This window comes from Ambystoma mexicanum, unplaced genomic scaffold, assembly GCF_040938575.1.
Source record: "Ambystoma mexicanum isolate Mex_15411 unplaced genomic scaffold, UKY_AmexF1_1 Mex_scaf44, whole genome shotgun sequence".
Classification (NCBI taxonomy): domain Eukaryota; kingdom Metazoa; phylum Chordata; class Amphibia; order Caudata; family Ambystomatidae; genus Ambystoma; species Ambystoma mexicanum.
In genome coordinates this window covers 1,604,026-1,748,204 of record NW_027182460.1, presented here as the reverse complement: position 1 = coordinate 1,748,204, position 144,179 = coordinate 1,604,026, and positions in this window count along the sequence as shown.

Here is a 144,179-nt window from a genome sequence, read left to right as displayed (position 1 = left end):
ACACCATGAGATGTGATATCTTAATGCTTCTAATACCAAACCTGAGACCCGTCCTATAACATGAGATGTGATATCCAAATCCTTCCCCTTCCAAACCTGAGACCCTTCCTTTAGCATGAGATGTGATATCCAGCTCCTTCTCATTCCAATCCTGAGACCCTTCCGATAGCATGAGATGTAATATCTCAATGCTTCTAATATCAAAACTGAGACCCTCCCTATAGCATGAGATGTGATATCTAAGTCCTTCCCATTCCAATCCTGAGACCCTTCGGATAGCAGAGATGTGATATCTCAATGCTTATACCAAACCTGAGACCCTTCCTATGGCATGAGATGTGATATCCAACTCCTTCCCATTCCAATCCTGAGACCCCTCCTACAGCATGAGATGGGATATCTCAATGCTTCTACCAAACCTGACACCCTTCCTTTAGCATGAGATGTGATATCCAACTCCTTCCCATTCCAATCCTGAGACCCTTACTATAGCATGAGATGTGATATCTCAATGCTTCTAATACCAAACCTGAGATCCTTCCTATAACATGAGATGTGATATCCAAATCCTTCCCCTTCCAAACCTGAGACCCTCCCTTTAGCATGAGATGTGATATCCAACTCCTTCCCATTCCAATCCTGAGACCCTTCTGATAGCATGAGATGTGATGTCTCAATGCTTCTAATACCAAACCTGAGATCCTTCCGATAGCATGAGATGTGATATCTCAATGCTTCTAATACCAAATCTGAGATCCTTCCTATAACATGAGATGTGATATCCAAATCCTTCCCCTTCCAAACCTGAGACCCTCCCTTTAGCGTGAGATGTGATATCCAACTCCTTCCCATTCCAATCCTGAGACCCTTCTGATAGCATGAGATGTGATGTCTCAATGCCTCTAATCCCCGACCTGTTCCAGAGCGGTCCTTCAGATAGCTCCTTTGAGGGTGTCCGAGTGGCCCCTCACCTGACTTCTGATCAGCAGGCTGAGGTGAAAAGTTTGCTTAGGCAGTTTTCCCCCCTGTTTTCACAGTCGCCTGGTTTGACACCTTGGTGCAAACATAACATTGACACAGGAGACAGTGTACCTACCAAAAGTAGGGGATACAGGATGTCAGACAAAGTAGGGTCTTATATTAAGACCGAGGTCAACAAGATGTTAGACCATGGGGTGATTGAACCCTCTAGTAGTCCTTGGTCCAGCCCAGTGGTTTTGGTTCCAAAGGCAGGCACTTCTGAATTGAGGTTCTGCGTGGATTACAGGGCTCTGAATGCTGTCACCAAGACAGATGCACACCCCTTGCCTCGAACAGATGAGCTCGTGGATACTTTGGGTGCCTCCAAGTACCTCAGCACGTTTGACCTCACTGCTGGCTATTGGCAAATAGCTTTAGCAGAGCATGCCAAGGAGAAGACAGCATTTTCTACTCCAGACAGCCTTTACCAATTCCGGGTAATGCCGTTCGGGTTGAAGAATGCACCTGCCACTTTCCAGAGGCTTGTGAATCATGTGTTGAATGGGTTGGACGAATTCTGTCTTGCATATCTGGACGATATAGGAGTTTTCAGTGCCACCTGGGAAGACCATGTGAAACACCTCGGGATTGTGCTCCAGGCTCTTCAGAAAGCCCACTTGACCATAAAGGCTAGTAAATGCCAGATTGGACAAGGCTCAGTGGTTTACCTTGGACATGAAGTAGGTGGAGGGAGGATACAGCCTCTTCCCAGTAAAGTACAAACAGTACAAGACTGGCCTACCCCCACTACGCAAACCCAAGTGAGAGCCTTCTTAGGACTCACGGGGTATTATCGCAATTTTGTGGCAGACTATGGCACCATAGCTGCCCCTCTGACTGCCCTCACAACTCCGAAGAAACCCAAGAAGGTAACTTGGACCGACGAGTGTGAGAAGGCCTTCAATGGCTTAAAAGACTCCTTGTGCAGGCCCCTGTCCTCAGGGCCCCTGATTATCAAAAACCTTTTATCGTGCAGACGGACGCCTCTGACACTGGGATAGGAGCTGTACTATCACAAGTAGATGAGAAGGGTAAGGAACACCCTATCGGTTTTATTAGTCGCCAGCTTAAGGACAGAGAGCTCAGATGGTCCACGGTAGAGAAAGAATGTTTCTCTGTTGTGTGGGCCCTAAGGAAGCTGAGGCCCTACCTCTATGGGACCCACTTCACTGTGCAAACTGACCATAAGCCGTTAAAGTGGCTAATGAACATGAAGGGGGAGAATCCAAAGTTGCTTAGGTGGTCCATAAGTCTACAAGGCTTCGACTTCACTATTGAGCATAGGCCAGGTGTCCAACATAGCAATGCTGATGGGTTGTCCAGAATGTTTAACCGACCTGAACAAGAGACTCATCCAGGGGTGGATTAGTTCCCCCTGTCCATAGTCTGGGAGGGGCGAGTGTTAGGAAAGATTTCGTAATTGTAGGTAATTTTCCTTCCATGTGGCAACCCCTAAACTTTTTGCTGTTGTTTTTCACCTTGTTCTTGACTTTGCCAGAGAAGTGCAGCCTTCTGCCGCACTCCTCTGGGCTTTCGCTCCTTTTCTTATGGGGAAACTGACATGTCCTTAAGACAGTCAGTACCAGGGAACGCTGTTTCCCGTAGTTTCTTTTATCATGTTGCGGCTTCAGTGCAACATGACAAAAGAGGGCACTGTAAGCTAAGTTACAGCTCTCTTGGGTCTCTAGCCTTCTAGAGGCCCTAGATACTCGTTTAGGATTGTATTTGATCGGTGCAAGTCATTCAGGGATTGGAATGGTGCCAGCAATCGTTTTGTGTATTTTGAGCTCCTTTTGGCGTTCTGAGCGCGTTTTTCGCGCTGAACCCAAAATGGTGGCCTGGCTCCCAAAATGGCCAGACCACGAGGCTCCTTTGTCCTGTCCACTGACCGTCTTGCTCCCTTCACCTTCCCCAGGTCGAGCGGCCCGGGGCCTTCCTTATTTGGGCATGTACTTTCCCGCGAAACACGGATGCTTTCGCGGGCTTCTACATGTCTTTTGTGTGCCTCCAGGGTGTGGGCTGGGATGTCTGGTCCCAATACACATCCTGGGTGCCAGAGAGTCTAGGGTAGTGTGAATGCCTGGGACCACCGTGGTCCGTGATTGGTCCACGAATGGTGTGTGTGTTGATGAGCGGATCTCCCATTGGCTCCCCTCCGTTTTGGCGCGAAGGGAACCGTGGATAAGAGGGGCTGGAAACACCACTACCATGTCGATCTCCTGAGTTCTCACGAACAAAGGAATACAGGAGCCAAGTATCCTGCAACCAAGAGGCTGGACCGAGGAATCGCTGGTGACCCGCTGAAGGACTCCTCCTTTGCACTGCTGTCGTCCTGTGAAACCCTTTCCTCCTTTGATCGAACCAGAAGGCCTGTACTGGTGCTTCGACCTTTGGAATAGCAGGAACAGCTATTCTCGGCGACTTCATCATCTCCTGCCAGTAAGCCTTCGGAAGCGTCTCTGGGCCATCCATTTGACTGACCAGCTTACAAGGGAGTCTTGCTCTGTAACCGCAGCCAGGTTGTGTTGTATTTCGAGTCCTTGTCACTCTCACACGCTTAGTACACTTGGCGTTCCCAAGTCTGAAGTGAGTAGTGTACATTTGGCTCAGATACACACGGCCGCTCCGTTGCCCTGCTGTGGTGACAAAACTGTGCAGGTTTCTTTGATTGGGACGTCTTTTTTTTCTACACGACGACGAGGCATTCCCGGCTCTTCTGAACCTGCCAGCTGCTGAAACTAACGTGGAGAAGCCGGGGTCTGCTTGCATCGGGGACCGGTGAGTAGTATAGCTAGGATCTGGTCGCCCTCCTGCAGTAGCCCATTGCTTTTCCCCGCTGTGTAAAAACAGCACCCTTTTGTCTGTACTCGCGCTCTGCTTCTGCTCACTGTGGAGGCTGCGCTTGAGTCGCTGTTAGGAAAGATTTCGTAATTGTAGGTAATTTTCCTTCCATGTGGCAACCCCTAAACTTTTTGCTGTTGTTTTCACCTTGTTCTTGACTTTGCCAGAGAAGTGCAGCCTTCTGCCGCACTCCTCTGGGCTTTCGCTCCTTTCTTACGGGGAAACTGACATGTCCTTAAGACAGTCAGTACCGGGGAACGCTGTTTCCCGTAGTTTCTTTTATCGTGTTGCGGCTTTAGTGCAACATGACACAAGAGGGCACTGTAAGCTAAGTTACAGCTCTCTTGGGTCTCTAGCCTTCTACAGGCCCTAGATACTCTTTTAGGATGGTATTTTGATCGGTGCAAGTCATTCAGGGACTGGAATGGTGGCAGCGATCGTTTTGTTTATTTTGAGCTCCTTTTGGCGTTCTGAGCACGTTTTTCGCACTGAACCCAAAATGGTGGCCTGGCTCCCAAAATGGCCAGACCACGAGGCTCCTTTGTCTTGTCCACTGACCGTCTTGCTCCCTTCACCTTCCCCAGGTCGAGCGACCCGGGGTCTTCCTTATTTGGGCATGTACCTTCCCGCGAAACGTGGTTGCTTTCGCGGGCTTCTACATGTCGTTTGTGTGCCTCCAGGGTGTGGGCTGGGATGTCTGGTCCCAATACACATCCTGGGTGCCAGAGAGTCTAGGGTAGTGTGAATGCCTGGGACCACCGTGGTCCGTGATTGGTCCGTGTATGGTATGTGTGTTGATGAGCGGATCTCCCATTGGCTCCCCTACGTTTTGGCGCGAAGGGAACCGTGGATAAGAGGGAGCTGGAAACACCACTACCATGTCGATCTCCTGAGTTCTCACGAACGAAGGAATACAGGAGCCAAGTATCCTGCAACCAAGAGGCTGGACCGAGGAATCGCTGGTGACCCGCTGAAGGAATCCTCCTTTGCACTGCTGTCGTCCTGTGAAACCCTTTCCTCCTTTGATCGAACCAGAAGGCCTGTACTGGTGCTTCGACCTTTGGAATAGCAGGAACAGCTATTCCCGGCGACTTCATCAACTCCTGCCAAGTAAGCCTTCGGAAGTGTCTCTGGGCCATCCAGTTGACTGACCAGCTTACAAGGGAGTCCTGCTCTGTAACCGCCGCCAGGTTGTGTTGTATTTCGAGTCCTTGTCACTCTCCCACGCTTCGTACACTTGGCGTTCCCAAGTCTGAAGGGAGGAGTGTACATTTGGCTCGGATACACACGGCCGCTCCGTTGCCCTGCTGTGGTGACAAAACTGTGCTGGTTTCGTCGATTGGGACGTCTTTTTGCTCTACACGACTACGAGGCGTTCCCTGCTCTTCTGAACCTGCCAGCTGCTGAAACTAACGTGGAGAAGCCTGGGTCTGCTTGCTTCGGGGACCGGTGAGTAGTATAGCTAGGATCTGGTCGCCCTCCTGCAGTAGCCCATTGCTTTTTCCCGCTGTGTAAAAACAGCACCCTTTTGTCCGTACTCGCGCTCTGCTTCTGCTCGCTGTGGAGGCTGCGCTTGAGTTGCGGAACCTGTTCTCCTTCTGCTGTGCACTAACCCGAACTGCCTGACTTCCTCCGAAGAGCTTCCCCTTTTGCCCGTTGGCACCGGCGTGGCAGGTACTTTGAGCACAAGGCTCCACTCTTCGCAGGGCTCGGACTTCCATCTAGTTAGGTGCATCTGAAGGCGAACTGCGTCTAAAGCATTATCGCACTGCCTGTTTTCCTTCCCTTGCAGGTGGACTACACATTTCGTGCCTCTAATGCTTAAGACTGTCGTATTTGTATATATATTGTGTTGATATGGTATGTGTTGGTTTAATATTGTGATAATGTGATTTTCTCGCTGCGGTCGTTGTTTTAAAGGCCTTAAAATAAATGTGTATATATTTTTGATATAACAACTGTTTGGAGTAGTTTGTAAGCGCTCTTGCTTTGTGTGCTCATTGCGGGCTTTCAGTCACCCTCACCCCTCTTGAGACCTAGTCTTGACCGCCGCGATCGCTACCTTGATTGGTCTGGCTCGTCCAGAGGTTACCCTGTTCCAAGTAATTAGGTTGGCCTTCTGAACTTCTGCGCCACCAGGACAGAGTTCAGAAATCCGTCTTAACAAATTGGTGTACAGCGGTGGGATACGACTGAAGGTATCCAGTGTTGCGCTCGAACTAAGGCATTTCAGGTTATTCCAACCAGTACACGTAGTGAATTGTTGTAGTATAACTTTAAAAAGGCCATAGTCCTATCTAACAGTATGGAAACAAATACCTTGTTAACTTTAAATGCTTCCAAATCAGAAACATTGAAGAAGATGTGTGCGGAGAGAGGTGTTTCCTCTCAAGGCACTAAATTGGAAATGATCCAAAGAATCGTGGCGTGGCAAGAAGCGCAGCTTGACGCTATAACTTCTGAGGACAGTGCGGGAGGTGGTGGGGCTGCTCTCACTGGTAGAACCGACGGTTCTGCCGCCGCACTGATCCATCGCGACCACGAGGAGAGGGAGGACGAGATGTCTAATGTTTCCTCTGCCAGTGCTGATGGGGAGGCTATGCTTGAATTCAAGAAGCAAGAGCTGCGGTTTAGGCAGCAGGAGCTTGAATTCAGCATAGCCAAACTAAAAATCGAACAGGCAGAAAAACAGAAAGACAGGGATCACCAGTTGGAACTGGCCAAGCTTCAGGTTGCAAATGGGTCCAAGGGTCCTGGACATGGGTCTGGGGCTTCCTCTCATCCACGGTTTCCGAAAGATCTGCTCAGTGTGTATGAAGAAAGGAATGACATTATGGACTGGCTGAATGTGTTTGAGTATGCATGCGAGGTTCAAGAAGTTGACAATGCTGATAAGATTGCGTGGTTGCTCAGTAGACTGCCCCATTCTGGCTGTAGTGCCATTATGGAAATGTCGAAGGCTGAGCGAGCTGATTTCGCAATGTTAAAGCAAACTCTCATTTTAAAGTTTGGGAAGACTCCGGCCCAATATTTAAAGCGTTTTCGAGAGTATAAGAAAAAGGAAGGTGGTACTTGGGTATCTTATGTCGCTGAATCTTTGAAAAACTTAACTGGCTGGGTCGAAGGTTATAAGGTTTCTACCTTCGAAGGCATGATAAATCTTGTCATGCTGGAACACATTTTTGCTTCTTCTTCCCCGGAGCTTAAGCAGCATTTGGCCGATTCGAAGGAGATAGATCCTAAGAAGCTGGCCATTGCAGCAGACTTATGGGTGTCACATCGAGTGTCCCATAAGGACAAAACTCATCCTGGTAAGCAGGAGGAAGGGAAAAAGTCCAAAGATATGGAGGGTGGGGAATCTGCTAAATCTTCTTCCCATAAGGGCCACAAAAAGAAAAACAAGGGTAAGACACAAGATAACTCACAGGGTAGTGGAGGTCAGCCTCCGAAACAGAACTCTGGTTACAATAAGCCTCCCTACGTAAACAGACCCACTGGGGCTTGTTTTTCTTGTGGAGCAACTGACCACGTGAAGGGGGATCCCCGTTGTAAGGTTAGACCTTTGGGGGTCCACTCCGCTAATCTGGCCTTCTCCTCCTACGAGGAAGAAGAGATTACAGGAGCATCCTTCTCCTCAGACTCATTTCCCAGCGGAATAGAGGCTGAGGTAGTTTTAGTGTCCCTGGGTTCCTGGGAGCCTAAAGTCGCAGAGGCTTATGCTAGGATTCCGGATAATACCAAGCACTACTTTAAAGACAGTGTGCTGATCAATGGAGTGGATACTCCAGCTCTTAGGGATAGTGGGTGCAGTCACACTGTAGTGGATTCTACCTTGGTAGACTCAGAGGAAGTTGCCAGAGCTACTCTGATGCCCACTAAGTTGGCTGACGGCCCCCTCCGTATGTTTCCAGTAATACCTGTAAATCTTACTTTAAATGGTACAGCAGTCAGGATTCCAGTGAGCATTCAGAGAAACGTCCCGGGAAAGGTCTTGTTGGGTAATGATCTCAGAGCTTTAGGGCTCGTAGGAGACACTGCCGAAAGACCCTACACACGGTCTCAAGCACGGGCAGCATTGGCCAAGTCCAATACGCCGCCCCAGCCGAAGGGGAAACCCAAGGCGAAAGGAGTCTACAAGTCAAGACGAGGGAAAGAGAATATTCCCCCGAGCTCGCCTACCACTGCGGTGGAGGAAGTTGGTCAATCGCCCGGGCCTGACGAGGAGGTGGCGATGCCTGAAGTATTCGACCCCAACGATCATCCTGAACTAAAAGACTTGTTAGTTGAAGGAGGTCCTGATAGGGACGAATTCAGTAAAGGCCAACGTGAGTGCCCATCTCTGGAAGGCCTAAGGAGACAGGCCTGCTCCCAGCTTGAGGGTGAACCTCCTGGGACGCATAGGATTTATTGGGAAGGTGGACTCCTGTATAGTGAGCCCACAGAGTCTACAGAAGGAGATCATAGGAGGTTGGTGGTTCCCCTTGCTGTTAGGCCCTTCCTCCTGCAGTTGGCGCATGAAGTTCCCCTTGCTGGTCACCTTGGTATGAAGAGGACCAAGCAAAGGTTATCCATGCACTTCTACTGGCCCAAGATGGGGGTGCAAGTAGAAAGTCACTGCAGGAGTTGTGCCTCCTGCCAGTTGTCTGGTAAGGTTGGCGCGACAATCCAAACTCCGTTGGTACCGCTCCCAGTTGTGGGGGTACCATTTGAAAGGGTAGGGATCGACATCGTTGGTCCCCTTGACCCGCAAACATCCTCGGGCAATAGGTTTATCCTGGTGCTGGTCGACCATGCAACCAGATATCCTGAGGCCATCCCATTGAAAACTGTAACTGCCAAGTCAGTTGCAAAAGCTTTACTCGGCATATTTACTAGGGTTGGCTTCCCTAAAGAAGTTGTGTCAGATCGTGGCAGCAACTTTATGTCGAAGTATATGCAGGCTATGTAGAAAGAATGTGGGGTCACCTACAAGTTCTCTTCTGCATACCACCCCCAGACCAATGGTCTGGTGGAACGTTTCAACAGAACGTTAAAGAGCATGATTGGGGCTCTGGAGGAGCCTCAGAGAAGAAAATGGGATCTTCTTTTACCATGCTTACTGTTTGCCTACCGAGAGGTACCACAGGAGGGTGTTGGCTTCAGCCCCTTCGAACTTCTGTTCGGTCATCCCGTACGGGGACCCTTAGCCATCGTCAAAGAGGGATGGGAGAGGCCCACTCCCCCTGTTACTACCAATGTAGTTGATTATGTGCTAGGGCTCAGAAAACGGATGGTACTTCTGATGGGCTTGGCTAGTGATAAATTGAAGGCAGGGCAAGCGCTGGTGAAACATTGGTACGACCAGAAAGCTTCCCTCATCAACTTTACACCTGGTCAGCAAGTCCTGATCATGAATCCCATAAGGCCTCGAGCTTTACAGGACAAATGGTCAGGCCCTTACACAGTGGTGGAGCCCCTGGGTGAGGTCAACTATTTAGTGGACCTTGGAAGGCCTGGACAGGCTCCAAAAGTGTTTCACGTGAATAGGCTGAAGGCTTTCGTCCCAAGAGTCAAAATCGCAGCACTGCTACTGGCTTCAGACGTTGAGGAAGAGGAGTCTGAACCTCTTCCCGACCTGTTCCAAAGCGGTCCTTCAGATAGCTCCTTTGAGGGTGTCCGAGTGGCCCCTCACCTGACTTCTGATCAGCAGGCTGAGGTGAAAAGTTTGCTTAGGCAGTTTTCCCCCCTGTTTTCACAGTCGCCTGGTTTGACACCTTGGTGCAAACATAACATTGACACAGGAGACAGTGTACCTACCAAAAGTAGGGGATACAGGATGTCAGACAAAGTACGATCTTATATTAAGACCGAGGTCAACAAGATGTTAGACCTTGGGGTGATTGAACCCTCTAGTAGTCCTTGGTCCAGCCATGTGGTGTTGGTTCCAAAGGCAGGCACTTCTGAATTGAGGTTCTGCGTGGATTACAGGGCTCTGAATGCTGTCACCAAGACAGATGCCCACCCCTTGCCTCGAACAGATGAGCTGGTGGATACTTTGGGTGCCTCCAAGTACCTCAGCACGTTTGACCTCACTGCTGGCTATTGGCAAATAGCTTTAGCAGAGCATGCCAAGGAGAAGACAGCATTTTCTACTCCAGACGGCCTTTACCAATTCCGGGTAATGCCGTTCGGGTTGAAGAATGCACCTGCCACTTTCCAGAGGCTTGTGAATCATGTGTTGAATGGGTTGGATGAATTCTGTCTTGCATATCTGGACGATATAGCAGTTTTCAGTGCCACCTGGGAAGACCATGTGAAACCCCTCGGGATTGTGCTCCAGGCTCTTCAGAAAGCCCACTTGACCATAAAGGCTAGTAAATGCCAGATTGGACAAGGCTCAGTGGTTTACCTTGGACATGAAGTAGGTGGAGGGAGGATACAGCCTCTACCCAGTAAAGTACAAGCAGTACGAGACTGGCCTACCCCCACTACGCAAACCCAAGTGAGAGCCTTCTTAGGACTCACGGGGTATTACCGCAATTTTGTGGCAGACTATGGCACAATAGCTGCCCCTCTGACTGCCCTCACAACTCCGAAGAAACCCAAGAAGGTAACTTGGACCGACGAGTGTGAGAAGGCCTTCAATGGCTTAAAAGACTCCTTGTGCCAGGCCCCTGTCCTCAGGGCCCCGGATTATCAAAGACCTTTTATCGTGCAGACGGATGCCTCTGACACTGGGATAGGAGCTGTACTATCACAAGCAGATGAGAAGGGTAAGGAACACCCTATCGGTTTTATTAGTCGCCAGCTTAAGGACAGAGAGCTCAGATGGTCCACGGTAGAGAAAGAATGTTTCTCTGTTGTGTGGGCCCTAAGGAAGCTGAGGCCCTACCTCTATGGGACCCACTTCACTGTGCAGACTGACCATAAGCTGTTAAAGTGGCTAATGAACATGAAGGGGGAGAATCCAAAGTTGCTTAGGTGGTCCATAAGTCTACAAGGCTTCGACTTCACTATTGAGCATAGGCCAGGTGTCCAACATAGCAATGCTGATGGGTTGTCCAGAATGTTTAACCGACCTGAACAAGAGACTCATCCAGGGGTGGATTAGTTCCCCCTGTCCATAGTCTGGGAGGGGCGAGTGTTAGGAAAGATTTCGTAATTGTAGGTAATTTTCCTTCTATGTGGCAACCCCTAAACTTTTTGCTGTTGTTTTCACCTTGTTCTTGACTTTGCCAGAGAAGTGCAGCCTTCTGCCGCACTCCTCTGGGCTTTCGCTCCTTTCTTACAGGGAAACTGACATGCCCTTAAGACAGTCAGTACCGGGGAACGCTGTTTCCCGTAGTTTCTTTTATCGTGTTGCGGCTTTAGTGCAACATGACACAAGAGGGCACTGTAAGCTAAGTTACAGCTCTCTTGGGTCTCTAGCCTTCTACAGGCCCTAGATACTCTTTTAGGATGGTATTTTGATCGGTGCAAGTCATTCAGGGACTGGAATGGTGGCAGCGATCGTTTTGTTTATTTTGAGCTCCTTTTGGCGTTCTGAGCACGTTTTTCGCACTGAACCCATAATGGTGGCCTGGCTCCCAAAATGGCCAGACCACGAGGCTCCTTTGTCTTGTCCACTGACCGTCTTGCTCCCTTCGCCTTCCCCAGGTCGAGCGACCCGGGGCCTTCCTTATTTGGGCATGTACTTTCCCGCGAAACGTGGTTGCTTTCGCGGGCTTCTACATGTCGTTTGTGTGCCTCCAGGGTGTGGGCTGGGATGTCTGGTCCCAATACACATCCTGGGTGCCAGAGAGTCTAGGGTAGTGTGAATGCCTGGGACCACCGTGGTCCGTGATTGGTCCGCGTATGGTATGTGTGTTGATGAGCGGATCTCCCATTGGCTCCCCTCCGTTTTGGCGCGAAGGGAACCGTGGATAAGAGGGAGCTGGAAACACCACTACCATGTCGATCTCCTGAGTTCTCACGAACGAAGGAATACAGGAGCCAAGTATCCTGCAACCAAGAGGCTGGACCGAGGAATCGCTGGTGACCCGCTGAAGGAATCCTCCTTTGCACTGCTGTCGTCCTGTGAAACCCTTTCCTCCTTTGATCGAACCAGAAGGCCTGTACTGGTGCTTCGACCTTTGGAATAGCAGGAACAGCTATTCCCGGCGACTTCATCAACTCCTGCCAAGTAAGCCTTCGGAAGTGTCTCTGGGCCATCCAGTTGACTGACCAGCTTACAAGGGAGTCCTGCTCTGTAACCGCCGCCAGGTTGTGTTGTATTTCGAGTCCTTGTCACTCTCCCACGCTTCGTACACTTGGCGTTCCCAAGTCTGAAGGGAGGAGTGTACATTTGGCTCGGATACACACGGCCGCTCCGTTGCCCTGCTGTGGTGACAAAACTGTGCTGGTTTCGTCGATTGGGACGTCTTTTTGCTCTACACGACTACGAGGCGTTCCCTGCTCTTCTGAACCTGCCAGCTGCTGAAACTAACGTGGAGAAGCCTGGGTCTGCTTGCTTCGGGGACCGGTGAGTAGTATAGCTAGGATCTGGTCGCCCTCCTGCAGTAGCCCATTGCTTTTTCCCGCTGTGTAAAAACAGCACCCTTTTGTCCGTACTCGCGCTCTGCTTCTGCTCGCTGTGGAGGCTGCGCTTGAGTTGCGGAACCTGTTCTCCTTCTGCTGTGCACTAACCCGAACTGCCTGACTTCCTCCGAAGAGCTTCCCCTTTTGCCCGTTGGCACCGGCGTGGCAGGTACTTTGAGCACAAGGCTCCACTCTTCGCAGGGCTCGGACTTCCATCTAGTTAGGTGCATCTGAAGGCGAACTGCGTCTAAAGCATTATCGCACTGCCTGTTTTCCTTCCCTTGCAGGTGGACTACACATTTCGTGCCTCTAATGCTTAAGACTGTCGTATTTGTATATATATTGTGTTGATATGGTATGTGTTGGTTTAATATTGTGATAATGTGATTTTCTCGCTGCGGTCGTTGTTTTAAAGGCCTTAAAATAAATGTGTATATATTTTTGATATAACAACTGTTTGGAGTAGTTTGTAAGCGCTCTTGCTTTGTGTGCTCATTGCGGGCTTTCAGTCACCCTCACCCCTCTTGAGACCTAGTCTTGACCGCCGCGATCGCTACCTTGATTGGTCTGGCTCGTCCAGAGGTTACCCTGTTCCAAGTAATTAGGTTGGCCTTCTGAACTTCTGCGCCACCAGGACAGAGTTCAGAAATCCGTCTTAACAAATTGGTGTACAGCGGTGGGATACGACTGAAGGTATCCAGTGTTGCGCTCGAACTAAGGCATTTCAGGTTATTCCAACCAGTACACGTAGTGAATTGTTGTAGTATAACTTTAAGAAGGCCATAGTCCTATCTAACAGTATGGAAACAAATACCTTGTTAACTTTAAATGCTTCCAAATCAGAAACATTGAAGAAGATGTGTGCGGAGAGAGGTGTTTCCTCTCAAGGCACTAAATTGGAAATGATCCAAAGAATCGTGGCGTGGCAAGAAGCGCAGCTTGACGCTATAACTTCTGAGGACAGTGCGGGAGGTGGTGGGGCTGCTCTCACTGGTAGAACCGACGGTTCTGCCGCCGCACTGATCCATCGCGACCACGAGGAGAGGGAGGACGAGATGTCTAATGTTTCCTCTGCCAGTGCTGATGGGGAGGCTATGCTTGAATTCAAGAAGCAAGAGCTGCGGTTTAGGCAGCAGGAGCTTGAATTCAGCATAGCCAAACTAAAAATCGAACAGGCAGAAAAACAGAAAGACAGGGATCACCAGTTGGAACTGGCCAAGCTTCAGGTTGCAAATGGGTCCAAGGGTCCTGGACATGGGTCTGGGGCTTCCTCTCATCCACGGTTTCCGAAAGATCTGCTCAGTGTGTATGAAGAAAGGAATGACATTATGGACTGGCTGAATGCGTTTGAGTATGCATGCGAGGTTCAAGAAGTTGACAATGCTGATAAGATTGCGTGGTTGCTCAGTAGACTGCCCCATTCTGGCTGTAGTGCCATTATGGAAATGTCGAAGGCTGAGCGAGCTGATTTCGCAATGTTAAAGCAAACTCTCATTTTAAAGTTTGGGAAGACTCCGGCCCAATATTTAAAGCGTTTTCGAGAGTATAAGAAAAAGGAAGGTGGTACTTGGGTATCTTATGTCACTGAATCCTTGAAAAACTTAACTGGCTGGGTCGAAGGTTATAAGGTTTCTACCTTCGAAGGCATGATAAATCTTGTCATGCTGGAACACATTTTTGCTTCTTCTTCCCCGGAGCTTAAGCAGCATTTGGCCGATTCGAAGGAGATAGATCCTAAGAAGCTGGCCATTGCAGCAGACTTATGGGTGTCACATCGAGTGTCCCATAAGGACAAAACTCATCCTGGTAAGCAGGAGGAAGGGAAAAAGTCCAAAGATATGGAGGGTGGGGAATCTGCTAAATCTTCTTCCCATAAGGGCCACAAAAAGAAAAACAAGGGTAAGACACAAGAGAACTCACAGGGTAGTGGAGGTCAGCCTCCGAAACAGAACTCTGGTTACAATAAGCCTCCCTACGTAAACAGACCCACTGGGGCTTGTTTTTCTTGTGGAGCAACTGACCACGTGAAGGGGGATCCCCGTTGTAAGGTTAGACCTTTGGGGGTCCACTCCGCTAATCTGGCCTTCTCCTCCTACGAGGAAGAAGAGATTACAGGAGCATCCTTCTCCTCAGACTCATTTCCCAGCGGAATAGAGGCTGAGGTAGTTTTAGTGTCCCTGGGTTCCTGGGAGCCTAAAGTCGCAGAGGCTTATGCTAGGATTCCGGATAATACCAAGCACTACTTTAAAGACAGTGTGCTGATCAATGGAGTGGATACTCCAGCTCTTAGGGATAGTGGGTGCAGTCGCACTGTAGTGGATTCTACCTTGGTAGACTCAGAGGAAGTTGCCAGAGCTACTCTGATGCCCACTAAGTTGGCTGACGGCCCCCTCCGTATGTTTCCAGTAATACCTGTAAATCTTACTTTAAATGGTACAGCAGTCAGGATTCCAGTGAGCATTCAGAGAAACGTCCCGGGAAAGGTCTTGTTGGGTAATGATCTCAGAGCTTTAGGGCTCGTAGGAGACACTGCCGAAAGACCCTACACACGGTCTCAAGCACGGGCAGCATTGGCCAAGTCCAATACGCCGCCCCAGCCGAAGGGGAAACCCAAGGCGAAAGGAGTCTACAAGTCAAGACGAGGGAAAGAGAATATTCCCCCGAGCTCGCCTACCACTGCGGTGGAGGAAGTTGGTCAATCGCCCGGGCCTGACGAGGAGGTGGCGATGCCTGAAGTATTCGACCCCAACGATCATCCTGAACTAAAAGACTTGTTAGTTGAAGGAGGTCCTGATAGGGACGAATTCAGTAAAGGCCAACGTGAGTGCCCATCTCTGGAAGGCCTAAGGAGACAGGCCTGCTCCCAGCTTGAGGGTGAACCTCCTGGGACGCATAGGATTTATTGGGAAGGTGGACTCCTGTATAGTGAGCCCACAGAGTCTACAGAAGGAGATCATAGGAGGTTGGTGGTTCCCCTTGCTGTTAGGCCCTTCCTCCTGCAGTTGGCGCATGAAGTTCCCCTTGCTGGTCACCTTGGTATGAAGAGGACCAAGCAAAGGTTATCCATGCACTTCTACTGGCCCAAGATGGGGGTGCAAGTAGAAAGTCACTGCAGGAGTTGTGCCTCCTGCCAGTTGTCTGGTAAGGTTGGCGCGACAATCCAAACTCCGTTGGTACCGCTCCCAGTTGTGGGGGTACCATTTGAAAGGGTAGGGATCGACATCGTTGGTCCCCTTGACCCGCAAACATCCTCGGGCAATAGGTTTATCCTGGTGCTGGTCGACCATGCAACCAGATATCCTGAGGCCATCCCATTGAAAACTGTAACTGCCAAGTCAGTTGCAAAAGCTTTACTCGGCATATTTACTAGGGTTGGCTTCCCTAAAGAAGTTGTGTCAGATCGTGGCAGCAACTTTATGTCGAAGTATATGCAGGCTATGTAGAAAGAATGTGGGGTCACCTACAAGTTCTCTTCTGCATACCACCCCCAGACCAATGGTCTGGTGGAACGTTTTAACAGAACGTTAAAGAGCATGATTGGGGCTCTGGAGGAGCCTCAGAGAAGAAAATGGGATCTTCTTTTACCATGCTTACTGTTTGCCTACCGAGAGGTACCACAGGAGGGTGTTGGCTTCAGCCCCTTCGAACTTCTGTTCGGTCATCCCGTACGGGGACCCTTAGCCATCGTCAAAGAGGGATGGGAGAGGCCCACTCCCCCTGTTACTACCAATGTAGTTGATTATGTGCTAGGGCTCAGAAAACGGATGGTACTTCTGATGGGCTTGGCTAGTGATAAATTGAAGGCAGGGCAAGCGCTGGTGAAACATTGGTACGACCAGAAAGCTTCCCTCATCAACTTTACACCTGGTCAGCAAGTCCTGATCATGAATCCCATAAGGCCTCGAGCTTTACAGGACAAATGGTCAGGCCCTTACACAGTGGTGGAGCCCCTGGGTGAGGTCAACTATTTAGTGGACCTTGGAAGGCCTGGACAGGCTCCAAAAGTGTTTCACGTGAATAGGCTGAAGGCTTTCGTCCCAAGAGTCAAAATCGCAGCACTGCTACTGGCTTCAGACGTTGAGGAAGAGGAGTCTGAACCTCTTCCCGACCTGTTCCAAAGCGGTCCTTCAGATAGCTCCTTTGAGGGTGTCCGAGTGGCCCCTCACCTGACTTCTGATCAGCAGGCTGAGGTGAAAAGTTTGCTTAGGCAGTTTTCCCCCCTGTTTTCACAGTCGCCTGGTTTGACACCTTGGTGCAAACATAACATTGACACAGGAGACAGTGTACCTACCAAAAGTAGGGGATACAGGATGTCAGACAAAGTACGATCTTATATTAAGACCGAGGTCAACAAGATGTTAGACCTTGGGGTGATTGAACCCTCTAGTAGTCCTTGGTCCAGCCATGTGGTGTTGGTTCCAAAGGCAGGCACTTCTGAATTGAGGTTCTGCGTGGATTACAGGGCTCTGAATGCTGTCACCAAGACAGATGCCCACCCCTTGCCTCGAACAGATGAGCTGGTGGATACTTTGGGTGCCTCCAAGTACCTCAGCACGTTTGACCTCACTGCTGGCTATTGGCAAATAGCTTTAGCAGAGCATGCCAAGGAGAAGACAGCATTTTCTACTCCAGACAGCCTTTACCAATTCCGGGTAATGCCGTTCGGGTTGAAGAATGCACCTGCCACTTTCCAGAGGCTTGTGAATCATGTGTTGAATGGGTTGGATGAATTCTGTCTTGCATATCTGGACGATATAGCAGTTTTCAGTGCCACCTGGGAAGACCATGTGAAACCCCTCGGGATTGTGCTCCAGGCTCTTCAGAAAGCCCACTTGACCATAAAGGCTAGTAAATGCCAGATTGGACAAGGCTCAGTGGTTTACCTTGGACATGAAGTAGGTGGAGGGAGGATACAGCCTCTACCCAGTAAAGTACAAGCAGTACGAGACTGGCCTACCCCCACTACGCAAACCCAAGTGAGAGCCTTCTTAGGACTCACGGGGTATTACCGCAATTTTGTGGCAGACTATGGCACAATAGCTGCCCCTCTGACTGCCCTCACAACTCCGAAGAAACCCAAGAAGGTAACTTGGACCGACGAGTGTGAGAAGGCCTTCAATGGCTTAAAAGACTCCTTGTGCCAGGCCCCTGTCCTCAGGGCCCCGGATTATCAAAGACCTTTTATCGTGCAGACGGATGCCTCTGACACTGGGATAGGAGCTGTACTATCACAAGCAGATGAGAAGGGTAAGGAACACCCTATCGGTTTTATTAGTCGCCAGCTTAAGGACAGAGAGCTCAGATGGTCCACGGTAGAGAAAGAATGTTTCTCTGTTGTGTGGGCCCTAAGGAAGCTGAGGCCCTACCTCTATGGGACCCACTTCACTGTGCAGACTGACCATAAGCTGTTAAAGTGGCTAATGAACATGAAGGGGGAGAATCCAAAGTTGCTTAGGTGGTCCATAAGTCTACAAGGCTTCGACTTCACTATTGAGCATAGGCCAGGTGTCCAACATAGCAATGCTGATGGGTTGTCCAGAATGTTTAACCGACCTGAACAAGAGACTCATCCAGGGGTGGATTAGTTCCCCCTGTCCATAGTCTGGGAGGGGCGAATGTTAGGAAAGATTTTGTAATTGTAGGTAATTTTCCTTCTATGTGGCAACCCCTAAACTTTTTGCTGTTGTTTTCACCTTGTTCTTGACTTTGCCAGAGAAGTGCAGCCTTCTGCCGCACTCCTCTGGGCTTTCGCTCCTTTCTTACAGGGAAACTGACATGCCCTTAAGACAGTCAGTACCGGGGAACGCTGTTTCCCGTAGTTTCTTTTATCGTGTTGCGGCTTTAGTGCAACATGACACAAGAGGGCACTGTAAGCTAAGTTACAGCTCTCTTGGGTCTCTAGCCTTCTACAGGCCCTAGATACTCTTTTAGGATGGTATTTTGATCGGTGCAAGTCATTCAGGGACTGGAATGGTGGCAGCGATCGTTTTGTTTATTTTGAGCTCCTTTTGGCGTTCTGAGCATGTTTTTCGCACTGAACCCATAATGGTGGCCTGGCTCCCAAAATGGCCAGACCACGAGGCTCCTTTGTCTTGTCCACTGACCGTCTTGCTCCCTTCACCTTCCCCAGGTCGAGCGACCCGGGGCCTTCCTTATTTGGGCATGTACTTTCCCGCGAAACGTGGTTGCTTTCGCGGGCTTCTACATGTCGTTTGTGTGCCTCCAGGGTGTGGGCTGGGATGTCTGGTCCCAATACACATCCTGGGTGCCAGAGAGTCTAGGGTAGTGTGAATGCCTGGGACCACCGTGGTCCGTGATTGGTCCGCGTATGGTATGTGTGTTGATGAGCGGATCTCCCATTGGCTCCCCTCCGTTTTGGCGCGAAGGGAACCGTGGATAAGAGGGAGCTGGAAACACCACTACCATGTCGATCTCCTGAGTTCTCACGAACGAAGGAATACAGGAGCCAAGTATCCTGCAACCAAGAGGCTGGACCGAGGAATCGCTGGTGACCCGCTGAAGGAATCCTCCTTTGCACTGCTGTCGTCCTGTGAAACCCTTTCCTCCTTTGATCGAACCAGAAGGCCTGTACTGGTGCTTCGACCTTTGGAATAGCAGGAACAGCTATTCCCGGCGACTTCATCAACTCCTGCCAAGTAAGCCTTCGGAAGTGTCTCTGGGCCATCCAGTTGACTGACCAGCTTACAAGGGAGTCCTGCTCTGTAACCGCCGCCAGGTTGTGTTGTATTTCGAGTCCTTGTCACTCTCCCACGCTTCGTACACTTGGCGTTCCCAAGTCTGAAGGGAGGAGTGTACATTTGGCTCGGATACACACGGCCGCTCCGTTGCCCTGCTGTGGTGACAAAACTGTGCTGGTTTCGTCGATTGGGACGTCTTTTTGCTCTACACGACTACGAGGCGTTCCCTGCTCTTCTGAACCTGCCAGCTGCTGAAACTAACGTGGAGAAGCCTGGGTCTGCTTGCTTCGGGGACCGGTGAGTAGTATAGCTAGGATCTGGTCGCCCTCCTGCAGTAGCCCATTGCTTTTTCCCGCTGTGTAAAAACAGCACCCTTTTGTCCGTACTCGCGCTCTGCTTCTGCTCGCTGTGGAGGCTGCGCTTGAGTTGTGGAACCTGTTCTCCTTCTGCTGTGCACTAACCCGAACTGCCTGACTTCCTCCGAAGAGCTTCCCCTTTTGCCCGTTGGCACCGGCGTGGCAGGTACTTTGAGCACAAGGCTCCACTCTTCGCAGGGCTCGGACTTCCATCTAGTTAGGTGCATCTGAAGGCGAACTGCGTCTAAAGCATTATCGCACTGCCTGTTTTCCTTCCCTTGCAGGTGGACTACACATTTCGTGCCTCTAATGCTTAAGACTGTCGTATTTGTATATATATTGTGTTGATATGGTATGTGTTGGTTTAATATTGTGATAATGTGATTTTCTCGCTGCGGTCGTTGTTTTAAAGGCCTTAAAATAAATGTGTATATATTTTTGATATAACAACTGTTTGGAGTAGTTTGTAAGCGCTCTTGCTTTGTGTGCTCATTGCGGGCTTTCAGTCACCCTCACCCCTCTTGAGACCTAGTCTTGACCGCCGCGATCGCTACCTTGATTGGTCTGGCTCGTCCAGAGGTTACCCTGTTCCAAGTAATTAGGTTGGCCTTCTGAACTTCTGCGCCACCAGGACAGAGTTCAGAAATCCGTCTTAACAAATTGGTGTACAGCGGTGGGATACGACTGAAGGTATCCAGTGTTGCGCTCGAACTAAGGCATTTCAGGTTATTCCAACCAGTACACGTAGTGAATTGTTGTAGTATAACTTTAAAAAGGCCATAGTCCTATCTAACAGTATGGAAACAAATACCTTGTTAACTTTAAATGCTTCCAAATCAGAAACATTGAAGAAGATGTGTGCGGAGAGAGGTGTTTCCTCTCAAGGCACTAAATTGGAAATGATCCAAAGAATCGTGGCGTGGCAAGAAGCGCAGCTTGACGCTATAACTTCTGAGGACAGTGCGGGAGGTGGTGGGGCTGCTCTCACTGGTAGAACCGACGGTTCTGCCGCCGCACTGATCCATCGCGACCACGAGGAGAGGGAGGACGAGATGTCTAATGTTTCCTCTGCCAGTGCTGATGGGGAGGCTATGCTTGAATTCAAGAAGCAAGAGCTGCGGTTTAGGCAGCAGGAGCTTGAATTCAGCATAGCCAAACTAAAAATCGAACAGGCAGAAAAACAGAAAGACAGGGATCACCAGTTGGAACTGGCCAAGCTTCAGGTTGCAAATGGGTCCAAGGGTCCTGGACATGGGTCTGGGGCTTCCTCTCATCCACGGTTTCCGAAAGATCTGCTCAGTGTGTATGAAGAAAGGAATGACATTATGGACTGGCTGAATGTGTTTGAGTATGCATGCGAGGTTCAAGAAGTTGACAATGCTGATAAGATTGCGTGGTTGCTCAGTAGACTGCCCCATTCTGGCTGTAGTGCCATTATGGAAATGTCGAAGGCTGAGCGAGCTGATTTCGCAATGTTAAAGCAAACTCTCATTTTAAAGTTTGGGAAGACTCCGGCCCAATATTTAAAGCGTTTTCGAGAGTATAAGAAAAAGGAAGGTGGTACTTGGGTATCTTATGTCGCTGAATCTTTGAAAAACTTAACTGGCTGGGTCGAAGGTTATAAGGTTTCTACCTTCGAAGGCATGATAAATCTTGTCATGCTGGAACACATTTTTGCTTCTTCTTCCCCGGAGCTTAAGCAGCATTTGGCCGATTCGAAGGAGATAGATCCTAAGAAGCTGGCCATTGCAGCAGACTTATGGGTGTCACATCGAGTGTCCCATAAGGACAAAACTCATCCTGGTAAGCAGGAGGAAGGGAAAAAGTCCAAAGATATGGAGGGTGGGGAATCTGCTAAATCTTCTTCCCATAAGGGCCACAAAAAGAAAAACAAGGGTAAGACACAAGATAACTCACAGGGTAGTGGAGGTCAGCCTCCGAAACAGAACTCTGGTTACAATAAGCCTCCCTACGTAAACAGACCCACTGGGGCTTGTTTTTCTTGTGGAGCAACTGACCACGTGAAGGGGGATCCCCGTTGTAAGGTTAGACCTTTGGGGGTCCACTCCGCTAATCTGGCCTTCTCCTCCTACGAGGAAGAAGAGATTACAGGAGCATCCTTCTCCTCAGACTCATTTCCCAGCGGAATAGAGGCTGAGGTAGTTTTAGTGTCCCTGGGTTCCTGGGAGCCTAAAGTCGCAGAGGCTTATGCTAGGATTCCGGATAATACCAAGCACTACTTTAAAGACAGTGTGCTGATCAATGGAGTGGATACTCCAGCTCTTAGGGATAGTGGGTGCAGTCACACTGTAGTGGATTCTACCTTGGTAGACTCAGAGGAAGTTGCCAGAGCTACTCTGATGCCCACTAAGTTGGCTGACGGCCCCCTCCGTATGTTTCCAGTAATACCTGTAAATCTTACTTTAAATGGTACAGCAGTCAGGATTCCAGTGAGCATTCAGAGAAACGTCCCGGGAAAGGTCTTGTTGGGTAATGATCTCAGAGCTTTAGGGCTCGTAGGAGACACTGCCGAAAGACCCTACACACGGTCTCAAGCACGGGCAGCATTGGCCAAGTCCAATACGCCGCCCCAGCCGAAGGGGAAACCCAAGGCGAAAGGAGTCTACAAGTCAAGACGAGGGAAAGAGAATATTCCCCCGAGCTCGCCTACCACTGCGGTGGAGGAAGTTGGTCAATCGCCCGGGCCTGACGAGGAGGTGGCGATGCCTGAAGTATTCGACCCCAACGATCATCCTGAACTAAAAGACTTGTTAGTTGAAGGAGGTCCTGATAGGGACGAATTCAGTAAAGGCCAACGTGAGTGCCCATCTCTGGAAGGCCTAAGGAGACAGGCCTGCTCCCAGCTTGAGGGTGAACCTCCTGGGACGCATAGGATTTATTGGGAAGGTGGACTCCTGTATAGTGAGCCCACAGAGTCTACAGAAGGAGATCATAGGAGGTTGGTGGTTCCCCTTGCTGTTAGGCCCTTCCTCCTGCAGTTGGCGCATGAAGTTCCCCTTGCTGGTCACCTTGGTATGAAGAGGACCAAGCAAAGGTTATCCATGCACTTCTACTTGCCCAAGATGGGGGTGCAAGTAGAAAGTCACTGCAGGAGTTGTGCCTCCTGCCAGTTGTCTGGTAAGGTTGGCGCGACAATCCAAACTCCGTTGGTACCGCTCCCAGTTGTGGGGGTACCATTTGAAAGGGTAGGGATCGACATCGTTGGTCCCCTTGACCCGCAAACATCCTCGGGCAATAGGTTTATCCTGGTGCTGGTCGACCATGCAACCAGATATCCTGAGGCCATCCCATTGAAAACTGTAACTGCCAAGTCAGTTGCAAAAGCTTTACTCGGCATATTTACTAGGGTTGGCTTCCCTAAAGAAGTTGTGTCAGATCGTGGCAGCAACTTTATGTCGAAGTATATGCAGGCTATGTAGAAAGAATGTGGGGTCACCTACAAGTTCTCTTCTGCATACCACCCCCAGACCAATGGTCTGGTGGAACGTTTCAACAGAACGTTAAAGAGCATGATTGGGGCTCTGGAGGAGCCTCAGAGAAGAAAATGGGATCTTCTTTTACCATGCTTACTGTTTGCCTACCGAGAGGTACCACAGGAGGGTGTTGGCTTCAGCCCCTTCGAACTTCTGTTCGGTCATCCCGTACGGGGACCCTTAGCCATCGTCAAAGAGGGATGGGAGAGGCCCACTCCCCCTGTTACTACCAATGTAGTTGATTATGTGCTAGGGCTCAGAAAACGGATGGTACTTCTGATGGGCTTGGCTAGTGATAAATTGAAGGCAGGGCAAGCGCTGGTGAAACATTGGTACGACCAGAAAGCTTCCCTCATCAACTTTACACCTGGTCAGCAAGTCCTGATCATGAATCCCATAAGGCCTCGAGCTTTACAGGACAAATGGTCAGGCCCTTACACAGTGGTGGAGCCCCTGGGTGAGGTCAACTATTTAGTGGACCTTGGAAGGCCTGGACAGGCTCCAAAAGTGTTTCACGTGAATAGGCTGAAGGCTTTCGTCCCAAGAGTCAAAATCGCAGCACTGCTACTGGCTTCAGACGTTGAGGAAGAGGAGTCTGAACCTCTTCCCGACCTGTTCCAAAGCGGTCCTTCAGATAGCTCCTTTGAGGGTGTCCGAGTGGCCCCTCACCTGACTTCTGATCAGCAGGCTGAGGTGAAAAGTTTGCTTAGGCAGTTTTCCCCCCTGTTTTCACAGTCGCCTGGTTTGACACCTTGGTGCAAACATAACATTGACACAGGAGACAGTGTACCTACCAAAAGTAGGGGATACAGGATGTCAGACAAAGTACGATCTTATATTAAGACCGAGGTCAACAAGATGTTAGACCTTGGGGTGATTGAACCCTCTAGTAGTCCTTGGTCCAGCCATGTGGTGTTGGTTCCAAAGGCAGGCACTTCTGAATTGAGGTTCTGCGTGGATTACAGGGCTCTGAATGCTGTCACCAAGACAGATGCCCACCCCTTGCCTCGAACAGATGAGCTGGTGGATACTTTGGGTGCCTCCAAGTACCTCAGCACGTTTGACCTCACTGCTGGCTATTGGCAAATAGCTTTAGCAGAGCATGCCAAGGAGAAGACAGCATTTTCTACTCCAGACGGCCTTTACCAATTCCGGGTAATGCCGTTCGGGTTGAAGAATGCACCTGCCACTTTCCAGAGGCTTGTGAATCATGTGTTGAATGGGTTGGATGAATTCTGTCTTGCATATCTGGACGATATAGCAGTTTTCAGTGCCACCTGGGAAGACCATGTGAAACCCCTCGGGATTGTGCTCCAGGCTCTTCAGAAAGCCCACTTGACCATAAAGGCTAGTAAATGCCAGATTGGACAAGGCTCAGTGGTTTACCTTGGACATGAAGTAGGTGGAGGGAGGATACAGCCTCTACCCAGTAAAGTACAAGCAGTACGAGACTGGCCTACCCCCACTACGCAAACCCAAGTGAGAGCCTTCTTAGGACTCACGGGGTATTACCGCAATTTTGTGGCAGACTATGGCACAATAGCTGCCCCTCTGACTGCCCTCACAACTCCGAAGAAACCCAAGAAGGTAACTTGGACCGACGAGTGTGAGAAGGCCTTCAATGGCTTAAAAGACTCCTTGTGCCAGGCCCCTGTCCTCAGGGCCCCGGATTATCAAAGACCTTTTATCGTGCAGACGGATGCCTCTGACACTGGGATAGGAGCTGTACTATCACAAGCAGATGAGAAGGGTAAGGAACACCCTATCGGTTTTATTAGTCGCCAGCTTAAGGACAGAGAGCTCAGATGGTCCACGGTAGAGAAAGAATGTTTCTCTGTTGTGTGGGCCCTAAGGAAGCTGAGGCCCTACCTCTATGGGACCCACTTCACTGTGCAGACTGACCATAAGCTGTTAAAGTGGCTAATGAACATGAAGGGGGAGAATCCAAAGTTGCTTAGGTGGTCCATAAGTCTACAAGGCTTCGACTTCACTATTGAGCATAGGCCAGGTGTCCAACATAGCAATGCTGATGGGTTGTCCAGAATGTTTAACCGACCTGAACAAGAGACTCATCCAGGGGTGGATTAGTTCCCCCTGTCCATAGTCTGGGAGGGGCGAGTGTTAGGAAAGATTTCGTAATTGTAGGTAATTTTCCTTCTATGTGGCAACCCCTAAACTTTTTGCTGTTGTTTTCACCTTGTTCTTGACTTTGCCAGAGAAGTGCAGCCTTCTGCCGCACTCCTCTGGGCTTTCGCTCCTTTCTTACAGGGAAACTGACATGCCCTTAAGACAGTCAGTACCGGGGAACGCTGTTTCCCGTAGTTTCTTTTATCGTGTTGCGGCTTTAGTGCAACATGACACAAGAGGGCACTGTAAGCTAAGTTACAGCTCTCTTGGGTCTCTAGCCTTCTACAGGCCCTAGATACTCTTTTAGGATGGTATTTTGATCGGTGCAAGTCATTCAGGGACTGGAATGGTGGCAGCGATCGTTTTGTTTATTTTGAGCTCCTTTTGGCGTTCTGAGCACGTTTTTCGCACTGAACCCATAATGGTGGCCTGGCTCCCAAAATGGCCAGACCACGAGGCTCCTTTGTCTTGTCCACTGACCGTCTTGCTCCCTTCGCCTTCCCCAGGTCGAGCGACCCGGGGCCTTCCTTATTTGGGCATGTACTTTCCCGCGAAACGTGGTTGCTTTCGCGGGCTTCTACATGTCGTTTGTGTGCCTCCAGGGTGTGGGCTGGGATGTCTGGTCCCAATACACATCCTGGGTGCCAGAGAGTCTAGGGTAGTGTGAATGCCTGGGACCACCGTGGTCCGTGATTGGTCCGCGTATGGTATGTGTGTTGATGAGCGGATCTCCCATTGGCTCCCCTCCGTTTTGGCGCGAAGGGAACCGTGGATAAGAGGGAGCTGGAAACACCACTACCATGTCGATCTCCTGAGTTCTCACGAACGAAGGAATACAGGAGCCAAGTATCCTGCAACCAAGAGGCTGGACCGAGGAATCGCTGGTGACCCGCTGAAGGAATCCTCCTTTGCACTGCTGTCGTCCTGTGAAACCCTTTCCTCCTTTGATCGAACCAGAAGGCCTGTACTGGTGCTTCGACCTTTGGAATAGCAGGAACAGCTATTCCCGGCGACTTCATCAACTCCTGCCAAGTAAGCCTTCGGAAGTGTCTCTGGGCCATCCAGTTGACTGACCAGCTTACAAGGGAGTCCTGCTCTGTAACCGCCGCCAGGTTGTGTTGTATTTCGAGTCCTTGTCACTCTCCCACGCTTCGTACACTTGGCGTTCCCAAGTCTGAAGGGAGGAGTGTACATTTGGCTCGGATACACACGGCCGCTCCGTTGCCCTGCTGTGGTGACAAAACTGTGCTGGTTTCGTCGATTGGGACGTCTTTTTGCTCTACACGACTACGAGGCGTTCCCTGCTCTTCTGAACCTGCCAGCTGCTGAAACTAACGTGGAGAAGCCTGGGTCTGCTTGCTTCGGGGACCGGTGAGTAGTATAGCTAGGATCTGGTCGCCCTCCTGCAGTAGCCCATTGCTTTTTCCCGCTGTGTAAAAACAGCACCCTTTTGTCCGTACTCGCGCTCTGCTTCTGCTCGCTGTGGAGGCTGCGCTTGAGTTGCGGAACCTGTTCTCCTTCTGCTGTGCACTAACCCGAACTGCCTGACTTCCTCCGAAGAGCTTCCCCTTTTGCCCGTTGGCACCGGCGTGGCAGGTACTTTGAGCACAAGGCTCCACTCTTCGCAGGGCTCGGACTTCCATCTAGTTAGGTGCATCTGAAGGCGAACTGCGTCTAAAGCATTATCGCACTGCCTGTTTTCCTTCCCTTGCAGGTGGACTACACATTTCGTGCCTCTAATGCTTAAGACTGTCGTATTTGTATATATATTGTGTTGATATGGTATGTGTTGGTTTAATATTGTGATAATGTGATTTTCTCGCTGCGGTCGTTGTTTTAAAGGCCTTAAAATAAATGTGTATATATTTTTGATATAACAACTGTTTGGAGTAGTTTGTAAGCGCTCTTGCTTTGTGTGCTCATTGCGGGCTTTCAGTCACCCTCACCCCTCTTGAGACCTAGTCTTGACCGCCGCGATCGCTACCTTGATTGGTCTGGCTCGTCCAGAGGTTACCCTGTTCCAAGTAATTAGGTTGGCCTTCTGAACTTCTGCGCCACCAGGACAGAGTTCAGAAATCCGTCTTAACAAATTGGTGTACAGCGGTGGGATACGACTGAAGGTATCCAGTGTTGCGCTCGAACTAAGGCATTTCAGGTTATTCCAACCAGTACACGTAGTGAATTGTTGTAGTATAACTTTAAGAAGGCCATAGTCCTATCTAACAGTATGGAAACAAATACCTTGTTAACTTTAAATGCTTCCAAATCAGAAACATTGAAGAAGATGTGTGCGGAGAGAGGTGTTTCCTCTCAAGGCACTAAATTGGAAATGATCCAAAGAATCGTGGCGTGGCAAGAAGCGCAGCTTGACGCTATAACTTCTGAGGACAGTGCGGGAGGTGGTGGGGCTGCTCTCACTGGTAGAACCGACGGTTCTGCCGCCGCACTGATCCATCGCGACCACGAGGAGAGGGAGGACGAGATGTCTAATGTTTCCTCTGCCAGTGCTGATGGGGAGGCTATGCTTGAATTCAAGAAGCAAGAGCTGCGGTTTAGGCAGCAGGAGCTTGAATTCAGCATAGCCAAACTAAAAATCGAACAGGCAGAAAAACAGAAAGACAGGGATCACCAGTTGGAACTGGCCAAGCTTCAGGTTGCAAATGGGTCCAAGGGTCCTGGACATGGGTCTGGGGCTTCCTCTCATCCACGGTTTCCGAAAGATCTGCTCAGTGTGTATGAAGAAAGGAATGACATTATGGACTGGCTGAATGCGTTTGAGTATGCATGCGAGGTTCAAGAAGTTGACAATGCTGATAAGATTGCGTGGTTGCTCAGTAGACTGCCCCATTCTGGCTGTAGTGCCATTATGGAAATGTCGAAGGCTGAGCGAGCTGATTTCGCAATGTTAAAGCAAACTCTCATTTTAAAGTTTGGGAAGACTCCGGCCCAATATTTAAAGCGTTTTCGAGAGTATAAGAAAAAGGAAGGTGGTACTTGGGTATCTTATGTCACTGAATCCTTGAAAAACTTAACTGGCTGGGTCGAAGGTTATAAGGTTTCTACCTTCGAAGGCATGATAAATCTTGTCATGCTGGAACACATTTTTGCTTCTTCTTCCCCGGAGCTTAAGCAGCATTTGGCCGATTCGAAGGAGATAGATCCTAAGAAGCTGGCCATTGCAGCAGACTTATGGGTGTCACATCGAGTGTCCCATAAGGACAAAACTCATCCTGGTAAGCAGGAGGAAGGGAAAAAGTCCAAAGATATGGAGGGTGGGGAATCTGCTAAATCTTCTTCCCATAAGGGCCACAAAAAGAAAAACAAGGGTAAGACACAAGAGAACTCACAGGGTAGTGGAGGTCAGCCTCCGAAACAGAACTCTGGTTACAATAAGCCTCCCTACGTAAACAGACCCACTGGGGCTTGTTTTTCTTGTGGAGCAACTGACCACGTGAAGGGGGATCCCCGTTGTAAGGTTAGACCTTTGGGGGTCCACTCCGCTAATCTGGCCTTCTCCTCCTACGAGGAAGAAGAGATTACAGGAGCATCCTTCTCCTCAGACTCATTTCCCAGCGGAATAGAGGCTGAGGTAGTTTTAGTGTCCCTGGGTTCCTGGGAGCCTAAAGTCGCAGAGGCTTATGCTAGGATTCCGGATAATACCAAGCACTACTTTAAAGACAGTGTGCTGATCAATGGAGTGGATACTCCAGCTCTTAGGGATAGTGGGTGCAGTCGCACTGTAGTGGATTCTACCTTGGTAGACTCAGAGGAAGTTGCCAGAGCTACTCTGATGCCCACTAAGTTGGCTGACGGCCCCCTCCGTATGTTTCCAGTAATACCTGTAAATCTTACTTTAAATGGTACAGCAGTCAGGATTCCAGTGAGCATTCAGAGAAACGTCCCGGGAAAGGTCTTGTTGGGTAATGATCTCAGAGCTTTAGGGCTCGTAGGAGACACTGCCGAAAGACCCTACACACGGTCTCAAGCACGGGCAGCATTGGCCAAGTCCAATACGCCGCCCCAGCCGAAGGGGAAACCCAAGGCGAAAGGAGTCTACAAGTCAAGACGAGGGAAAGAGAATATTCCCCCGAGCTCGCCTACCACTGCGGTGGAGGAAGTTGGTCAATCGCCCGGGCCTGACGAGGAGGTGGCGATGCCTGAAGTATTCGACCCCAACGATCATCCTGAACTAAAAGACTTGTTAGTTGAAGGAGGTCCTGATAGGGACGAATTCAGTAAAGGCCAACGTGAGTGCCCATCTCTGGAAGGCCTAAGGAGACAGGCCTGCTCCCAGCTTGAGGGTGAACCTCCTGGGACGCATAGGATTTATTGGGAAGGTGGACTCCTGTATAGTGAGCCCACAGAGTCTACAGAAGGAGATCATAGGAGGTTGGTGGTTCCCCTTGCTGTTAGGCCCTTCCTCCTGCAGTTGGCGCATGAAGTTCCCCTTGCTGGTCACCTTGGTATGAAGAGGACCAAGCAAAGGTTATCCATGCACTTCTACTGGCCCAAGATGGGGGTGCAAGTAGAAAGTCACTGCAGGAGTTGTGCCTCCTGCCAGTTGTCTGGTAAGGTTGGCGCGACAATCCAAACTCCGTTGGTACCGCTCCCAGTTGTGGGGGTACCATTTGAAAGGGTAGGGATCGACATCGTTGGTCCCCTTGACCCGCAAACATCCTCGGGCAATAGGTTTATCCTGGTGCTGGTCGACCATGCAACCAGATATCCTGAGGCCATCCCATTGAAAACTGTAACTGCCAAGTCAGTTGCAAAAGCTTTACTCGGCATATTTACTAGGGTTGGCTTCCCTAAAGAAGTTGTGTCAGATCGTGGCAGCAACTTTATGTCGAAGTATATGCAGGCTATGTAGAAAGAATGTGGGGTCACCTACAAGTTCTCTTCTGCATACCACCCCCAGACCAATGGTCTGGTGGAACGTTTTAACAGAACGTTAAAGAGCATGATTGGGGCTCTGGAGGAGCTTCAGAGAAGAAAATGGGATCTTCTTTTACCATGCTTACTGTTTGCCTACCGAGAGGTACCACAGGAGGGTGTTGGCTTCAGCCCCTTCGAACTTCTGTTCGGTCATCCCGTACGGGGACCCTTAGCCATCGTCAAAGAGGGATGGGAGAGGCCCACTCCCCCTGTTACTACCAATGTAGTTGATTATGTGCTAGGGCTCAGAAAACGGATGGTACTTCTGATGGGCTTGGCTAGTGATAAATTGAAGGCAGGGCAAGCGCTGGTGAAACATTGGTACGACCAGAAAGCTTCCCTCATCAACTTTACACCTGGTCAGCAAGTCCTGATCATGAATCCCATAAGGCCTCGAGCTTTACAGGACAAATGGTCAGGCCCTTACACAGTGGTGGAGCCCCTGGGTGAGGTCAACTATTTAGTGGACCTTGGAAGGCCTGGACAGGCTCCAAAAGTGTTTCACGTGAATAGGCTGAAGGCTTTCGTCCCAAGAGTCAAAATCGCAGCACTGCTACTGGCTTCAGACGTTGAGGAAGAGGAGTCTGAACCTCTTCCCGACCTGTTCCAAAGCGGTCCTTCAGATAGCTCCTTTGAGGGTGTCCGAGTGGCCCCTCACCTGACTTCTGATCAGCAGGCTGAGGTGAAAAGTTTGCTTAGGCAGTTTTCCCCCCTGTTTTCACAGTCGCCTGGTTTGACACCTTGGTGCAAACATAACATTGACACAGGAGACAGTGTACCTACCAAAAGTAGGGGATACAGGATGTCAGACAAAGTACGATCTTATATTAAGACCGAGGTCAACAAGATGTTAGAGCTTGGGGTGATTGAACCCTCTAGTAGTCCTTGGTCCAGCCATGTGGTGTTGGTTCCAAAGGCAGGCACTTCTGAATTGAGGTTCTGCGTGGATTACAGGGCTCTGAATGCTGTCACCAAGACAGATGCCCACCCCTTGCCTCGAACAGATGAGCTGGTGGATACTTTGGGTGCCTCCAAGTACCTCAGCACGTTTGACCTCACTGCTGGCTATTGGCAAATAGCTTTAGCAGAGCATGCCAAGGAGAAGACAGCATTTTCTACTCCAGACGGCCTTTACCAATTCCGGGTAATGCCGTTCGGGTTGAAGAATGCACCTGCCACTTTCCAGAGGCTTGTGAATCATGTGTTGAATGGGTTGGATGAATTCTGTCTTGCATATCTGGACGATATAGCAGTTTTCAGTGCCACCTGGGAAGACCATGTGAAACCCCTCGGGATTGTGCTCCAGGCTCTTCAGAAAGCCCACTTGACCATAAAGGCTAGTAAATGCCAGATTGGACAAGGCTCAGTGGTTTACCTTGGACATGAAGTAGGTGGAGGGAGGATACAGCCTCTACCCAGTAAAGTACAAGCAGTACGAGACTGGCCTACCCCCACTACGCAAACCCAAGTGAGAGCCTTCTTAGGACTCACGGGGTATTACCGCAATTTTGTGGCAGACTATGGCACAATAGCTGCCCCTCTGACTGCCCTCACAACTCCGAAGAAACCCAAGAAGGTAACTTGGACCGACGAGTGTGAGAAGGCCTTCAATGGCTTAAAAGACTCCTTGTGCCAGGCCCCTGTCCTCAGGGCCCCGGATTATCAAAGACCTTTTATCGTGCAGACGGATGCCTCTGACACTGGGATAGGAGCTGTACTATCACAAGCAGATGAGAAGGGTAAGGAACACCCTATCGGTTTTATTAGTCGCCAGCTTAAGGACAGAGAGCTCAGATGGTCCACGGTAGAGAAAGAATGTTTCTCTGTTGTGTGGGCCCTAAGGAAGCTGAGGCCCTACCTCTATGGGACCCACTTCACTGTGCAGACTGACCATAAGCTGTTAAAGTGGCTAATGAACATGAAGGGGGAGAATCCAAAGTTGCTTAGGTGGTCCATAAGTCTACAAGGCTTCGACTTCACTATTGAGCATAGGCCAGGTGTCCAACATAGCAATGCTGATGGGTTGTCCAGAATGTTTAACCGACCTGAACAAGAGACTCATCCAGGGGTGGATTAGTTCCCCCTGTCCATAGTCTGGGAGGGGCGAATGTTAGGAAAGATTTCGTAATTGTAGGTAATTTTCCTTCTATGTGGCAACCCCTAAACTTTTTGCTGTTGTTTTCACCTTGTTCTTGACTTTGCCAGAGAAGTGCAGCCTTCTGCCGCACTCCTCTGGGCTTTCGCTCCTTTCTTACAGGGAAACTGACATGCCCTTAAGACAGTCAGTACCGGGGAACGCTGTTTCCCGTAGTTTCTTTTATCGTGTTGCGGCTTTAGTGCAACATGACACAAGAGGGCACTGTAAGCTAAGTTACAGCTCTCTTGGGTCTCTAGCCTTCTACAGGCCCTAGATACTCTTTTAGGATGGTATTTTGATCGGTGCAAGTCATTCAGGGACTGGAATGGTGGCAGCGATCGTTTTGTTTATTTTGAGCTCCTTTTGGCGTTCTGAGCATGTTTTTCGCACTGAACCCATAATGGTGGCCTGGCTCCCAAAATGGCCAGACCACGAGGCTCCTTTGTCTTGTCCACTGACCGTCTTGCTCCCTTCACCTTCCCCAGGTCGAGCGACCCGGGGCCTTCCTTATTTGGGCATGTACTTTCCCGCGAAACGTGGTTGCTTTCGCGGGCTTCTACATGTCGTTTGTGTGCCTCCAGGGTGTGGGCTGGGATGTCTGGTCCCAATACACATCCTGGGTGCCAGAGAGTCTAGGGTAGTGTGAATGCCTGGGACCACCGTGGTCCGTGATTGGTCCGCGTATGGTATGTGTGTTGATGAGCGGATCTCCCATTGGCTCCCCTCCGTTTTGGCGCGAAGGGAACCGTGGATAAGAGGGAGCTGGAAACACCACTACCATGTCGATCTCCTGAGTTCTCACGAACGAAGGAATACAGGAGCCAAGTATCCTGCAACCAAGAGGCTGGACCGAGGAATCGCTGGTGACCCGCTGAAGGAATCCTCCTTTGCACTGCTGTCGTCCTGTGAAACCCTTTCCTCCTTTGATCGAACCAGAAGGCCTGTACTGGTGCTTCGACCTTTGGAATAGCAGGAACAGCTATTCCCGGCGACTTCATCAACTCCTGCCAAGTAAGCCTTCGGAAGTGTCTCTGGGCCATCCAGTTGACTGACCAGCTTACAAGGGAGTCCTGCTCTGTAACCGCCGCCAGGTTGTGTTGTATTTCGAGTCCTTGTCACTCTCCCACGCTTCGTACACTTGGCGTTCCCAAGTCTGAAGGGAGGAGTGTACATTTGGCTCGGATACACACGGCCGCTCCGTTGCCCTGCTGTGGTGACAAAACTGTGCTGGTTTCGTCGATTGGGACGTCTTTTTGCTCTACACGACTACGAGGCGTTCCCTGCTCTTCTGAACCTGCCAGCTGCTGAAACTAACGTGGAGAAGCCTGGGTCTGCTTGCTTCGGGGACCGGTGAGTAGTATAGCTAGGATCTGGTCGCCCTCCTGCAGTAGCCCATTGCTTTTTCCCGCTGTGTAAAAACAGCACCCTTTTGTCCGTACTCGCGCTCTGCTTCTGCTCGCTGTGGAGGCTGCGCTTGAGTTGCGGAACCTGTTCTCCTTCTGCTGTGCACTAACCCGAACTGCCTGACTTCCTCCGAAGAGCTTCCCCTTTTGCCCGTTGGCACCGGCGTGGCAGGTACTTTGAGCACAAGGCTCCACTCTTCGCAGGGCTCGGACTTCCATCTAGTTAGGTGCATCTGAAGGCGAACTGCGTCTAAAGCATTATCGCACTGCCTGTTTTCCTTCCCTTGCAGGTGGACTACACATTTCGTGCCTCTAATGCTTAAGACTGTCGTATTTGTATATATATTGTGTTGATATGGTATGTGTTGTTTTAATATTGTGATAATGTGATTTTCTCGCTGCGGTCGTTGTTTTAAAGGCCTTAAAATAAATGTGTATATATTTTTGATATAACAACTGTTTGGAGTAGTTTGTAAGCGCTCTTGCTTTGTGTGCTCATTGCGGGCTTTCAGTCACCCTCACCCCTCTTGAGACCTAGTCTTGACCGCCGCGATCGCTACCTTGATTGGTCTGGCTCGTCCAGAGGTTACCCTGTTCCAAGTAATTAGGTTGGCCTTCTGAACTTCTGCGCCACCAGGACAGAGTTCAGAAATCCGTCTTAACAAATTGGTGTACAGCGGTGGGATACGACTGAAGGTATCCAGTGTTGCGCTCGAACTAAGGCATTTCAGGTTATTCCAACCAGTACACGTAGTGAATTGTTGTAGTATAACTTTAAGAAGGCCATAGTCCTATCTAACAGTATGGAAACAAATACCTTGTTAACTTTAAATGCTTCCAAATCAGAAACATTGAAGAAGATGTGTGCGGAGAGAGGTGTTTCCTCTCAAAGCACTAAATTGGAAATGATCCAAAGAATCGTGGCGTGGCAAGAAGCGCAGCTTGACGCTATAACTTCTGAGGACAGTGCGGGAGGTGGTGGGGCTGCTCTCACTGGTAGAACCGACGGTTCTGCCGCCGCACTGATCCATCGCGACCACGAGGAGAGGGAGGACGAGATGTCTAATGTTTCCTCTGCCAGTGCTGATGGGGAGGCTATGCTTGAATTCAAGAAGCAAGAGCTGCGGTTTAGGCAGCAGGAGCTTGAATTCAGCATAGCCAAACTAAAAATCGAACAGGCAGAAAAACAGAAAGACAGGGATCACCAGTTGGAACTGGCCAAGCTTCAGGTTGCAAATGGGTCCAAGGGTCCTGGACATGGGTCTGGGGCTTCCTCTCATCCACGGTTTCCGAAAGATCTGCTCAGTGTGTATGAAGAAAGGAATGACATTATGGACTGGCTGAATGCGTTTGAGTATGCATGCGAGGTTCAAGAAGTTGACAATGCTGATAAGATTGCGTGGTTGCTCAGTAGACTGCCCCATTCTGGCTGTAGTGCCATTATGGAAATGTCGAAGGCTGAGCGAGCTGATTTCGCAATGTTAAAGCAAACTCTCATTTTAAAGTTTGGGAAGACTCCGGCCCAATATTTAAAGCGTTTTCGAGAGTATAAGAAAAAGGAAGGTGGTACTTGGGTATCTTATGTCACTGAATCCTTGAAAAACTTAACTGGCTGGGTCGAAGGTTATAAGGTTTCTACCTTCGAAGGCATGATAAATCTTGTCATGCTGGAACACATTTTTGCTTCTTCTTCCCCGGAGCTTAAGCAGCATTTGGCCGATTCGAAGGAGATAGATCCTAAGAAGCTGGCCATTGCAGCAGACTTATGGGTGTCACATCGAGTGTCCCATAAGGACAAAACTCATCCTGGTAAGCAGGAGGAAGGGAAAAAGTCCAAAGATATGGAGGGTGGGGAATCTGCTAAATCTTCTTCCCATAAGGGCCACAAAAAGAAAAACAAGGGTAAGACACAAGAGAACTCACAGGGTAGTGGAGGTCAGCCTCCGAAACAGAACTCTGGTTACAATAAGCCTCCCTACGTAAACAGACCCACTGGGGCTTGTTTTTCTTGTGGAGCAACTGACCACGTGAAGGGGGATCCCCGTTGTAAGGTTAGACCTTTGGGGGTCCACTCCGCTAATCTGGCCTTCTCCTCCTACGAGGAAGAAGAGATTACAGGAGCATCCTTCTCCTCAGACTCATTTCCCAGCGGAATAGAGGCTGAGGTAGTTTTAGTGTCCCTGGGTTCCTGGGAGCCTAAAGTCGCAGAGGCTTATGCTAGGATTCCGGATAATACCAAGCACTACTTTAAAGACAATGTGCTGATCAATGGAGTGGATACTCCAGCTCTTAGGGATAGTGGGTGCAGTCGCACTGTAGTGGATTCTACCTTGGTAGACTCAGAGGAAGTTGCCAGAGCTACTCTGATGCCCACTAAGTTGGCTGACGGCCCCCTCCGTATGTTTCCAGTAATACCTGTAAATCTTACTTTAAATGGTACAGCAGTCAGGATTCCAGTGAGCATTCAGAGAAACGTCCCGGGAAAGGTCTTGTTGGGTAATGATCTCAGAGCTTTAGGGCTCGTAGGAGACACTGCCGAAAGACCCTACACACGGTCTCAAGCACGGGCAGCATTGGCCAAGTCCAATACGCCGCCCCAGCCGAAGGGGAAACCCAAGGCGAAAGGAGTCTACAAGTCAAGACGAGGGAAAGAGAATATTCCCCCGAGCTCGCCTACCACTGCGGTGGAGGAAGTTGGTCAATCGCCCGGGCCTGACGAGGAGGTGGCGATGCCTGAAGTATTCGACCCCAACGATCATCCTGAACTAAAAGACTTGTTAGTTGAAGGAGGTCCTGATAGGGACGAATTCAGTAAAGGCCAACGTGAGTGCCCATCTCTGGAAGGCCTAAGGAGACAGGCCTGCTCCCAGCTTGAGGGTGAACCTCCTGGGACGCATAGGATTTATTGGGAAGGTGGACTCCTGTATAGTGAGCCCACAGAGTCTACAGAAGGAGATCATAGGAGGTTGGTGGTTCCCCTTGCTGTTAGGCCCTTCCTCCTGCAGTTGGCGCATGAAGTTCCCCTTGCTGGTCACCTTGGTATGAAGAGGACCAAGCAAAGGTTATCCATGCACTTCTACTGGCCCAAGATGGGGGTGCAAGTAGAAAGTCACTGCAGGAGTTGTGCCTCCTGCCAGTTGTCTGGTAAGGTTGGCGCGACAATCCAAACTCCGTTGGTACCGCTCCCAGTTGTGGGGGTACCATTTGAAAGGGTAGGGATCGACATCGTTGGTCCCCTTGACCCGCAAACATCCTCGGGCAATAGGTTTATCCTGGTGCTGGTCGACCATGCAACCAGATATCCTGAGGCCATCCCATTGAAAACTGTAACTGCCAAGTCAGTTGCAAAAGCTTTACTCGGCATATTTACTAGGGTTGGCTTCCCTAAAGAAGTTGTGTCAGATCGTGGCAGCAACTTTATGTCGAAGTATATGCAGGCTATGTAGAAAGAATGTGGGGTCACCTACAAGTTCTCTTCTGCATACCACCCCCAGACCAATGGTCTGGTGGAACGTTTCAACAGAACGTTAAAGAGCATGATTGGGGCTCTGGAGGAGCCTCAGAGAAGAAAATGGGATCTTCTTTTACCATGCTTACTGTTTGCCTACCGAGAGGTACCACAGGAGGGTGTTGGCTTCAGCCCCTTCGAACTTCTGTTCGGTCATCCCGTACGGGGACCCTTAGCCATCGTCAAAGAGGGATGGGAGAGGCCCACTCCCCCTGTTACTAACAATGTAGTTGATTATGTGCTAGGGCTCAGAAAACGGATGGTACTTCTGATGGGCTTGGCTAGTGATAAATTGAAGGCAGGGCAAGCGCTGGTGAAACATTGGTACGACCAGAAAGCTTCCCTCATCAACTTTACACCTGGTCAGCAAGTCCTGATCATGAATCCCATAAGGCCTCGAGCTTTACAGGACAAATGGTCAGGCCCTTACACAGTGGTGGAGCCCCTGGGTGAGGTCAACTATTTAGTGGACCTTGGAAGGCCTGGACAGGCTCCAAAAGTGTTTCACGTGAATAGGCTGAAGGCTTTCGTCCCAAGAGTCAAAATCGCAGCACTGCTACTGGCTTCAGACGTTGAGGAAGAGGAGTCTGAACCTCTTCCCGACCTGTTCCAAAGCGGTCCTTCAGATAGCTCCTTTGAGGGTGTCCGAGTGGCCCCTCACCTGACTTCTGATCAGCAGGCTGAGGTGAAAAGTTTGCTTAGGCAGTTTTCCCCCCTGTTTTCACAGTCGCCTGGTTTGACACCTTGGTGCAAACATAACATTGACACAGGAGACAGTGTACCTACCAAAAGTAGGGGATACAGGATGTCAGACAAAGTACGATCTTATATTAAGACCGAGGTCAACAAGATGTTAGACCTTGGGGTGATTGAACCCTCTAGTAGTCCTTGGTCCAGCCCTGTGGTGTTGGTTCCAAAGGCAGGCACTTCTGAATTGAGGTTCTGCGTGGATTACAGGGCTCTGAATGCTGTCACCAAGACAGATGCCCACCCCTTGCCTCGAACAGATGAGCTGGTGGATACTTTGGGTGCCTCCAAGTACCTCAGCACGTTTGACCTCACTGCTGGCTATTGGCAAATAGCTTTAGCAGAGCATGCCAAGGAGAAGACAGCATTTTCTACTCCAGACGGCCTTTACCAATTCCGGGTAATGCCGTTCGGGTTGAAGAATGCACCTGCCACTTTCCAGAGGCTTGTGAATCATGTGTTGAATGGGTTGGATGAATTCTGTCTTGCATATCTGGACGATATAGCAGTTTTCAGTGCCACCTGGGAAGACCATGTGAAACCCCTCGGGATTGTGCTCCAGGCTCTTCAGAAAGCCCACTTGACCATAAAGGCTAGTAAATGCCAGATTGGACAAGGCTCAGTGGTTTACCTTGGACATGAAGTAGGTGGAGGGAGGATACAGCCTCTACCCAGTAAAGTACAAGCAGTACGAGACTGGCCTACCCCCACTACGCAAACCCAAGTGAGAGCCTTCTTAGGACTCACGGGGTATTACCGCAATTTTGTGGCAGACTATGGCACAATAGCTGCCCCTCTGACTGCCCTCACAACTCCGAAGAAACCCAAGAAGGTAACTTGGACCGACGAGTGTGAGAAGGCCTTCAATGGCTTAAAAGACTCCTTGTGCCAGGCCCCTGTCCTCAGGGCCCCGGATTATCAAAGACCTTTTATCGTGCAGACGGATGCCTCTGACACTGGGATAGGAGCTGTACTATCACAAGCAGATGAGAAGGGTAAGGAACACCCTATCGGTTTTATTAGTCGCCAGCTTAAGGACAGAGAGCTCAGATGGTCCACGGTAGAGAAAGAATGTTTCTCTGTTGTGTGGGCCCTAAGGAAGCTGAGGCCCTACCTCTATGGGACCCACTTCACTGTGCAGACTGACCATAAGCTGTTAAAGTGGCTAATGAACATGAAGGGGGAGAATCCAAAGTTGCTTAGGTGGTCCATAAGTCTACAAGGCTTCGACTTCACTATTGAGCATAGGCCAGGTGTCCAACATAGCAATGCTGATGGGTTGTCCAGAATGTTTAACCGACCTGAACAAGAGACTCATCCAGGGGTGGATTAGTTCCCCCTGTCCATAGTCTGGGAGGGGCGAGTGTTAGGAAAGATTTCGTAATTGTAGGTAATTTTCCTTCCATGTGGCAACCCCTAAACTTTTTGCTGTTGTTTTCACCTTGTTCTTGACTTTGCCAGAGAAGTGCAGCCTTCTGCCGCACTCCTCTGGGCTTTCGCTCCTTTTTTACGGGGAAACTGACATGCCCTTAAGACAGTCAGTACCGGGGAACGCTGTTTCCCGTAGTTTCTTTTATCGTGTTGCGGCTTTAGTGCAACATGACACAAGAGGGCACTGTAAGCTAAGTTACAGCTCTCTTGGGTCTCTAGCCTTCTACAGGCCCTAGATACTCTTTTAGGATGGTATTTTGATCGGTGCAAGTCATTCAGGGACTGGAATGGTGGCAGCGATCGTTTTGTTTATTTTGAGCTCCTTTTGGCGTTCTGAGCACGTTTTTCGCACTGAACCCATAATGGTGGCCTGGCTCCCAAAATGGCCAGACCACGAGGCTCCTTTGTCTTGTCCACTGACCGTCTTGCTCCCTTCACCTTCCCCAGGTCGAGCGACCCGGGGCCTTCCTTATTTGGGCATGTACTTTCCCGCGAAACGTGGTTGCTTTCGCGGGCTTCTACATGTCGTTTGTGTGCCTCCAGGGTGTGGGCTGGGATGTCTGGTCCCAATACACATCCTGGGTGCCAGAGAGTCTAGGGTAGTGTGAATGCCTGGGACCACCGTGGTCCGTGATTGGTCCGCGTATGGTATGTGTGTTGATGAGCGGATCTCCCATTGGCTCCCCTCCGTTTTGGCGCGAAGGGAACCGTGGATAAGAGGGAGCTGGAAACACCACTACCATGTCGATCTCCTGAGTTCTCACGAACGAAGGAATACAGGAGCCAAGTATCCTGCAACCAAGAGGCTGGACCGAGGAATCGCTGGTGACCCGCTGAAGGAATCCTCCTTTGCACTGCTGTCGTCCTGTGAAACCCTTTCCTCCTTTGATCGAACCAGAAGGCCTGTACTGGTGCTTCGACCTTTGGAATAGCAGGAACAGCTATTCCCGGCGACTTCATCAACTCCTGCCAAGTAAGCCTTCGGAAGTGTCTCTGGGCCATCCAGTTGACTGACCAGCTTACAAGGGAGTCCTGCTCTGTAACCGCCGCCAGGTTGTGTTGTATTTCGAGTCCTTGTCACTCTCCCACGCTTCGTACACTTGGCGTTCCCAAGTCTGAAGGGAGGAGTGTACATTTGGCTCGGATACACACGGCCGCTCCGTTGCCCTGCTGTGGTGACAAAACTGTGCTGGTTTCGTCGATTGGGACGTCTTTTTGCTCTACACGACTACGAGGCGTTCCCTGCTCTTCTGAACCTGCCAGCTGCTGAAACTAACGTGGAGAAGCCTGGGTCTGCTTGCTTCGGGGACCGGTGAGTAGTATAGCTAGGATCTGGTCGCCCTCCTGCAGTAGCCCATTGCTTTTTCCCGCTGTGTAAAAACAGCACCCTTTTGTCCGTACTCGCGCTCTGCTTCTGCTCGCTGTGGAGGCTGTGCTTGAGTTGCGGAACCTGTTCTCCTTCTGCTGTGCACTAACCCGAACTGCCTGACTTCCTCCGAAGAGCTTCCCCTTTTGCCCGTTGGCACCGGCGTGGCAGGTACTTTGAGCACAAGGCTCCACTCTTCGCAGGGCTCGGACTTCCATCTAGTTAGGTGCATCTGAAGGCGAACTGCGTCTAAAGCATTATCGCACTGCCTGTTTTCCTTCCCTTGCAGGTGGACTACACATTTCGTGCCTCTAATGCTTAAGACTTTCGTATTTGTATATATATTGTGTTGATATGGTATGTGTTGGTTTAATATTGTGATAATGTGATTTTCTCGCTGCGGTCGTTGTTTTAAAGGCCTTAAAATAAATGTGTATATATTTTTGATATAACAACTGTTTGGAGTAGTTTGTAAGCGCTCTTGCTTTGTGTGCTCATTGCGGGCTTTCAGTCACCCTCACCCCTCTTGAGACCTAGTCTTGACCGCCGCGATCGCTACCTTGATTGGTCTGGCTCGTCCAGAGGTTACCCTGTTCCAAGTAATTAGGTTGGCCTTCTGAACTTCTGCGCCACCAGGACAGAGTTCAGAAATCCGTCTTAACAAATTGGTGTACAGCGGTGGGATACGACTGAAGGTATCCAGTGTTGCGCTCGAACTAAGGCATTTCAGGTTATTCCAACCAGTACACGTAGTGAATTGTTGTAGTATAACTTTAAAAAGGCCATAGTCCTATCTAACAGTATGGAAACAAATACCTTGTTAACTTTAAATGCTTCCAAATCAGAAACATTGAAGAAGATGTGTGCGGAGAGAGGTGTTTCCTCTCAAGGCACTAAATTGGAAATGATCCAAAGAATCGTGGCGTGGCAAGAAGCGCAGCTTGACGCTATAACTTCTGAGGACAGTGCGGGAGGTGGTGGGGCTGCTCTCACTGGTAGAACCGACGGTTCTGCCGCCGCACTGATCCATCGCGACCACGAGGAGAGGGAGGACGAGATGTCTAATGTTTCCTCTGCCAGTGCTGATGGGGAGGCTATGCTTGAATTCAAGAAGCAAGAGCTGCGGTTTAGGCAGCAGGAGCTTGAATTCAGCATAGCCAAACTAAAAATCGAACAGGCAGAAAAACAGAAAGACAGGGATCACCAGTTGGAACTGGCCAAGCTTCAGGTTGCAAATGGGTCCAAGGGTCCTGGACATGGGTCTGGGGCTTCCTCTCATCCACGGTTTCCGAAAGATCTGCTCAGTGTGTATGAAGAAAGGAATGACATTATGGACTGGCTGAATGCGTTTGAGTATGCATGCGAGGTTCAAGAAGTTGACAATGCTGATAAGATTGCGTGGTTGCTCAGTAGACTGCCCCATTCTGGCTGTAGTGCCATTATGGAAATGTCGAAGGCTGAGCGAGCTGATTTCGCAATGTTAAAGCAAACTCTCATTTTAAAGTTTGGGAAGACTCCGGCCCAATATTTAAAGCGTTTTCGAGAGTATAAGAAAAAGGAAGGTGGTACTTGGGTATCTTATGTCACTGAATCCTTGAAAAACTTAACTGGCTGGGTCGAAGGTTATAAGGTTTCTACCTTCGAAGGCATGATAAATCTTGTCATGCTGGAACACATTTTTGCTTCTTCTTCCCCGGAGCTTAAGCAGCATTTGGCCGATTCGAAGGAGATAGATCCTAAGAAGCTGGCCATTGCAGCAGACTTATGGGTGTCACATCGAGTGTCCCATAAGGACAAAACTCATCCTGGTAAGCAGGAGGAAGGGAAAAAGTCCAAAGATATGGAGGGTGGGGAATCTGCTAAATCTTCTTCCCATAAGGGCCACAAAAAGAAAAACAAGGGTAAGACACAAGAGAACTCACAGGGTAGTGGAGGTCAGCCTCCGAAACAGAACTCTGGTTACAATAAGCCTCCCTACGTAAACAGACCCACTGGGGCTTGTTTTTCTTGTGGAGCAACTGACCACGTGAAGGGGGATCCCCGTTGTAAGGTTAGACCTTTGGGGGTCCACTCCGCTAATCTGGCCTTCTCCTCCTACGAGGAAGAAGAGATTACAGGAGCATCCTTCTCCTCAGACTCATTTCCCAGCGGAATAGAGGCTGAGGTAGTTTTAGTGTCCCTGGGTTCCTGGGAGCCTAAAGTCGCAGAGGCTTATGCTAGGATTCCGGATAATACCAAGCACTACTTTAAAGACAGTGTGCTGATCAATGGAGTGGATACTCCAGCTCTTAGGGATAGTGGGTGCAGTCGCACTGTAGTGGATTCTACCTTGGTAGACTCAGAGGAAGTTGCCAGAGCTACTCTGATGCCCACTAAGTTGGCTGACGGCCCCCTCCGTATGTTTCCAGTAATACCTGTAAATCTTACTTTAAATGGTACAGCAGTCAGGATTCCAGTGAGCATTCAGAGAAACGTCCCGGGAAAGGTCTTGTTGGGTAATGATCTCAGAGCTTTAGGGCTCGTAGGAGACACTGCCGAAAGACCCTACACACGGTCTCAAGCACGGGCAGCATTGGCCAAGTCCAATACGCCGCCCCAGCCGAAGGGGAAACCCAAGGCGAAAGGAGTCTACAAGTCAAGACGAGGGAAAGAGAATATTCCCCCGAGCTCGCCTACCACTGCGGTGGAGGAAGTTGGTCAATCGCCCGGGCCTGACGAGGAGGTGGCGATGCCTGAAGTATTCGACCCCAACGATCATCCTGAACTAAAAGACTTGTTAGTTGAAGGAGGTCCTGATAGGGACGAATTCAGTAAAGGCCAACGTGAGTGCCCATCTCTGGAAGGCCTAAGGAGACAGGCCTGCTCCCAGCTTGAGGGTGAACCTCCTGGGACGCATAGGATTTATTGGGAAGGTGGACTCCTGTATAGTGAGCCCACAGAGTCTACAGAAGGAGATCATAGGAGGTTGGTGGTTCCCCTTGCTGTTAGGCCCTTCCTCCTGCAGTTGGCGCATGAAGTTCCCCTTGCTGGTCACCTTGGTATGAAGAGGACCAAGCAAAGGTTATCCATGCACTTCTACTGGCCCAAGATGGGGGTGCAAGTAGAAAGTCACTGCAGGAGTTGTGCCTCCTGCCAGTTGTCTGGTAAGGTTGGCGCGACAATCCAAACTCCGTTGGTACCGCTCCCAGTTGTGGGGGTACCATTTGAAAGGGTAGGGATCGACATCGTTGGTCCCCTTGACCCGCAAACATCCTCGGGCAATAGGTTTATCCTGGTGCTGGTCGACCATGCAACCAGATATCCTGAGGCCATCCCATTGAAAACTGTAACTGCCAAGTCAGTTGCAAAAGCTTTACTCGGCATATTTACTAGGGTTGGCTTCCCTAAAGAAGTTGTGTCAGATCGTGGCAGCAACTTTATGTCGAAGTATATGCAGGCTATGTAGAAAGAATGTGGGGTCACCTACAAGTTCTCTTCTGCATACCACCCCCAGACCAATGGTCTGGTGGAACGTTTCAACAGAACGTTAAAGAGCATGATTGGGGCTCTGGAGGAGCCTCAGAGAAGAAAATGGGATCTTCTTTTACCATGCTTACTGTTTGCCTACCGAGAGGTACCACAGGAGGGTGTTGGCTTCAGCCCCTTCGAACTTCTGTTCGGTCATCCCGTACGGGGACCCTTAGCCATCGTCAAAGAGGGATGGGAGATGCCCACTCCCCCTGTTACTACCAATGTAGTTGATTATGTGCTAGGGCTCAGAAAACGGATGGTACTTCTGATGGGCTTGGCTAGTGATAAATTGAAGGCAGGGCAAGCGCTGGTGAAACATTGGTATGACCAGAAAGCTTCCCTCATCAACTTTACACCTGGTCAGCAAGTCCTGATCATGAATCCCATAAGGCCTCGAGCTTTACAGGACAAATGGTCAGGCCCTTACACAGTGGTGGAGCCCCTGGGTAGGTCAACTATTTAGTGGACCTTGGAAGGCCTGGACAGGCTCCAAAAGTGTTTCACGTGAATAGGCTGAAGGCTTTCGTCCCAAGAGTCAAAATCGCAGCACTGCTACTGGCTTCAGACGTTGAGGAAGAGGAGTCTGAACCTCTTCCCGACCTGTTCCAAAGCGGTCCTTCAGATAGCTCCTTTGAGGGTGTCCGAGTGGCCCCTCACCTGACTTCTGATCAGCAGGCTGAGGTGAAAAGTTTGCTTAGGCAGTTTTCCCCCCTGTTTTCACAGTCGCCTGGTTTGACACCTTGGTGCAAACATAACATTGACACAGGAGACAGTGTACCTACCAAAAGTAGGGGATACAGGATGTCAGACAAAGTACGATCTTATATTAAGACAGAGGTCAACAAGATGTTAGACCTTGGGGTGATTGAACCCTCTAGTAGTCCTTGGTCCAGCCCTGTGGTGTTGGTTCCAAAGGCAGGCACTTCTGAATTGAGGTTCTGCGTGGATTACAGGGCTCTGAATGCTGTCACCAAGACAGATGCCCACCCCTTGCCTCGAACAGATGAGCTGGTGGATACTTTGGGTGCCTCCAAGTACCTCAGCACGTTTGACCTCACTGCTGGCTATTGGCAAATAGCTTTAGCAGAGCATGCCAAGGAGAAGACAGCATTTTCTACTCCAGACGGCCTTTACCAATTCCGGGTAATGCCGTTCGGGTTGAAGAATGCACCTGCCACTTTCCAGAGGCTTGTGAATCATGTGTTGAATGGGTTGGATGAATTCTGTCTTGCATATCTGGACGATATAGCAGTTTTCAGTGCCACCTGGGAAGACCATGTGAAACCCCTCGGGATTGTGCTCCAGGCTCTTCAGAAAGCCCACTTGACCATAAAGGCTAGTAAATGCCAGATTGGACAAGGCTCAGTGGTTTACCTTGGACATGAAGTAGGTGGAGGGAGGATACAGCCTCTACCCAGTAAAGTACAAGCAGTACGAGACTGGCCTACCCCCACTACGCAAACCCAAGTGAGAGCCTTCTTAGGACTCACGGGGTATTACCGCAATTTTGTGGCAGACTATGGCACAATAGCTGCCCCTCTGACTGCCCTCACAACTCCGAAGAAACCCAAGAAGGTAACTTGGACCGACGAGTGTGAGAAGGCCTTCAATGGCTTAAAAGACTCCTTGTGCCAGGCCCCTGTCCTCAGGGCCCCGGATTATCAAAGACCTTTTATCGTGCAGACGGATGCCTCTGACACTGGGATAGGAGCTGTACTATCACAAGTAGATGAGAAGGGTAAGGAACACCCTATTGGTTTTATTAGTCGCCAGCTTAAGGACAGAGAGCTCAGATGGTCCACGGTAGAGAAAGAATGTTTCTCTGTTGTGTGGGCCCTAAGGAAGCTGAGGCCCTACCTCTATGGGACCCACTTCACTGTGCAGACTGACCATAAGCTGTTAAAGTGGCTAATGAACATGAAGGGGGAGAATCCAAAGTTGCTTAGGTGGTCCATAAGTCTACAAGGCTTCGACTTCACTATTGAGCATAGGCCAGGTGTCCAACATAGCAATGCTGATGGGTTGTCCAGAATGTTTAACCGACCTGAACAAGAGACTCATCCAGGGGTGGATTAGTTCCCCCTGTCCATAGTCTGGGAGGGGCGAGTGTTAGGAAAGATTTCGTAATTGTAGGTAATTTTCCTTCCATGTGGCAACCCCTAAACTTTTTGCTGTTGTTTTCACCTTGTTCTTGACTTTGCCAGAGAAGTGCAGCCTTCTGCCGCACTCCTCTGGGCTTTCGCTCCTTTCTTACGGGGAAACTGACATACCCTTAAGACAGTCAGTACCGGGGAACGCTGTTTCCCGTAGTTTCTTTTATCGTGTTGCGGCTTTAGTGCAACATGACACAAGAGGGCACTGTAAGCTAAGTTACAGCTCTCTTGGGTCTCTAGCCTTCTACAGGCCCTAGATACTCTTTTAGGATGGTATTTTGATCGGTGCAAGTCATTCAGGGACTGGAATGGTGGCAGCGATCGTTTTGTTTGTTTTGAGCTCCTTTTGGCGTTCTGAGCACGTTTTTCGCACTGAACCCATAATGGTGGCCTGGCTCCCAAAATGGCCAGACCACGAGGCTCCTTTGTCTTGTCCACTGACCGTCTTGCTCCCTTCACCTTCCCCAGGTCGAGCGACCCGGGGCCTTCCTTATTTGGGCATGTACTTTCCCGCGAAACGTGGTTGCTTTCGCGGGCTTCTACATGTCGTTTGTGTGCCTCCAGGGTGTGGGCTGGGATGTCTGGTCCCAATACACATCCTGGGTGGCAGAGAGTCTAGGGTAGTGTGAATGCCTGGGACCACCGTGGTCCGTGATTGGTCCGCGTATGGTATGTGTGTTGATGAGCGGATCTCCCATTGGCTCCCCTCCGTTTTGGCGCGAAGGGAACCGTGGATAAGAGGGAGCTGGAAACACCACTACCATGTCGATCTCCTGAGTTCTCATGAACGAAGGAATACAGGAGCCAAGTATCCTGCAACCAAGAGGCTGGACCGAGGAATCGCTGGTGACCCGCTGAAGGAATCCTCCTTTGCACTGCTGTCGTCCTGTGAAACCCTTTCCTCCTTTGATCGAACCAGAAGGCCTGTACTGGTGCTTCGACCTTTGGAATAGCAGGAACAACTATTCCCGGCGACTTCATCAACTCCTGCCAAGTAAGCCTTCGGAAGTGTCTCTGGGCCATCCAGTTGACTGACCAGCTTACAAGGGAGTCCTGCTCTGTAACCGCCGCCAGGTTGTGTTGTATTTCGAGTCCTTGTCACTCTCCCACGCTTCGTACACTTGGCGTTCCCAAGTCTGAAGGGAGGAGTGTACATTTGGCTCGGATACACACGGCTGCTCCGTTGCCCTGCTGTGGTGACAAAACTGTGCTGGTTTCGTCGATTGGGACGTCTTTTTGCTCTACACGACTGCGAGGCGTTCCCTGCTCTTCTGAACCTGCCAGCTGCTGAAACTAACGTGGAGAAGCCTGGGTCTGCTTGCTTCGGGGACCGGTGAGTAGTATAGCTAGGATCTGGTCGCCCTCCTGCAGTAGCCCATTGCTTTTCCCCGCTGTGTAAAAACAGCACCCTTTTGTCCGTACTCGCGCTCTGCTTCTGCTCGCTGTGGAGGCTGCGCTTGAGTTGCGGAACCTGTTCTCCTTCTGCTGTGCACTAACCCGAACTGCCTGACTTCCTCCGAAGAGCTTCCCCTTTTGCCCGTTGGCACCGGCGTGGCAGGTACTTTGAGCACAAGGCTCCACTCTTCGCAGGGCTCGGACTTCCATCTAGTTAGGTGCATCTGAAGGCGAACTGCGTCTAAAGCATTATCGCACTGCCTGTTTTCCTTCCCTTGCAGGTGGACTACACATTTCGTGCCTCTAATGCTTAAGACTGTCGTATTTGTATATATATTGTGTTGATATGGTATGTGTTGGTTTAATATTGTGATACTGTGATTTTCTCGCTGCGGTCGTTGTTTTAAAGGCCTTAAAATAAATGTGTATATATTTTTGATATAACAACTGTTTGGAGTAGTTTGTAAGCGCTCTTGCTTTGTGTGCTCATTGCGGGCTTTCAGTCACCCTCACCCCTCTTGAGACCTAGTCTTGACCGCCGCGATCGCTACCTTGATTGGTCTGGCTCGTCCAGAGGTTACCCTGTTCCAAGTAATTAGGTTGGCCTTCTGAACTTCTGCGCCACCAGGACAGAGTTCAGAAATCCGTCGAAGAGCTTCTCCTTTTGCCCGTTGGCACCAGCGTGTGCAGGTACTTTTGAGCACAAGGCTCCACTCTTCGCAGGGCTCGGACTTCCATCTAGTTAGGTGCCTCTGAAGGCGAACTGAGTCTAAAGCATTGTATCGCACTGCCTGTTTTCCTTCCCTTGCAGGTGGACTACACATTTCGTGCATATAAAGCTTGCGACTGTCGTATTTGTATATATATTGTATTGGTATGGTATGTGTTGGCTTAATATTGTGATATTGTGATTTTCTCGCTACGGTCATTATTTTAAAGGCCTTAAAATAAATGTGTATATATTTTTGATATAACAACTGTTTGGAGTAGTTTGTAAGCGCTCTTGCTTTGTGTGCTCATTGCGGGCTTTCAGTCACCCTCACCCCTCTTGAGACCTAGTCTTGACCGCCGCGATCGCTACCTTGATTGGTCTGGCTCATCCAGAGGTTACCCTGTCCCAAGTAATTAGGTTGGCCTTCTGAACTTCTGCGCCACCAGGACAGAGTTCAGAAATCTGTCTTAACATAGAAGCATTGAGATATCACATCTCATGCTATAGGAAGAGTCTCAGGATTGGAATGGGAAGGAGTTGGATATCACATCTCATGCTATAGGACGGCTCTCAGGTTTAGAAGGGGAAGGAGTTGGATATCACATTTCATGTTAGAGGTAGGATCTCAGGTTTGGTATTAGAGGCATTGAGACATCACATCTCATGCTATCAGAAGGGTCTCAGGATTGGAATGGGAAGGAGTTGGTTATCACATCTCACGCTAAAGGGAGGGTCTCAGGTTTGGAAGGGGAAGGATTTGGATATCACATCTCATGTTATAGGAAGGATCTCAGGTTTGGTATTAGAAGCATTGAGATATCACATCTCATGCTATCGGAAGGATCTCAGGTTTGGTATTAGAAGCATTGAGACATCACATCTCATGCTATCAGAAGGGTCTCAGGATTGGAATGGGAAGGAGTTGGATATCACATCTCATGCTAAAGGGAGGGTCTCAGGTTTGGAAGGGGAAGGATTTGGATATCTTATCTCATGTTATAGGAAGGATCTCAGGTTTGGTATTAGAAGCATTGAGATATCACATCTCATGCTATAGTAAGGGTCTCAGGATTGGAATGGGAAGGAGTTGGATATCACATCTCATGCTAAAGGAAGGGTGTCAGGTTTGGTAGAAGCATTGAGATATCCCATCTCATGCTATAGGAGGGGTCTCAGGATTGGAATGGGAAGGAGTTGGATATCACATCTCATGCCATAGAAAGGGTCTCAGGTTTGGTATAAGCATTGAGATATCACATCTCTGCTATCCGAAGGGTCTCAGGATTGGAATGGGAAGGACTTAGATATCACATCTCATGCTATAGGGAGGGTCTCAGTTTTGTTATTAGAAGCATTGAAATATCACATCTCATGCTATCGGAAGGGTCTCAGGATTGGAATGAGAAGGAGCTGGATATCACATCTCATGCTAAAGGAAGGGTCTCAGGTTTGGAAGGGGAAGGATTTGGATATCACATCTCATGTTATAGGACGGGTCTCAGGTTTGGTATTAGAAGCATTAAGATATCACATCTCATGGTGTAGGAAGGGTTTCAGGATTGGAATGGGAAGGAGTTGGATATCATATCTCATGCTATAGGAAGGGTCTCAGGATTGGATTGGGAAGGAGTTTGATATCAAATCTCATGCCATAGGAAGGGTCTCAGGTTTGGTATTAGAAGCATTGAGATATCACATCTCATGCTATAGGAAGTGTCTGAGGATTGGAATGGGAAGGAGTCGGATATCACATCTCATGCTATAGAAGGGTCTCAGGTTTGGTAGAAGCATTGAGATATCACATCTCATGCTATAGGAAGAGTCTCAGGATTGGAATGGGAAGGAGTTGGATATCACGTCTCATGTTATAGGAAGGGTCTCAGGTTTGGTAGTAGAAGCATTGAGATATCAAATCTCATACCATAGGAAGGGATGCAGGATTGGAATGGGACGGAGTTTGATATCACATTTCATGCCATAGGAAGGGTCTCAGGTTTGGTATAAGCATTGAGATATAACATCTCTGCTATCGGAAGTGTCTCAGGATTGGGATGGGAAGGAGTTGGATATCACATCTCATACTATAGGAAGGGTCTCAGGTTTGGAACGGGAAGGAGTTGGATATCCCATCTCATGTTATAGGACGGGTCTCAGGTTTGGTATTAGAAGCATTGAGATATCACATCGCATGCTGTAGGAAGGGTTTCAGGTTTGGAATGGGAAGGAATTGGATATCACATCTCATGTCATAGCAAGGATCTCAGGTTTGGTATTAGAAGCATTGAGATATCACATCTCATGCTATAGGCATGGTCTCAGATTGGAATGGGAAGGAGTTGGATATCACATCTCATACTATATGAAGGGACTCAGATTTGGTATTACAAGCATTGTGATATTTCATCTCATGCTATAGGAAGGGTCTCAGGATTGGATTGGGGAGGATTCGGATATCACATCTCATGCTATAGGAAGGGTTTCAGGTTTGGAATGGGAAGGATTTGTATACCACATCTCTTGCTATAGGAAGGGCCTCAGGTTTGGTATGAGAAACATTGAGATATCACATCTCATGGTATGGGAAGGGTCTCAGGATTCGAATGGGAAGGAGTTTGATATCACATCTCATGCCATAGGAAGGGTCTCAGGTTTAGTAGAAGCATTGAGATATCACATCTCATGCTATCAGAAGGGTCTCAGGATTGGATTGGGAAGGAGTTGGATATCCCATAGTGTTAGGAAAGATTTCGTAATTGTAGGTAATTTTCCTTCCATGTGGCAACCCCTAAACTTTTTGCTGTTGTTTTTCACCTTGTTCTTGACTTTGCCAGAGAAGTGCAGCCTTCTGCCGCACTCCTCTGGGCTTTCGCTCCTTTCTTACGGGGAAACTGACATGCCCTTAAGACAGTCAGTACCGGGGAACGCTGTTTCCCGTAGTTTCTTTTATCATGTTGCGGCTTTCGTGCAACATAACACAAGAGGGCACTGTAAGCTAAGTTACAGCTCTCTTGGGTCTCTAGCCTTCTACAGGCCCTAGATACTCTTTTAGGATGGTATTTTGATCGGTGCAAGTCATTCAGGGACTGGAATGGTGGCAGCGATCGTTTTGTTTATTTTGAGCTCCTTTTGGCGTTCTGAGCACGTTTTTCGCACTGAACCCAAAATGGTGGCCTGGCTCCCAAAATGGCCAGACCACGAGGCTCCTTTGTCCTGTCCACTGACCGTCTTGCTCCCTTCACCTTCTCCAGGTCGAGCGACCCGGGGCCTTCCTTATTTGGGCATGTACTTTCCCGCGAAACGTGGTTGCTTTCGCGGGCTTCTACATGTCGTTTGTGTGCCTCCAGGGTGTGGGCTGGGATGTCTGGTCCCAATACACATCCTGGGTGCCAGAGAGGCTAGGGTGGTGTGAATGCCTGGGACCACCGTGGTCCGTGATTGGTCCACGTATGGTGTGTGTGTTGATGAGCGGATCTCCCATTGGCTCCCCTCCGTTTTGGCGCGAAGGGAACCGTGGATAAGAGGGGGCTGGAAACACCACTACCATGTCGATCTCCTGAGTTCTCACGAACGAAGGAATACAGGAGCCAAGTATCCTGCAACCAAGAGGCTGGACCGAGGAATCGCTGGTGACCCGCTGAAGGAATCCTCCTTTGCACTGCTGTCGTCCTGTGAAACCCTTTCCTCCTTTGATCGAACCAGAAGGCCTGTACTGGTGCTTCGACCTTTGGAATAGCAGGAACAGCTATTCCCGGCGACTTCATCATCTCCTGCCAAGTAAGCCTTCGGAAGTGTCTCTGGGCCAGCCAGTTTACTGACCAGCTTACAAGGGAGTCCTGCTCTGTAACCGCCGCCAGGTTGTGGTGTATTCCGAGTCCTTGTCACTCTCCCACGCTTCGTACACGTGGCGTTCCCAAGTCTGAAGGGAGGAGTGTACATTTGGCTCGGATACACACGGCCGCTCCGTTGTTCTGCTGCGGCAACAAACTGTGCTGGTTTCGTCGATTGGGACGTCTTTTTGCTCTACACGACTACGAGGCGTTCCCTGCTCTTCTGAACCTGCCAGCTGCTGAAACTAACGTGGAGAAGCCTGGGTCTGCTTGCTTCGGGGACCGGTGAGTAGTTTAGCTAGGATCTGGTCGCCCTCCTGCAGTAGCCCATTGCTTTTCCCCGCTGTGGAAAAACAGCACCCTTTTGTCCGTACTCGCCCTCTGCTCGCTGTGGAGGCTGCGCTTGAGTTGCGGAACCTGTTCTCCTTCTGTTGTGCACTAACCCGAACTGCCTGACTTCCTCCGAAGAGCTTCCCCTTTTGCCCGTTGGCACCGGCGTGGCAGGTACTTTGAGCACAAGGCTCCACTCTTCGCAGGGCTCGGACTTCCATCTAGTTAGGTGCCTCTGAAGGCGAACTGAGTCTAAAGCGTTATCGCACTGCCTGTTTTCCTTCCCTTGCAGGTGGACTACACATTTCGTGCTTATAACGCTAGCGACTGTTGTATTTGTATATATATTGTGTTGATATGGTATGTGTTGGTTTAATATTGTGATATTGTGATTTTCTCGCTACGGTCATTGTTTTAAAGGCCTTAAAATAAATGTGTATATATTTTTGATATAACAACTGTTTGGAGTAGTTTGTAAGCGCTCTTGCTTTGTGTGCTCATTGCGGGCTTTCAGTCACCCTCACCCCTCTTGAGACCTAGTCTTGACCGCCGCGATCGCTACCTTGATTGGTCTGGCTCGTCCAGAGGTTACCCTGTTCCAAGTAATTAGGTTGGCCTTCTGAACTTCTGTGCCACCAGGACAGAGTTCAGAAATCCGTCTTAACAAATTGGTGTACAGCGGTGGGATACGACTGAAGGTATCCAGTGTTGCGCACGAACTAAGGCATTTCAGGTTATTCCAACCAGTACACGTAGTGAATTGTTGTAGTATAACTTTAAAAAGGCCATAGTCCTATCAAACAGTATGGAAACAAATACCTTGTTAACTTTAAATGCTTCCAAATCAGAAACATTGAAGAAGATGTGTGCGGAGAGAGGTGTTTCCTCTCAAGGCACAAAATTGGAAATGATCCAGAGAATCGTGGCGTGGCAAGAAGCGCAGCTTGACGCTATAACTTCTGAGGACAGTGCAGAAGGTGGTGGGGCTGCTCTCACTGGTAGAACCGACGGTTCTGCCGCTGCACTGATCCATCGCGACCACGAGGACAGGGAGGACGAGATGTCTAATGTTTCCTCTGCCAGTGCTGATGGGGAGGCTATGCTTGAATTCAAGAAGCAAGAGCTGCGGTTTAGGCAGCAGGAGCTTGAATTCAGCATAGCCAAACTAAAAATCGAACAGGCAGAAAAACAGAAAGACAGGGATCACCAGTTGGAACTGGCCAAACTTCAGGTTGCAAATGGGTCCAAGGGTCCTGGACATGGGTCTGGGGCTTCCTCTCATCCACGGTTTCCGAAAGATCTGCTCAGTGTGTATGAAGAAAGGAATGACATTATGGACTGGCTGAATGCGTTTGAGTATGCATGCGAAGTTCAAGAAGTTGACAATGCTGATAAGATTGCGTGGTTACTCAGTAGACTGCCCCATTCTGGCTGTAGTGCCATTATGGAAATGTCAAAGGCTGAGCGAGCTGATTTCGCAATGTTAAAGCAAACTCTCATTTTAAAGTTTGGGAAGACTCCGGCCCAATATTTAAAGCGTTTTCGAGAGTATAAGAAAAAGGAAGGTGGTACTTGGGTATCTTATGTCGCTGAATCTTTGAAAAACTTAACTGGCTGGGTCGAAGGTTATAAGGTTTCTACCTTCGAAGGCATGATAAATCTTGTCATGCTGGAACACATTTTTGCTTCTTCTTCCCCGGAGCTTAAGCAGCATTTGGGCGATTCGAAGGAGATAGATCCTAAGAAGCTGGCCATTGCAGCAGACTTATGGGTGTCACATCGAGTGTCCCATAAGGACAAAACTCATCCTGGTAAGCAGGAGGAAGGGAAAAAGTCCAAAGATATGGAGGGTGGGGAATCTGCTAAATCTTCTTCCCATAAGGGCCACAAAAAGAAAAACAAGGGTAAGACACAAGAGAACTCACAGGGTAGTGGAGGTCAGCCTCCGAAAAAGAACTCTGGTTACAATAAGCCTCCCTACGTAAACAGACCCACTGGGGCTTGTTTTTCTTATGGAGCAACTGACCACGTGAAGGGGGATCCCCGTTGTAAGGTTAGACCTTTGGGGGTCCACTCCGCTAATCTGGCCTTCTCCTCCTACGAGGAAGAAGAGATTACAGGAGCATCCTTCTCCTCAGACTCATTTCCCAGCGGAATAGAGGCTGAGGTAGTTTTAGTGTCCCTGGGTTCCTGGGAGCCTAAAGTCGCAGAGGCTTATGCTAGGATTCCGGATAATACCAAGCACTACTTTAAAGACAGTGTGCTGATCAATGGAGTGGATACTCCAGCTCTTAGGGATAGTGGGTGCAGTCGCACTGTAGTGGATTCTACCTTGGTAGACTCAGAGGAAGTTGCCAGAGCTACTCTGATGCCCACTAAGTTGGCTGACAGCCCCCTCCGTATGTTTCCAGTAATACCTGTAAATCTTACTTTAAATGGTACAGCAGTCAGGATTCCAGTGAGCATTCAGAGAAACGTCCCGGGAAAGGTCTTGTTAGGTAATGATCTCAGAGCTTTAGGGCTCGTAGGAGACACTGACGAAAGACCCTACACACGGTCTCAAGCACGGGCAGCATTGGCCAAGTCCAATACGCCGCCCCAGCCAAAGGGGAAACCCAAGGCGAAAGGAGTCTACAAGTCAAAACGAGGGAAAGAGAATATTCCCCCGAGCTCGCCTACCACTGCGGTGGAGGAAGTTGGTCAATCGCCCGGGCCTGACGAGGAGGTGGTGATGCCTGAAGTATTCGACCCCAACGATCATCCTCAACTAAAAGACTTGTTAGTTGAAGGAGGTCCTGATAGGGACGAATTCAGTAAAGGCCAACGTGAGTGCCCATCTCTGGAAGGCCTAAGGAGACAGGCCTGCTCCCAGCTTGAGGGTGAACCTCCTGGGAAGCATAGGATTTATTGGGAAGGTGGACTCCTGTATAGTGAGCCCACAGAGTCTACAGAAGGAGACCATAGGAGGTTGGTGGTTCCCCTTGCTGTTAGGCCCTTCCTCCTGCAGTTGGCGCATGAAGTTCCCCTTGCTGGTCACCTTGGTATGAAGAGGACCAAGCAAAGGTTATCCATGCACTTCTACTGGCCCAAGATGGGGGTGCAAGTAGAAAGTCACTGCAGGAGTTGTGCCTCCTGCCAGTTGTCTGGTAAGGTTGGCGCGACAATCCAAGCTCCGTTCGTACCGCTCCCAGTTGTGGGGGTACCATTTGAAAGGGTAGGGATCGACATCGTTGGTCCCCTTGACCCGCAAACATCCTCGGGCAATAGGTTTATCCTGGTGCTGGTCGACCATGCAACCAGGTATCCTGAGGCCATCCCATTGAAAACTGTAACTGCCAAGTCAGTTGCAAAAGCTTTACTCGGCATATTTACTAGGGTTGGCTTCCCTAAAGAAGTTGTGTCAGATCGTGGCAGCAACTTTATGTCGAAGTATATGCAGGCTATGTGGAAAGAATGTGGGGTCACCTACAAGTTCTCTTCTGCATACCACCCCCAGACCAATGGTCTGGTGGAACGTTTCAACAGAACGTTAAAGAGCATGATTGGGGCTCTGGAGGAGCTTCAGAGAAGAAAATGGGATCTTCTTTTACCATGCTTACTGTTTGCCTACCGAGAGGTACCACAGGAGGGTGTTGGCTTCAGCCCCTTCGAACTTCTGTTCGGTCATCCCGTACGGGGACCCTTAGCCATCGTCAAAGAGGGATGGGAGATGCCCACTCCCCCTGTTACTACCAATGTAGTTGATTATGTGCTAGGGCTCAGAAAACGGATGGTACTTCTGATGGGCTTGGCTAGTGATAAATTGAAGGCAGGGCAAGCGCTGGTGAAACATTGGTACGACCAGAAAGCTTCCCTCATCAACTTTACACCTGGTCAGCAAGTCCTGATCATGAATCCCATAAGGCCTCGAGCTTTACAGGACAAATGGTCAGGCCCTTACACAGTGGTGGAGCCCCTGGGTGAGGTTAACTATTTAGTGGACCTTGGAAGGCCTGGACAGGCTCCAAAAGTGTTCCACGTGAATAGGCTGAAGGCTTTCGTCCCATGAGTCGAAATCGCAGCCCTGCTACTGGCTTCAGACGTTGAGGAAGAGGAGTCTGAACCTCTTCCCGACCTGTTCCAAAGCGGTCCTTCAGATAGCTCCTTTGAGGGTGTCCGAGTGGCCCCTCACCTGACTTCTGATCAGCAGGCTGAGGTGAAAAGTTTGCTTAGGCAGTTTTCCCCCCTGTTTTCACAGTCGCCTGGTTTGACACCTTGGTGCAAACATCACATTGACACAGGAGACAGTGTACCTACCAAAAGTAGGGGATACAGGATGTCAGACAAAGTACGGTCTTATATTAAGACCGAGGTCAACAAGATGTTAGATCTTGGGGTGATTGAACCCTCTAGTAGTCCTTGGTCCAGCCCTGTGGTGTTGGTTCCAAAAGCAGGCACTTCTGAATTGAGGTTCTGCGTGGATTACAGGGCTCTGAATGCTGTCACCAAGACAGATGCCCACCCCTTGCCTCGAACAGATGAGCTGGTGGATACTTTGGGTGCCTCCAAGTACCTCAGCACGTTTGACCTCACTGCTGGCTATTGGCAAATAGCTTTAGCAGAACATGCCAAGGAGAAGACAGCATTTTCTACTCAAGACGGCCTTTACCAATTCCGGGTAATGCCGTTCGGGTTGAAGAATGCACCTGCCACTTTCCAGAGGCTTGTGAATCATGTGTTGAATGGGTTGGATGAATTCTGTCTTGCATATCTGGACGATATAGCAGTTTTCAGTGCCACCTGGGAAGACCATGTGAAACACCTCGGGATTGTGCTCCAGGCTCTTCAGAAAGCCCACTTGACCATAAAGGCTAGTAAATGCCAGATTGGACAAGGCTCAGTGGTTTACCTTGGACATGAAGTAGGTGGACGGAGGATACAGCCTCTACCCAGTAAAGTACAAGCAGTACAAGACTGGCCTACCCCCACTACGCAAACCCAAGTGAGAGCCTTCTTAGGACTCACGGGGTATTATCGCAATTTTATGGAAGACTATGGCACCATAGCTGCTCCTCTGACTGCCCTCACAACTCCGACGAAACCCAAGAAGGTAACTTGGACCGACGAGTGTGAGAAGGCCTTCAATGGCTTAAAAGACTCCTTGTGCCAGGCCCCTGTCCTTAGGGCCCCTGATTATCAAAGACCTTTTATCGTGCAGACGGATGCCTCTGACACTGGGATAGGAGCTGTACTATCACAAGTAGATGAGAAGGGTAAGGAACACCCTATCGGTTTTATTAGTCGCCAGCTTAAGGACAGAGAGCTCAGATGGTCCACAGTAGAGAAAGAATGTTTCTCTGTTGTGTGGGCCCTAAGGAAGCTGAGGCCCTACCTCTATGGGACCCACTTCACTGTGCAAACTGACCATAAGCCGTTAAAGTGGCTAATGAACATGAAGGGGGAGAATCCAAAGTTGCTTAGGTGGTCCATAAATCTACAAGGCTTCGACTTCACTATTGAGCATAGGCCAGGTGTCCAACATAGCAATGCTGATGGGTTGTCCAGAATGTTTAACCGACCTGAACAAGAGACTCATCCAGGGGTGGATTAGTTCCCCTTGTCCATGGTCTGGGAGGGGCGAGTGTTAGGAAAGATTTCGTAATTGTAGATAATTTTCCTTCCATGTGGCAACCCCTAAACTTTTTGCTGTTGTTTTTCACCTTGTTCTTGACTTTGCCAGAGAAGTGCAGCCTTCTGCCGCACTCCTCTGGGCTTTCGCTCCTTTCTTACGGGGAAACTGACATGCCCTTAAGACAGTCAGTACCGGGGAACGCTGTTTCCCGTAGTTTCTTTTATCATGTTGCGGCTTTCGTGCAACATAACACAAGAGGGCACTGTAAGCTAAGTTACAGCTCTCTTGGGTCTCTAGCCTTCTACAGGCCCTAGATATTCTTTTAGGATGGTATTTTGATCGGTGCAAGTCATTCAGGGACTGGAATGGTGGCAGCGATCGTTTTGTTTATTTTGAGCTCCTTTTGGCGTTCTGAGCACGTTTTTCGCACTGAACCCAAAATGGTGGCCTGGCTCCCAAAATGGCCAGACCACGAGGCTCCTTTGTCCTGTCCACTGACCGTCTTGCTCCCTTCACCTTCCCCAGGTCGAGCGACCCGGGGCCTTCCTTTTTTGGGCATGTACTTTCCCGCGAAACGTGGTTGCTTTCGCGGGCTTCTACATGTCGTTTGTGTGCCTCCAGGGTGTGGGCTGGGATGTCTGGTCCCAATACACATCCTGGGTGCCAGAGAGTCTAGGGTGGTGTGAATGCCTGGGACCACCGTGGTCCGTGATTGGTCCACGTATGGTGTGTGTGTTGATGAGCGGATCTCCCATTGGCTCCCCTCCGTTTTGGCGTGAAGGGAACCGTGGATAAGAGGGGGCTGGAAACACCACTACCATGTCGATCTCCTGAGTTCTCACGAACGAAGGAATACAGGAGCCAAGTATCCTGCAACCAAGAGGCTGGACCGAGGAATCGCTGGTGACCCGCTGAAGGAATCCTCCTTTGCACTGCTGTCGTCCTGTGAAACCCTTTCCTCCTTTGATCGAACCAGAAGGCCTGTACTGGTGCTTCGACCTTTGGAATAGCAGGAACAGCTATTCCCGGCGACTTCATCATCTCCTGCCAAGTAAGCCTTCGGAAGTGTCTCTGGGCCAGCCAGTTGACTGACCAGTTTACAAGGGAGTCCTGCTCTGTAACCGCCGCCAGGTTGTGGTGTATTCCGAGTCCTTGTCACTCTCCCACGCTTCATACACTTGGCGTTCCCAAGTCTGAAGGGAGGAGTGTACATTTGGCTCGGATACACACGGCCGCTCCGTTGTCCTGCTGCGGCAACAAACTGTGCTGGTTTTGTCGATTGGGACGTCTTTTTGCTCTACACGACTACGAGGCGTTCCCTGCTCTTCTGAACCTGCCAGCTGCTGAAACTAACGTGGAGAAGCCTGGGTCTGCTTGCTTCGGGGACCGGTGAGTAGTTTAGCTAGGATCTGGTCGCCCTCCTGCAGTAGCCCATTGCTTTTCCCCGCTGTGTAAAAACAGCACCCTTTTGTCCGTACTCGCGCTCTGCTTCTGCTCGCTGTGGAGGCTGCGCTTGAGTTGCGGAACCTGTTCTTCTGTTGTGCACTAACCCGAACTGCCTGACTTCCTCCGAAGAGCTTCCCCTTTTGCCCGTTGGCACCGGCGTGGCAGGTACTTTGAGCACAAGGTTCGACTCTTCGCAGGGCTCGGACTTCCATCTAGTTAGGTGCCTCTGAAGGCGAACTGAGTCTAAAGCGTTATCGCACTGCCTGTTTTCCTTCCCTTGCAGGTGGACTACACATTTCGTGCTTATAACGCTAGCGACTGTTGTATTTGCATATATATTGTGTTGATATGGTATGTGTTGGTTTAATATTGTGATATTGTGATTTTCTCGCTACGGTCATTGTTTTAAAGGCCTTAAAATAAATGTGTATATATTTTTGATATAACAACTGTTTGGAGTAGTTTGTAAGCGCTCTTGCTTTGTGTGCTCATTGCGGGCTTTCAGTCACCCTCACCCCTCTTGAGACCTAGTCTTGACCGCCGCGATCGCTACCTTGATTGGTCTGGCTCGTCCAGAGGTTACCCTGTTCCAAGTAATTAGGTTGGCCTTCTGAACTTCTGTGCCACCAGGACAGAGTTCAGAAATCCGTCTTAACACATATCATGCTATAGGAAGGGTCTCAGGTTTGGTATTAGAAGCATTGAGATATCACATCTCATGCCAAAGGGAGGGTCTCAGGTTTGGAAGGGGAAGGATTTGGATATCACATCTCGTGTTATAGGAAGGATCTCAGGTTTGGTATTAGAAGAATTGAGATATCACATCTCATGCTATCGGAAGGATCTCAGGTTTGGTATTAGAAGCATTGAGATATCACATCTCATGCTCTCAGAAGGGTCTCAGGATTGGAATGGGAAGGAGTTGGATATCACATCTCATGCTATAGGAAGGGTCTCAGGATTGGAATGGGAAGGAGTTTTATATGACATCACATGCCATAGGAAGGATCTCAGGTTTGGTATTAGAAGCATTGAGACATCACATATCATGCTATAGAGGGGTCTCAGGATTGGAATGGGAAGGAGTTGGATATCACATCTCATGCCATAGGAAGGGTCTCAGGTTTGGTATTAGAAGCATTGAGATATCACATCTCATGCTATAGGAAGTGTCTGAGGATTGGAATGGGAAGGAGTCGGATATCACATCTCATGCTATAGAAGGGTCTCAGGTTTGGTAGAAGCATTGAGATATCACATCTCATGCTATAGGAAGAGTCTCAGGATTGGAATGGGAAGGAGTTGGATATCACATCTCATGCTATAGGAAGGGTCTCAGGTTTGGTATAAGCATTGAGATATCACATCTCATGCTATAGGAAGGGTCTCAGGATTGGAATGGGAAGGAGTTGGATATCACATCTCATGTTATAGGGAGGGTCTCACGTTTGGAAAGGGAAGGAGTAGGATATCACATTTCATGTTAGAGGTAGGATCTCAGGTTTGGTATTAGAGGCATTGAGATATCACATCTCATGCTATCAGAAGGCTCTCAGGATTGGAATGGGAAGGAGTTGGATATCACATCTCATGCCAAAGGGAGGGTCTCAGGTTTGGAAGGGGAAGTATTTGGATATCACATCTCGTGTTATAGGAAGGATCTCAGGTTTGGTATTAGAAGAATTGAGATATCACATCTCATGTTATCGGAAGGATCTCAGGTTTGGTATTAGAAGCATTGAGATATCACATCTCATGCTATCAGAAGGGTCTCAGGATTGGAATGGGAAGGAGTTGGATATCCCATCTCATGCTATAGGAAGGGTCTCAGGTTGGAATGGGAAGGAGTTGGATATCACATCTCATGCCATAGGAAGGATCTCAGGTTTGGTATTAGAAGCATTGAGATATCACATCTCATGCTATCGAAAGGGTATCAGGATTGGATTTGGAAGTAGTTGGATATCCCATCTCATGCTATAGGAAGGGTCTCAGGTTTGGAAGGGGAAGGATTTGGATATCACATTTCATGTTAGAGGTAGGATCTCAGGTTTGGTATTAGAGGCATTGAGATATCACATCTCATGCTATAGGAAGGGTCTCAGGATTGGAATGGGAAGGAGTTGGATATCACATCTCATGCTAAAGGGAGGGTCTCAGGTTTGGAAGGGGAATGATTTTGATATCACATCTCATGTTATAGGAAGGAAATCAGGTTTGGTATTAGAAGCATTGAGATATCACATCTCATGCTATCGAAAGGGTATCAGGATTGGATTTGGAAGTAGTTGGATATCCCATCTCATGCTATAGGAAGGGTCTCAGGTTTGGAAGGGGAAGGATTTGGATATCACATCTCGTGTTATAGGAAGGATCTCAGGTTTGGTATTAGAAGCATTGAGATATCACATCTCATGCTCTCAGAAGTGTCTCAGGATTGGAATGGGAAGGAGTTGGATATCACATCTCATGTTATAGGAAGGGTCTCAGGATTGGAATGGGAAGGAGTTGGATATCACATCTCATGCTATAGGAAGGTTCTCAGATTTGGTATAAGCATTGAGATATCACATCTCATGCTATAGGAAGGGTCTCAGGATTGGAATGGGAAGGAGTTGGATATCACATCTCATGCTAAAGGGAGGGTCTCAGGTTTGGAAGGGGAAGGATTTGGATATCACATCTCATGTTATAGGAAGGATCTCAGGTTTGGTATTAGAAGCATTGAGATACATCTCATGCTAACGGAAGGGTATCAGGATTGGATTTGGAAGTAGTTGGATATCCCATCTCATGCTATAGGAAGGGTCTCAGGTTGGAATGGGAAGGTGTTGGGTATCACATCTCATGTTATAGGAACGGTCTCAGGATTGAAATGGGAAATACTTCAATATCACATCTCATGCTATAGGAAGGCTCTCAGGTTTGGAAGGGGAAGGAGTTGGATATCACATTTCCCATCTCATGCTATAGGAAGGGTCTCAGGTTTGGTATTAGAAGCATTGAGATATCACATCTCATGCTATAGGAAGGGTCTCAGGATTGAAATGGGAAGGAGTTGGATATCACATCTCATGCCATAGGAAGGGTCTCAGGTTTGGTATAAGCATTGAGATATCGCATCTCTGCTATCGGAAGGGTCTCAGGATTGGAATGGGAAGGAGCTGGATATCACATCTCATGCTAAAGGAAGGGTCTCAGGTTTGGAAGGGGAAGGATTTGGATATCACATCTCATGTTATAGGACGGGTCTACGGTTTGGTATTAGAAGCATTAAGATATCACATTTTATGGTATAGGAAGGGTTTCAGGATTGGAATGGGAAGGAGTTGGATATCATATCTCATGCTATAGGAAGGGTCTCAGGATTGGAATGGGAAGGAGTTTGATATCAAATCTCATGCCATAGGAAGGGTCTCAGGTTTGGTATTAGAAGCATTGAGATATCACATCTCATGCTATAGGAAGTGTCTGAGGATTGGAATGGGAAGGAGTTGGATATCACATCTCATGCTATAGGAAGGGTCTCAGGATTGGATTTGGAAGTAGTTGGATATCCCATCTCATGCTATAGGAAGGGTCTCAGGTTGGAATGGGAAGGAGTTGGATATCACATCTCATGTTATAGGAAGGGTCTCAGGATTGGAATGGGAAGGACTTCGATATCACATCTCATGTTATAGGAAGGCTCTCAGGTTTGGAAGGGGAAGGAGTTGGATATAACATTTCATGTTAGATGTAGGATCTCAGGTTTGGTATTAGAGGCATTGAGACATCACATCTCATGCTATCAGAAGGGTCTAAGGATTGGAATGGGAAGGAGTTGGATATCACATCTCACACTAAAGGGAGGGTCTCTGGTTTGGAAGGGGAAGGATTTGGATATCACATCTCATGTTATAGGAAGGATCTCAGGTTTGGTATTAGAAGCATTGAGATATCACATCTCATGCTATCGGAAGGATCTCAGGTTTGGTATTAGAAGCATTGAGATATCACATCTCATGCTATCAGAAGGGTCTCAGGATTGGAATGGGAAGGAGTTGGATATCACATCTCATGCTAAAGGGAGGGTCTCAGGTTTGGAAGGGGAAGGATTTGGATATCACATCTCATGTTATAGGAAGGATCTCAGGTTTGGTATTAGAAGCATTGAGATATCACATCTCATGCTATAGTAAGGGTCTCAGGATTGGAATGGGAAGGAGTTGGATATCACATCTCATGCTAAAGGAAGGGTCTCAGGTTTGGTAGAAGCATTGAGATATCACATCTCATGCTATAGGAAGGGTCTCAGGATTGGAATGGGAAGGAGTTGGATATCACATCTCATGCCATAGGAAGGGTCTCAGGTTTGGTATAAGCATTGAGATATCACATCTCTGCTATCCGAAGGGTCTCATGATTGGAATGGGAAGGACTTAGATATCACATCTCATGCTATAGGGAGGGTCTCAGTTTTGATATTAGAAGCATTGAGATATCACATCTCATGCTATCGGAAGGGTCTCAGGATTGGAATGAGAAGGAGCTGGATATCACATCTCATGCTAAAGGAAGGGTCTCAGGTTTGGAAGGGGAAGGATTTGGATATCACATCTCATGTTATAGGACGGGTCTCACGTTTGGTATTAGAAGCTTTAAGATATCACATCTCATGGTATAGGAATGGTTTCAGGATTGGAATGGGAAGGAGTTGGATATCATATCTCATGCTATAGGAAGGGTCTCAGGATTGGATTGGGAAGGAGTTTGATATCAAATTTCATGCCATAGGAAGGGTCTCAGGTTTGGTATTAGAAGCATTGAGATATCACATCTCATGCTATAGGAAGTGTCTGAGGATTGGAATGGGAAGGAGTCGGATATCACATCTAATGCTATAGGAAGGGTCTCAGGTTTGGTAGAAGCATTGAGATATCACATCTCATGCTATAGGAAGAGTCTCAGGATTGGAATGGGAAGGAGTTGGATATCACATCTCATGTTATAGGACGGCTCTCAGGTTTGGAAGGGGAAGGAGTTGGATATCACATTTCATGTTAGAGGTAGGATCTCAGGTTTGGTATTAGAGGCATTGAGACATCACTTCTCATGCTATCAGAAGGGTCTCAGGATTTGAATGGGAAGGAGTTGGATATCACATCTCACGCTAAAGGGAGGGTCTCAGGTTTGGAAGGGGAAGGATTTGGTTATCACATCTCATGTTATAGGAAGGATCTCAGGTTTGGTATTAGAAGCATTGAGATATCACATCTGATGCTATCGGAAGGATCTCAGGTTTGGTATTAGAATCATTGAGACATCACATCTCATGCTATCAGAAGGGTTTCAGGATTGGAATGGGAAGGAGTTGGATATCACATATGCTAAAGGGAGGGTCTCAGGTTTGGAAGGGGAAGGATTTGGATATCACATCTCATGTTATAGGAAGGATCTCAGGTTTGGTATTAGAAGCATTGAGATATCACATCTCATGCTATAGTAAGGGTCTCAGCATTGGAATGGGAAGGAGTTGGATATCACATCTCATGCTAAAGGAAGGGTGTCAGGTTTGGTAGAAGCATTGAGATATCCCATCTCATGCTATAGGAGGGGTCTCAGGATTGGAATGGGAAGGAGTTGGATATCACATCTCATGCCATAGGAAGGGTCTCAGGTTTGGTATAAGCATTGAGATATCACATCTCTGCTATCCGAAGAGTCTCAGGATTGGAATGGGAAGGACTTAGATATCACATCTCATGCTATAGGGAGGGTCTCAGTTTTGATATTAGAAGCATTGAGATATCACATCTCATGCTATAGGAAGGGACGCAGGATTGGAATGGGACGGAGTTTGATATCACATCTCATGCTATAGGAAGTGTCTCAGGTTTGGAAGGGGAAGGATTTGGATATCACATCTCATGTTATAGGACGGGTCTCAGGTTTGGTATTAGAAGCATTAAGATATCACATCTCATGGTGTAGGAAGGGTTCCAGGATTGAAATGGGAAGGAGTTGGATATCATATCTCATGCTATAGGAAGGGTCTCAGGATTGGATTGGGAAGGAGTTTGATATCAAATCTCATGCCATAGGAAGGGTGTCAGGTTTGGTATTAGAAGCATTGAGATATCACATCTCATGCTATAGGAAGTGTCTGAGGATTGGAATGGGAAGTAGTCGGATATCACATCTCATGCTATAGAAGGATCTCAGGTTTGGTAGAAGCATTGAGATATCACATCTCATGCTATAGGAAGAGTCTCAGGATTGGAATGGGAAGGAGTTGGATATCACGTCTCATGTTATAGGAAGGGTCTCAGGTTTGGTAGTCGAAACATTGAGATATCAAATCTCAGGCTATAGGAAGGGACGCAGGATTGGAATGGGACGGAGTTTGATATCACATCTCATGCTATAGGAAGGGTCTCAGGTTTGGTATTAGAAGCATTGAGATATCGCATCTCATGCTATAGGAAGGGTCTCAGGATTGGAATGGGAAGGAGTTGGATATCACATCTCATGCCATAGGAAGGGTCTCAGGTTTGGTATAAGCATTGAGATATAACATCTCTGCTATCGGAAGTGTCTCAGGATTGGGATGGGAAGGAGTGTGGCATGAGATGTGATATCAAACTCCTTCCCATTCCAATCCCGAGACCCTTCCTATAGCTTGAGATGTGATATCCAACTCCTTCCCATTCCAATTCTGAGACCCTTCCTATACCAGGACACTTGCTATCTCAATGCTTCTAATACCAAACCTGACACCCGTCCTATAACATGAGTTGTGATATCCAAATCCTTCCCCTTCCAAACCTTAGACCCTTCCTTTATCATGAGATGTGATATCCAACTCCTTCCCATTCCAATCCTGAGACCCTTCCCATATCATGAGATTTGTTATCTCAATGCTTCTAATATCAAACTTGAGACCCTCCCTATAGCATGAGATGTGATATCCAAGTCCTTCCCATTCCAATCCTGAGACCCTTCCTATAGCATGAGATGTGATATCTCAATGCTTCTAATACCAAAACTGAGACCCTTCCTATAACATGATATGGGATATCCAACTCCTTCCCATTCCAATCCTAAAACCCTTCCGATAGCAGAGATGTGATATCTCAATGCTTATACCAAACCTGAGACCCTTCCTATGGCATGAGATGTCATATACAACTCCTTCCCATTCCAATCCTGAGACCCTTCCTAAAGCATGAGATGTGATATTTCAATGCTTATACCAAACCTGAGACCCTTCCTATAGCATGAGATGTGATATCCCATTCCTTCGAATTCCAAAATGAGACCCTTCCTATAGCATGAGATGTGATGTCTCAATGCTTCTAATACCAAATCTGAGATCCTTCCTATAACACGAGATGTGATATCAAAATCCTTCCCCTTCCAAACCTGAGACCCTCCCTTTGGCATGAGATGTGATATCCAACTCCTTCCCATTCCAATCCTGAGACCCTTCCTACAGCATGAGATGTGATATCTCAATGATTCTAATAACAAACCCGAGACCCGTCCTATAACATGAGATGGGATATCCAACTCCTTCCCATTCCAATCCTGAGACCCTTCCTATAGCATGAGATGTGATATCTCAATGCTTATACCAAACCTGAGACCCTTCCTATAGCATGAGATGTGACATCTCAATGCCTCTAATAACAAACATGAGATCCATTTTCTAACATGAAATGTGATATCCAACTCCTTCCCTTTCTAAACCTGAGAGCCTACCTATAGCATGAGATGTGATATCCAAGTCCTTCCCATTCCAATCCTTAGACCCTTCCTACAGCATGAGATGTGATATCTCAATGATTCTAATACCAAACCTGAGACCCGTCCTATAACATTAGATGGGATATCCAACTCCTTCCATTTCAATCCTGAGACACTTCCGATAGCAGAGATGTGATATCTCAATGCTTATACCAACCCTGAGACCCTTCCTCTAACATGAGATGTGGTATCCAACTCCTTCCCATTCCAAACATGAGACCCTTCCTATAGCAAGAATGTAAAATCCATCTCCTTCCCATTCCAATCCTGAGACCATTCCTATAGCATGAGATGTGATATCTCAATGCTTCTAATAGCAAACCTGTGATCCTTCCTATGACATGAGATGTGATATCCAATTCCTTCCCATGCCAAACCGGAGACCCTTCCTACAGCATGTGATGTGATATCTCAATGCTTCTACTAATACCAAACCCGAGACCCGTCCTATAGCATGAGATGTGATATCCAACTCCTTCCCATCCCAATCCTGAGACACTTTCGATAGCAGAGATGTGATATCTCAATTCTTATACCAAACCTGAGACCCTTCCTATAACATGAAATGGGATATCCAACTCCTTCCCATTCCAAACCTGAGACCCTTACGATAGCAGAGATGTGATATCTCAATGGCCCTCATTACGACCCTGGCGGAAAGGGTTTTACGCCAGCGTAATGCATGGCGTACCCTTCCGCCTTACTACGAGTTCCCGTAGCGCCATGGCGGTTTTCTCGCCTGGTTTTTCCGGGCGGAAAAATCCATGGCGCTACGGGACCTGTTGTTAATTACGCCACCGTAATTTACGGTGGCGTAATTAACGCCTTCCCCACTCCCATTATACCCTATGGGGCAAAAATGGGAATGGGGAAGGGTAAATGGGGATTGGGGACTTACCGCCCCGCCAAGGTCGGAATGGGGTGGTAAGTCCGCCAACCCCCATGGCGGAGTTGGCAGCTCTGCGCCATGGTCCATGGTGCAAATTGCACCATGGACCTCCGCCAGGGTCGTAATGAGGGCCAATGTCTCTAATACCAAACCTGAGATCCTTCCGATAGCATGAGATGTGATATCTCAATGCTTCTAATACCAAACCTGAGATCCTACCTCTAACATGAAATGTGATATCCAACTCCTTCCCTTTCCAAACCTGAGAGCCTTCCTATAGCATGAGATGTGATATCCAAGTCCTTCTCATTCCAATCCGGAGACCCTTCCTATAACATGAGATGTGATATCCAACTCCTTCTGATTTCAACCTGAGACCCTTCCTATAGCATGAGATTGGATATCCAACTCCTTCCAAATCCAATCCTGATACCCTTCTGATTGCATGAGATGTGATATCCCAATGCTTCTACCAAACCTGAGACCCATACTATGACATCAGATGTGATATCAAACTGCTTCCCATTCCAATCTTGAGACCCTTCCTATAGCTTGAGATGTGATATCCAACTCCTTCCCATTCCAATTCTGAGACCCTTCCTATACCATGAGACTTGATATCTCAATGCTTCTACCTACCTACCATACTATTGCATGAGATGTGATATCAAACTCCTTCCAATTCCAATCCTGAGAACCTTCCTATAACATGAGATAAGATATCCAAATCCTTCCCCTTCCAAACCTTAGACCCTTTCTTTATCATGAGAAGTGATATCCAACTCCTTCCCAATTCCAATCCTGAGACCCTTCCGATAGTATGAGATGTGATATCCCAATGCTTCTAATACCAAACCTGAGACCCTTCCTATAGCATGACATGTGATATCGAACTCCTTCCCATTCCAATCCTGAGACTCAGATCCCCCTTCTAACCTTCTCACCACTCCTAGCTCCCGGATTGTTCCTGCTCTCCTGCTGTCTCTTCTCTCCCTTCTTCGCCTTCCTTGCCTCTCTCCTTCCTCATCTGCCCTAGTTCAGGCTCCTTCTACACCTCTGCAGGGAGTACCTGATTTGTTCCCCTCCCCACTCTCAACTCTCATTCAGTTTCAAACAATCTGACATCTGACACTTCCTCGAAGAATCTGACAATGAGGTCCTTGGTCTAACCGAGATATGGTTGACGGCTAGCGCTGTCTCGAGCTTTGACACTCTCCTTCCTGATGACAAGTTCCTCTCCATGCCCAGATCCAACCCTTCTTGTGGGGCAGTATCCTTGATTCCCGTAGTAGATTGCTTTCCTATGCAGGCCTACTCCTCTTACGAATGCCTTGTCTGCATTCATTCTCTCTGTCCTGGCCATTCTCTCACCGTGGCTATTTGCCTGCCCCCTTCATCTCTCAGTGGATGGACTTCTCCATCCTGGCCTCCTACCACTCAACCCCGCCTACTTTGAGAATTCAACACGAACCTGTATGCTTCCTGACCTGGACTTTTACGAGATCTGCAACTCTTCATGCCGCTGGCCCTACACACTCTGCAGGGAATACTCTGGATTTTCTGATCTCAGACCTCCCCCTCTGTAACCCTCTCAACAATCCTCTCCCATGGTGATCACATTCTCCTCTCCAAAGAAGGATAACTACCAGCTGTTCCTCCTCAGAGGCGTTCTTCCTTTCTGTCCCTGGTCCCTGCACCGTTTCGCCTTGCAAACACTCGCTTCCCTGCTCTCTGGTTTAGAAGCTGTTCCTTCTCAGAGGCCTTCTTCCTTTCTGTCCTTGTTCTCTGCATCGTTTCGCGTTGCAAGTACTCGCTTCCCAGCTCTCTGGTTTAGACGCGTTTCCTGCCTTCTCTCCTCTTCCCGCTGCCTTCAAACCAACAAATGAGCTTCAAAAGAAACACGTTGCTCAGAATGCTTTATAACACCCATTATTCAACATGTAGCCGTAACCCGCTAGACGTATTGAAACGTGCTAAAAACTAGCAAAAACAGCTAGAAAATGTATTTTCCTCGCGTTTTTGTAAATGCGAATTCTGGTGGGTTCCCATGTTGTATGTACTGTGTCCGTGCGTTTGTTGTCCAATTCTGAAGATTTTAACCACTGTTCTCCTATACAAGGGGGGTTCAACATCTACTGCTGTTCACAGGCTGAATGTATACGGCTGAAATCTTCAATGCATTATCAACTTTCCTGTTTTGGAACGTGTATTTGCCATCTGTTAATGCAGTCGCCCTGTGTTCATCGTCCCTTCTAGTTTACAGGCTGCACTCCCCTGGTGATCACATTCTCCTCTCCAGAGCAGGCTAACTACCAGCTGCTCCTCCTCAGAGGCGTTTATCCTTTCTATCCCTGCTCCCTGCACCGTTTCGCGTTGCTTGGACTCGCTTCCCAGCTCTCTGGTTTAGATGCGTGTTCCCTGCCTTCTCTCCTCTTCCTACAGCCTTCTTCCTTCATATTTACCACCGCTGGATAGGGATACAGATGAAAAAATGAGCTCCACGAGATACACAGTGCTCAGAATGCCATTATTCAACATATACCCGTAACCCGCTAGACGTATTGAAACGTGCTAAAAACTAGTAAAAACAGCTAGAAAATGTACTTTCCTCGCTTTTTGTAAATGCGAATTCTAGTGGGTTCCCATTTTGTACTCTGTTCGTGCGTTTGTTCAGTCGAATCCTGTTCTTTTGAACCACTCTTCTCCCATACAAGGGAGGATCAAAATGTGTTGTTCACAGGCTGAATTTATACTGCTGAAATGCTCGCTTCCCTGCTCTCCGGTTTAGACGCGTGTACCCTGCATTTACCAAAACGCGGGGGAAGTACATTTTCTAGCTGGTTTTGTTAGTTGTTTAGCACGTTTCAATACTTCTAGCGGGTTACAGCTATATGTTGAATAATGGGTGTGATAAAGCATTCTGAACACTATCTTGTGGAGCTCATTGGAAGGCTGTAGGAAGAGGAGAGAAGGCAGGGAACACGCATCTAAACCAGAGAGCTGGGAAGCGAGTACATGCAACGCGAAACGGTTAAGGGAGCAGGGACAGAAAGGATGAACGCCTCTGAGGAGGAGCAGCTGGTAGTTAGCCTGCTCTGGAGAGGAGAATGTGATCACCATGAGAGTGCAGCCTGTAAACTAGAATGGACGATGAAAACAGGGCGACTGCATTAACAGATGGCAAATACACGTTCCAAAACAGTCAGGAAAGCTGATAATGCATTGAAGATTTCAGCCGTATACATTCAGCCTGTGAACAGCAGTAGATGTTAACCCCCCTTGTATGGGAGAACAGTGGTTAAAAACTTCAGGATTCGACAACAAACGCGCGGACACAGTACAAACAACATCGGAACCCACCAGAATTCGCATTTACAAAAACGCGAGGAAAGTACATTTTCTAGCTGTTTTTGCTAGTTTTTAGCACGTTTCAATACATCTAGCGGGTTATGGCTATATGTTGAATAATGGGTGTTATAAAGCATTCTGAGCACTGTGTATCTTTTGGAGCTCATTTGTTGATTTGAAGGCAGCGGGAAGAGGAGAGAGGGCAAGGATACGCGTCTAAACCAGAGAGTTGGGAAGCGAGTACTTGCAAAGCGAAACTGTGCAGGGAGCAGGGACAGAAAGGAAGACCGCCTCTGAGGAGGAACAGCGTCTAAACCAGAGAGCAGGGAAGCGAGTGTTTGCAACGCGAAACGGTGCAGGGGACAGGGACAGAAAGGAATAACGCCTCTGAGGCGGAACAGCTGTTAGTTAGCCTTCTTTGGAGAAGAGAAGGTGATCACCACGGGACTGCAGCCTTGAAACTAGAAGGGACGATGAAAACATGGTGACTGGAATAACAGATGGCAAATACACTTTCTTTTTTTTTTTTTATTTTTTTTATTTTTTTTTTTGTATTTAATCAACAGATTTTTACAAAAATGATTTTTTGTTGTAAAATTCGCATAAAGCTGGTGCTGTCGCTAAAAGTGTTGCTTTAAAATATTGCTTAAAATGTGCCGTCCTCGCGGACTATGCCCGTGGCAGATTTAGTGATTCTAGTATTTTGTACGTAGCTATCTGCCATTTTGTCTTGTCTCCTCCCATTAAGCGAGCCCAACAAGTGTCTTCGTCAGCTATAGTAAAGTCCGAAAAAATATGTCTCAGGTAACGGCTTCTTACTTGTTGGTTTGCAGCACATTTTAGCAATAAATGACGTATTGACTCTATTTCTTGTATATTGCAAAAACGACAGAAATTGGATTCAGTTTTGCCTCTTATTGCCAAGATCTCGTTTGTTGGCAAGAGATTGAGGCGAGCACGTAGTAACATGTCTCTCCCCTTCCTACAAGGAAATTTTTTGATGAATTCTTGTAGTTCGTTTAGTCTTTTTACGTTTGGAGGCAGATGTGCGGTTAACTTGTTTTTTTCTGCAATTTCCAGAGTTCGTATCCAATCGTATTCTCTTAGTTTTTTAAGGACTAATTTCGGGTTGGTGGTTAGTGTTTCTTCGTTCTCCTGAATTTGTTCCAACGCCTGGATGTTGTCGTTTTTCCATTTCATTAGGCTTCCAGTATTGGTTCGTTCGAGTTCCTGATTTATCAAATTGTAAATTGATGGAGGCTCCGCCATCCGACATTTCCTATAAAGCATCAATTTTGCCTGTTCGACAGAGCTTTTAAGGGACGGCAAGCTGAGCTCTTTACGAATCGAGGCACCTGATGTTGAATTAGGCAGCATGAGGACTTTTCTCCAAAACTTTGACTCCATTTTTGTCCAGATATCTAAAGGCAGGTTTATCATGGCATCGCCTCCATATGATAGAGTTGGCATAACTTTTTTCTTGTAAAATTCTCGCACTGGTATCAGCGAGTATCTGCCAAACTTTCTATCTATTGCCCTGGCTTGGGCTGCCATTAGGTTTACTTTCGTTGTTAGTGCTATTTGCATGGCTTTGTCTTGTTTTGTACTGTCTAATGTGACTCCTAGGTATTTAAAGACCAAGACTGTATCAATTGGTTCGCCCTCCAGATTTAAGCTCGGTCCTTTGCTTTTTCTAGTCGCCTTCCCGAATCTCAGCAATTTGGTTTTTTTGATGTTGATTTCTAGCCGGTTTTCTTGCATATACTTCTGCAGACTTGCCATTTGTCGCTGTAGTCCCACGGGAGTGTGGTCCAAAAGTACTAGGTCGTCCGCATATAAGAGCCTCGTTATTGGTGTTTTACAAATTTTCGGTGGAAAAGATCGTATAGTTGTGTCTGAGCCATTTATATCACCAATAAATGCTAAGAATAAGGCCGGGGCCAGTGGACACCCCTGTTTCACACCTCTAGCTGTTGGTATCTGGTTTGATAATAAGCCGTTTTGGTCCAAACGGATCCGCATGCTGGTGTCTGTGTATAGTGCCTTAATTGGGTTCAGCAAGGTTGCAGGACAGTCCCATTCCTCCAGTTTAGACCAGAGCCTTGCCCTGTCTATACGATCAAAGGCCTGGGTCAGGTCGATGAAAGCCACAAAGATGCTAGGGCCCCCTTCCAGGACTTTATTTTTCAGGACAGAAAGGAGTAGAATATTGGCCGTCGTGCCCATGTTTTTCTTAAATCCCGTTTGAAATGGGTCTTCACAAGGAGCTTTTGCTGCCCATCGCTTAAAGTGGTCTAGTAACATTGCTCCAAACACTTTCCCTATGACATCGAGGAGCGCAATTGGTCTATAGTTCATTGGATTCTTTTTGTCACCTTTTTTGAAAATGGGTACCACTGTTGCTGATTTCCAGGACGACGGTATAGTTCTCAAATCCGCACATTTTCTGAAGATTTTACTCAGAAGGCTTGCCCACTCATCGGGATTTGTTTTTAAGTCCACATTTGTGACCCCGTCGGGCCCCGGGGCTCTTGAGTTCTTTAGACTTGATATCTTTAGTCGGATCTCCTCGGAGTCGTCTACTTTTAGCCATGGGCCTTGCTCGTGTCCAACGGGTTCGCTGGAGGGTTTCGTTGGAGCCAAGTACATTGTTTCAAAGTGTTTTACCCATGTTGTTTCTCCCACCTCATTTATTAATGATTTTTCTTGAACGTCCGTCGTGGCTCTCAAGGTGCTCCAGAATTCTCTTGTGTTTCTCCCACTAATCATTTTCAAGATGTTTTCCGAGTCTTGTTGGTAGAGTTTTAACCTGTGTTCTCTAACCCAGGCTTTGTAGTGCTTTGCTGCCGCCGCTGCTTCTTCGTATGCTGCCGGTGTATCATTAATTTTTGCTCTTCGTTGGATTTTGCGAAGGATGCGGCGTTTCTCCACCAAAGGTTTATCGAACACATGTTTTGGTGGGTTTCCACCAAATTTTTTTACAAATGTAGTTTTTTTGTACTTTGTTAGAAGAGGGATATAGTTAGTTTTGTTCTCCTCCGCTGTTTTCGTCATGGAATTAAATCGATTTTCTAGTTCCACAATGTGCTCCTTTGATAGTTTTAATCGATTTCCTTGTCCGTTGACTATGATATCGGCTTTCATGTAGTCATTCGGGGGGCTTGATGCCTCCCAAGAAGTTGAGAGCAAATTGTGATCACTGGCCCTTGTTCTAATTATTCCAAAGTCTTTTGTTATAGCCAAGATCGGTTCTGTGACGAACATGTAATCTATTGTTGCCTTTGAATTATTTCTTTCCCATGTTGGCAGATGCTTTGGGTCTGGGAAGGCTTCTTGTAAGTTGTGCAGATTTCTTGATTTCATCAGACGGGTCCATAGTATTCCGCGCTGTTCTCCCCGCTGTCTGTTTACTTGACTGCTTCCTTTCTCTGGATCTGTAGAGCATATTGCGTTTAGATCTCCGCAGATCATGAAGTGGTTTACTAAGTGTTCCGCCATGGCTATATCCAGTGCTTCTTCAACTTTCTCCAGGAAGGTAGTTGTTTCTGTAGATGCTGGATTCCAGTAGACGTTTGCTATAATTAATGGTGTTTTTCCATAGCTTTCTTTGTTATTTGTCTTGCGAGTCCATGAGGCTTTCACCATCAGTATTTCCAGGTTACTAATCAATGTCTCGTCTAGTGTGATCCCACTTCCGTTTTTGCAGGCGATCAGGAGCCCTGAAGATGGTCTTCCCAGACGGCCCTTATTTGCGGGTGCCAAGATTAAATCGAATCCTCGCATAGAGGGTGGTTCACACAGCCAGGTTTCTTGGAGGCATATTAAATCATATGCTCCTAAAGTCATGTCGCTAGCCGATAGGAGGTGAAGATGTCCTCTCGTATTCCACGAGCACATTTTTATTGTCTGCTTCTGTTCTCCTCCCTTGCATTTCCCTCGTTGAATGTGCTCGACTCCAGGAAACTGCTATTTTTGCTTCTTTTCTGTTAGTGCTTTTGGCAGCCAGGACCATATTCCTTTCATTGGGGCACATTTTAGTGAAGGTTCGCTCTCAGTTTTTTTTTGTTGTTGCTCCTGATTTTGTTCCCTGCGAGTCGCTGTTTCCCTGGCTCTGTGAATGTTTCTTGGATCTTCTTGTTTTAGTTCCTGTTTTCGCGAGGATATTTCCATGTCACTATGGCTAAGTCTCTTGTCTTCTGTCCGGTTTCTTCCATATTGGATGTTTTCCTTTAACTTCAATGATTTTTGACCTTCTCGCTTTTTCATTTCTTCCGTCTTTTCCTTAACTTCGAAACTTGTGTAACTTTTCTTTGTTTGTAAGTTGGAGTTACTCTGTTTATTTAAGTTTTTGTCTGGAGATTCTTTCCTCTTCCTATCATTGTTGTCGTGTTTTTGCTTTGTCTGCGTCACTTGGTACACCCTTAAGTCGTATCCCATGTTTTCTAGTTCTCTTTTATTTTCAAGGAGGGTGTTTTTAACTTCGTTGACGCTATATGCAGGTAAGTTCTGGCCTTGGTGTTTCTATGACTTGGTTCTACCACTAATAAATCTTCTGATTTGATATATTTTAGGTTTCGGATGTATTTGAACAACTTTAATACCGAATTTCTGTTTAGTGTTACCTTGTCCTCATTTTCTTCTACTTGCGTTATTTTAATCTGCCATTTCGCTTGGTCCCATTTCCTAGGCTTTGGGTTGGGCCACTTGGTCCTGTCTCTATGCTGTGGACTCAGTTCTCCGTAGCCACGTGATGAAGTTGTGATGTTCTTTTCATTTTTCCCTCGTTTGTCATGTTTATATTTCATGTCCTTGCTCGTTGGCGTATATCCTCTTAAGTTTTTGCTTTCGCTCTCTTGCTCATCTTGGCGATAGTGAAAATCGACTTGCTGTGTTAGATTTGAGCGTTCTCCCTCGCGGGCCTCTTGTCTTGCGCGGGAATAGTGGTCTACCTTCTTTAGAGTTCTGCCACTCCGTTGATCTGGTGTTCTTGATCTCGCCCTTTCTCTCTCCTTTTTTGTATCCATCATTTGTTTCAGAATTTTTTGTCTCACCGTTTCAGTGACCTTGATTTCGTTTTTGTCTCTGCTACGTGTCTTTACCAATTTTTGTTTTTGGCGTTGTTCGGTCCATTGTGAGTTTACCTCTGCTTTGTTGTCTGCTTTATTGCTTTTACCGGCCAATTGTGAATACAGACTTTTGGAGGTTTTCTTTGGGCTTGAATCTGAGGTAGAGTCTTCTGACACGTATTGACTCAGGTTCATTAGTTCATCGTTTTCCAGAAAGTCATAAGTTATCTTCGGTGGTGCTGTCTTATTCGTTTCCGAGTTTTCCTGTTTGTTCATGGGTTCTATATTTATATCTAAGTTCTCCTCCATGCGTACTTTATCTTTGTGGCTTGCAGGCCGCTTAAAGACTTGAAAAATCGCCTCTACTGATTCTGTACGTGTCTTAGGCAGCTTAGGTAACGATTTTTTTGTTCCCTCTTTTTTTTTTTGAACGATTTCTCCTCCCTGAAGTTGGTCTCCAGGTACTTCAATTGTGATTTCTGGTTTGTTTGAGTTCAGTGTACACTCTGATTGTCCTAGACGGGTATTCATCTGAACTACTTTAGTGACTTTTTCTGTGGATGATTTGCTCTCTGTTAAGTCTATCGTGATAATTGTTTGAGTTTCTATAGTTTTTGTCTTCGTTGCGTGAGCCTCATCTTTCCCACATATTTGGTTGGGCATGGCTGATGTATCTTGGTTCTCTTCTTGGTTGTTTTTTTCCTGGCTTCTAAAGCCATGATATATGCTTCTAAAAAGATGACTTTGCTGTACATCATTGCTTGGATACTGGTGTGATCCTTCAGTGAGTCGGCGATGGCTTCATAGAGCTTCATGAATGGAGCGAGTGCTATATTTACAGATGACATGATGGAAAGTAGGTCAGTCTTTTTGTTTAAGTGTTCCGCTGAGCTCGAAGAATATTGCTGCGTTGAAGTTCTCCTTAAAGGGGCGTCAATTATAATTGTTGTCTTGTTTCCCCCCAGATTTTGTGATGGTGCAACAGTGTCAAGTAAGCGACTTCGATGTTCCGTCGTATCTGGTCGAGGACTAAGTGGTTCATGGCCCCACTGGTTTTGATGGTGATTCTGTCCGTGTTTTTTCATTTGGGCCTGAACTGGAGTCGGCGCTTTGGACGGGATTGGTTGATCAACTGAGTGTGTGTTTTCCTCCGTTTTGCTCAGATGTCGTTCCCGTATAGTCTCGTCGTTTACTATCGGGTCGGGCTCCAGAAGTGGATTTGTGGATGTTATGTTGTCTGATTCAGACGTATCTCCTTTCTCCAAATTTGAAACTAGTGTAGTATCTATTTCCCGCAGTGTTTTATTTATCTTATCCATCCCTGTTTGTGTACCACCCAAGGTTTCTTCTTTCTCACCGGTACCTGGTTTTTCAAATAGACTTTCCCTTTCCTGTTGGTATTTTGGTTTCTCCTGTTCCCTGGCCCTTAAGTTGTCCCGTTTCTCCCTTTCTTCGGTTGTTTTTGTGTTGATTTGTAGATGCAGGTCGCCATTGAGTGTCTCTATTTCTTGCAAGGCCGTTGGGGGGAGAAGTGTCTTAAGTGTTGCGGGCTCTTCACTTTCTCTTTCTTCTAACTGATTCAATGATCCCTCTTTCTCCTCCAATGGTAAAACGTCCTTCGTTCCTGGTTTTCCACTCTTTTTACAGTCTAACCTTCGTAGTTTGAAAGGGGGTAAACATTCATTTAAAGCATCGAGTATCTCCATGTCTGATAGCTCCATGTGATGTCTATTTATCCCTTTTGTGTTAGATCGAGACGTGAAGTAGTTTGTCATTGGGTTTTTTTCATTTGTTGTTGTCCTATTTTTGTTGAGATGTTTACCACCCTTATTTCTTTTTGTGGTGATTTTAACCAATTGCCTTTGCCTTTTTTTGCTGTTAGTTGTTTTACTGCCTTCACTGGCCGTAAGAACTTCTTCCATGTCTATTTGATTGTCCTTGTCGTCTGTGCTGTCTTCTGCCTCTGCGTGGATTGCCGCCACCACTTGGATTTGGCCCAACGTCAACTCCCCCTGATGGGCCGTGCTGGGAGGTGCTCGGCTAGACTCGCCGGATGGTGCGTGTTTTGTGGTTCTACGGCGTCCACCCCTCCCCCGCCTTCCTGGCCGTTCTCCACCACACTCGTAGCTAAGGGGCCGACTCTGTGAGTCCCCGGTGTCTCAGCCGAGGAATCCCTGCGCTGGTCACCCAGGTCCATCGCGACCTGCTCCACAACGGGGTCCGGATCGAGCTCGGGTAGTAGTTGCAATGGTGGCGATGGCTGCGGTTGTGGTTTTTTCCTTGCATTTTGCGGAAACACCCCTATTGGAGACAGCAATGAGTTTGAGGGGTCTGTTTGTTGTATTTGTACATTTTGTTCTGGTTGCGGAGCCCAAGTCTGATGTAAAGTCTGTTGGCCACCCTTGTCTTGCAGACCCCAATCACTGATTTTGTCATTTTCGTTTCTCTTTGGACTATGTGTCGGTGTTGTCTCATGACCCCTTGAGGTGCTTCCCTGTTGTTTTTGGGTCGTTTTCATGCTTCTCAGGCACCTACCTTCTTCTTCTTCTGGGGGGGATTCGCTGGTCTCAGTTTTTCTATTTGGTCTTACTGCCCTAGCGGCCATGTCTTTATCAGTGATCACGGGAGCGCTGGGAGTTTCCTTCACTCGCGCTACCACCCGCAGGCAGTTGCAAATACACTTTCCAGAACAGTCGGATTACCCGATAATGCATTGAAGATTTCAGCAGTATACATTCAGCCTGTGAACAGTAGATTTTGATCCCCCCCCCCCCTTGCATGGGTGACGAGTGGTTAAAAACATCAGGATTCCACTGAACAAATGCACGAACCGAGTACAAAATGGGAATCCACCAGAATTCGCATTTACCAAAACGTGAGGAAAGTACATTTTCTAGCTATTTTTGCTAGTTTTTAGCACTTTTCAATACGTCTAGCGGGTTACAGCTATATCTTGAATAATGGGTGTTATAAAGCATTCTGAGCACCTTGTATCTTTTGAAGCTCATTTGTTTATTTCAAGGCCGCGGGAAGCGGAGAGAAGGCAGGGAACGCGCGTCTAAACCAGAGAGCTGGGAAGCGAGTACTTGCAACGCGAAACGATGCAGAGAGCAAGGACAGAAAGGAAGAAGGCCTCTGAGAAGGAAAAACGTCTAAACCAGAAAGCGGGGAAGCGAGTGTTTGTAACGCGAAACGGTGCAGGGAGCAGGGACAGATAGGAAGAACTCCTCTGAGGAGGAACAGCTGGTAGTTAGCCTTCTTTGGAGATGAGAACTTGATCACCACGGGAGAGAATTGTTGAGAGGGTTACAGAGGGGGAGGTCTGAGATCAGAAAATCCTGAGTATTCCCAGCAGTTTGTAGGGCCAGCGACATGAAGAGTTGCCGATCTCGTAAAAGTCCAGGTCAGGAAGCATACAGGTTCATGTTTAATTCTCCAAGTAGGCGGAGTTGAGTGGTAGGAGGCCAGGATGGAGAAGTCCATACACTGAGAGAGGAAGGGGGCAGGCAAATAGCCACGGTGAGAGAATGGGCAGGAAAGAGAGAATGCATGCAGACAAGGCATTCGTGAGAGGAGTCGGCCTGCATAGGAGAGCAATTTACTACAGGAATCAAGGATACTCCCCCTCAAGAACGGTTGGATCTGGGCATGGAGAGGAACTTGTCATCAGGGAGGAGAGTGTCAAAGCTCGAGACAGCGCTGGCCGTCAACCATGTCTCGGTTAGACCAAGGACATCAAGGTCGGGTTCTTCCGGGAAATGGCAGATGTCAGATGAGTGTTTGAAACTGAGTGAGAGTTGAGAGTGGGGAGGGGTACAAATCAGTAATCCCTGCGGAGGTGTAGAAGGAGCCTGAACTAGGGCAGATGAGGAAGGAGAGAGGAAAAGAAGCAGAAGAAGGGAGAGAAGAGACAGAAGGAGAGCATGATCAATCCGGGAGCTAGGTGTGGTGAGAAGGTTAGACGGGGAGGTCTGAGTCTCAGGATTGGAATGGGAAGGAGTTGGATATCACATCTCATGCTATAGGGAGGTTCTCAGGTTTGATATTAAAAGCATTCAGATATCACATCTCATGCTATATGAAGTGTCTCAGGATTGGAATGGGAAGGAGCTGGATATCCCATCTCATGCCATAGGAAGGGTCTCAGGTTTGGAAGGGGAAGGATTTGGATTGCACATCTCATGTTATAGGATGGTTCTCATGTTTGGTTTTAGAAACATTGAGATAGCACATCTCATGCTATCGGAAGGGTCTCAGGTTTGGAATGGGAAGGAGTTGGATATCACATCTCATGTTATAGGAAGGATCTCAGGTTTGGTATTAGAAGCATTGAGATATCACATCTCATGGTATAATAAGGGTCTCAGGATTGGAATGGGAAGGAGTTGGATATCACATCTCAAGCTATAGGAAGGGTCTCAGGTTTGGGAAGGGAAGGATTTGGATTGCACATCTCATGTTATAGGATGGTTCTCATGTTTGGTTTTAGAAGCATTGAGATATCACATCTCATGCTATCGGAAGGGTCTCAGGTTTGGAATGGGAAGGAGTTGGATATCACATCTCATGTTATAGGAAGGGTCTCAGGATTGGAATGGGAAGGAGTTGGATATCACATCTCATGCTAAAGGAAAGTTCTCAGGTTTGGAAGGGGAAGGATTTGGATCTCACATATGTTTTAGGACGGGTCTCAGGTTTGATATTAGAAGCATTGAGATATCACATCTCATGGTATAGGAAGGGTCTCAGGATTGGAATGGGAAGGAGTTGGATAGCACATCTCAAGCTATCTCAGGATTGGAATGGGAAGGAGTTTGATATCACATCTCAAGCTATAGGAAGGGTTTCAGGATTGGAATGGGAAGGAGTTGGATATCACATCTCATATTATAGGAAGGGTCTCAGGATTGGAATGGGAAGGATTTGGATATCACATCTCTTGCTATAGGAAGGGTCTCAGGTTTTTTATTAGAAACATTGAGATATCACATCTCATGCTAAAGGAAGGGTTTCAGGATTGGAATGGGAAGGATTTGGATATCACATCTCATGCTAAAGGAAGGGTCTCAGGTTTGGAAGGGGAAGGATTTGGATATCATATCACATGTTATAGGACGGGTCCCAGGTTTGGTATTAGAAGCATTGAGATATCACATCTCATGGTATAGGAAGGGTCTCAGGATTGGAATGGGAAGGAGTTGGATATCCCTTCTCATGCTATAGGAAGGGTCTCAGGTTGGAATGGGAAGGAGTTGGATATCACATCTCATGTTATAGGAAGGGTCTCAGTATTGGAATGGGAAGGATTTGGATATCATATTTCTTGCTATAGGAAGGGTCTCATGTTTTTTATTAGAAACAGAGATATCACATCTCATGCTATAGGAAGGGTTTCAGGATTGGAATGGGAAGGATTTGGATATCACATCTCATGCTAAAGGAAGGTTCTCAGGTTTGGAAGGGGAAGGAGTTGGATATCACATCTCATGCTAAAGGAAGGGTCTCAGGTTTGATAGAAGCATTGAGATATTACATCTCATGTTATAGGAAGGGTCTCAGGATAGGAATGGGAAGGACTTAGATATCACATCTCATGCTATAGGGAGGGTCTCAGTTTTGATAGAAGCATTGAGATATCACATCTTATGCTATAGGAAGGGTCTAAGGTTTGCTATAAGCATTGAGATATCACATCTCTGCTATCGTAAGGGTCTCAGGATAGGAATGGGAAGGACTTAGATATCACATCTCATGCTATAGGGAGGGTCTCAGTTTTGATATTAGAAGCATTGAGATATCACATCTCAAGCTATCTCAGGATTAGAATGGGAAGGAGTTTGATATCACATCTCAAGCTATAGGAAGGGTCTCAGGTTTGGAAGGGGAAGGATTTGGATCTCACATCTCATGTTTTAGGACGGGTCTCAGGTTTGGTATTAGAAACATTGAGATATCACATCTCATGGTATAGGAAGGGTCTCAGGATTGGAATGGGGAGGAGTTGGATATCACATCTCATGCTATAGGAAGGGTCTCAGGTTTGGTAAAAGCATTGGGTTATCACATCTCATGCGATAGGAAGGGTCTCAGGATTGGAATGGGAAGGAGTTGAATATCACATCTCATGCCATAGGAAGGGTCTCAGGTTTGGTATAAGCATTGAGATATCACATCTCTGCTTTCGTAAGGGTCTCAGGATTGGTATAGGAAGGAGTTGGATATCCCATCTCATGCTTTAAGAAGGGTCTCAGGTTTGGTATTAGAAGCATTGAGATAGCACATCTCATGCTATAGGAAGGGTCTAAGGATTGGAATGGGAAGGAGTTGGATATCACATCTTATGCTATAGGAAGGGTCTCAGGTTTGGTATTACAAGCATTGTGATATTACATCTCATGCTATAGGAAGGGTCTCAGGATTGGAATGGGAAGGATTTGGATATCACATCTCATGCCATAGGAAGGGTCTCAGGTTGGAATGGGAAGGAGTTTCATATCACATCTCAAGCCATAGGAAGGGTCTCAGGTTTGGAAGGGGAAGGATTTGGATCTCACATCTCATGTATTAGGACGGGTCTCAGGTTTGGTATTGGAAGCATTGAGATAGCACATCTCATGGTATAGGAAGGGTCCCAGGATTGGAATGGGAAGGAGTTGGATATCACATCTCAAGCTATCTCAGGATTGGAATGGGAAGGAGTTTGATATCACATCTCAAGCTATAGGAAGGGTCTCAGGTTTGGAAACGGAAGGATTTGGATTTCACATCTCATGTTGTAGGATGGTTCTCATGTTTGGTTTTAGAAGCATTGAGATATCACATCCCATGCTATAGGAAGCGTCTCAGGTTTGGAAAGGGAAGGATTTGGATTTCACATATGTTATAGGATGGTTCTCAGGTTTGGTTTTAGAAGCATTAAGATATCACATCTCATGCTAGAGGAAGGGTCTCAGGTTTGGAATGGGAAGGAGTTGGATACACATCTCATGTTATAGGAAGGATCTCAGGTTTGGTATTAGAAGCATTGAGATATCACATATCATGCTATAGGAAAGGTCTCAGGATTGGAATGGGAAGGAGTTGGATATCACATCTCATGCTAAAGGAAAGGTCTCAGGTTTGGAAGGGGAAGGATTTGGATCTCACATATGTTTTAGGACGGTCTCAGGTTTGGTATTAGAAGCATTGAGATATCACATCTCATGGTATAGGAAGGGTCTCAGGATTGGAATGGGAAGGAGTTGGATAGAACATCTCAAGCTATCTCAGGATTGGAATGGGAAGGAGTTTGATATCACATCTGAAGCTATAGGAAGGGTTTCAGGATTGGAATGGGAAGGAGTTGGATATCACATCTCATGTTATAGGAAGGGTCTCAGGATTGAAATGGGAAGGATTTGGATATCACATCTCTTGCTATAGGAAGGGTCTCAGTTTTTTATTAGAAACATTGAGATATCACATCTCATGCTATAGGAAGGATTTCAGGATTGGAATTGGAAGGATTTGGATATCACATCTCATGCTAAAGGAAGGGTCTCAGGTTTGGAAGGGGAAGGATTTGAATATCATATCTCATGTTATAGGACGGGTCCCAGGTTTGGAATTAGAAGCATTGAGATATCACATCTTATGCTATAGGAAGGGTCTCAGGTTTGGTATTACAAGCATTGTGATATTACATCTCATGCTATAGGAAGGGTCTCAGGATTGGAATGGGAAGGATTTGGATATCACATCTCATGCCATAGGAAGGGTCTCAGGTTGGAATGGGAAGGAGTTGGATATTACATCTCATCTTATAGGTAGCGTCTCAGGATTGGAATGGGAAGGATTTGGATATCACATCTCATGCTAAAGGAAGGGTCTCAGGTTTGGAAGGGGAAGGATTTGGATATCATATCTCATGTTATAGAACGGGTCCCAGGTTTGGTATTTGAAACATTGCGGTTCACATCTCATGGTATAGGAAGGGTCTCAGGATTGGAATGGGAAGGAGTTGGATATCACATCTCATCCAATAGGAAGGGTCTCAGGTTTGGAATGGGAAATAATTGGATATCACATCTCATGTTATAGGAAGGATCTCAGGATTGCAATGGGAAGGAGTTGGATATCCCTTCTCATGCTATAGGAAGGGTCTCAGGTTGGAATGGGAAGGAGTTGGATATCACATCTCATGTTATAGGAATGGTCTCAGGATTTGAATGGGAAGGATGTGGATATCACATCTCTTGCTATAGGAAGGGTCTCAGGTTTTTTATTAGAAACATTGAGATATCACATCTCATGCTATAGGAAGGGTTTCAGGATTGGAATGGGAAGGATTTGGATATCACATCTCATGCTAAAGGAAGGGTCTCACGTTTGGAAGGGGAAGGATTTGGATATCACATCTCATGTTATAGGACGGGTCCCAGGTTTGGTATTAGAAGCATTGAGATATCACAACTCATGCCATAGGAAGGGTCTCAGGATTGGAATGGGAAGGAGTTGGATATCACATCTCATGCTAAAGGAAGGGTCTCAGGTTTGATAGAAGCATTGAGATATCACATCTCATGCTAAAGGAACTGTCTCAGGATTGGAATGGGAAGGAGTTGGATATCACATCTCATGCCATAGGAAGGGTCTCAGGATTGGAATGGGAAGGACTTGGATATCACATCTCATGCTATAGGGAGGGTCTCAAGTTTGATATTAGAAGCATTGAGATAACAAATCTCATGATATGGGAAGGGTCTCAGGATTGGAATGGGAAGGAGTTGGATATCACATCTCATGATAAAGGAAGGGTCTCAGGTTTGGAAGGGGAAGGATTTGGATATCACAACTCATGTTATAGGACGGGTGTAAGGTTTGGTATTAGAAGCATTGAGATAGCAAGTCTCCTGGTATAGGAAGGGTCTCAGAATTGGAATGGGAAGGAGTTGGATATCACATCTCAAGCTATAGGAAGGGTATCGGGATTGGAATGGGAAGGAGTTTGATATTACATCTCATGCCATAGTATGGGTCTCAGGTTTTTTAGAAGCATTGGGATATCACATCTCATGCTATCGGAAGGATATCAGGATTGGATTTGGAAGTAGTTGGATATCCCATCTCATGCTATAGGAAGGGTCTCAGGTTGGAATGGGAAGGAGTTGGATATCACATCTCATGTTATAGAAAGGGTCTCAGTATTGGAATGGGAAGGATTTGGATATCATATTTCTTGCTATAGGAAGGGTCTCATGTTTTTTATTAGAAACAGAGATATCACATCTCATGCTATAGGAAGGGTTTCAGGATTGGAATGGGAAGGATTTGGATATCACATCTCATGCTAAAGGAAGGTTCTCAGGTTTGGAAGGGGAAGGAGTTGGATATCACATCTCATGCTAAAGGAAGGGTCTCAGGTTTGATAGAAGCATTGAGATATTACATCTCATGTTATAGGAAGGGTCTCAGGATAGGAATGGGAAGGACTTAGATATCACATCTCATGCTATAGGGAGGGTCTCAATTTTGATAGAAGCATTGAGATATCACATCTTATGCTATAGGAAGGGTCTAAGGTTTGCTATAAGCATTGAGATATCACATCTCTGCTATCGTAAGGGTCTCAGGATAGGAATGGGAAGGACTTAGATATCACATCTCATGCTATAGGGAGGGTCTCAGTTTTGATATTAGAAGCATTGAGATATCACATCTCAAGCTATCTCAGGATTAGAATGGGAAGGAGTTTGATATCACATCTCAAGCTATAGGAAGGGTCTCAGGTTTGGAAGGGGAAGGATTTGGATCTCACATCTCATGTTTTAGGACGGGTCTCAGGTTTGGTATTAGAAACATTGAGATATCACATCTCATGGTATAGGAAGGGTCTCAGGATTGGAATGGGGAGGAGTTGGATATCACATCTCATGCTATAGGAAGGGTCTCAGGTTTGGTAAAAGCATTGGGTTATCACATCTCATGCGATAGGAAGGGTCTCAGGATTGGAATGGGAAGGAGTTGAATATCACATCTCATGCCATAGGAAGGGTCTCAGGTTTGGTATAAGCATTGAGATATCACATCTCTGCTTTCGTAAGGGTCTCAGGATTGGTATAGGAAGGAGTTGGATATCCCATCTCATGCTTTAAGAAGGGTCTCAGGTTTGGTATTAGAAGCATTGAGATAGCACATCTCATGCTATAGGAAGGGTCTAAGGATTGGAATGGGAAGGAGTTGGATATCACATCTTATGCTATAGGAAGGGTCTCAGGTTTGGTATTACAAGCATTGTGATATTACATCTCATGCTATAGGAAGGGTCTCAGGATTGGAATGGGAAGGATTTGGATATCACATCTCATGCCATAGGAAGGGTCTCAGGTTGGAATGGGAAGGAGTTTCATATCACATCTCAAGCCATAGGAAGGGTCTCAGGTTTGGAAGGGGAAGGATTTGGATCTCACATCTCATGTATTAGGACGGGTCTCAGGTTTGGTATTGGAAGCATTGAGATAGCACATCTCATGGTATAGTAAGGGTCCCAGGATTGGAATGGGAAGGAGTTGGATATCACATCTCAAGCTATCTCAGGATTGGAATGGGAAGGAGTTTGATATCACATCTCAAGCTATAGCAAGGGTCTCAGGTTTGGAAACGGAAGGATTTGGATTTCACATCTCATGCCATAGGAAGGGTCTCAGGTTGGAATGGGAAGGAGTTGGATATTACATCTCATCTTATAGGTAGCGTCTCAGGATTGGAATGGGAAGGATTTGGATATCACATCTCATGCTAAAGGAAGGGTCTCAGGTTTGGAAGGGGAAGGATTTGGATATCATATCTCATGTTATAGAACGGGTCCCAGGTTTGGTATTTGAAACATTGCGGTTCACATCTCATGGTATAGGAAGGGTCTCAGGATTGGAATGGGAAGGAGTTGGATATCACATCTCATCCAATAGGAAGGGTCTCAGGTTTGGAATGGGAAATAATTGGATATCACCTCTCATGTTATAGGAAGGATCTCAGGATTGCAATGGGAAGGAGTTGGATATCCCTTCTCATGCTATAGGAAGGGTCTCAGGTTGGAATGGGAAGGAGTTGGATATCACATCTCATGTTATAGGAATGGTCTCAGGATTTGAATGGGAAGGATGTGGATATCACATCTCTTGCTATAGGAAGGGTCTCAGGTTTTTTATTAGAAACATTGAGATATCACATCTCATGCTATAGGAAGGGTTTCAGGATTGGAATGGGAAGGATTTGGATATCACATCTCATGCTAAAGGAAGGGTCTCACGTTTGGAAGGGGAAGGATTTGGATATCACATCTCATGTTATAGGACGGGTCCCAGGTTTGGTATTAGAAGCATTGAGATATCACAACTCATGCCATAGGAAGGGTCTCAGGATTGGAATGGGAAGGAGTTGGATATCACATCTCATGCTAAAGGAAGGGTCTCAGGTTTGATAGAAGCATTGAGATATCACATCTCATGCTAAAGGAACTGTCTCAGGATTGGAATGGGAAGGAGTTGGATATCACATCTCATGCCATAGGAAGGGTCTCAGGATTGGAATGGGAAGGACTTGGATATCACATCTCATGCTATAGGGAGGGTCTCAAGTTTGATATTAGAAGCATTGAGATAACAAATCTCATGATATGGGAAGGGTCTCAGGATTGGAATGGGAAGGAGTTGGATATCACATCTCATGATAAAGGAAGGGTCTCAGGTTTGGAAGGGGAAGGATTTGGATATCACAACTCATGTTATAGGACGGGTGTAAGGTTTGGTATTAGAAGCATTGAGATAGCAAGTCTCCTGGTATAGGAAGGGTCTCAGAATTGGAATGGGAAGGAGTTGGATATCACATCTCAAGCTATAGGAAGGGTATCGGGATTGGAATGGGAAGGAGTTTGATATTACATCTCATGCCATAGTATGGGTCTCAGGTTTTTTAGAAGCATTGGGATATCACATCTCATGCTATCGGAAGGATATCAGGATTGGATTTGGAAGTAGTTGGATATCCCATCTCATGCTATAGGAAGGGTCTCAGGTTGGAATGGGAAGGAGTTGGATATCACATCTCATGTTATAGAAAGGGTCTCAGTATTGGAATGGGAAGGATTTGGATATCATATTTCTTGCTATAGGAAGGGTCTCATGTTTTTTATTAGAAACAGAGATATCACATCTCATGCTATAGGAAGGGTTTCAGGATTGGAATGGGAAGGATTTGGATATCACATCTCATGCTAAAGGAAGGTTCTCAGGTTTGGAAGGGGAAGGAGTTGGATATCACATCTCATGCTAAAGGAAGGGTCTCAGGTTTGATAGAAGCATTGAGATATTACATCTCATGTTATAGGAAGGGTCTCAGGATAGGAATGGGAAGGACTTAGATATCACATCTCATGCTATAGGGAGGGTCTCAATTTTGATAGAAGCATTGAGATATCACATCTTATGCTATAGGAAGGGTCTAAGGTTTGCTATAAGCATTGAGATATCACATCTCTGCTATCGTAAGGGTCTCAGGATAGGAATGGGAAGGACTTAGATATCACATCTCATGCTATAGGGAGGGTCTCAGTTTTGATATTAGAAGCATTGAGATATCACATCTCAAGCTATCTCAGGATTAGAATGGGAAGGAGTTTGATATCACATCTCAAGCTATAGGAAGGGTCTCAGGTTTGGAAGGGGAAGGATTTGGATCTCACATCTCATGTTTTAGGACGGGTCTCAGGTTTGGTATTAGAAACATTGAGATATCACATCTCATGGTATAGGAAGGGTCTCAGGATTGGAATGGGGAGGAGTTGGATATCACATCTCATGCTATAGGAAGGGTCTCAGGTTTGGTAAAAGCATTGGGTTATCACATCTCATGCGATAGGAAGGGTCTCAGGATTGGAATGGGAAGGAGTTGAATATCACATCTCATGCCATAGGAAGGGTCTCAGGTTTGGTATAAGCATTGAGATATCACATCTCTGCTTTCGTAAGGGTCTCAGGATTGGTATAGGAAGGAGTTGGATATCCCATCTCATGCTTTAAGAAGGGTCTCAGGTTTGGTATTAGAAGCATTGAGATAGCACATCTCATGCTATAGGAAGGGTCTAAGGATTGGAATGGGAAGGAGTTGGATATCACATCTTATGCTATAGGAAGGGTCTCAGGTTTGGTATTACAAGCATTGTGATATTACATCTCATGCTATAGGAAGGGTCTCAGGATTGGAATGGGAAGGATTTGGATATCACATCTCATGCCATAGGAAGGGTCTCAGGTTGGAATGGGAAGGAGTTTCATATCACATCTCAAGCCATAGGAAGGGTCTCAGGTTTGGAAGGGGAAGGATTTGGATCTCACATCTCATGTATTAGGACGGGTCTCAGGTTTGGTATTGGAAGCATTGAGATAGCACATCTCATGGTATAGTAAGGGTCCCAGGATTGGAATGGGAAGGAGTTGGATATCACATCTCAAGCTATCTCAGGATTGGAATGGGAAGGAGTTTGATATCACATCTCAAGCTATAGCAAGGGTCTCAGGTTTGGAAACGGAAGGATTTGGATTTCACATCTCATGTTGTAGGATGGTTCTCATGTTTGGTTTTAGAAGCATTGAGATATCACATCCCATGCTATCGGAAGCGTCTCAGGTTTGGAAAGGGAAGGATTTGGATTTCACATATGTTATAGGATGGTTCTCAGGTTTGGTTTTAGAAGCATTAAGATATCACATCTCATGCTAGAGGAAGGGTCTCAGGTTTGGAATGGGAAGGAGTTGGATACACATCTCATGTTATAGGAAGGATCTCAGGTTTGGTATTAGAAGCATTGAGATATCACATATGCTATAGGAAAGGTCTCAGGATTGGAATGGGAAGGAGTTGGATATCACATCTCATGCTAAAGGAAAGGTCTCAGGTTTGGAAGGGGAAGGATTTGAATCTCACATATGTTTTAGGACGGTCTCAGGTTTGGTATTAGAAGCATTGAGATATCACATCTCATGGTATAGGAAGGGTCTCAGGATTGGAATGGGAAGGAGTTGGATAGAACATCTCAAGCTATCTCAGGATTGGAATGGGAAGGAGTTTGATATCACATCTGAAGCTATAGGAAGGGTTTCAGGATTGGAATGGGAAGGAGTTGGATATCACATCTCATGTTATAGGAAGGGTCTCAGGATTGAAATGGGAAGGATTTGGATATCACATCTCTTGCTATAGGAAGGGTCTCAGTTTTTTATTAGAAACATTGAGATATCACATCTCATGCTATAGGAAGGATTTCAGGATTGGAATTGGAAGGATTTGGATATCACATCTCATGCTAAAGGAAGGGTCTCAGGTTTGGAAGGGGAAGGATTTGGATATCATATCTCATGTTATAGAACGGGTCCCAGGTTTGGTATTTGAAACATTGCAGTTCACATCTCATGGTATAGGAAGGGTCTCAGGATTGGAATGGGAAGGAGTTGGATATCACATCTCATCCAATAGGAAGGGTCTCAGGTTTGGAATGGGAAATAATTGGATATCACATCTCATGTTATAGGAAGGATCTCAGGATTGCAATGGGAAGGAGTTGGATATCCCTTCTCATGCTATAGGAAGGGTCTCAGGTTGGAATGGGAAGGAGTTGGATATCACATCTCATGTTATAGGAAGGGTCTCAGGATTTGAATGGGAAGGATGTGGATATCACATCTCTTGCTATAGGAAGGGTCTCAGGTTTTTTATTAGAAACATTGAGATATCACATCTCATGCTATAGGAAGGGTTTCAGGATTGGAATGGGAAGGATTTGGATATCACATCTCATGCTAAAGGAAGGGTCTCACGTTTGGAAGGGGAAGGATTTGGATATCACATCTCATGTTATAGGACGGGTCCCAGGTTTGGTATTAGAAGCATTGAGATATCACAACTCATGCCATAGGAAGGGTCTCAGGTTGGAATGGGAAGGAGTTGGATATCACATCTCATGTTATAGGAAGGGTCTCAGTATTGGAATGGGAAGGATTTGGATATCATATTTCTTGCTATAGGAAGGGTCTCATGTTTTTTATTAGAAACAGAGATATCACATCTCATGCTATAGGAAGGGTTATAGGATTGGAATGGGAAGGATTTGGATATCACATCTCATGCTAAAGGAAGGTTCTCAGGTTTGGAAGGGAAGGAGTTGGATATCACATCTCATGCTAAAGGAAGGGTCTCAGGTTTGATAGAAGCATTGAGATATTACATCTCATGCTATAGGAAGGGTCTCAGGATTGGAATGGGAAGGAATTGGATATCACATCTCATGCTAAAGGAAGGGTCTCAGGTTTGATAGAAGCATTGAGATTTCACATCTCATGCTATAGGAAGGGTCTCAGGTTGGTATAAGCATTGAGATATCACATCTCTGCTATTGGAAGGGTCTCAGGATAGGAATGGGAAGGACTTAGATATCACATCTCATGCTATAGGGAGGGTCTCAGTTTTGATAGAAGCATTGAGATATCACATCTTATGCTATAGGAAGGGTCTAAGGTTTGCTATAAGCATTGAGATATCACATCTCTGCTATCGTAAGGGTCTCAGGATAGGAATGGGAAGGACTTAGATATCACATCACATGCTATAGGGAGGGTCTCAGTTTTGATATTAGAAGCATTGAGATATCACATCTCAAGCTATCTCAGGATTAGAATGGGAAGGAGTTTGATATCACATCTCAAGCTATAGGAAGGGTCTCAGGTTTGGAAGGGGAAGGATTTGGATCTCACATCTCATGTTTTAGGACGGGTCTCAGGTTTGGTATTAGAAACATTGAGATATCACATCTCATGGTATAGGAAGGGTCTCAGGATTGGAATGGGGAGGAGTTGGATATCACATCTCATGCTATAGGAAGGGTCTCAGGTTTGGTAAAAGCATTGGGTTATCACATCTCATGCGATAGGAAGGGTCTCAGGATTGGAATGGGAAGGAGTTGAATATCACATCTCATGCCATAGGAAGGGTCTCAGGTTTGGTATAAGCATTGAGATATCACATCTCTGCTTTCGTAAGGGTCTCAGGATTGGTATAGGAAGGAGTTGGATATCCCATCTCATGCTTTAAGAAGGGTCTCAGGTTTGGTATTAGAAGCATTGAGATAGCACATCTCATGCTATAGGAAGGGTCTAAGGATTGGAATGGGAAGGAGTTGGATATCACATCTTATGCTATAGGAAGGGTCTCAGGTTTGGTATTACAAGCATTGTGATATTACATCTCATGCTATAGGAAGGGTCTCAGGATTGGAATGGGAAGGATTTGGATATCACATCTCATGCCATAGGAAGGGTCTCAGGTTGGAATGGGAAGGAGTTTCATATCACATCTCAAGCCATAGGAAGGGTCTCAGGTTTGGAAGGGGAAGGATTTGGATCTCACATCTCATGTTTTAGGACGGGTCTCAGGTTTGGTATTGGAAGCATTGAGATAGCACATCTCATGGTATAGGAAGGGTCCCAGGATTGGAATGGGAAGGAGTTGGATATCACATCTCAAGCTATCTCAGGATTGGAATGGGAAGGAGTTGGATATCACATCTCATGTTATAGGAAGGGTCTCAGGATTTGAATGGGAAGGATGTGGATATCACATCTCATGCTATAGGAAGGGTTTCAGGATTGGAATGGGAAGGATTTGGATATCACATCTCATGCTAAAGGAAGGGTCTCACGTTTGGAAGGGGAAGGATTTGGATATCACATCTCATGTTATAGGACGGGTCCCAGGTTTGGTATTAGAAGCATTGAGATATCACAACTCATGCCATAGGAAGGGTCTCAGGTTGGAATGGGAAGGAGTTGGATATCACATCTCATGTTATAGGAAGGGTCTCAGTATTGGAATGGGAAGGATTTGGATATCATATTTCTTGCTATAGGAAGGGTCTCATGTTTTTTATTAGAAACAGAGATATCACATCTCATGCTATAGGAAGGGTTTCAGGATTGGAATGGGAAGGATTTGGATATCACATCTCATGCTAAAGGAAGGTTCTCAGGTTTGGAAGGGAAGGAGTTGGATATCACATCTCATGCTAAAGGAAGGGTCTCAGGTTTGATAGAAGCATTGAGATATTACATCTCATGCTATAGGAAGGGTCTCAGGATTGGAATGGGAAGGAATTGGATATCACATCTCATGCTAAAGGAAGGGTCTCAGGTTTGATAGAAGCATTGAGATTTCACATCTCATGCTATAGGAAGGGTCTCAGGTTGGTATAAGCATTGAGATATCACATCTCTGCTATCGGAAGGGTCTCAGGATAGGAATGGGAAGGACTTAGATATCACATCTCATGCTATAGGGAGGGTCTCAGTTTTGATAGAAGCATTGAGATATCACATCTTATGCTATAGGAAGGGTCTAAGGTTTGCTATAAGCATTGAGATATCACATCTCTGCTATCGTAAGGGTCTCAGGATAGGAATGGGAAGGACTTAGATATCACATCACATGCTATAGGGAGGGTCTCAGTTTTGATATTAGAAGCATTGAGATATCACATCTCAAGCTATCTCAGGATTAGAATGGGAAGGAGTTTGATATCACATCTCAAGCTATAGGAAGGGTCTCAGGTTTGGAAGGGGAAGGATTTGGATCTCACATCTCATGTTTTAGGACGGGTCTCAGGTTTGGTATTAGAAACATTGAGATATCACATCTCATGGTATAGGAAGGGTCTCAGGATTGGAATGGGGAGGAGTTGGATATCACATCTCATGCTATAGGAAGGGTCTCAGGTTTGGTAAAAGCATTGGGTTATCACATCTCATGCGATAGGAAGGGTCTCAGGATTGGAATGGGAAGGAGTTGAATATCACATCTCATGCCATAGGAAGGGTCTCAGGTTTGGTATAAGCATTGAGATATCACATCTCTGCTTTCGTAAGGGTCTCAGGATTGGTATAGGAAGGAGTTGGATATCCCATCTCATGCTTTAAGAAGGGTCTCAGGTTTGGTATTAGAAGCATTGAGATAGCACATCTCATGCTATAGGAAGGGTCTAAGGATTGGAATGGGAAGGAGTTGGATATCACATCTTATGCTATAGGAAGGGTCTCAGGTTTGGTATTACAAGCATTGTGATATTACATCTCATGCTATAGGAAGGGTCTCAGGATTGGAATGGGAAGGATTTGGATATCACATCTCATGCCATAGGAAGGGTCTCAGGTTGGAATGGGAAGGAGTTTCATATCACATCTCAAGCCATAGGAAGGGTCTCAGGTTTGGAAGGGGAAGGATTTGGATCTCACATCTCATGTTTTAGGACGGGTCTCAGGTTTGGTATTGGAAGCATTGAGATAGCACATCTCATGGTATAGGAAGGGTCCCAGGATTGGAATGGGAAGGAGTTGGATATCACATCTCAAGCTATCTCAGGATTGGAATGGGAAGGAGTTTGATATCACATCTCAAGCTATAGGAAGGGTCTCAGGTTTGGAAACGGAAGGATTTGGATTTCACATCTCATGTTGTAGGATGGTTCTCATGTTTGGTTTTAGAAGCATTGAGATATCACATCCCATGCTATCGGAAGCGTCTCAGGTTTGGAAAGGGAAGGATTTGGATTTCACATATGTTATAGGATGGTTCTCAGGTTTGGTTTTAGAAGCATTAAGATATCACATCTCATGCTAGAGGAAGGGTCTCAGGTTTGGAATGGGACGGAGTTGGATACACATCTCATGTTATAGGAAGGATCTCAGGTTTGGTATTAGAAGCATTGAGATATCACATATCATGCTATAGGAAAGGTCTCAGGATTGGAATGGGAAGGAGTTGGATATCACATCTCATGCTAAAGGAAAGGTCTCAGGTTTGGAAGGGGAAGGATTTGGATCTCACATATGTTTTAGGACGGTCTCAGGTTTGGTATTAGAAGCATTGAGATATCACATCTCATGGTATAGGAAGGGTCTCAGGATTGGAATGGGAAGGAGTTGGATAGCACATCTCAAGCTATCTCAGGATTGGAATGGGAAGGAGTTTGATATCACATCTGAAGCTATAGGAAGGGTTTCAGGATTGGAATGGGAAGGAGTTGGATATCACATCTCATGTTATAGGAAGGGTCTCAGGATTGGAATGGGAAGGATTTGGATATCACATCTCTTGCTATAGGAAGGGTCTCAGGTTTGGTATTACAAGCATTGTGATATTACATCTCATGCTATAGGAAGGGTCTCAGGATTGGAATGGGAAGGATTTGGATATCACATCTCATGCCATAGGAAGGGTCTCAGGTTGGAATGGGAAGGAGTTGGATATTACATCTCATCTTATAGGTAGCGTCTCAGGATTGGAATGGGGAGGATTTGGATATCACATCTCATGCTAAAGGAAGGGTCTCAGGTTTGGAAGGGGAAGGATTTGGATATCATATCTCATGTTATAGAACGGGTCCCAGGTTTGGTATTTGAAACATTGCAGTTCACATCTCATGGTATAGGAAGGGTCTCAGGATTGGAATGGGAAGGAGTTGGATATCACATCTCATCCAATAGGAAGGGTCTCAGGTTTGGAATGGGAAATAATTGGATATCACATCTCATGTTATAGGAAGGATCTCAGGATTGCAATGGGAAGGAGTTGGATATCCCTTCTCATGCTATAGGAAGGGTCTCAGGTTGGAATGGGAAGGAGTTGGATATCACATCTCATGTTATAGGAAGGGTCTCAGGATTTGAATGGGAAGGATGTGGATATCACATCTCTTGCTATAGGAAGGGTCTCAGGTTTTTTATTAGAAACATTGAGATATCACATCTCATGCTATAGGAAGGGTTTCAGGATTGGAATTGGAAGGATTTGGATATCACATCTCATGCTAAAGGAAGGGTCTCACGTTTGGAAGGGGAAGGATTTGGATATCACATCTCATGTTATAGGACGGGTCCCAGGTTTGGTATTAGAAGCATTGAGATATCACAACTCATGCCATAGGAAGGGTCTCAGGTTGGAATGGGAAGGAGTTGGATATCACATCTCATGTTATAGGAAGGGTCTCAGTATTGGAATGGGAAGGATTTGGATATCATATTTCTTGCTATAGGAAGGGTCTCATGTTTTTTATTAGAAACAGAGATATCACATCTCATGCTATAGGAAGGGTTTCAGGATTGGAATGGGAAGGATTTGGATATCACATCTCATGCTAAAGGAAGGTTCTCAGGTTTGGAAGGGAAGGAGTTGGATATCACATCTCATGCTAAAGGAAGGGTCTCAGGTTTGATAGAAGCATTGAGATATTACATCTCATGCTATAGGAAGGGTCTCAGGATTGGAATGGGAAGGAATTGGATATCACATCTCATGCTAAAGGAAGGGTCTCAGGTTTGATAGAAGCATTGAGATTTCACATCTCATGCTATAGGAAGGGTCTCAGGTTGGTATAAGCATTGAGATATCACATCTCTGCTATCGGAAGGGTCTCAGGATAGGAATGGGAAGGACTTAGATATCACATCTCATGCTATAGGGAGGGTCTCAGTTTTGATAGAAGCATTGAGATATCACATCTTATGCTATAGGAAGGGTCTAAGGTTTGCTATAAGCATTGAGATATCACATCTCTGCTGTCGTAAGGGTCTCAGGATAGGAATGGGAAGGACTTAGATATCACATCACATGCTATAGGGAGGGTCTCAGTTTTGATATTAGAAGCATTGAGATATCACATCTCAAGCTATCTCAGGATTAGAATGGGAAGGAGTTTGATATCACATCTCAAGCTATAGGAAGGGTCTCAGGTTTGGAAGGGGAAGGATTTGGATCTCACATCTCATGTTTTAGGACGGGTCTCAGGTTTGGTATTAGAAACATTGAGATATCACATCTCATGGTATAGGAAGGGTCTCAGGATTGGAATGGGGAGGAGTTGGATATCACATCTCATGCTATAGGAAGGGTCTCAGGTTTGGTAAAAGCATTGGGTTATCACATCTCATGCGATAGGAAGGGTCTCAGGATTGGAATGGGAAGGAGTTGAATATCACATCTCATGCCATAGGAAGGGTCTCAGGTTTGGTATAAGCATTGAGATATCACATCTCTGCTTTCGTAAGGGTCTCAGGATTGGTATAGGAAGGAGTTGGATATCCCATCTCATGCTTTAAGAAGGGTCTCAGGTTTGGTATTAGAAGCATTGAGATAGCACATCTCATGCTATAGGAAGGGTCTAAGGATTGGAATGGGAAGGAGTTGGATATCACATCTTATGCTATAGGAAGGGTCTCAGGTTTGGTATTACAAGCATTGTGATATTACATCTCATGCTATAGGAAGGGTCTCAGGATTGGAATGGGAAGGATTTGGATATCACATCTCATGCCATAGGAAGGGTCTCAGGTTGGAATGGGAAGGAGTTTCATATCACATCTCAAGCCATAGGAAGGGTCTCAGGTTTGGAAGGGGAAGGATTTGGATCTCACATCTCATGTTTTAGGACGGGTCTCAGGTTTGGTATTGGAAGCATTGAGATAGCACATCTCATGGTATAGGAAGGGTCCCAGGATTGGAATGGGAAGGAGTTGGATATCACATCTCAAGCTATCTCAGGATTGGAATGGGAAGGAGTTGGATATCACATCTCATGTTATAGGAAGGGTCTCAGGATTTGAATGGGAAGGATGTGGATATCACATCTCTTGCTATAGGAAGGGTCTCAGGTTTTTTATTAGAAACATTGAGATATCACATCTCATGCTATAGGAAGGGTTTCAGGATTGGAATGGGAAGGATTTGGATATCACATCTCATGCTAAAGGAAGGGTCTCACGTTTGGAAGGGGAAGGATTTGGATATCACATCTCATGTTATAGGACGGGTCCCAGGTTTGGTATTAGAAGCATTGAGATATCACAACTCATGCCATAGGAAGGGTCTCAGGTTGGAATGGGAAGGAGTTGGATATCACATCTCATGTTATAGGAAGGGTCTCAGTATTGGAATGGGAAGGATTTGGATATCATATTTCTTGCTATAGGAAGGGTCTCATGTTTTTTATTAGAAACAGAGATATCACATCTCATGCTATAGGAAGGGTTTCAGGATTGGAATGGGAAGGATTTGGATATCACATCTCATGCTAAAGGAAGGTTCTCAGGTTTGGAAGGGAAGGAGTTGGATATCACATCTCATGCTAAAGGAAGGGTCTCAGGTTTGATAGAAGCATTGAGATATTACATCTCATGCTATAGGAAGGGTCTCAGGATTGGAATGGGAAGGAATTGGATATCACATCTCATGCTAAAGGAAGGGTCTCAGGTTTGATAGAAGCATTGAGATTTCATATCTCATGCTATAGGAAGGGTCTCAGGTTGGTATAAGCATTGAGATATCACATCTCTGCTATCGGAAGGGTCTCAGGATAGGAATGGGAAGGACTTAGATATCACATCTCATGCTATAGGGAGGGTCTCAGTTTTGATAGAAGCATTGAGATATCACATCTTATGCTATAGGAAGGGTCTAAGGTTTGCTATAAGCATTGAGATATCACATCTCTGCTATCGTAAGGGTCTCAGGATAGGAATGGGAAGGACTTAGATATCACATCACATGCTATAGGGAGGGTCTCAGTTTTGATATTAGAAGCATTGAGATATCACATCTCAAGCTATCTCAGGATTAGAATGGGAAGGAGTTTGATATCACATCTCAAGCTATAGGAAGGGTCTCAGGTTTGGAAGGGGAAGGATTTGGATCTCACATCTCATGTTTTAGGACGGGTCTCAGGTTTGGTATTAGAAACATTGAGATATCACATCTCATGGTATAGGAAGGGTCTCAGGATTGGAATGGGGAGGAGTTGGATAACACATCTCATGCTATAGGAAGGGTCTCAGGTTTGGTAAAAGCATTGGGTTATCACATCTCATGCGATAGGAAGGGTCTCAGGATTGGAATGGGAAGGAGTTGAATATCACATCTCATGCCATAGGAAGGGTCTCAGGTTTGGTATAAGCATTGAGATATCACATCTCTGCTTTCGTAAGGGTCTCAGGATTGGTATAGGAAGGAGTTGGATATCCCATCTCATGCTTTAAGAAGGGTCTCAGGTTTGGTATTAGAAGCATTGAGATAGCACATCTCATGCTATAGGAAGGGTCTAAGGATTGGAATGGGAAGGAGTTGGATATCACATCTTATGCTATAGGAAGGGTCTCAGGTTTGGTATTACAAGCATTGTGATATTACATCTCATGCTATAGGAAGGGTCTCAGGATTGGAATGGGAAGGATTTGGATATCACATCTCATGCCATAGGAAGGGTCTCAGGTTGGAATGGGAAGGAGTTTCATATCACATCTCAAGCCATAGGAAGGGTCTCAGGTTTGGAAGGGGAAGGATTTGGATCTCACATCTCATGTTTTAGGACGGGTCTCAGGTTTGGTATTGGAAGCATTGAGATAGCACATCTCATGGTATAGGAAGGGTCCCAGGATTGGAATGGGAAGGAGTTGGATATCACATCTCAAGCTATCTCAGGATTGGAATGGGAAGGAGTTTGATATCACATCTCAAGCTATAGGAAGGGTCTCAGGTTTGGAAACGGAAGGATTTGGATTTCACATCTCATGTTGTAGGATGGTTCTCATGTTTGGTTTTAGAAGCATTGAGATATCACATCCCATGCTATCGGAAGCGTCTCAGGTTTGGAAAGGGAAGGATTTGGATTTTACATATGTTATAGGATGGTTCTCAGGTTTGGTTTTAGAAGCATTAAGATATCACATCTCATGCTAGAGGAAGGGTCTCAGGTTTGGAATGGGACGGAGTTGGATACACATCTCATGTTATAGGAAGGATCTCAGGTTTGGTATTAGAAGCATTGAGATATCACATATCATGCTATAGGAAAGGTCTCAGGATTGGAATGGGAAGGAGTTGGATATCACATCTCATGCTAAAGGAAAGGTCTCAGGTTTGGAAGGGGAAGGATTTGGATCTCACATATGTTTTAGGACGGTCTCAGGTTTGGTATTAGAAGCATTGAGATATCACATCTCATGGTATAGGAAGGGTCTCAGGATTGGAATGGGAAGGAGTTGGATAGCACATCTCAAGCTATCTCAGGATTGGAATGGGAAGGAGTTTGATATCACATCTGAAGCTATAGGAAGGGTTTCAGGATTGGAATGGGAAGGAGTTGGATATCACATCTCATGTTATAGGAAGGGTCTCAGGATTGGAATGGGAAGGATTTGGATATCACATCTCTTGCTATAGGAAGGGTCTCAGTTTTTTATTAGAAACATTGAGATATCACATCTCATGCTATAGGAAGGATTTCAGGATTGGAATTGGAAGGATTTGGATATCACATCTCATGCTAAAGGAAGGGTCTCAGGTTTGGAAGGGGAAGGATTTGAATATCATATCTCATGTTATAGGACGGGTCCCAGGTTTGGAATTAGAAGCATTGAGATATCACATCTTATGCTATAGGAAGGGTCTCAGGTTTGGTATTACAAGCATTGTGATATTACATCTCATGCTATAGGAAGGGTCTCAGGATTGGAATGGGAAGGATTTGGATATCACATCTCATGCCATAGGAAGGGTCTCAGGTTGGAATGGGAAGGAGTTGGATATCACATCTCATGTTATAGGTAGCGTCTCAGGATTGGAATGGGAAGGATTTGGATATCACATCTCATGCTAAAGGAAGGGTCTCAGGTTTGGAAGGGGAAGGATTTGGATATCATATCTCATGTTATAGAACGGGTCCCAGGTTTGGGATTTGAAACATTGCGGTTCACATCTCATGGTATAGGAAGGGTCTCAGGATTGGAATGGGAAGGAGTTGGATATCACATCTCATCCAATAGGAAGGGTCTCAGGTTTGGAATGGGAAATAATTGGATATCACATCTCATGTTATAGGAAGGATCTCAGGATTGCAATGGGAAGGAGTTGGATATCCCTTCTCATGCTATAGGAAGGGTCTCAGGTTGGAATGGGAAGGAGTTGGATATCACATCTCATGTTATAGGAATGGTCTCAGGATTTGAATGGGAAGGATGTGGATATCACATCTCTTGCTATAGGAAGGGTCTCAGGTTTTTTATTAGAAACATTGAGATATCACATCTCATGCTATAGGAAGGGTTTCAGGATTGGAATGGGAAGGATTTGGATATCACATCTCATGCTAAAGGAAGGGTCTCACGTTTGGAAGGGGAAGGATTTGGATATCACATCTCATGTTATAGGACGGGTCCCAGGTTTGGTATTAGAAGCATTGAGATATCACAACTCATGCCATAGGAAGGGTCTCAGGATTGGAATGGGAAGGAGTTGGATATCACATCTCATGCTAAAGGAAGGGTCTCAGGTTTGATAGAAGCATTGAGATATCACATCTCATGCTAAAGGAACTGTCTCAGGATTGGAATGGGAAGGAGTTGGATATCACATCTCATGCCATAGGAAGGGTCTCAGGATTGGAATGGGAAGGACTTGGATATCACATCTCATGCTATAGGGAGGGTCTCAAGTTTGATATTAGAAGCATTGAGATAACAAATCTCATGATATGGGAAGGGTCTCGGGATTGGAATGGGAAGGAGTTGGATATCACATCTCATGATAAAGGAAGGGTCTCAGGTTTGGAAGGGGAAGGATTTGGATATCACAACTCATGTTATAGGACGGGTGTAAGGTTTGGTATTAGAAGCATTGAGATAGCAAGTCTCCTGGTATAGGAAGGGTCTCAGAATTGGAATGGGAAGGAGTTGGATATCACATCTCAAGCTATAGGAAGGGTCTCGGGATTGGGATGGGAAGGAGTTTGATATCACATCTCATGCCATAGTATGGGTCTCAGGTTTTTTAGAAGCATTGGGATATCACATCTCATGCTATCGGAAGGATATCAGGATTGGATTTGGAAGTAGTTGGATATCCCATCTCATGCTATAGGAAGGGTCTCAGGTTGGAATGGGAAGGAGTTGGATATCACATCTCATGTTATAGAAAGGGTCTCAGGATTGGAATGGGAAGGACTTCGATATCACATCTCATGTTATAGGAAGGCTCTCAGGTTTGGAAGGGGAAGGAGTTGGATATCACATTTCATGCTAAAGGAAGGGTCTCAGGTTTTGAAGGGGAAGGATTTGGATATCATATCTCATGTTATAGAACGGGTCCCAGGTTTGGTATTTGAAACATTGTGATATTACATCTCATGCTATAGGAAGGGTCTCAGGATTGGAATGGGAAGGATTTGGATATCACATCTCATGCCATAGGAAGGGTCTCAGGTTGGAATGGGAAGGAGTTGGATATCACATCTCATGTTATAGGTAGCGTCTCAGGATTGGAATGGGAAGGATTTGGATATCACATCTCATGCTAAAGGAAGGGTCTCAGGTTTGGAAGGCCAAGGATTTGGATATCATATCTCATGTTATAGAACGGGTCCCAGGTTTGGTATTTGAAACATTGCGGTTCACATCTCATGGTATAGGAAGGGTCTCAGGATTGGAATGGGAAGGAGTTGGATATCACATCTCATCCAATAGGAAGGGTCTCAGGTTTGGAATGGGAAATAATTGGATATCACATCTCATGTTATAGGAAGGATCTCAGGATTGCAATGGGAAGGAGTTGGATATCCCTTCTCATGTTATAGGAAGGGTCTCAGGTTGGAATGGGAAGGAGTTGGATATCACATCTCATGTTATAGGAAGGGTCTCAGGATTTGAATGGGAAGGATGTGGATATCACATCTCTTGCTATAGGAAGGGTCTCAGGTTTTTTATTAGAAACATTGAGATATCACATCTCATGCTATAGGAAGGGTTTCAGGATTGGAATGGGAAGGATTTGGATATCACATCTCATGCTAAAGGAAGGGTCTCACGTTTGGAAGGGGAAGGATTTGGATATCACATCTCATGTTATAGGACGGGTCCCAGGTTTGGTATTAGAAGCATTGAGATATCACAACTCATGCCATAGGAAGGGTCTCAGGATTGGAATGGGAAGGAGTTGGATATCACATCTCATGCTAAAGGAAGGGTCTCAGGTTTGATAGAAGCATTTAGATATCACATCTCATGCTAAAGGAAGTGTCTCAGGATTGGAATGGGAAGGAGTTGGATATCACATCTCATGCCATAGGAAGGGTCTCAGGATTGGAATGGGAAGGACTTGGATATAACATCTCATGCTATAGGGAGGGTCTCAAGTTTGATATTAGAAGCATTGAGATAACAAATCTCATGATATGGGAAGGGTCTCAGGATTGGAATGGGAAGGAGTTGGATATCACATCTCATGATAAAGGAAGGGTCTCAGGTTTGGAAGGGGAAGGATTTGGATATCACAACTCATGTTATAGGACGGGTGTAAGGTTTGGTATTAGAAGCATTGAGATAGCAAGTCTCCTGGTATAGGAAGGGTCTCAGAATTGGAATGGGAAGGAGTTGGATATCACATCTCAAGCTATAGGAAGGGTCTCGGGATTGGAATGGGAAGGAGTTTGATATCACATCTCATGCCATAGTATGGGTCTCAGGTTTTTTAGAAGCATTGGGATATCACATCTCATGCTATCGGAAGGATATCAGGATTGGATTTGGAAGTAGTTGGATATCCCATCTCATGCTATAGGAAGGGTCTCAGGTTGGAATGGGAAGGAGTTGGATATCACATCTCATGTTATAGAAAGGGTCTCAGGATTGGAATGGGAAGGACTTCGATATCAGATCTCATGTTATAGGAAGGCTCTCAGGTTTGGAAGGGGAAGGAGTTGGATATCACATTTCATGCTAAAGGAAGGGTCTCAGGTTTGGAAGGGGAAGGATTTGAATATCATATCTCATGTTATAGGACGGGTCCCAGGTTTGGAATTAGAAGCATTGAGATATCACATCTCATGCTATAGGAAGGGTCTCAGGATTGGAATGGGAAGGATTTGGATATCACATCTCATGCCATAGGAAGGGTCTCAGGTTGGAATGGGAAGGAGTTGGATATCACATCTCATGTTATAGGTAGCGTCTCAGGATTGGAATGGGAAGGACTTCGATATCACATCTCATGTTATAGGAAGGCTCTCAGGTTTGGAAGGGGAAGGAGTTGGATATCACATTTCATGCTAAAGGAAGGGTCTCAGGTTTGGAAGGGGAAGGATTTGAATATCATATCTCATGTTATAGGACGGGTCCCAGGTTTGGAATGGGAAGGATTTGGATATCACATCTCTTGCTATAGGAAGGGTCTCAGTTTTTTATTAGAAACATTGAGATATCACATCTCATGCTATAGGAAGGATTTCAGGATTGGAATTGGAAGGATTTGGATATCACATCTCATGCTAAAGGAAGGGTCTCAGGTTTGGAAGGGGAAGGATTTGAATATCATATCTCATGTTATAGGACGGGTCCCAGGTTTGGAATTAGAAGCATTGAGATATCACATCTTATGCTATAGGAAGGGTCTCAGGTTTGGTATTACAAGCATTGTGATATTACATCTCATGCTATAGGAAGGGTCTCAGGATTGGAATGGGAAGGATTTGGATATCACATCTCATGCCATAGGAAGGGTCTCAGGTTGGAATGGGAAGGAGTTGGATATCACATCTCATGTTATAGGTAGCGTCTCAGGATTGGAATGGGAAGGATTTGGATATCACATCTCATGCTAAAGGAAGGGTCTCAGGTTTGGAAGGGGAAGGATTTGGATATCCTATCTCATGTTATAGAACGGGTCCCAGGTTTGGTATTTGAAACATTGCGGTTCACATCTCATGGTATAGGAAGGGTCTCAGGATTGGAATGGGAAGGAGTTGGATATCACATCTCATCCAATAGGAAGGGTCTCAGGTTTGGAATGGGAAATAATTGGATATCACATCTCATGTTATAGGAAGGATCTCAGGATTGCAATGGGAAGGAGTTGGATATCCCTTCTCATGCTATAGGAAGGGTCTCAGGTTGGAATGGGAAGGAGTTGGATATCACATCTCATGTTATAGGAAGGGTCTCAGGATTTGAATGGGAAGGATGTGGATATCACATCTCTTGCTATAGGAAGGGTCTCAGGTTTTTTATTAGAAACATTGAGATATCACATCTCATGCTATAGGAAGGGTTTCAGGATTGGAATGGGAAGGATTTGGATATCACATCTCATGCTAAAGGAAGGGTCTCACGTTTGGAAGGGGAAGGATTTGGATATCACATCTCATGTTATAGGACGGGTCCCAGGTTTGGTATTAGAAGCATTGAGATATCACAACTCATGCCATAGGAAGGGTCTCAGGATTGGAATGGGAAGGAGTTGGATATCACATCTCATGCTAAAGGAAGGGTCTCAGGTTTGATAGAAGCATTGAGATATCACATCTCATGCTAAAGGAAGTGTCTCAGGATTGGAATGGGAAGGAGTTGGATATCACATCTCATGCCATAGGAAGGGTCTCAGGATTGGAATGGGAAGGACTTGGATATCACATCTCATGCTATAGGGAGGGTCTCAAGTTTGATATTAGAAGCATTGAGATAACAAATCTCATGATATGGGAAGGGTCTCAGGATTGGAATGGGAAGGAGTTGGATATCACATCTCATGATAAAGGAAGGGTCTCAGGTTTGGAAGGGGAAGGATTTGGATATCACAACTCATGTGATAGGACGGGTGTAAGGTTTGGTATTAGAAGCATTGAGATAGCAAGTCTCCTGGTATAGGAAGGGTCTCAGAATTGGAATGGGAAGGAGTTGGATATCACATCTCAAGCTATAGGAAGGGTCTCGGGATTGGAATGGGAAGGAGTTTGATATCACATCTCATGCCATAGTATGGGTCTCAGGTTTTTTAGAAGCATTGGGATATCACATCTCATGCTATCGGAAGGATATCAGGATTGGATTTGGAAGTAGTTGGATATCCCATCTCATGCTATAGGAAGGGTCTCAGGTTGGAATGGGAAGGAGTTGGATATCACATCTCATGTTATAGAAAGGGTCTCAGGATTGGAATGGGAAGGACTTCGATATCACATCTCATGTTATAGGAAGGCTCTCAGGTTTGGAAGGGGAAGGAGTTGGATATCACATTTCATGCTAAAGGAAGGGTCTCAGGTTTGGAAGGGGAAGGATTTGAATATCATATCTCATGTTATAGGATGGGTCCCAGGTTTGGAATTAGAAGCATTGAGATATCACATCTCATGCTATAGGAAGGGTCTCAGGATTGGAATGGGAAGGATTTGGATATCACATCTCATGCCATAGGAAGGGTCTCAGGTTGGAATGGGAAGGAGTTGGATATCACATCTCATGTTATAGGTAGAGTCTCAGGATTGGAATGGGAAGGACTTCGATATCACATCTCATGTTATAGGAAGGCTCTCAGGTTTGGAAGGGGAAGGAGTTGGATATCCCATTTCATGCTAAAGGAAGGGTCTCAGGTTTGGAAGGGGAAGGATTTGAATATCATATCTCATGTTATAGGACGGGTCCCAGGTTTGGAATTAGAAGCATTGAGATATCACATCTCATGCTATAGGAAGGGTCTCAGGATTGGAATGGGAAGGATTTGGATATCACATCTCATGCTAAAGGAAGGGTCTCAGGTTTGGAAGGGGAAGGATTTGGATATCATATCTCATGTTATAGAACGGGTCCCAGGTTTGGTATTTGAAACATTGCGGTTCACATCTCATGGTATAGGAAGGGTCTCAGGATTGGAATGGGAAGGAGTTGGATATCACATCTCATCCAATAGGAAGGGTCTCAGGTTTGGAATGGGAAATAATTGGATATCACATCTCATGTTATAGGAAGGATCTCAGGATTGAATGGGAAGGAGTTGGATATCCCTTCTCATGCTATAGGAAGGGTCTCAGGTTGGAATGGGAAGGAGTTGGAGATCACATCTCATGTTATAGGAAGGGTCTCAGGATTTGAATGGGAAGGATGTGGATATCACATCTCTTGCTAAAGGAAGGGTCTCACGTTTGGAAGGGGAAGGATTTGGATATCACATCTCATGTTATAGGACGGGTCCCAGGTTTGGTATTAGAAGCATTGAGATATCACAACTCATGCCATAGGAAGGGTCTCAGGATTGGAATGGGAAGGAGTTGGATATCACATCTCATGCTAAAGGAAGGGTCTCAGGTTTGATAGAAGCATTGAGATATCACATCTCATGCTAAAGGAAGTGTCTCAGGATTGGAATGGGAAGGAGTTGGATATCACATCTCATGCCATAGGAAGGGTCTCAGGATTGGAATGGGAAGGACTTGGATATCACATCTCATGCTATAGGGAGGGTCTCAAGTTTGATATTAGAAGCATTGAGATAACAAATCTCATGATATGGGAAGGGTCTCAGGATTGGAATGGGAAGGAGTTGGATATCACATCTCATGATAAAGGAAGGGTCTCAGGTTTGGAAGGGGAAGGATTTGGATATCACAACTCATGTTATAGGACGGGTGTAAGGTTTGGTATTAGAAGCATTGAGATAGCAAGTCTCCTGGTATAGGAAGGGTCTCAGAATTGGAATGGGAAGTAGTTGGATATCACATCTCATGCTATAGGAAGGGTCTCGGGATTGGAATGGGAAGGAGTTTGATATCACATCTCATGCCATAGTATGGGTCTCAGGTTTTTTAGAAGCATTGGGATATCACATCTCATGCTATCGGAAGGATATCAGGATTGGATTTGGAAGTAGTTGGATATCCCATCTCATGCTATAGGAAGGGTCTCAGGTTGGAATGGGAAGGAGTTGGATATCACATCTCATGTTATAGAAAGGGTCTCAGGATTGGAATGGGAAGGACTTCGATATCACATCTCATGTTATAGGAAGGCTCTCAGGTTTGGAAGGGGAAGGAGTTGGATATCACATTTCATGTTAGATGTAGGATCTCAGGTTTGGTATTAGAGGCATTGAGACATCACATCTCATGCTATCAGAAGGGTCTCAGGATTGGAATGGGAAGGAGTTGGATGTCACATCTCATGCTAAAGGGAGGGTCTCAGGTTTGGAAGGGGAAGGATTTGGATATCACATCTCATGTTATAGGAAGGATCTCAGGTTTGGTATTAGAAGTATTGAGATATCACATCTCATGCTATAGTAAGGGTCTCAGGATTGGAATGGGAAGGAGTTGGATATCCCTTCTCATCTATAGTAAGGGTCTCAGGTCGGAATGGGAAGGAGTTGGATATCGTATCTCTTGCTATAGGAAGGGTCTCATGTTTTTTATTAGAAACAGAGATATCACATCTCATGCTATAGGAAGGGTTTCAGGATTGGAATGGGAAGGATTTGGATATCACATCTCATGCTAAAGGAAGGCTCTCAGGTTTGGAAAGGGAAGGAGTTGGATATCACATCTCATGCTAAAGGAAGGGTCTCAGGTTTGATAGAAGCATTGAGATATTACATCTCATGCTATAGGAAGGGTCTCAGGATTGGAATGGGAAGGAGTTGGATATCCCTTCTCATGCTATAGGAAGGGTCTCAGGTTGGAATGGGAAGGAGTTGGATATCACATCTCATGTTATCGGAAGCGTCTCAGTATTGGAATGGGAAGGATTTGGATATCATATTTCTTGCTATAGGAAGGGTCTCATGTTTTTTATTAGAAACAGAGATATCACATCTCATGCTATAGGAAGGGTTTCAGGATTGGAATGGGAAGGATTTGGATATCACATCTCATGCTAAAGGAAGGTTCTCAGGTTTGGAAGGGGAAGGAGTTGGATATCACATCTCATGCTAAAGGAAGGGTCTCAGGTTTGATAGAAGCATTGAGATATTACATCTCATGTTATAGGAAGGGTCTCAGGATAGGAATGGGAAGGACTTAGATATCACATCTCATGCTATAGGGAGGGTCTCAGTTTTGATAGAAGCATTGAGATATCACATCTTATGCTATAGGAAGGGTCTAAGGTTTGCTATAAGCATTGAGATATCACATCTCTGCTATCGTAAGGGTCTCAGGATAGGAATGGGAAGGACTTAGATATCACATCTCATGCTATAGGGAGGGTCTCAGTTTTGATATCAGAAGCATTGAGATATCACATCTCAAGCTATCTCAGGATTAGAATGGGAAGGAGTTTGATATCACATCTCAAGCTATAGGAAGGGTCTCAGGTTTGGAAGGGGAAGGATTTGGATCTCACATCTCATGTTTTAGGACGGGTCTCAGGTTTGGTATTAGAAACATTGAGATATCACATCTCATGGTATAGGAAGGGTCTCAGGATTGGAATGGGGAGGAGTTGGATATCACATCTCATGCTATAGGAAGGGTCTCAGGTTTGGTAAAAGCATTGGGTTATCACATCTCATGCGATAGGAAGGGTCTCAGGATTGGAATGGGAAGGAGTTGAATATCACATCTCATGCCATAGGAAGGGTCTCAGGTTTGGTATAAGCATTGAGATATCACATCTCTGCTTTGGTAAGGGTCTCAGGATTGGTATAGGAAGGAGTTGGATATCCCATCTCATGCTTTAAGAAGGGTCTCAGGTTTGGTATTAGAAGCATTGAGATAGCACATCTCATGCTATAGGAAGGGTCTAAGGATTGGAATGGGAAGGAGTTGGATATCACATCTTATGCTATAGGAAGGGTCTCAGGTTTGGTATTACAAGCATTGTGATATTACATCTCATGCTATAGGAAGGGTCTCAGGATTGGAATGGGAAGGATTTGGATATCACATCTCATGCCATAGGAAGGGTCTCAGGTTGGAATGGGAAGGAGTTTCATATCACATCTCAAGCCATAGTAAGGGTCTCAGGTTTGGAAGGGGAAGGATTTGGATCTCACATCTCATGTATTAGGACGGGTCTCAGGTTTGGTATTGGAAGCATTGAGATAGCACATCTCATGGTATAGGAAGGATCCCAGGATTGGAATGGGAAGGAGTTGGATATCACATCTCAAGCTATCTCAGGATTGGAATGGGAAGGAGTTTGATATCACATCTCAAGCTATAGGAAGGGTCTCAGGTTTGGAAACGGAAGGATTTGGATTTCACATCTCATGTTGTAGGATGGTTCTCATGTTTGGTTTTAGAAGCATTGAGATATCACATCCCATGCTATCGGAAGCGTCTCAGGTTTGGAAAGGGAAGGATTTGGATTTCACATATGTTATAGGATGGTTCTCAGGTTTGGTTTTAGAAGCATTAAGATATCACATCTCATGCTAGAGGAAGGGTCTCAGGTTTGGAATGGGAAGCATTGAGATATCACATATCATGCTATAGGAAAGGTCTCAGGATTGGAATGGGAAGGAGTTGGATATCACATCTCATGCTAAAGGAAAGGTCTCAGGTTTGGAAGGGGAAGGATTTGGATCTCACATATGTTTTAGGACGGTCTCAGGTTTGGTATTAGAAGCATTGAGATATCACATCTCATGGTATAGGAAGGGTCTCAGGATTGGAATGGGAAGGAGTTGGATAGCACATCTCAAGCTATCTCAGGATTGGAATGGGAAGGAGTTTGATATCACATCTGAAGCTATAGGAAGGGTTTCAGGATTGGAATGGGAAGGAGTTGGATATCACATCTCATGTTATAGGAAGGGTCTCAGGATTGAAATGGGAAGGATTTGGATATCACATCTCTTGCTATAGGAAGGGTCTCAGTTTTTTTATTAGAAACATTGAGATATCACATCTCATGCTATAGGAAGGATTTCAGGATTGGAATTGGAAGGATTTGGATATCACATCTCATGCTAAAGGAAGGGTCTCAGGTTTGGAAGGGGAAGGATTTGAATATCATATCTCATGTTATAGGACGGGTCCCAGGTTTGGAATTAGAAGCATTGAGATATCACATCTTATGCTATAGGAAGGGTCTCAGGTTTGGTATTACAAGCATTGTGATATTACATCTCATGCTATAGGAAGGGTCTCAGGATTGGAATGGGAAGGATTTGGATATCACATCTCATGCCATAGGAAGGGTCTCAGGTTGGAATGGGAAGGAGTTGGATATTACATCTCATCTTATAGGTAGCGTCTCAGGATTGGAATGGGAAGGATTTGGATATCACATCTCATGCTAAAGGAAGGGTCTCAGGTTTGGAAGGGGAAGGATTTGGATATCATATCTCATGTTATAGAACGGGTCCCAGGTTTGGTATTTGAAACATTGCGGTTCACATCTCATGGTATAGGAAGGGTCTCAGGATTGGAATGGGAAGGAGTTGGATATCACATCTCATCCAATAGGAAGGGTCTCAGGTTTGGAATGGGAAATAATTGGATATCACATCTCATGTTATAGGAAGGATCTCAGGATTGCAATGGGAAGGAGTTGGATATCCCTTCTCATGCTATAGGAAGGGTCTCAGGTTGGAATGGGAAGGAGTTGGATATCACATCTCATGTTATAGGAAGGGTCTCAGGATTTGAATGGGAAGGATGTGGATATCACATCTCATGCTAAAGGAAGGTTCTCAGGTTTGGAAGGGGAAGGAGTTGGATATCACATCTCATGCTAAAGGAAGGGTCTCAGGTTTGATAGAAGCATTGAGATATTACATCTCATGTTATAGGAAGGGTCTCAGGATAGGAATGGGAAGGACTTAGATATCACATCTCATGCTATAGGGAGGGTCTCAGTTTTGATAGAAGCATTGAGATATCACATCTTATGCTATAGGAAGGGTCTAAGGTTTGCTATAAGCATTGAGATATCACATCTCTGCTATCGTAAGGGTCTCAGGATAGGAATGGGAAGGACTTAGATATCACATCTCATGCTATAGGGAGGGTCTCAGTTTTGATATTAGAAGCATTGAGATATCACATCTCAAGCTATCTCAGGATTAGAATGGGAAGGAGTTTGATATCACATCTCAAGCTATAGGAAGGGTCTCAGGTTTGGAAGGGGAAGGATTTGGATCTCACATCTCATGTTTTAGGACGGGTCTCAGGTTTGGTATTAGAAACATTGAGATATCACATCTCATGGTATAGGAAGGGTCTCAGGATTGGAATGGGGAGGAGTTGGATATCACATCTCATGCTATAGGAAGGGTCTCAGGTTTGGTAAAAGCATTGGGTTATCACATCTCATGCGATAGGAAGGGTCTCAGGATTGGAATGGGAAGGAGTTGAATATCACATCTCATGCCATAGGAAGGGTCTCAGGTTTGGTATAAGCATTGAGATATCACATCTCTGCTTTGGTAAGGGTCTCAGGATTGGTATAGGAAGGAGTTGGATATCCCATCTCATGCTTTAAGAAGGGTCTCAGGTTTGGTATTAGAAGCATTGGGATAGCACATCTCATGCTATAGGAAGGGTCTAAGGATTGGAATGGGAAGGAGTTGGATATCACATCTTATGCTATAGGAAGGGTCTCAGGTTTGGTATTACAAGCATTGTGATATTACATCTCATGCTATAGGAAGGGTCTCAGGATTGGAATGGGAAGGATTTGGATATCACATCTCATGCCATAGGAAGGGTCTCAGGTTGGAATGGGAAGGAGTTTCATATCACATCTCAAGCCATAGTAAGGGTCTCAGGTTTGGAAGGGGAAGGATTTGGATCTCACATCTCATGTATTAGGACGGGTCTCAGGTTTGGTATTGGAAGCATTGAGATAGCACATCTCATGGTATAGGAAGGATCCCAGGATTGGAATGGGAAGGAGTTGGATATCACATCTCAAGCTATCTCAGGATTGGAATGGGAAGGAGTTTGATATCACATCTCAAGCTATAGGAAGGGTCTCAGGTTTGGAAACGGAAGGATTTGGATTTCACATCTCATGTTGTAGGATGGTTCTCATGTTTGGTTTTAGAAGCATTGAGATATCACATCCCATGCTATCGGAAGCGTCTCAGGTTTGGAAAGGGAAGGATTTGGATTTCACATATGTTATAGGATGGTTCTCAGGTTTGGTTTTAGAAGCATTAAGATATCACATCTCATGCTAGAGGAAGGGTCTCAGGTTTGGAATGGGAAGCATTGAGATATCACATATCATGCTATAGGAAAGGTCTCAGGATTGGAATGGGAAGGAGTTGGATATCACATCTCATGCTAAAGGAAAGGTCTCAGGTTTGGAAGGGGAAGGATTTGGATCTCACATATGTTTTAGGACGGTCTCAGGTTTGGTATTAGAAGCATTGAGATATCACATCTCATGGTATAGGAAGGGTCTCAGGATTGGAATGGGAAGGAGTTGGATAGCACATCTCAAGCTATCTCAGGATTGGAATGGGAAGGAGTTTGATATCACATCTGAAGCTATAGGAAGGGTTTCAGGATTGGAATGGGAAGGAGTTGGATATCACATCTCATGTTATAGGAAGGGTCTCAGGATTGAAATGGGAAGGATTTGGATATCACATCTCTTGCTATAGGAAGGGTCTCAGTTTTTTTATTAGAAACATTGAGATATCACATCTCATGCTATAGGAAGGATTTCAGGATTGGAATTGGAAGGATTTGGATATCACATCTCATGCTAAAGGAAGGGTCTCAGGTTTGGAAGGGGAAGGATTTGAATATCATATCTCATGTTATAGGACGGGTCCCAGGTTTGGAATTAGAAGCATTGAGATATCACATCTTATGCTATAGGAAGGGTCTCAGGTTTGGTATTACAAGCATTGTGATATTACATCTCATGCTATAGGAAGGGTCTCAGGATTGGAATGGGAAGGATTTGGATATCACATCTCATGCCATAGGAAGGGTCTCAGGTTGGAATGGGAAGGAGTTGGATATTACATCTCATCTTATAGGTAGCGTCTCAGGATTGGAATGGGAAGGATTTGGATATCACATCTCATGCTAAAGGAAGGGTCTCAGGTTTGGAAGGGGAAGGATTTGGATATCATATCTCATGTTATAGAACGGGTCCCAGGTTTGGTATTTGAAACATTGCGGTTCACATCTCATGGTATAGGAAGGGTCTCAGGATTGGAATGGGAAGGAGTTGGATATCACATCTCATCCAATAGGAAGGGTCTCAGGTTTGGAATGGGAAATAATTGGATATCACATCTCATGTTATAGGAAGGATCTCAGGATTGCAATGGGAAGGAGTTGGATATCCCTTCTCATGCTATAGGAAGGGTCTCAGGTTGGAATGGGAAGGAGTTGGATATCACATCTCATGTTATAGGAAGGGTCTCAGGATTTGAATGGGAAGGATGTGGATATCACATCTCTTGCTATAGGAAGGGTCTCAGGTTTTTTATTAGAAACATTGAGATATCACATCTCATGCTATAGGAAGGGTTTCAGGATTGGAATGGGAAGGATTTGGATATCACATCTCATGCTAAAGGAAGGGTCTCACGTTTGGAAGGGGAAGGATTTGGATATCACATCTCATGTTATAGGACGGGTCGCAGGTTTGGTATTAGAAGCTTTGAGATATCACAACTCATGCCATAGGAAGGGTCTCAGGTTGGAATGGGAAGGAGTTGGATATCACATCTCATGTTATAGGAAGGGTCTCAGTATTGGAATGGGAAGGATTTGGATATCATATTTCTTGCTATAGGAAGGGTCTCATGTTTTTTATTAGAAACAGAGATATCACATCTCATGCTATAGGAAGGGTTTCAGGATTGGAATGGGAAGGATTTGGATATCACATCTCATGCTAAAGGAAGGTTCTCAGGTTTGGAAGGGAAGGAGTTGGATATCACATCTCATGCTAAAGGAAGGGTCTCAGGTTTGATAGAAGCATTGAGATATTACATCTCATGCTATAGGAAGGGTCTCAGGATTGGAATGGGAAGGAATTGGATATCACATCTCATGCTAAAGGAAGGGTCTCAGGTTTGATAGAAGCATTGAGATTTCACATCTCATGCTATAGGAAGGGTCTCAGGTTGGTATAAGCATTGAGATATCACATCTCTGCTATCGGAAGGGTCTCAGGATAGGAATGGGAAGGACTTAGATATCACATCTCATGCTATAGGGAGCGTCTCAGTTTTGATAGAAGCATTGAGATATCACATCTTATGCTATAGGAAGGGTCTAAGGTTTGCTATAAGCATTGAGATATCACATCTCTGCTATCGTAAGGGTCTCAGGATAGGAATGGGAAGGACTTAGATATCACATCACATGCTATAGGGAGGGTCTCAGTTTTGATATTAGAAGCATTGAGATATCACATCTCAAGCTATCTCAGGATTAGAATGGGAAGGAGTTTGATATCACATCTCAAGCTATAGGAAGGGTCTCAGGTTTGGAAGGGGAAGGATTTGGATCTCACATCTCATGTTTTAGGACGGGTCTCAGGTTTGGTATTAGAAACATTGAGATATCACATCTCATGGTATAGGAAGGGTCTCAGGATTGGAATGGGGAGGAGTTGGATATCACATCTCATGCTATAGGAAGGGTCTCAGGTTTGGTAAAAGCATTGGGTTATCACATCTCATGCGATAGGAAGGGTCTCAGGATTGGAATGGGAAGGAGTTGAATATCACATCTCATGCCATAGGAAGGGTCTCAGGTTTGGTATAAGCATTGAGATATCACATCTCTGCTTTCGTAAGGGTCTCAGGATTGGTATAGGAAGGAGTTGGATATCCCATCTCATGCTTTAAGAAGGGTCTCAGGTTTGGTATTAGAAGCATTGAGATAGCACATCTCATGCTATAGGAAGGGTCTAAGGATTGGAATGGGAAGGAGTTGGATATCACATCTTATGCTATAGGAAGGGTCTCAGGTTTGGTATTACAAGCATTGTGATATTACATCTCATGCTATAGGAAGGGTCTCAGGATTGGAATGGGAAGGATTTGGATATCACATCTCATGCCATAGGAAGGGTCTCAGGTTGGAATGGGAAGGAGTTTCATATCACATCTCAAGCCATAGGAAGGGTCTCAGGTTTGGAAGGGGAAGGATTTGGATCTCACATCTCATGTTTTAGGACGGGTCTCAGGTTTGGTATTGGAAGCATTGAGATAGCACATCTCATGGTATAGGAAGGGTCCCAGGATTGGAATGGGAAGGAGTTGGATATCACATCTCAAGCTATCTCAGGATTGGAATGGGAAGGAGTTTGATATCACATCTCAAGCTATAGGAAGGGTCTCAGGTTTGGAAACGGAAGGATTTGGATTTCACATCTCATGTTGTAGGATGGTTCTCATGTTTGGTTTTAGAAGCATTGAGATATCACATCCCATGCTATCGGAAGCGTCTCAGGTTTGGAAAGGGAAGGATTTGGATTTCACATATGTTATAGGATGGTTCTCAGGTTTGGTTTTAGAAGCATTAAGATATCACATCTCATGCTAGAGGAAGGGTCTCAGGTTTGGAATGGGACGGAGTTGGATACACATCTCATGTTATAGGAAGGATCTCAGGTTTGGTATTAGAAGCATTGAGATATCACATATCATGCTATAGGAAAGGTCTCAGGATTGGAATGGGAAGGAGTTGGATATCACATCTCATGCTAAAGGAAAGGTCTCAGGTTTGGAAGGGGAAGGATTTGGATCTCACATATGTTTTAGGACGGTCTCAGGTTTGGTATTAGAAGCATTGAGATATCACATCTCATGGTATAGGAAGGGTCTCAGGATTAGAATGGGAAGGAGTTGGATAGCACATCTCAAGCTATCTCAGGATTGGAATGGGAAGGAGTTTGATATCACATCTGAAGCTATAGGAAGGGTTTCAGGATTGGAATGGGAAGGAGTTGGATATCACATCTCATGTTATAGGAAGGGTCTCAGGATTGGAATGGGAAGGATTTGGATATCACATCTCTTGCTATAGGAAGGGTCTCATTTTTTTATTAGAAACATTGAGATATCACATCTCATGCTATAGGAAGGATTTCAGGATTGGAATTGGAAGGATTTGGATATCACATCTCATGCTAAAGGAAGGGTCTCAGGTTTGGAAGGGGAAGGATTTGAATATCATATCTCATGTTATAGGACGGGTCCCAGGTTTGGAATTAGAAGCATTGAGATATCACATCTTATGCTATAGGAAGGGTCTCAGGTTTGGTATTACAAGCATTGTGATATTACATCTCATGCTATAGGAAGGGTCTCAGGATTGGAATGGGAAGGATTTGGATATCACATCTCATGCCATAGGAAGGGTCTCAGGTTGGAATGGGAAGGAGTTGGATATCACATCTCATGTTATAGGTAGCGTCTCAGGATTGGAATGGGAAGGATTTGGATATCACATCTCATGCTAAAGGAAGGGTCTCAGGTTTGGAAGGGGAAGGATTTGGATATCATATCTCATGTTATAGAACGGGTCCCAGGTTTGGTATTTGAAACATTGCGGTTCACATCTCATGGTATAGGAAGGGTCTCAGGGTTGGAATGGGAAGGAGTTGGATATCACATCTCATCCAATAGGAAGGGTCTCAGGTTTGGAATGGGAAATAATTGGATATCACATCTCATGATATAGGAAGGATCTCAGGATTGCAATGGGAACGAGTTGGATATCCCTTCTCATGCTATAGGAAGGGTCTCAGGTTGCAATGGGAAGGAGTTGGATATCACATCTCATGTTATAGGAAGGGTCTCAGGATTTGAATGGGAAGGATGTGGATATCACATCTCTTGCTATAGGAAGGGTCTCAGGTTTTTTATTAGAAACATTGAGATATCACATCTCATGCTATAGGAAGGGTTTCAGGATTGGAATGGGAAGGATTTGGATATCACATCTCATGCTAAAGGAAGGGTCTCACGTTTGGAAGGGGAAGGATTTGGATATCACATCTCATGGTATAGGACGGGTCCCAGGTTTGGTATTAGAAGCATTGAGATATCACAACTCATGCCATAGGAAGGGTCTCAGGATTGGAATGGGAAGGAGTTGGATATCACATCTCATGCTAAAGGAAGGGTCTCAGGTTTGATAGAAGCATTGAGATATCACATCTCATGCTAAAGGAAGTGTCTCAGGATTGGAATGGGAAGGAGTTGGATATCACATCTCATGCCATAGGAAGGGTCTCAGGATTGGAATGGGAAGGACTTGGATATCACATCTCATGCTATAGGGAGGGTCTCAAGTTTGATATTAGAAGCATTGAGATAACAAATCTCATGATATGGGAAGGGTCTCAGGATTGGAATGGGAAGGAGTTGGATATCACATCTCATGATAAAGGAAGGGTCTCAGGTTTGGAAGGGGAAGGATTTGGATATCACAACTCATGTTATAGGACGGGTGTAAGGTTTGGTATTAGAAGCATTGAGATAGCAAGTCTCCTGGTATAGGAAGGGTCTCAGAATTGGAATGGGAAGGAGTTGGATATCACATCTCAAGCTATAGGAAGGGTCTCGGGATTGGAATGGGAAGGAGTTTGATATCACATCTCATGCCATAGTATGGGTCTCAGGTTTTTTAGAAGCATTGGGATATCACATCTCATGCTATCGGAAGGATATCAGGATTGGATTTGGAAGTAGTTGGATATCCCATCTCATGCTATAGGAAGGGTCTCAGGTTGGAATGGGAAGGAGTTGGATATCACATCTCATGTTATAGAAAGGGTCTCAGGATTGGAATGGGAAGGACTTCGATATCACATCTCATGTTATAGGAAGGCTCTCAGGTTTGGAAGGGGAAGGAGTTGGATATCACATTTCATGCTAAAGGAAGGGTCTCAGGTTTGGAAGGGGAAGGATTTGGATATCATATCTCATGTTATAGAACGGGTCCCAGGTTTGGTATTTGAAACATTGTGATATTAAATCTCATGCTATAGGAAGGGTCTCAGGATTGGAATGGGAAGGATTTGGATATCACATCTCATGCCATAGGAAGGGTCTCAGGTTGGAATGGGAAGGAGTTGGATATCACATCTCATGTTATAGGTAGCGTCTCAGGATTGGAATGGGAAGGATTTGGATATCACATCTCATGCTAAAGGAAGGGTCTCAGGTTTGGAAGGCCAAGGATTTGGATATCATATCTCATGTTATAGAACGGGTCCCAGGTTTGGTATTTGAAACATTGCGGTTCACATCTCATGGTATAGGAAGGGTCTCAGGATTGGAATGGGAAGGAGTTGGATATCACATCTCATCCAATAGGAAGGGTCTCAGGTTTGGAATGGGAAATAATTGGATATCACATCTCATGTTATAGGAAGGATCTCAGGATTGCAATGGGAAGGAGTTGGATATCCCTTCTCATGCTATAGGAAGGGTCTCAGGTTGGAATGGGAAGGAGTTGGATATCACATCTCATGTTATAAGAAGGGTCTCAGGATTTGAATGGGAAGGATGTGGATATCACATCTCTTGCTATAGGAAGGGTCTCAGGTTTTTTATTAGAAACATTGAGATATCACATCTCATGCTATAGGAAGGGTTTCAGGATTGGAATGGGAAGGATTTGGATATCACATCTCATGCTAAAGGAAGGGTCTCACGTTTGGAAGGGGAAGGATTTGGATATCACATCTCATGTTATAGGACGGGTCCCAGGTTTGGTATTAGAAGCATTGAGATATCACAACTCATGCCATAGGAAGGGTCTCAGGATTGGAATGGGAAGGAGTTGGATATCACATCTCATGCTAAAGGAAGGGTCTCAGGTTTGATAGAAGCATTGAGATATCACATCTCATGCTAAAGGAAGTGTCTCAGGATTGGAATGGGAAGGAGTTGGATATCACATCTCATGCCATAGGAAGGGTCTCAGGATTGGAATGGGAAGGACTTGGATATCACATCTCATGCTATAGGGAGGGTCTCAAGTTTGATATTAGAAGCATTGAGATAACAAATCTCATGATATGGGAAGGGTCTCAGGATTGGAATGGGAAGGAGTTGGATATCACATCTCATGATAAAGGAAGGGTCTCAGGTTTGGAAGGGGAAGGATTTGGATATCACAACTCATGTTATAGGACGGGTGTAAGGTTTGGTATTAGAAGCATTGAGATAGCAAGTCTCCTGGTATAGGAAGGGTCTCAGAATTGGAATGGGAAGGAGTTGGATATCACATCTCAAGCTATAGGAAGGGTCTCGGGATTGGAATGGGAAGGGGTTTGATATCACATCTCATGCCATAGTATGGGTCTCATGTTTTTTAGAAGCATTGGGATATCACATCTCATGCTATCGGAAGGATATCAGGATTGGATTTGGAAGTAGTTGGATATCCCATCTCATGCTATAGGAAGGGTCTCAGGTTGGAATGGGAAGGAGTTGGATATCACATCTCATGTTATAGAAAGGGTCTCAGGATTGGAATGGGAAGGACTTCGATATCACATCTCATGTTATAGGAAGGCTCTCAGGTTTGGAAGGGGAAGGAGTTGGATATCACATTTCATGCTAAAGGAAGGGTCTCAGGTTTGGAAGGGGAAGGATTTGAATATCATATCTCATGTTATAGGACGGGTCCCAGGTTTGGAATTAGAAGCATTGAGATATCACATCTCATGCTATAGGAAGGGTCTCAGGATTGGAATGGGAAGGATTTGGATATCACATCTCATGCCATAGGAAGGGTCTCAGGTTGGAATGGGAAGGAGTTGGATATCACATCTCATGTTATAGGTAGCGTCTCAGGATTGGAATGGGAAGGACTTCGATATCACATCTCATGTTATAGGAAGGCTCTCAGGTTTGGAAGGGGAAGGAGTTGGATATCACATTTCATGCTAAAGGAAGGGTCTCAGGTTTGGAATGGGAAGGATTTGGATATCACATCTCTTGCTATAGGAAGGGTCTCAGTTTTTTATTAGAGACATTGAGATATCACATCTCATGCTATAGGAAGGATTTCAGGATTGGAATTGGAAGGATTTGGATATCACATCTCATGCTAAAGGAAGGGTCTCAGGTTTGGAAGGGGAAGGATTTGAATATCATATCTAATGTTATAGGACGGGTCCCAGGTTTGGAATTAGAAGCATTGAGATATCACATCTTATGCTATAGGAAGGGTCTCAGGTTTGGTATTACAAGCATTGTGATATTACATCTCATGCTATAGGAAGGGTCTCAGGATTTGAATGGGAAGGATGTGGATATCACATCTCTTGCTATAGGAAGGGTCTCAGGTTTTTTATTAGAAACATTGAGATATCACATCTCATGCTATAGGAAGGGTTTCAGGATTGGAATGGGAAGGATTTGGATATCACATCTCATGCTAAAGGAAGGGTCTCACGTTTGGAAGGGGAAGGATTTGGATATCACATCTCATGTTATAGGACGGGTCCCAGGTTTGGTATTAGAAGCATTGAGATATCACAACTCATGCCATAGGAAGGGTCTCAGGATTGGAATGGGAAGGAGTTGGATATCACATCTCATGCTAAAGGAAGGGTCTCAGGTTTGATAGAAGCATTGAGATATCACATCTCATGCTAAAGGAAGTGTCTCAGGATTGGAATGGGAAGGAGTTGGATATCACATCTCATGCCATAGGAAGGGTCTCAGGATTGGAATGGGAAGGACTTGGATATCACATCTCATGCTATAGGGAGGGTCTCAAGTTTGATATTAGAAGCATTGAGATAACAAATCTCATGATATGGGAAGGGTCTCAGGATTGGAATGGGAAGGAGTTGGATATCACATCTCATGATAAAGGAAGGGTCTCAGGTTTGGAAGGGGAAGGATTTGGATATCACAACTCATGTTATAGGACGGGTGTAAGGTTTGGTTTTAGAAGCATTGAGATAGCAAGTCTCCTGGTATAGGAAGGGTCTCAGAATTGGAATGGGAAGAAGTTGGATATCACATCTCAAGCTATAGGAAGGGTCTCGGGATTGGAATGGGAAGGAGTTTGATATCACATCTCATGCCATAGTATGGGTCTCAGGTTTTTTAGAAGCATTGGGATATCACATCTCATGCTATCGGAAGGATATCAGGATTGGATTTGGAAGTAGTTGGATATCCCATCTCATGCTATAGGAAGGGTCTCAGGTTGGAATGGGAAGGAGTTGGATATCACATCTCATGTTATAGAAAGGGTCTCAGGATTGGAATGGGAAGGACTTCGATATCACATCTCATGTTATAGGAAGGCTCTCAGGTTTGGAAGGGGAAGGAGTTGGATATCACATTTCATGCTAAAGGAAGGGTATCAGGTTTGGAAGGGGAAGGATTTGGATATCATATCTCATGTTATAGAACGGGTCCCAGGTTTGGTATTTGAAACATTGTGATATTAAATCTCATGCTATAGGAAGGGTCTCAGGATTGGAATGGGAAGGATTTGGATATCACATCTCATGCCATAGGAAGGGTCTCAGGTTGGAATGGGAAGTAGTTGGATATCACATCTCATGTTATAGGTAGCGTCTCAGGATTGGAATGGGAAGGATTTGGATATCACATCTCATGCTAAAGGAAGGGTCTCAGGTTTGGAAGGCCAAGGATTTGGATATCATATCTCATGTTATAGAACGGGTCCCAGGTTTGGTATTTGAAACATTGCGGTTCACATCTCATGGTATAGGAAGGGTCTCAGGATTGGAATGGGAAGGAGTTGGATATCACATCTCATCCAATAGGAAGGGTCTCAGGTTTGGAATGGGAAATAATTGGATATCACATCTCATGTTATAGGAAGGATCTCAGGATTGCAATGGGAAGGAGTTGGATATCCCTTCTCATGCTATAGGAAGGGTCTCAGGTTGGAATGGGAAGGAGTTGGATATCACATCTCATGTTATAGGAAGGGTCTCAGGATTTGAATGGGAAGGATGTGGATATCACATCTCATGTTATAGGAAGGCTCTCAGGTTTGGAAGGGGAAGGAGTTGGATATCACATTTCATGCTAAAGGAAGGGTCTCAGGTTTGGAAGGGGAAGGATTTGAATATCATATCTCATGTTATAGGACGGGTCCCAGGTTTGGAATTAGAAGCATTGAGATATCACATCTCATGCTATAGGAAGGGTCTCAGGATTGGAATGGGAAGGATTTGGATATCACATCTCATGCCATAGGAAGGGTCTCAGGTTGGAATGGGAAGGAGTTGGATATCACATCTCATGTTATAGGTAGCGTCTCAGGATTGGAATGGGAAGGACTTCGATATCACATCTCATGTTATAGGAAGGCTCTCAGGTTTGGAAGGGGAAGGAGTTGGATATCACATTTCATGCTAAAGGAAGGGTCTCAGGTTTGGAAGGGGAAGGATTTGAATATCATATCTCATGTTATAGGACGGGTCCCAGGTTTGGAATGGGAAGGATTTGGATATCACATCTCTTGCTATAGGAAGGGTCTCAGTTTTTTATTAGAAACATTGAGATATCACATCTCATGCTATAGGAAGGATTTCAGGATTGGAATTGGAAGGATTTGGATATCACATCTCATGCTAAAGGAAGGGTCTCAGGTTTGGAAGGGGAAGGATTTGAATATCATATCTCATGTTATAGGACGGGTCCCAGGTTTGGAATTAGAAGCATTGAGATATCACATCTTATGCTATAGGAAGGGTCTCAGGTTTGGTATTACAAGCATTGTGATATTACATCTCATGCTATAGGAAGGGTCTCAGGATTGGAATGGGAAGGATTTGGATATCACATCTCATGCCATAGGAAGGGTCTCAGGTTGGAATGGGAAGGAGTTGGATATCACATCTCATGTTATAGGTAGCGTCTCAGGATTGGAATGGGAAGGATTTGGATATCACATCTCATGCTAAAGGAAGGGTCTCAGGTTTGGAAGGCCAAGGATTTGGATATCATATCTCATGTTATAGAACGGGTCCCAGGTTTGGTATTTGAAACATTGCGGTTCACATCTCATGGTATAGGAAGGGTCTCAGGATTGGAATGGGAAGGAGTTGGATATCACATCTCATCCAATAGGAAGGGTCTCAGGTTTGGAATGGGAAATAATTGGATATCACATCTCATGTTATAGGAAGGATCTCAGGATTGCAATGGGAAGGAGTTGGATATCCCTTCTCATGCTATAGGAAGGGTCTCAGGTTGGAATGGGAAGGAGTTGGATATCACATCTCATGATATAGGAAGGGTCTCAGGATTTGAATGGGAAGGATGTGGATATCACATCTCTTGCTATAGGAAGGGTCTCAGGTTTTTTATTAGAAACATTGAGATATCACATCTCATGCTATAGGAAGGGTTTCAGGATTGGAATGGGAAGGATTTGGATATCACATCTCATGCTAAAGGAAGGGTCTCACGTTTGGAAGGGGAAGGATTTGGATATCACATCTCATGTTATAGGACGGGTCCCAGGTTTGGTATTAGAAGCATTGAGATATCACAACTCATGCCATAGGAAGGGTCTCAGGATTGGAATGGGAAGGAGTTGGATATCACATCTCATGCTAAAGGAAGGGTCTCAGGTTTGATAGAAGCATTGAGATATCACATCTCATGCTATCGGAAGGATATCAGGATTGGATTTGGAAGTAGTTGGATATCCCATCTCATGCTATAGGAAGGGTCTCAGGTTGGAATGGGAAGGAGTTGGATATCACATCTCATGTTATAGAAAGGGTCTCAGGATTGGAATGGGAAGGACTTCGATATCACATCTCATGTTATAGGAAGGCTCTCAGGTTTGGAAGGGGAAGGAGTTGGATATCACATTTCATGCTAAAGGAAGGGTCTCAGGTTTGGAAGGGGAAGGATTTGAATATCATATCTCATGTTATAGGACGGGTCCCAGGTTTGGAATTAGAAGCATTGAGATATCACATCTCATGCTATAGGAAGGGTCTCAGGATTGGAATGGGAAGGATTTGGATATCACATCTCATGCCATAGGAAGGGTCTCAGGTTGGAATGGGAAGGAGTTGGATATCACATCTCATGTTATAGGTAGCGTCTCAGGATTGGAATGGGAAGGACTTCGATATCACATCTCATGTTATAGGAAGGCTCTCAGGTTTGGAAGGGGAAGGAGTTGGATATCACATTTCATGCTAAAGGAAGGGTCTCAGGTTTGGAAGGGGAAGGATTTGAATATCATATCTCATGTTATAGGACGGGTCCCAGGTTTGGAATTAGAAGCATTGAGATATCACATCTCATGCTATAGGAAGGGTCTCAGGATTGGAATGGGAAGGATTTGGATATCACATCTCATGCTAAAGGAAGGGTCTCAGGTTTGGAAGGGGAAGGATTTGGATATCATATCTCATGTTATAGAACGGGTCCCAGGTTTGGTATTTGAAACATTGCGGTTCACATCTCATGGTATAGGAAGGGTCTCAGGATTGGAATGGGAAGGAGTTGGATATCACATCTCATCCAATAGGAAGGGTCTCAGGTTTGGAATGGGAAATAATTGGATATCACATCTCATGTTATAGGAAGGATCTCAGGATTGCAATGGGAAGGAGTTGGATATCCCTTCTCATGCTATAGGAAGGGTCTCAGGTTGGAATGGGAAGGAGTTGGATATCACATCTCATGTTATAGGAAGGGTCTCAGGATTTGAATGGGAAGGATGTGGATATCACATCTCTTGCTAAAGGAAGGGTCTCACGTTTGGAAGGGGAAGGATTTGGATATCACATCTCATGTTATAGGACGGGTCCCAGGTTTGGTATTAGAAGCATTGAGATATCACAACTCATGCCATAGGAAGGGTCTCAGGATTGGAATGGGAAGGAGTTGGATATCACATCTCATGCTAAAGGAAGGGTCTCAGGTTTGATAGAAGCATTGAGATATCACATCTCATGCTAAAGGAAGTGTCTCAGGATTGGAATGGGAAGGAGTTGGATATCACATCTCATAGCATAGGAAGGGTCTCAGGATTGGAATGGGAAGGACTTGGAGATCACATCTCATGCTATAGGGAGGGTCTCAAGTTTGATATTAGAAGCATTGAGATAACAAATCTCATGATATGGGAAGGGTCTCAGGATTGGAATGGGAAGGAGTTGGATATCACATCTCATGATAAAGGAAGGGTCTCAGGTTTGGAAGGGGAAGGATTTGGATATCACAACTCATGTTATAGGACGGGTGTAAGGTTTGGTATTAGAAGCATTGAGATAGCAAGTCTCCTGGTATAGGAAGGGTCTCAGAATTGGAATGGGAAGGAGTTGGATATCACATCTCATGCTATAGGAAGGGTCTCGGGATTGGAATGGGAAGGAGTTTGATATCACATCTCATGCCGTAGTATGGGTCTCAGGTTTTTTAGAAGCATTGGGATATCACATCTCATGCTATCGGAAGGATATCAGGATTGGATTTGGAAGTAGTTGGATATCCCATCTCATGCTATAGGAAGGGTCTCAGGTTGGAATGGGAAGGAGTTGGATATCACATCTCATGTTATAGAAAGGGTCTCAGGATTGGAATGGGAAGGACTTCGATATCACATCTCATGTTATAGGAAGGCTCTCAGGTTTGGAAGGGGAAGGAGTTGGATATCACATTTCATGTTAGATGTAGGATCTCAGGTTTGGTATTAGAGGCATTGAGACATCACATCTCATGCTATCAGAAGGGTCTAAGGATTGGAATGGGAAGGAGTTGGATATCACATCTCACGCTAAAGGGAGGGTCTCTGGTTTGGAAGGGGAAGGATTTGGATATCACATCTCATGTTATAGGAAGGATCTCAGGTTTGGTATTAGAAGCATTGAGATATCACATCTCATGCTATCGGAAGGATCTCAGGTTTGGTATTAGAAGCATTGAGATATCACATCTCATGCTATCAGAAGGGTCTCAGGATTGGAATGGGAAGGAGTTGGATGTCACATCTCATGCTAAAGGGAGGGTCTCAGGTTTGGAAGGGGAAGGATTTGGATATCACATCTCATGTTATAGGAAGGATCTCAGGTTTGGTATTAGAAGTATTGAGATATCACATCTCATGCTATAGTAAGGGTCTCAGGATTGGAATGGGAAGGAGTTGGATATCCCTTCTCATCTATAGGAAGGGTCTCAGGTTGGAATGGGAAGGAGTTGGATATCATATCTCTTGCTATAGGAAGAGTCTCATGTTTTTTATTAGAAACAGAGATATCACATCTCATGCTATAGGAAGGGTTTCAGGATTGGAATGGGAAGGATTTGGATATCACATCCCATGCTAAAGGAAGGCTCTCAGGTTTGGAAAGGGAAGGAGTTGGATATCACATCTCATGCTAAAGGAAGGGTCTCAGGTTTGATAGAAGCATTGAGATATTACATCTCATGCTATAGGAAGGGTCTCAGGATTGGAATGGGAAGGAATTGGATATCACATCTCATGCTAAAGGAAGGGTCTCAGGTTTGATAGAAGCATTGAGATTTCACATCTCATGCTATAGGAAGGGTCTCAGGTTGGTATAAGCATTGAGATATCACATCTCTGCTATCGGAAGGGTCTCAGGATAGGAATGGGAAGGACTTAGATATCAGATCTCATGCTATAGGGAGGGTCTCAGTTTTGATAGAAGCATTGAGATATCACATCTTATGCTATAGGAAGGGTCTCAGGTTTGCTATAAGCATTGAGATATCACATCTCTGCTATCGTAAGGGTCTCAGGATAGGGATGGGAAGGATTTAGATATCACATCTCATGCTATAGGGAGGGTCTCAGTTTTGATATTAGATGCATTGAGATATCACATCTCAAGCTATCTCAGGATTAGAATGGGAAGGAGTTTGATATCACATCTCAAGCTATAGGAAGGGTCTCAGGTTTGGAAGGGGAAGGATTTGGATCTCACATCTCATGTTTTAGGACAGGTCTCAGGTTTGGTATTAGAAACATTGAGATATCACATCTCATGCTATAGGAAGGGTTTCAGGATTGGAATGGGAAGGATTTGGATATCACATCTCATGCTAAAGGAAGGGTCTCACGTTTGGAAGGGGAAGGACTTGGATATCACATCTCATGCTATAGGGAGGGTCTCAGGTTTGATAGAAGCATTGAGATATCACAACTCATACCATAGGAAGGGTCTCAGGATTGGAATGGGAAGGAGTTGGATATCACATCTCATGCTAAAGGAAGGGTCTCAGGTTTGATAGAAGCATTGAGATATCACATTCCATGCTATAGGAAGTGTCTCAGGATTGGAATGGGAAGGAGTTGGATATCACATCTCATGCCATAGGAAGGGTCTCAGGATTGGAATGGGAAGGACTTGGATATCACATCTCATGCTATAGGGAGGGTCTCAAGTTTGATATTAGAAGCATTGAGATAACAAGTCTCATGATATGGGAAGGGTCTCAGGATTGGAATGGGAAGGAGTTGGATATCACATCTCATGATAAAGGAAGGGTCTCAGGTTTGGAAGGGGAAGGATTTGGATATCACAACTCATGTTATAGGACGGGTGTAAGGTTTGGTATTAGAAGCATTGAGATAGCAAGTCTCCTGGTATAGGAAGGGTCTCAGAATTGGAATGGGAAGGAGTTGGATATCACATGTCAAGCTATAGGAAGGGTCTCGGGATTGGAATGGGAAGGAGTTTGATATCACATCTCATGCCATAGTATGGGTCTCAGGTTTGGTAGAAGCATTGGGATATCACATCTCATGCTATCGGAAGGGTATCAGGATTGGATTTGGAAGTAGTTGGATATCCCATCTCATGCTATAGGAAGGGTCTCAGGTTGGAATGGGAAGGAGTTGGATATCACATCTCATGTTATAGGAAGGGTCTTAGGATTGGAATGGGAAGGACTTCGATATCACATCTCAATGTTATAGGAAGGCTCTCAGGTTTGGAAGGGGAAGGAGTTGGATATCACATTTCATGTTAGATGTAGGATCTCAGGTTTGGTATTAGAGGCATTGAGACATCACATCTCATGCTATCAGAAGGGTCTAAGGATTGGAATAGGAAGGAGTTGGATATCACATCTCACGCTAAAGGGAGGGTCTCTGGTTTGGAAGGGGAAGGATTTGGATATCACATCTCATGTTATAGGAAGGATCTCAGGTTTGGTATTAGAAGCATTGAGATATCACAGCTCATGCTATAGTAAGGGTCTCAGGATTGGAATGGGAAGGAGTTGGATATCACATCTCATGCTAAAGGAAGGGTCTCAGGTTTGGTAGAAGCATTGAGATATCACATCTCATGCTATAGGAAGGGCCTCAGGATTGGAATGGGAAGGAGTTGGATATCACATCTCATGCCATAGGAAGGGTCTCAGGTTTGGTATAAGCATTGAGATATCACATCTCTGCTATCCGAAGGGTCTCAGGATTGGAATGGGAAGAACTTAGATATCACATCTCATGCTATAGGGAGGGTCTCAGTTTTGATATTAGAAGCATTGAGATATCACATCTCATGCTATCGGAAGGGTCTCAGGATTGGAATGAGAAGGAGCTGGATATCACATCTCATGCTAAAGGAAGGGTCTCAGGTTTGGAAGGGGAAGGATTTGGATATCACATCTCATGTTATAGGACGGGTCTCACGTTTGGTATTAGAAGCATTAAGATATCACATCTCATGGTATAGGAAGGGTTTCAGGATTGTAATGGGAAGGAGTTGGATATCATATCTCATGCTATAGGAAGGATCTCAGGATTGGATTGGGAAGGAGTTTGATATCAAATCTCATGCCATAGGAAGGGTCTCAGGTTTGGTATTAGAAGCATTGAGATATCACATCTCATGCTATAGGAAGTGTCTGAGGATTGGAATGGGAAGGAGTCGGATACCACATCTCATGCTATAGGAAGGGTCTCAGGTTTGGTAGAAGCATTGAGATATCCCTTCTCATGCTATAGGAAGGGTCTCAGGTTGGAATGGGAAGGAGTTGGATATCACATCTCATGTTATAGGAAGGGTCTCAGGATTTGAATGGGAAGGATGTGGATATCACATCTCTTGCTATAGGAAGGGTCTCAGGTTTTTTATTAGAAACATTGAGATATCACATCTCATGCTATAGGAAGGGTTTCAGGATTGGAATGGGAAGGATTTGGATATCACATCTCATGCTAAAGGAAGGGTCTCACGTTTGGAAGGGGAAGGATTTGGATATCACATCTCATGTTATAGGACGGGTCCAGGTTTGGTATTAGAAGCATTGAGATATCACAACTCATACCATAGGAAGGGTCTCAGGATTGGAATGGTAAGGAGTTGGATATCACATCTCATGCTAAAGGAAGGGTCTCAGGTTTGATAGAAGCATTGAGATATCACATTCCATGCTATAGGAAGTGTCTCAGGATTGGAATGGGAAGGAGTTGGATATCACATCTCATGCCATAGGAAGGGTCTCAGGATTGGAATGGGAAGGACTTGGATATCACATCTCATGCTATAGGGAGGGTCTCAAGTTTGATATTAGAAGCATTGAGATAACAAGTCTCATGATATGGGAAGGGTCTCAGGATTGGAATGGGAAGGAGTTGGATATCACATCTCATGATAAAGGAAGGGTCTCAGGTTTGGAAGGGGAAGGATTTGGATATCACAACTCATGTTATAGGACGGGTGTAAGGTTTGGTATTAGAAGCATTGAGATAGCAAGTCTCCTGGTATAGGAAGGGTCTCAGAATTGGAATGGGAAGGAGTTGGATATCACATGTCAAGCTATAGGAAGGGTCTCGGGATTGGAATGGGAAGGAGTTTGATATCACATCTCATGCCATAGTATGGGTCTCAGGTTTGGTAGAAGCATTGGGATATCACATCTCATGCTATCGGAACGGTATCAGGATTGGATTTGGAAGTAGTTGGATATCCCATCTCATGCTATAGGAAGGGTCTCAGGTTGGAATGGGAAGGAGTTGGATATCACATCTCATGTTATAGGAAGGGTCTCAGGATTGGAATGGGAAGGACTTCGATATCACATCTCAATGTTATAGGAAGGCTCTCAGGTTTGGAAGGGGAAGGAGTTGGATATCACATTTCATGTTAGATGCAGGATCTCAGGTTTGGTATTAGAGGCATTGAGACATCACATCTCATGCTATCAGAAAGGTCTAAGGATTGGAATAGGAAGGAGTTGGATATCACATCTCACGCTAAAGGGAGGGTCTCTGGTTTGGAAGGGGAAGGATTTGGATATCACATCTCATGTTATAGGAAGGATCTCAGGTTTGGTATTAGAAGCATTGAGATATCACATCTCATGCTATAGTAAGGGTCTCAGGATTGGAATGGGAAGGAGTTGGATATCACATCTCATGCTAAAGGAAGGGTCTCAGGTTTGGTAGAAGCATTGAGATATCACATCTCATGCTATAGGAAGGGCCTCAGGATTGGAATGGGAAGGAGTTGGATATCACATCTCATGCCATAGGAAGGGTCTCAGGTTTGGTATAAGCATTGAGATATCACATCTCTGCTATCCGAAGGGTCTCAGGATTGGAATGGGAAGGACTTAGATATCACATCTCATGCTATAGGGAGGGTCTCAGTTTTGATATTAGAAGCATTGAGATATCACATCTCATGCTATCGGAAGGGTCTCAGGATTGGAATGAGAAGGAGCTGGATATCACATCTCATGCTAAAGGAAGGGTCTCAGGTTTGGAAGGGGAAGGATTTGGATATCACATCTCATGTTATAGGACGGGTCTCAAGTTTGGTATTAGAAGCATTAAGATATCACATCTCATGGTATAGGAAGGGTTTCAGGATTGTAATGGGAAGGAGTTGGATATCATATCTCATGCTATAGGAAGGATCTCAGGATTGGATTGGGAAGGAGTTTGATATCAAATCTCATGCCATAGGAAGGGTCTCAGGTTTGGTATTAGAAGCATTGAGATATCACATCTCATGCTATAGGAAGTGTCTGAGGATTGGAATGGGAAGGAGTCGGATAGCACATCTCATGCTATCGGAAGGATCTCAGGTTTGGTATTAGAAGCATTGAGATATCACATCTCATGCTATCAGAAGGGTCTCAGGATTGGAATGGGAAGGAGTTGGATATCCCATCTCATGCTATAGGAAGGGTCTCAGGTTGGAATGGGAAGGAGTTGGATATCACATCTCATGCCATAGGAAGGATCTCAGGTTTGGTATTAGAAGCATTGAGATATCACATCTCATGCTATCGAAAGGGTATCAGGATTGGATTTGGAAGTAGTTGGATATCCCATCTCATGCTATAGGAAGAGTCTCAAGTTTGGAAGGGGAAGGATTTGGATATCACATTTCATGTTAGAGGTAGGATCTCAGGTTTGGTATTAGAGGCATTGAGATATCACATCTCATGCTATAGGAAGGGTCTCAGGATTGGAATGGGAAGGAGTTGGATATCACATCTCATGCTAAAGGGAGGGTCTCAGGTTTGGAAGGGGAATGATTTTGATATCACATCTCATGTTATAGGAAGGAAATCAGGTTTGGTATTAGAAGCATTGAGATATCACATCTCATGCTATCGAAAGGGTATCAGGATTGGATTTGGAAGTAGTTGGATATCCCATCTCATGCTATAGGAAGGGTCTCAGGTTTGGAAGGGGAAGGATTTGGATATCACATCTCGTGTTATAGGAAGGATCTCAGGTTTGGTATTAGAAGCATTGAGATATCACATCTCATGCTCTCAGAAGTGTCTCAGGATTGGAATGGGAAGGAGTTGGATATCACATCTCATGTTATAGGAAGGGTCTCAGGATTGGAATGGGAAGGAGTTGGATATCACATCTCATGCTATAGGAAGGTTCTCAGATTTGGTATAAGCATTGAGATATAACATCTCATGCTATAGGAAGGGTCTCAGGATTGGAATGGGAAGGAGTTGGATATCACATCTCATGCTAAAGGGAGGGTCTCAGGTTTGGAAGGGGAAGGATTTGGATATCACATCTCATGTTATAGGAAGGATCTCAGGTTTGGTATTAGAAGCATTGAGATACATCTCATGCTAACGGAAGGGTATCAGGATTGGATTTGGAAGTAGTTGGATATCCCATCTCATGCTATAGGAAGGGTCTCAGGTTGGAATGGGAAGGTGTTGGGTATCACATCTCATGTTATAGGAACGGTCTCAGGATTGAAATGGGAAATACTTCAATATCACATCTCATGCTATAGGAAGGCTCTCAGGTTTGGAAGGGGAAGGAGTTGGATATCACATTTCCCATCTCATGCTATAGGAAGGGTCTCAGGTTTGGTATTAGAAGCATTGAGATATCACATCTCATGCTATAGGAAGGGTCTCAGGATTGAAATGGGAAGGAGTTGGATATCACATCTCATGCCATAGGAAGGGTCTCAGGTTTGGTATAAGCATTGAGATATCGCATCTCTGCTATCGGAAGGGTCTCAGGATTGGAATGGGAAGGAGCTGGATATCACATCTCATGCTAAAGGAAGGGGCTCAGGTTTGGAAGGGGAAGGATTTGGATATCACATCTCATGTTGTAGGACGGGTCTAAGGTTTGGTATTAGAAGCATTAAGATATCACATTTTATGGTATAGGAAGGGTTTCAGGATTGGAATGGGAAGGAGTTGGATATCATATCTCATGCTATAGGAAGGGTCTCAGGATTGGAATGGGAAGGAGTTTGATATCAAATCTCATGCCATAGGAAGGGTCTCAGGTTTGGTATTAGAAGCATTGAGATATCACATCTCATGCTATAGGAAGTGTCTGAGGATTGGAATGGGAAGGAGTTGGATATCACATCTCATGCTATAGGAAGGGTCTCAGGATTGGATTTGGAAGTAGTTGGATATCCCATCTCATGCTATAGGAAGGGTCTCAGGTTGGAATGGGAAGGAGTTGGATATCACATCTCATGTTATAGGAAGGGTCTCAGGATTGGAATGGGAAGGACTTCGATATCACATCTCATGTTATAGGAAGGCTCTCAGGTTTGGAAGGGGAAGGAGTTGGATATCACATTTCATGTTAGATGTAGGATCTCAGGTTTGGTATTAGAGGCATTGAGACATCACATCTCATGCTATCAGAAGGGTCTAAGGATTGGAATGGGAAGGAGTTGGATATCACATCTCACACTAAAGGGAGGGTCTCTGGTTTGGAAGGGGAAGGATTTGGATATCACATCTCATGTTATAGGAAGGATCTCAGGTTTGGTATTAGAAGCATTGAGATATCACATCTCATGCTATCGGAAGGATCTCAGGTTTGGTATTAGAAGCATTGAGATATCACATCTCATGCTATCAGAAGGGTCTCAGGATTGGAATGGGAAGGAGTTGGATATCACATCTCATGCTAAAGGGAGGGTCTCAGGTTTGGAAGGGGAAGGATTTGGATATCACATCTCATGTTATAGGAAGGATCTCAGGTTTGGTATTAGAAGCATTGAGATATCACATCTCATGCTATAGTAAGGGTCTCAGGATTGGAATGGGAAGGAGTTGGATATCACATCTCATGCTAAAGGAAGGGTCTCAGGTTTGGTAGAAGCATTGAGATATCACATCTCATGCTATAGGAAGGGTCTCAGGATTGGAATGGGAAGGAGTTGGATATCACATCTCATGCCATAGGAAGGGTCTCAGGTTTGGTATAAGCATTGAGATATCACATCTCTGCTATCCGAAGGGTCTCAGGATTGGAATGGGAAGGACTTAGATATCACATCTCATGCTATAGGGAGGGTCTCAGTTTTGATATTAGAAGCATTGAGATATCACATCTCATGCTATCGGAAGGGTCTCAGGATTGGAATGAGAAGGAGCTGGATATCACATCTCATGCTAAAGGAAGGGTCTCAGGTTTGGAAGGGGAAGGATTTGGATATCACATCTCATGTTATAGGACGGGTCTCAAGTTTGGTATTAGAAGCATTAAGATATCACATCTCATGGTATAGGAAGGGTTTCAGGATTGTAATGGGAAGGAGTTGGATATCATATCTCATGCTATAGGAAGGATCTCAGGATTGGATTGGGAAGGAGTTTGATATCAAATCTCATGCCATAGGAAGGGTCTCAGGTTTGGTATTAGAAGCATTGAGATATCACATCTCATGCTATAGGAAGTGTCTGAGGATTGGAATGGGAAGGAGTCGGATAGCACATCTCATGCTATAGGAAGGGTCTCAGGTTTGGTAGAAGCATTGAGATATCCCTTCTCATGCTATAGGAAGGGTCTCAGGTTGGAATGTGAAGGAGTTGGATATCACATCTCATGTTATAGGAAGGGTCTCAGGATTTGAATGGGAAGGATGTGGATATCACATCTCTTGCTATAGGAAGGGTCTCAGGTTTTTTATTAGAAACATTGAGATATCACATCTCATGCTATAGGAAGGGTTTCAGGATTGGAATGGGAAGGATTTGGATATCACATCTCATGCTAAAGGAAGGGTCTCACGTATGGAAGGGGAAGGATTTGGATATCACATCTCATGTTATAGGACGGGTCCAGGTTTGGTATTAGAAGCATTGAGATATCACAACTCATACCATAGGAAGGGTCTCAGGATTGGAATGGGAAGGAGTTGGATATCACATCTCATGCTAAAGGAAGGGTCTCAGGTTTGATAGAAGCATTGAGATATCACATTCCATGCTATAGGAAGTGTCTCAGGATTGGAATGGGAAGGAGTTGGATATCACATCTCATGCCATAGGAAGGGTCTCAGGATTGGAATGGGAAGGACTTGGATATCACATCTCATGCTATAGGGAGGGTCTCAAGTTTGATATTAGAAGCATTGAGATAACAAGTCTCATGATATGGGAAGGGTCTCAGGATTGGAATGGGAAGGAGTTGGATATCACATCTCATGATAAAGGAAGGGTCTCAGGTTTGGAAGGGGAAGGATTTGGATATCACAACTCATGTTATAGGACGGGTGTAAGGTTTGGTATTAGAAGCATTGAGATAGCAAGTCTCCTGGTATAGGAAGGGTCTCAGAATTGGAATGGGAAGGAGTTGGATATCACATGTCAAGCTATAGGAAGGGTCTCGGGATTGGAATGGGAAAAAGTTTGATATCACATCTCATGCCATAGTATGGGTCTCGGGTTTGGTAGAAGCATTGGGATATCACATCTCATGCTATCGGAAGGGTATCAGGATTGGATTTGGAAGTAGTTGGATATCCCATCTCATGCTATAGGAAGGGGCTCAGGTTGGAATGGGAAGGAGTTGGATATCACATCTCATGTTATAGGAAGGGTCTCAGGATTGGAATGGGAAGGACTTCGATATCACATCTCAATGTTATAGGAAGGCTCTCAGGTTTGGAAGGGGAAGGAGTTGGATATCACATTTCATGTTAGATGTAGGATCTCAGGTTTGGTATTAGAGGCATTGAGACATCACATCTCATGCTATCAGAAGGGTCTAAGGATTGGAATAGGAAGGAGTTGGATATCACATCTCACGCTAAAGGGAGGGTCTCATTTTTGGAAGGGGAAGGATTTGGATATCACATCTCATGTTATAGGAAGGATCTCAGGTTTGGTATTAGAAGCATTGAGATATCACATCTCATGCTATAGTAAGGGTCTCAGGATTGGAATGGGAAGGAGTTGGATATCACATCTCATGCTAAAGGAAGGGTCTCAGGTTTGGTAGAAGCATTGAGATATCACATCTCATGCTATAGGAAGGGCCTCAGGATTGGAATGGGAAGGAGTTGGATATCACATCTCATGCCATAGGAAGGGTCTCAGGTTTGGTATAAGCATTGAGATATCACATCTCTGCTATCCGAAGGGTCTCAGGATTGGAATGGGAAGGACTTAGATATCACATCTCATGCTATAGGGAGGGTCTCAGTTTTGATATTAGAAGCATTGAGATATCACATCTCATGCTATTGGAAGGGTCTCATGATTGGAATGAGAAGGAGCTGGATATCACATCTCATGCTAAAGGAAGGGTCTCAGGTTTGGAAGGGGAAGGATTTGGATATCACATCTCATGTTATAGGACGGGTCTCACGTTTGGTATTAGAAGCATTAAGATATCACATCTCATGGTATAGGAAGGGTTTCAGGATTGTAATGGGAAGGAGTTGGATATCATATCTCATGCTATAGGAAGGATCTCAGGATTGGATTGGGAAGGAGTTTGATATCAAATCTCATGCCATAGGAAGGGTCTCAGGTTTGGTATTAGAAGCATTGAGATATCACATCTCATGCTATAGGAAGTGTCTGAGGATTGGAATGGGAAGGAGTCGGATACCACATCTCATGCTATAGGAAGGGTCTCAGGTTTGGTAGAAGCATTGAGATATCACATCTCATGCTATAGGAAGAGTCTCAGGATTGGAATGGGAAGGAGTTGGATATCACATCTCATGCTATAGGACGGCTCTCAGGTTTGGAAGGGGAAGGAGTTGGATATCACATTTCATGTTAGAGGTAGGATCTCAGGTTTGGTATTAGAGGCATTGAGACATCACATCTCATGCTATCAGAAGGGTCTCAGGATTGGAATGGGAAGGAGTTGGATATCACATCTCACGCTAAAGGGAGGGTCTCAGGTTTGGAAGGGGAAGGATTTGGATATCACATCTCATGTTATAGGAAGGATCTCAGGTTTGGTATTAGAAGCATTGAGATATCACATCTCATGCTATCGGAAGGATCTCAGGTTTGGTATTAGAAGCATTGAGACATCACATCTCATGCTATCAGAAGGGTCTCAGGATTGGAATGGGAAGGAGTTGGATATCACATCTCATGCTAAAGGGAGGGTCTCAGGTTTGGAAGGGGAAGGATTTGGATATCACATCTCATGTTATAGGAAGGATCTCAGGTTTGGTATTAGAAGCATTGAGATATCACATCTCATGCTATAGTAAGGGTCTCAGGATTGGAATGGGAAGGAGTTGGATATCACATCTCATGCTAAAGGAAGGGTGTCAGGTTTGGTAGAAGCATTGAGATATCCCATCTCATGCTATAGGAGGGGTCTCAGGATTGGAATGGGAAGGAGTTGGATATCACATCTCATGCCATAGGAAGGGTCTCAGGTTTGGTATAAGCATTGAGATATCACATCTCTGCTATCCGAAGGGTCTCAGGATTGGAATGGGAAGGACTTAGATATCACATCTCATGCTATAGGGAGGGTCTCAGTTTTGTTATTAGAAGCATTGAGATATCACATCTCATGCTATCGGAAGGGTCTCAGGATTGGCATGAGAAGGAGCTGGATATCACATCTCATGCTAAAGGAAGGGTCTCAGGTTTGGAAGGGGAAGGATTTGGATATCACATCTCATGTTATAGGACGGGTCTCAGGTTTGGTATTAGAAGCATTAAGATATCACATCTCATGGTGTAGGAAGGGTTTCAGGATTGGAATGGGAAGGAGTTGGATATCATATCTCATGCTATAGGAAGGGTCTCAGGATTGGATTGGGAAGGAGTTTGATATCAAATCTCATGCCATAGGAAGGGTCTCAGGTTTGGTATTAGAAGCATTGAGATATTACATCTCATGCTATAGGAAGTGTCTGAGGATTGGAATGGGAAGGAGTCGGATATCAACTCTCATGCTATAGAAGGGTCTCAGGTTTGGTAGAAGCATTGAGATATCACATCTCATGCTATAGGAAGAGTCTCAGGATTGGAATGGGAAGGAGTTGGATATCACGTCTCATGTTATAGGAAGGGTCTCAGGTTTGGTAGTAGAAACATTGAGATATCAAATCTCATGCTATAGGAAGGGACGCAGGATTGGAATGGGACGGAGTTTGATATCACATTTCATGCTATAGGAAGGGTCCAGGTTTGGTATTAGAAGCATTGAGATATTGCATCTCATGCTATAGGAAGGGTCTCAGGATTGGAATGGGAAGGAGTTGGATATCACATCTCATGCCATAGGAAGGGTCTCAGGTTTGGTATAAGCATTGAGATATAACATCTCTGCTATCGGAATTGTCTCAGGATTGGGATGGGAAGGAGTTGGATATCACATCTCATACTATAGGAAGGGTCTCAGGTTTGGAACGGGAAGGAGTTGGATATCCCATCTCATGTTATAGGACGGGTCTCAGGTTTGGTATTAGAAGCATTGAGATATCACATCTCATGCTATAGGCATGGTCTCAGATTGGAATGGGAAGGAGTTGGATATCACATCTCATGCTACATGAAGGGACTCAGATTTGGTATTACAAGCATTGTGATATTTCATCTCATGCTATAGGAAGGGTCTCAGGATTGGATTGGGAAGGAGTCGGATATCACATCTCATGCTATAGGAAGGGTTTCAGGTTTGGAATGGGAAGGATTTGTATACCACATCTCTTGCTATAGGAAGGGCCTCAGGTTTGGCATGAGAAACATTGAGATATCACATCTCATGGTATGGGAAGGGTCTCAGGATTCGAATGGGAAGGAGTTTGATATCACATCTCATGCCATAAGAAGGGTCTCAGGTTTGGTAGAAGCATTGAGATATCACATCTCATGCTATCAGAAGGGTCTCAGGATTGGATTGGGAAGGAGTTGGATATCCCATATCATGCTATAGGAAGGGTCTCAGGTTTGGTATTAGAAGCATTGAGATATCACGTCTCATGCTATAGGAAGGGTCTCAGGATTGGAATGGGAAGGAGTTGGATATCACATTTCATGTTAGAGGTAGGATCTCAGGTTTGTTAGAGGCATTGAGATATCACATCTCATGCTATCAGAAGGGTCTCAGGGTTGGAATGGGAAGGACTTAGATATCACATCTCATGCTATAGGGAGGGTCTCAGTTTTGTTATTAGAAGCATTGAGATATCACATCTCATGCTATCGGAAGGGTCTCAGGATTGGCATGAGAAGGAGCTGAATATCACATCTCATGCTAAAGGAAGGGTCTCAGGTTTGGAAGGGGAAGGATTTGGATATCACATCTCATGTTATAGGACGGGTCTCAGGTTTGGTATTAGAAGCATTAAGATATCACATCTCATGGTGTAGGAAGGGTTTCAGGATTGGAATGGGAAGGAGTTGGATATCATATCTCATGCTATAGGAAGGGTCTCAGGATTGGATTGGGAAGGAGTTTGATATCAAATCTCATGCCATAGGAAGGGTCTCAGGTTTGGTATTAGAAGCATTGAGATATTACATCTCATGCTATAGGAAGTGTCTGAGGATTGGAATGGGAAGGAGTCGGATATCAACTCTCATGCTATAGAAGGGTCTCAGGTTTGGTAGAAGCATTGAGATATCACATCTCATGCTATAGGAAGAGTCTCAGGATTGGAATGGGAAGGAGTTGGATATCACGTCTCATGTTATAGGAAGGGTCTCAGGTTTGGTAGTAGAAACATTGAGATATCAAATCTCATGCTATAGGAAGGGACGCAGGATTGGAATGGGACGGAGTTTGATATCACATTTCATGCTATAGGAAGGGTCCAGGTTTGGTATTAGAAGCATTGAGATATTGCATCTCATGCTATAGGAAGGGTCTCAGGATTGGAATGGGAAGGAGTTGGATATCACATCTCATGCCATAGGAAGGGTCTCAGGTTTGGTATAAGCATTGAGATATAACATCTCTGCTATCGGAATTGTCTCAGGATTGGGATGGGAAGGAGTTGGATATCACATCTCATACTATAGGAAGGGTCTCAGGTTTGGAACGGGAAGGAGTTGGATATCCCATCTCATGTTATAGGACGGGTCTCAGGTTTGGTATTAGAAGCATTGAGATATCACATCTCATGCTATAGGCATGGTCTCAGATTGGAATGGGAAGGAGTTGGATATCACATCTCATGCTACATGAAGGGACTCAGATTTGGTATTACAAGCATTGTGATATTTCATCTCATGCTATAGGAAGGGTCTCAGGATTGGATTGGGAAGGAGTCGGATATCACATCTCATGCTATAGGAAGGGTTTCAGGTTTGGAATGGGAAGGATTTGTATACCACATCTCTTGCTATAGGAAGGGCCTCAGGTTTGGCATGAGAAACATTGAGATATCACATCTCATGGTATGGGAAGGGTCTCAGGATTCGAATGGGAAGGAGTTTGATATCACATCTCATGCCATAAGAAGGGTCTCAGGTTTGGTAGAAGCATTGAGATATCACATCTCATGCTATCAGAAGGGTCTCAGGATTGGATTGGGAAGGAGTTGGATATCCCATATCATGCTATAGGAAGGGTCTCAGGTTTGGTATTCGAAGCATTGAGATATCACGTCTCATGCTATAGGAAGGGTCTCAGGATTGGAATGGGAAGGAGTTGGATATCACATTTCATGTTAGAGGTAGGATCTCAGGTTTGTTAGAGGCATTGAGATATCACATCTCATGCTATCAGAAGGGTCTCAGGGTTGGAATGGGAAGGAGTTGGATATCACATCTCATGCCAAAGGGAGGGTCTCAGGTTTGAAAGGGGAAGGATTTGGATATCACATCTCGTGTTATTAGAAGGATCTCAGGTTTGGTATTAGAAGAATTGAGATATCACATCTCATGCTATCGGAAGGATCTCAGGTTTGGTATTAAAAGCATTGAGATATCACATCTCATGCTCTCAGAAGGGTCTCAGGATTGGAATGGGAAGGAGTTGGATATCACATCTCATGCTATAGGAAGGGTCTCAGGATTGGAATGGGAAGGAGTTTTATATGACATCACATGCCATAGGAAGGATCTCAGGTTTGGTATTAGAAGCATTGAGACATCACATCTCAGGTTATAGGAAGGGTCTCAGGATTGGAATGGGAAGGAGTTGGATATCACATCTCATGCTATAGGAAGGGTCTCAGGTTTGGTATAAGCATTGAGATATCACATCTCATGCTATAGGAAGGGTCTCAGGATTGGAATGGGAAGGAGTTGGATATCACATCTCATGCTATAGGGAGGGTCTCACATTTGGAAAGGGAAGGAGTAGGATATCACATTTCATGTTAGAGGTAGGATCTCAGGTTTGGTATTAGAGTCATTGAGATATCACATCTCATGCTATCAGAAGGCTCTCAGGATTGGAATGGGAAGGAGTTGGATATTACATCTCATGCCAAAGGGAGGGTCTCAGGTTTGGAAGGGGAAGTATTTGGATATCACATCTCGTGTTATAGGAAGGATCTCAGGTTTGGTATTAGAAGAATTGAGATATCACATCTCATGTTATCGGAAGGATCTCAGGTTTGGTATTAGAAGCATTGAGATATCACATCTCATGCTATCAGAAGGGTCTCAGGATTGGAATGGGAAGGAGTTGGATATCCCATCTCATGCTATAGGAAGGGTCTCAGGTTGGAATGGGAAGGAGTTGGATATCACATCTCATGCCATAGGAAGGATCTCAGGTTTGGTATTAGAAGCATTGAGACATCACATCTCATGCTATAGGGAGGGTCTCACGTTTGGAAAGGGAAGAAGTAGGATATCACATTTCATGTTAGAGGTAGGATCTCAGGTTTGGTATTAGAGGCATTGAGATATCACATCTCATGCTATCAGAAGGGTCTCAGGATTGGAATGGGAAGGAGTTGGATATCACATCTCATGCTAAAGGGAGGGTCTCAGGTTTGGAAGGGGAAGGATTTTGATATCACCTCTCATGTTATAGGAAGGAAATCAGGTTTGGTATTAGAAGCATTGAGATATCGCATCTCATGCTATCGGAAGGATCTCAGGTTTGGCATTAGAGGCATTGAGATATCACATCTCATGCTATCGAAAGGGTATCAGGATTGGATTTGGAAGTAGTTGGATATCCCATCTCATGCTATAGGAAGGGTCTCAGGTTGGAATGGGAAGGAGTTGGATATCACATCTCATGTTATAGGAAGGGTCTCAGGATTGGAATGGGAAATACTTCGATATCACATCTCATGCTATAGGAAGGCTCTCAGGTTTGGAAGGGGAAGGAGTTGGATATCACATTTCATGTTAGAGGTAGGATCTCAGGTTTGTTAGAGGCATTGAGATATCACATCTCATGCTATCAGAAGGGTCTCAGGATTGGAATGGGAAGGAGTTGGATATCACATCTCATGCCAAAGGGAGGGTCTCAGGTTTGGAAGGGGAAGGATTTGGATATCACATCTCGTGTTATAGGAAGGATCTCAGGTTTGGTATTAGAAGAATTGAGATATCACATCTCATGCTATCGGAAGGATCTCAGGTTTGGTATTAGAAGCATTGAGATATCACATCTAATGCTCCCAGAAGGGTCTCAGGATTGGAATGGGAAGGAGTTGGATATCACATCTCATGTTATAGGAAGGGTCTCAGGATTGGAATGGGAAGGAGTTGGATATCACATCTCATGCTATAGGAAGGTTCTCAGGTTTGGTATAAGCATTGAGATATCACATCTCATGCTATAGGAAGGGTCTCAGGATTGGAATGGGAAGGAGTTGGATATCACATCTCATGCTAAAGGGAGGGTCTCAGGTTTGGAAGGGGAAGGATTTGGATGTCACATCTCATGTTATAGGAAGGATCTCAGGTTTGGTATTAGAAGCATTGAGATACATCTCATGCTAACGGAAGGGTATCAGGATTGGATTTGGAAGTAGTTGGATATCCCATCTCATGCTATAGGAAGGGTCTCAGGTT